Consider the following 144,179-nt stretch of genomic DNA (forward strand, 5'->3'; position numbering starts at 1 on the left):
ATGGAAAGAGGAAGAGAGGCCAGTCTGGCCTGGCGTGCCCTGACAACCTGGCACAGGACAGTGGAACAAGAACTAAAAAATAGCCATTACAACTGGGGCACGATAGACCTTCTGGCCCATGACAGATAAAATTGGAGAGACTTCGTTGCTGCCCTATGCACCTTAGGCATTACGGGCAGCAAGTAAGTTATCTTAAAGGTGCCATAGAATGCATTGATACAATATTTTAAATTGTTCTCTGATATCTACATAGAAGGTACGTGGCTTAGATAAGGGCAAAAAAATCTCCAGAAACGGTTTAACATGTCCATTTTTACATGTCCATTTACATGTTTCTTCACAATACCTGCGGAACTTCTGATAATTTGGCTGTGCAGGTTCGGCTGGTGGCTGCAGAACATGGGTGGGTATGTGCAAATGTTGGGGGCGTAACTATTAGTGATCCCGACTGTAACGTCACAGTCAGTGTTATGTTCCGATTCACCTATTTTTCAGTGGTCTTTTGCATTCACAAGATTTACATAAGAAGGAGGAAACAATGGTGTTTGAGGCTGACGGTATGTCATTTCCATGTGCATAACTGTTATTATTCAACTATGCCAAGGTAAATACAGTTTTCCATTTCTTTAAACACATTTCTAGACAAATACAAATGACTTTAGACAAAAAAACAACAACATCTACTGACATTTTTTGACCGATTGCCCAGAGACATTTTCACCTTCCATTCTTCTCAACAGCTGGAGTGAACCAGTGTTAATTTTGGCAGGCATTTTTGATTTAGTCTTAGGGTGAATCCCATTTCTCTGTCTTACCCCTTCCCCTACGTCTTACCCCTAGCCCTTGTCCCTCGAAACCGAGTGGTAAGCGCTAGGGGTGAAAACATACCCCTATGAAATGAGACACCACTTGGTTACGGTTACGTCATCATACACCGTCGCTAGCTGGCTGCTACGTCACCAGAGCCGACAACTGTCGATCACGAACTTTGGATCGTTTTACAAACTTGTTAAAACTGTAGAAATGCGTGGAGTCCATTCAAGGCTAGTCTGCGGGACTGTTGTGCAAATCAGCAATGTAACGTTAGCGTCGCAAACTAGCGATTTTTTTAAAACGTTTCAATTAAGAACATGGTTGCAAATATATATGTACAGGACTGTCTAGAGCACAAATCAAGACTGTCGTAATTTTTAAATAAATTATTTAAGCCGAAAATACTTGATTGTTGCCGGTTGCGCAGTGTGTTCTGGGTACCCCTCGGTTTCAAGTAAGCTCGTGAAAATGCTTGGTTTTAAGGGGTATCTACCCCTTCCCCTTAGCCCTACCCCTCGATCAAAACGAGAATTGGGACAGCCCTTACTCTCACGTGAACGCGCAAAACTAAGGGGAAGGGGAAGGGGTAAGACAGAGAAATGGGATTCACCCTTAGTCTTAGTCTTGAGACGAAAATGCTTAATAGTCTTAGTCACATTTTAGTCATTTGAGTATTTCATAGTTTTAGTCTAGTTTTAGTCGACGAAAAGTCATTGTATTTTTGTCAACTTTTAGTCTTTACTTTTAGTCAAAGTGCCGTTAACAACATTTATTTTGGTAGCTATTTTATATGTAGTATTCAAACAAAAATAGGCATCAATTCTTCTCTCTTCAGACCAAATGAATTAAGCTTGTGAGAAATTTGAATCAAGGATTGAATTTGGAAAAACTGGAATACATTTTCATTTTTTGGTAGAGATACAAATTAAACTCATTTTTCAGATACAGTAGCTTTACTTAAGTATACATTTATTTAACATCTTTTGTTGGTTAACATTTATGACACGGATAATTAGGAATGCTGTCCCTTTAAGACGGAAGGCATGCATGTAATACTGACACACATTCAGTTTTCACCCACCTGTAAACGCTCACTTAAGCCATAACTGACTGTATTTATGTGAGATACTCTGACTCTACACGATAGACACAGGACTGCTGTGTGTGTATTTGAGCGCTGAGTACTGAGAGCTGATCGCTCCCTGTACTGAAGAAGTGGAGCGTGCGCGCGAGAGAGAGCGCTTCTATCAGCGCGACTCCGCCTATCCCGCCGTCACTAACTTTAAATTAATCGACAACGAATTGTGAAAAACGGGACGTCTGGTCACCCTATCCCTAACCCTTCGGGTGCTGAGGCTATTGTTTCAGATCGTTAGTTTGCGTTTTGATAGCCTATCCGTCCACTGCGGCTGCCATACTGAGACTACGCCCCTCATCTGATTAATCCAATGACAGAGACACACATTTTGGATTTAGGATGTATTTTGAATGTCTGGTAGACCTCAAATAACATTTTAGTCCCGTCTCGTCTTGTTAATGAAGACGCGGCATTAATTTCGTCATAGTTTTTATCATCAGAAATTTTAGCTGGTCAAGGTCTGGTCTTAGTCACAGAAAAAAGGTTCGTTGACGAATATTTTTCGTCTTCGTCTTCATCGACGAAATTAACACTGGAGTGAACTGAGAAGATGGCTGGCTGACTTCACACATTATACACCCTTCTTGCCTGTAGGTGTCTCCCCTTTTTCCAAGATACATTATACAAATTAGCAATGAACATAAGATTAATTTTAATTAGAACAAATATTTTATGACCAAAACAAGCATTTTGACTTCACATTTAGTTTATGTTTGTCTTTTTCTTTTTTACCCTGTTGTATACACACATCATTGCCACAGAAACCAATGCAGATATTGAGTGAAACAAAAGAGCCCTATGGGACACACTAGGGGTGTCGCGATATACCGGTGACGATAAACGTGATATTCAAACCAACAATTATCGATATAGTGTTCATTTAGTGTATGACAATATACCTGTATTGGCGATAACCGCAATATTTTAAATGAACAGGACTGATAACACCACATGTAAATACTCCAGCACCAGTACATGGTTGACCTTCAGGTGGCAGTATTGCGCCTTAACCCTGACATCTGTCAAACAAGAAGAAGACGCAGCTCACGCAGCTACTCGGAGAAGAGCCGTGATCATCAGAGTAAGTTGCCATTATTTTACTAGTCATTAGAATGGGAAATGTTACATTAACCAGTTAACAGAGGTTTTCTATATTCATATATTTAAGTAAAGGGTGATTGTTTTAATAAGTACGTGTTTTCTTTACTTGTCTTATTTTTGTATTTGCAATCAATATGGCCTGTGCATAGTAACACTTCATTTCTTTGTTCAAATCTGTTAACAGTTACACGATTAAAACTGATCTTGAAAAACTGAGCGACCACATTGCTATATTAAACTCTGTAAAATGTTCAGCTGGTCGCAGTGCCATCCCAGCTAACAAAAATACGTAACTGTTATGTAACCGCAACGTAATCTGGTGACCAAAGTTACGTCGTGGCGACCAGAAAAGTGAAAGGTGCGTATACGTCGCCACAACTTAACTTTGTGACGTTGCCAGTTCGTAACTGCGACGTCGTGGCAACGTCGAAGATCAATAGTTGTGTGCTGGTAATCAGCTGGTAATTTGTTTATAATTATTTATTTTCTATGGGCGGACATGCAGTAGTTTAACCTAATTTATGTCCTCATATGCCCAAACTAATGTAAAGGCTTTTTCAACAGCTGTGAATGATGAATACAGACTCAAAATGAATTCAGTTCATTTATTTTGAAAAACCCACAAATATGAACAGTAAAATACACCCAAATTATTAATAAAAACATAGGATATACAGTGAAATATGAATGAAAGCATTCATTTACATTTTACATTTAGTCATTTTGCAGACGCTTTTATCCAAAGCGACTTACAATTGGGGAATACATAAAGCGATTCATCTTGAAGAGGCAATCAGACAGACGAAGTGCTTGCAACACCAAGTCTCAGGCATTGTTTAAATAAATACAAACTACCAAAGGAAGGAATAAGTAAAGAGAATTTTTTTTTTTTTTTTTAAGTTTAGGATGAAGTCAAGTGCTGTCGAAAGAGATGAGTTTTCAGTTGTTGCTTGAAGATTGACAGGGATCCAGCATTCCGGATAGGGGTGGGAAGATCATTCCACCAGCCAGGAATGGTGAACGAGAATGTTCTGGAGAGTGATTTTGAGCCTCTCTGTGATGGTACCACGAGGCGTCGCTCACTAGCAGATCTCAGATTTCTGGAGGGGATGTAGTTTGTTCCATGCTCAGCATCATTATAAACAGATATGCTAGCATAATATTTGCTAGCAGACATTTCAGATAATTAAGGAAAGATACCATAATCACAGAGGTGTTGATATTAACAAAAGGGTAACACTTTACAACAAAGTTCATTAGTTAACATTAGTTAACAACATTAGTACACATGAACTAAAAATGAACATTACTTCTACAGCATTTATTAATGTTAATTTCAGCATTTACTAATGCATTATTAAAATCACAAGTTGTGTTTGTTAACATTAATGCACTGTGAACTAACATGAATAAACAATGAACAACTGTATTTTCATTAACTAACATTAACAAATATTAATAAATAGTGCAATAAATGCATTGTTCATTGTTTGTTCATGATAGTTCACACATTAACTAATGTTAACAAATGACACCTTATTGTAAAGTGTTACCAACAAAAGTACTTAAAGTAGACTGTATAAACATCATTTTTCAAAACAATGAACCTTTAAAATATTGAAAATGTTTCTAAAACCAGAACAATGACCAATTATAACCACATTAGAACATATTTCACCCAAAAATGTAAATTATGTCATTAATTCCTTACCCTCATGTCGCTCCAAACCCATAAGACCCTTTTGTGCAGAACACAAATGAAGATATTTTTAACAGATGCCTTGTGTACGCAAAAAAAAACAGCAATAACAAAAACAGTGTCTTTATTCACAAATTATGTATCTCCAAAGCATTTTCACAAAAGCACCATGAGATGGCCAGCTCTCACGCCAAGGCAACACTGATGCATGATGGTGCTCTCGTGAACATGTTATTTTGTAAATAAAAATGCAATGTTTTTTGTGCACACAAAACATTCACATCACTTCATAAATTGAGGTTAAACAACTGGAGTCACATGGGTTTACTTTAATGTATTTATTACCTTTCACTCAGGTACCGAACGACATGAAGGCGAGTGATGAGAATTTTTGGTTTAACTAAGACATTAGGTAAATCTGTTCCCTCAGGCGCACCAGTAGATCTCTGCCTGATCTCTGATCTTCTGCTCCTTCCACCATCCCAATCCTGGATTACTGAGCCACAACAGAAGTTTCCACTTTGAATGCTTTAGCCTGGCGGTTTTTTCACCAGCATCTAAAGTGAGAAAGAAAACAATAACCAAAATGTAAATGTAAAAATAATAATAATAAATAAAACAATGGTTGCCCAAAATGTAAAAGTGCACACTTGAGTTTTCCCTACTGTTTCGGCATTTCCACCTCAGGGCACAAAAGAGTGGGGACTCACAGGATAAGAACAATTTTCTAGAATTTTCAACACAGTTTTTGGTCACTTCCTATACAGGGCTCCAGACTGCAACCAAATTTTTCTGCCGGTGTGACTAAATTTTGTGAGCAATCACACTAGCACGACCACTACGTTGCCCCACCTCATAAGCGCTGCTATTTCTGTTGCATATGAGAAACATCAAACAGCAAGCGAAACAAAAGCTAGTGAAACCGCGCTACTCGTTTGAGCTGCGCAGCGCGGACCATTTATCAGCTCGGATCAGCGCTGAGCGAACAAACTTCTCCGAGCTCAGAACAGGTTTACTCAGGAAGCAGTGTTGATTTCGCGACACTGTTACTGCACAGTGCTGCGAGATCCAGTGAGAAGCATTCAAATTATGCACAGAAATCTGTTATAAACAGGTCAAACAGCACTGACATATAACCAGAAGTAGTAACGCTAACTATAACCATGGTGTTGTGGCAGAAATAGTTGAATTTCATTACATTATGCATTTCAGGTTTGTACAACCTTTTAAGAGAGAAATTCAAGCACATTTAAGTATTACACAAAAATTTACAGCACTTTAAAACTTTAAAAAACATACAATTAAAATGTTATTTTTAAAGGGATGACCAAAATATACTTTGTGGTAAACACACTTTTGTAAAAAAAAAAAAAAAAAAAAGGGGGCATCAAATTACCAATATAACCAGTAGATGGTGGCAGAGGAACACTTATAGGCTTATTAGTTATTCATTTCTACTTTTTACTTTATATTTTGAAATTATAAAATCACTATTATAAAATTTTAAATCATCAAGAAATCAAATTGTCAAATTGTTGCTCTTTTTTGTGTATGAAGTAAGAAAAGTCACAAAGTGCACTGAAAAACAAACTTATCTGACTGAATCACACACAAAGCAAGAGAGCTCCTTTTATAATCACTGAAGTTGTTGGTCAGTACCATATAATACTACAAAAAAAAATAATGGTACATTTAATAAGAGTAGAATATGTTAATTTTCTATATAAAACTTACATTTTGCACGTTACTGTTGTTAATAAAAGTAAATTTTGTGCTTCCCAATTCAAGCTCAGTGCTTTACTGTCAAATGTGCATTACCAAGAATTAAATATGTAATATTACTAGTAAGTACACTTATTAATGCAAAACTATAATAATTTTATGATTTAATTATCTTTATTTTTAATCCCCCCACACACCACCCCCAGCGCTACCAAATCTGCTTCTGGCGCTGGTGCCACTGCTCTCAAAAGTTAGTCTGGAGCCCTGCTATATACAGGTACATCTCAATAAATTAGAATGTCGTGGAAAAGTTCATTTATTTCAGTAATTCAACTCAAATTGTGAAACTCGTGTATTAAATAAATTCAATGCACACAGACTGAAGTAGTTTAAGTCTTTGGTTCTTTTAATTGTGATGATTTTGCCTCACATTTAACAAAAACCCACTAATTCACTATCTCAACTAATTAGAATATGGTGACATGCCAATCAGCTAATCAACTCAAAACACCTGCAAAGGTTTCCTGAGCCTTCAAAATGGTCTCTTCAGTTTGGTTCACTAGGCTACACAATCATGGGGAAGACTGCTGATCTGACAGTTGTCCAGAAGACAATCATTGACACACCCTTCACAAGGAGGGTAAGCCACAAACATTCATTGCCAAAGAAGCTGGCTGTTCACAGAGTGCTGTATCCAAGCATGTTAACAGAAAGTTGAGTGGAAGGAAAAAGTGTGGAAGAAAAAGATGCAATTTGGGTGAACTTCACAAGGAATGGACTGAGGCTGGGGTCAAGGCATCAAGAGCCACCACACACAGACGTGTCGAGGAATTTGGCTACAGTTGTCGTATTCCTCTTGTTAAGCCACTCCTGAACTACAGACAACGTCAGAGGTGTCTTACCTGGGTTAAGGAGAAGAAGAACTGGACTGTTGCCCAGTGGTCCAAAGTCCTCTTTTCAGATGAGAGCAAGTTTTGTATTTCATTTGGAAACCAAGGTCCTAGATTCTGGAGGAAGAGTGGAGAAGCTCATAGCCCAAGTTGCTTGACGTCCAGTGTTAAGTTTCCACAGTTTGTGATGATTTGGGGTGCAATGTCATCTGCTGGTGTTGGTCCATTGTGTTTTTTGAAAACCAAACTCACTGCACCCGCTTACCAAGAAATTTTGGAGCACTTCATGCTTCCTTCTGCTGACCAGCTTTTTAAAGATGCTGATTTCATTTTCCAGCAGGATTTGGCACCTGCCCACACTGCAAAAAGCACCAAAAGTTGGTTAAATGACCATGGTGTTGGTGTGCTTGACTGGCCAGCAAACTCACCAGACCTATTTTTGTCGAGTTGATATAACTCCAGACAAAGCTCTGATTTCTGAGAGATGCGCATAGACCCCAACGCGGCTAGATTTGCGCTCATTTCATTCATATAGGCTATAGTTTACACTCATTCACTTTACACATCCAGGCCCATTACCAGCTATGAGGTCCAGACCTCGTAAAAGCTTCCCAGCTAACAAAAATACGTAACTGTTACGTAACCGCAACGTAATCTGGTGACCCTCACATGTATAGACATGTCCGCAGCCATCGTTTCTTTTAATTTAGTTTAATGATTCTGCTCGAGATGCGATTATTTCTTCTTTATGGATATGGATATCACTGTTTTGTTTTCCATGATACTATGGTGACGTGATATTGATTATTTTGAGCTGTTTATACCAAATTAGCCAATTTCTCTGTCAGCAGCTCCCTTCAGAAATGTTGAAATCAGGAACTTCTCCTGTGTCATAGAGGGTTTTTTTCTGACGCTTCTGAAATCACAGAACAAGTGGTATCAATATGTGTTTATCATGAAAGATCAAAACCTGTTTTCAGTTTCAGCACATTTTCACGCTCCATGTAAGTGATGTATCCGATTAACTGTACAGCGCATACTTTTAGGTTAAATTAATTAGCTAACTTCCATTCATCCATTGACAAATTGCCAGAAAAACCTTTATACCAAAAACGCTCATCTACACATAAGATTACATTAAAAGCCCAAACTTTCATAAACAAGAGCTCAAGTCTATAGTTACCTCTTATAGTTAGCTTACGGTTGAGATGCTAACGGACTTTTTCTGAAGACACTAAACCATTTCTGTAAAGTAAATATTCAACGGAAGCGTATCATTTACGTGAAAGAAAGTGTCAGGAACGCTTGTATGTACTATTTGTGTATTTTAGAGACTAAACTTACCTGAAATTAGTAAAAACAACAGTGAAAGACGAAGTTGCTGCTTGACAGTTGAGCTGCCGCCCCGTTTCCATGGTGACTTCCTCAGCTCCAGCTCAGCACGCGCTCGCCCATTAAAGCATGTAGAAGTCACGCAGAATTTTACGTAAATAATATAATATAATATAATAGCTTTAGAAATGGTAAACGTGGTGTAGAAACAACATTGAAAAAACATTCATTAAAAACTAAGGCATAGGAATATATTTTTTCGTACACATATTTACACATGTATCATGAGGAACAATTGTTTAACTTTGTTTTATGTATTTTTAAAATATATTTTCAAAATATATTTCAACATATTTAACAGTGCTGTATGGGGTGTAATTTATGTGAATTTATTAATAGGGCTATACAAAGGCATATTAAAAGCAATTGTCCATATTCTGACTTGGTGAAAAGAAACACATTTTATCTTCAAGGAACGTTCAATCTTGTGTCTGTTTAATTACACTTTTTAAATAGCATTATGGTAATCAGAGAGCATAAAGAACGTACAAAAATTATGGTAATGAAATTACGTCCATGCGACGTTGCAGTTACGTTGCCAGTAAGTCATGAAGTTACCAATATATTACGATTAGAGTACCTATCTGGGACGTTCTTGGTTATCCTGTTACGTTAGGAGGACGTACTGCCGACGTTGTGAGTTGGTGATGGGATGGTAATGAAATTACGTGCATACGACGTCGTGGTTACGTTGCCTATTGGTAAGTCATGAAATTACCAATAGGTTACGTAACAGTTACGTCGTGTGTTAGCTGGGATGCACTTAATGCCTCATCTGCAGTCGTTCTAGATGCACGTTAAAACTGAATTAGCAGCGCTCTTACTGCATGACTTCAGTGGCGCCGGAGCATCTATAAGTTAAAGAGCTTAAAATACGGGTATACAAGTTAACAGGTGAAAGTATCAATTTAGATGTTAATATGGCAACACTTTACAATAAAATTCATTAGTTAATTACATTAGTTAACATGAAATGAGAATGAACAATACTTCCACAGCATTTATTAATCTTAGTTAATGTTAATTTCAGCATTTACTAATGCATTATTAAAATCACAAGTTGTGTTTGTAAACTTTAAAGTACTGTGAACTAACATGAACAATGAACGACTATTTTTATTAACATTAACAAAGAATAAATTGTGTAATAAATATATTGTTAGTTAATACATTAATGTTATCAAATGACATCTTATTGTAATGTTACCATTAATATTTATTCATTATACTGTTGAAATTGACAGTATTTTTTCTCTTGTTATTTCATAGGAGCTCCAAAGAAGACAGAGAAAGCCAGAGTTTGTGCCCTGCGTTTATCAGTATCCTTATGTTCGTTGGGTGAAAAAGAAAAGCTCATTAAACAAAGTAAAAAGAAATTTGACTGATTTGACTGATACCCCCCCCCCCCAAGGTGACCCAAGATATCGCGATATATCGACATCATGATTTCTTATGGCCACAATAACTGTGATATGAAAAATCTAATATCGTGACAGCCCTAGGACACACAATTTGGAATTGAACAGTGATACACAGTGTGGTCAATCATTTATATTGGATTCCATTCGGATATGAAAAAGTCAGATTTGGACTGACAGTCTGAACAAGGTGAAAGAGCGGTCATTTGGGGGCATACAGTTTTCCTCAGTTGAAAGATCAGAATCTATGAGTTGGGACTCCTCAGTGGCCATACTGGAGGTGTTTCCAGCTGGAGTTGCGAGAGCGAATTGGAGAAACACTGCCCTCATCGTGAAGCAATGTATGTGAAAGAAAGATGAGAGAGGTATTCATTGTAAGTGTCTTGCAACAGCAACACACCTTAGGAGTAGGACATGGTTCGTGAAGGGCACAAAGCCCTTGCGTATAATGTTTATGACTCTGGATGGATGGTTCAGAGGGTAAAAGGATGGTTCATATGTTGTTCTTGAGCTAGTACTGAAATGGTCTCATGTTCATTAGACCCATTATAATAGCATTTGCTGCTGCTGCCATGAGACCTAAATGTCTCTGAATTTGGAAGAGTGATAAGCCTATTCTGATACCACTTGTGGCAGTAAAAATCAAATCCACACATGCAGGTGACAATTGTGCCCGCATTTTGGTTAAGTCCTATACCACCACTAGAAAGGAGGTTCTCAGATTGGGTGATAGCATACTCTTCTTAAGAATTAACCTTCCCACACACTTCATGAAAAGAAGCCAGTATGCTTCGTCCCCAAAAGCAAACCTATAGGAACTTTCTAATGAGTGGGTCAATTTGTTCAGTGCCCTGAAACAGCTTGCTTGCAGGGAACAACTGAACACATTTGACTGGGGACTCATTGAGAGGGGGATGCCTATGTCTAGAGGGGCCTGCTGCCCTATCAACCTTACGTGTCTTGATATCTTCTCAATAGGGAAGCAGGTTGTTGCTGCCCAAAACACAAACAAGGTGGGTTAGCGAAACAGCCCCTTTCTGTTATTGTTTTTCTTCATTAACCCCATCAAACTTTAACCACGTACAACTCCATATTATCAGCTTATTGGACAGACAGTAGTTGGAAGCCATCTGCTTGGTGGCACATAAGGCCAGAGTTGTGGCCCAAAACATGGATACAAATTCCAGTCACTCTGTATACAGAAAGCTTAGTCGTTATTTTAGGTAATAATTTTTTTATTTTCTTTTTTCCATTAAAACTCTTTCCATATTCATAAAGTAGTTGTATGTGTCAGACTTTGTCTCTGTGTCTTGTGTTTCCCCTCCTCTCGTGCCCTTATTTGGTGTCATCATTAGTTTATTAGTCCCAAGCTTTGTGTCATTAATTATCTAGTTTCACCCAGTGTTTATAAGCCCTGTGTTTCCCTGCCTCAGTGTCCGGTCTGATCATTTTATGGTCTTTGTTCTGTGTCTCCAGCGATCCCTGAGTTTGTCTAAATAAAGTTAATGATTGAAGAAGTTCCTTGCCTCCTCGTTTCCCTGGCTCCAGAACGTTTGTGACAGTATGTTGCATTTTACATATAGCATACTTTATACATCATTGAAGTAAACAATGTATAATCCATACTTAGGATAGATATAGATGATTTTTTTCATCTATCAGTGTTATAACGACCTCCATTAATTGTTATAGTGTCATAATACTCATTAATTGTAATTATATGAGAAAACTGATCATTTTTGCACAGTTTTCATTAAAATTCATATCTGTGAAAGCCACAGGATGTGACATTTGGAATTATTACAGGGTTACAACAGACACAAGGCAGGAATAACACAAGTACCACATGCAGCGGTATAGGCCAATAAGATTGGATGGTATTAGCAGCTGAAATGTAATTGGCTGTTAGCAGCCATGCTTTTTGGTTTGTATTTTGTTTTTTGTTTGTTTGTGCTGCTGCTTCTTTCTTGCAAGATTTTTATTTGCATTGCCCATTCACAAAACCCCAATACATGCTGTGGTGATGTGTTCTGTTAGATTATTGTCATTTGGGCTTGTATTTCATATTATACACATTATTTAGTCTTATATTTGTTAATGTGGTTGTGTTTGAAAATGTAAAATCAGCTATTTGTAACTTTTACATTTGTTCAGTTAAGTACAATGTATTACAATGATTTTTTTTTTTTAAATCAATCAATCCATCAATCAATCAATTCACCAACCCTGATGGAAAAGAAGCCCAAATTAATGAAATGCTAATGTAAAACAGCTTTATTCTGACAGAACTCATAGGTGCTGCCACCAAGTGTTAGTTTGTGAACAGTAACTTCATAGATTCTGTGTCTTAAGTTTAAAGGGTTCATTGGATATGACATGCACTTTTGCAAGCTATTTTAACTGAAATGTGTGTTGGCAGTGTGTGTACTCAACCACGCTATAATGATAAAGATCTACCCAGTGTTTTTTTGTTTTGTTTTGTTTTTTTAATCTCGTTAAATCATTACCCCTTTCTCAGTTCGAGCCGATCTCAGATGCCTGTTTGTATGACGTCACACAGACCCAGGCCCTCCCATGATTGTTTGATTGACACTAACGTTTCAGCACAGACTGGACTGGAGTCTTACCTTAGACCCGCCCTGAGTGAGCTGTCATCAGTCCGCCACTGTTTCGACGCCGGAGCAGATGTATACAAGAATTTATCCTAAGTGATTGAGGTTTTTTTGTTGTTGGATGTAATAATGAACATAACAGTCGTCATTTACTCCCGACATCTGAAGACGCTGTGGATTACATTAGTTTCTGAAGGGAATGCAACCCCCAATCTACCTAAATGTGTCAATCTTCATTCATGATCCAGCTTCACCTCCAGAAGAAGTGGGTGTAAGGTTTTTGTTTTTTTTAATTAATGAATCTTTGCAAATCACCTTTCCTAACAATGAGAGACAATGTATCTCTCTGAGAGCGGCTCGGAAGAGAGGGGCGGGGTGAGCAGAGCTCATTTGCATTTAAAGCGCCATGCAATGCACTTTTCAGAGCACGAAAACAGCTTGCTCTGAAAAGAGCTGTTTTGCAGGGTAAAAACGGTGTCGTTTTACACTGCCATTGATAAATTTTAACCAAACTATTCTACAGACTTTTCATTGAGACCCTAAAGAATCATATCAACTTGTGGAAAATGGGCATCCGATGACTCCTTTAATAAATAATTAACCCATAGATCTTACTGATCTACTGAAATTTTCATAATTGCTAAACAGATCTTTAGATCCTAGACTTGGCATTTAATGTCTATAAAACAACCACAAGAAAATAGTTAAACATCATTCACAATCATCATATATCATTGAAAGTCATACATAAAGAAACACATAATTTTTGCTGCCACAGCCTAAAGATGATCTAAGTCAAATTTGGTAAAGGAGTTTATATGACTTAACTGGAATCGCTGTTCTCAGCATGACCCAAGGAATCTTTCAAGAAAAGTTTCTTAAAAAGGCAAAGGCAAAATTAATCAAAATCTATTAGCATTTTCTTTCTTTTTTTGATAATTTATGACCACAAGAGGGCAAAAACAATTGAATACATTCAGGGTATTCCGACACATACCAACTTTTGGCCGTAGAAAAGGAAGATATCAGTTGACTTTCATCTTCCTGTTTGCCATCTGTTGCCATGGTTTTTCATTATGTTCTTATTAGTGCACCTGTTTGTCATTATGTTCATCACATGTACTATAAACCATTGCAAACATAGAGCTTCCATCCATTCCAGTATGCTCTTCAAATATTTCTGTGTTGAAAAATTATGTCATTTGGTGCAAAGTACTGTGTTTCTTGTTTATTTATTGTCTTTTTATACATATGCAAATGTGAGTGAAACTGTACACACTGTTTTAGATAAATCATTAATATAAACATAAATGTAAATTAAAATATCTGAACATGACAGATGTGTGAGTGTGCTGAATTCACTCTCATGGAGGGAAGTGCCGCCAGCTCAAGCTGTCATACAGATGTAATAACACCCACACACACACACACTACTGTGGTGTGACATTTTCTTCCTTTGCTGTTTGTGAGACATGTTGATGGTTGAAGAGAAAAAAAAATAAAAATAGGAAGGGGAAGTGAAGACAAAACGCTCCGGTTACTGACGTAATCTCGGTTCTCTGAGATAAGGGAATGAGCGTTGCGTATGGGGACAACTCCTGTTTACACTATTACTGAAGCCTGATTTGTTAACATTTGTGTGGCTGCACAAACCAATGGTGCTTTAGCCCACCAGAATGGGTGGAGCCAACCTCTATAAAAGTCGGCTCGGAGCACCATTTCATCAGAATTACTCAACTGAAGTGACAGGCATCGATTCGCATGCAGCTTATAGCATGGCAAGTGACTCAACGCTCGTACCCTTATCTCAAGGAACCGAGGTTACATCAGTAACCGGAGGGTTCCCTTTCAAACATTCACTTAACGTTGCGTATGGGGAACGGTATCCAATCACGCTGTGCTATGAGCAGATAGAGAACAACCTGCTTCCCAAGCCCAGTCTTGGGGTACTTAAAGGGTTACTCCAAAAAAATTAAAATGACAGCGTACAGAACAGCGTACACAGTTTGCGTCCAGTGTATATTCTCCAAAATGGCGCTACACTGACGCGGAGGAGATGAATTGTTGAATAAAGTCGCTATTTTTGTTTTCTTTGGGTACAAAAAGTATTCTCATAGCTTCATAACGTTACGGTTGAACCACTGATGGCAGATGGACTATTTTGACGATGTCTTTCACACTTTTCTAGGGCTTGACAGTGTTATTTACTTGGCAGTCAATGGGACAGTCACAAGCCTCCCAGTTTTCATCCAAAATATCTGAAATTGTGTTCCGAAGACGAACGAAGCTTTTGGAACGACATGGGGGTAAGTGATTAATGACAAAATATTCACTTTGGGGTGGAGTAACCCTTTAACATAAGGGAGAAACCAGCAGTTTCAAATGATAAAATCTGGCAAATGTGAACAGCAACACACCGGCAGCCGCTCAAATCTTTCCAATATAAATCCCACTGGACCACTCCCAGGAAGAGGCCATTACTCTGGTGGAATGGGCCTCACACCTATAGGGCATTGTGAGTCAGCCAAGGCTATGCCATCTACTATCCAGCGAGATAGCCTTTGCTTTGTAACCAGAAGCCTTTTAGAGTGGCCTCCAAAACACACAAAGAGCTGCTCTGATTGTCTGAACAACCCAGAGCACTCAACATACACTCCGAGTGTCCGAACAGGACACCGCAATTTGGCAGGCCAGCTATTTGGAGTGGCTCAAAGGGAGGGCCCTTGAAGGCCCTCAGGACTATAGACAAGTCCCATGTCGGCACAGATTTAGGGCAGGGTGGGTTTAGTCTCCGAGCTCCCCTTAGAAACTCAACGACCAGATCATTTCTGACACTTGAGGGGCCAGCCACAAGAGAATGATTTGCTGTGATGGCGGCCACATAAACCTTGAGTGTGGAAGAGGTACAGCCCTTGTCCAACAACTCTTGAAAGAAGGTTAGCACGAGGGAAACGTCACAAGAATATGGATCCAAGCTTAGTGCTGAACACCAGTCACAGAAGACTGACCATTTAAAGGTGTAAAGATGTCTTGTTGACAGAGCTCTAGCCTCTAGAATGGCATTAGTGACTTTCTCAGGGAGTTGGCTAGAATCCTGTCGAGGGTCCAAACATGAAGGCTCCATAGCTGTGGAGGAGGAGGCCGACATGAGGCCAAACAACCTCTGAAACACCCTGAGGGGACGTGCAGTCCCCGACTTGAACAATGCCACCTCTCGCTGAATTTTAAAATTCAAGATGGTTGAGCAACAATGTGAGTGTTAATTCCTGTTCTGATTCGGCTAGTAGCAGCCTGTCATCGAGGTAGTTCAAGATGTGGATTCCCATTTGTCTCACTTCGTAAAAATGCACGAACCTCAAGAACAGTCTGTGACGGGGGCTATTTGGATGTGAAGCATGTGTCTTCCGTCTTCAGATCCACAGACAGAAACCAGTCCCTGGGGTATATTTGCGCAAGGATCTGTTTCAAAATTAACATTCTTAATGGCCGTCGTATGAGAGCACGACTCAGATGTCTGGATCGATAATTAGTCTGAGCCTCTCATTTTTCTTGGGAATGAGGAAGTAGCGGCACCACCTTCATTGAAGAAGGCGAAGGCAGAGTGAGACGCACTCTGTGAGAGCGGTGTCTGTGAGTGCAGCCTCAGCGTGGCCCAGGCGAGCGGTGGACTCAAATCTGAAGTTGTCCGCGATATGAAATTATTGGTGACAGTCTTATACTCTGATCCGCCTAGAAGGATTGAGACACTCGATGTAAGCAAGGGGTGCTGATTCTCACATGTAAAACACACTGGCAGATCAAAGTTCTGCGGTGAGAGTAAAGCACGCCGGATGTGTGCCGTCATAAAATCACTCATGCCTGATCCCTCAACTCGTTAGTTTCGACGTTACTTCCTCCGAGGCAGCTGGGAGGGAAGAAACGTGAGAGAGGGAGGGGCGGGGCGGGTCGTCTTCATTGAAGAAGGTGATTCGAGAGTGAAGCAGGGACAGACTCATGCTTTTGCTGTGAGGCGATGAACTCGCTGCCCTTTTGCATCGTGCAGAGGTTCCCCGCACAAGCCACACTTGTGATGCGACATTTGTAACAATGTCGCAGAGAAATTGCTCAGGAATTGCACTTACCAGCCAGACAGCAATAGGGGAAGGCGATCCGCTTCTTCTGCTGCTAGTGGCTCCTTCTATGGTGGCGAGCTGCAGGCTGAGCTTGTTCCTTCTTCGGCTTTTTGATCGCAGAGTCAGTGAAGAGATGGTCTCGTCGCTGAAGGAGAAGATTCTGATGAAATGGCGCTCTGAGCCAACTTATATAGAAGTCGGCTCCACCCATTCTGGCGGGCTAAAGCGTCATTGGTTTGTGCAGCTACACAAACGTGAACAAATCAGGCTTCAGTAACAGTGTAAACAGGAGTTGTCCCCACAGCAATGTGAAGTGAACGTTCAAAAGGGAATTTACAATAGCCCTAAGAAATTAAATCACTATTTGCAAAATTAGGGCAAAAGAGACCATTTTAATGATAAAGTATTAGATACAATATATACATGTCACTTTAACACCTTTACATGTTTTGACTGTCAGCAAATATTTCAATACATTTAACAAACCAGGATATATAACAGAACTACTATATAACCAACATGCATCATAAATGTTATCACATTTACTTTTTATCCATCTGTTCAGAAACCTTTCCAGTATTCTCCTTTAAGCAGTAATCAGTCTTCAAACAAGACATGTCCCACCACTTTGGCATTTGCTATTAATAAACCCAGATGTACAAATAATTCCAGTCATCCAATACACAGCAAACATGAGAGTTCACATGGGCCATAGCTGTGTCTGTTCAACTTGAGCCTGCGGCAAACAAACCTCTTCAGAGGAATAGACACTAGACTTTCTTGGCTTTTTTGAAGTTCATATATTACTCCACCCATAAATTACTATAGATACAACATAAAACGTATAAAAGAGTATACACATATTAAAGGAAAGGATTTAGTTATTTTACTAATTTCTTGCAAATCCCATATGACTGACCTTCTTGTGTAAAAAAAAAAAAAAAAAAGTTGCTCTTTTAAATTCAAAGGATTGTAACCTCACAGCAGGTTAAGCAACTTTGCCATTGCCATGCTTGGATGTACTTTGTTTTTTTGTTTTGATAAAATCTTAACTGCAATTGGATCCTCGCCTCATCTTCAACCGCACATTTAAAATCATGTGCATAATTTTCTCAAAACACTGTGCACAAAACACTCAAATGTTTTCATAATAGTTAATACAACCAACCAATACTTTAAAATATTTTAAAAAGCAAGTGTAGCTTATTTTATTGGTTTTCACAAATCACAAATATCTATGTTTTCCTAATAATTTACACATTTATCCCAATTGTTTTACAGTAATAATAAAAGGGAAAGTATACAAAGTGCAAGAACGAATATGCAAAGTAATAATAATAATAATAAAAAAATAAAATAAAAACGGGGGGGGGGGGGGATCTATAAGGTGGTGGAGTGGGTAGAGAAAGGGGTGTAATGACAGAGAAGATGAAAAGTGTAACAGGTCGAAAGAGATGAGTAGATGAGAATGTGAGAAAAGAGGAGAGAAGAGGAATCATGAAACACGGGATGTGATGGTAAACTGTTCATTGTGCCAGTAAGTGGTATGCACATGAGGTTTGCCTTGATGTTGAGAGTGGCGTGTGAGCTGTATCTCAGATGTGGGAAAGCTGTAAATTTCGGGACACATCATCAGTAGTGTACCTTTGAATCAGGGGGTGTTTCAGCCTTTCAACACTAGACACCCTCATCAAAGGTGGCCACCCAAAGGGTGATCAAACCTGAGCTTGTGTCCCATGCCCAATCATGAGAATTGCCTGGTTGTTTAACCCTCTGGTTGTGTTCGGATCAAATTGACACAGAGAAGATTTTCTTTTTCCCGAAAATACTAGTTAACATTATCGCATTGGACTCAAACTCACACAGGGTATTAGTAGTTCTCAGAATTCTTTTTTTTTTAAATTTTCGTAATTTTTTGTGGGTTTTATTTAGGGGTGTCACCGTTAACACATGCGATTAATCAAAAAAAATTAACGCGTTAATATTTTTTAACGCAAATTAATTGTTTGATAAGGTTTGACCCCAACTTCTTCCCGTCATCACAGCGAAGGTTATCTATCATTGTGTGATGAGGGTACAGCACCAGTGTTGCCAGGGTAAGGTTAGTGGCGCAAGTGGGCTATTTTGAAAATACAGTCGCGGGACTTTTACAACCCCGGTTTTTTGGGTTACTTTTATAATGTACCGTGGCCGCCCAAAGTGTATATAGACAAATAAAAATTAAAATAGATCCTTTTACTAATGTGTATCATACTTGGAATGTATCCCTGGCAACTTAAGAACGGAGAGGCGGTTGTAACATCACAAACAACGTGAGTTTCAGCAGAGCATACATGTTAAGGCTTTTACACAGCAGAAATAAACATGACAACAGCCACTATAGATTATATAAGATAATAAACACACGATTACGATAGATATGGTCTGTATGTGATTTTCTTGAGAATGTGTACATCTGAAATGCTAATTTGTGCAGCGATATAGAAGGCTATAAATAGCATATTTTAACAACAGTAAACGACCAAATTCCACATGTGATCGTAAAAGGAATTTATTACAAACACTCGATGGTGGTTTGAAGTGAGTTCTAAGTAAAAGTGTACTATTAATCTCATAAATTGTCTTATGAAGCATGATGCTAATATTAGCTCTAATGCACCTGCAGAACAGGTCCAATTCTTCTTCATAATGCATTTTGTCATAATATGTAACGTAAGGTTGAAAGAAATGTTTTGTTGTATTTATTTAGAAATACTTTTGATAATAGTTGGAAAAATGTTTAATGGGATTGAAGCGATGTGGCTTGGTAAAAGTTTTATTGCCAGTATAAAGGCATTACTAACGGCGTTATTTTTTTCAGTAACGAGTAATCAAACAAATTACTGTTTCCCCCATTACAATGCCATTACTGTTACTGACAATAAAATGTGGCGTTACTATATTATATTAGAATAATTTTTCAGTTCATCTGAATGGATGCGCAGTGTAGCTGTATTTGACGTACCATAAACTCTAGTGTGAAGGCGCATGACTCGCCATCGTTTTCTCTCACATACACGCACACATAGAAAGATACAGAGCAAGAGAGTCTTTCATAACATGCAGAATTGACGCGCTACATGTAAACGATATTCTTTGTTGTATTTTCCTGTCAAAATAACGGAGTTCCTTTGGAATTCTTCAGCTTTTCTCTGGTAGTAGGCAGAGCTAATGCACAAATGACAATCTCATTGGCTGGCGCTCACCCATTATCATCCCTGTTTTGATTTCAGCAAATCAATTCGAGCGAACGCAGACAACGTGATTAATATTCATGAACCCAGCAGCTCATTAATCCTTAGTGCGTTTTATATTGATGACAAATATGCATTCATACTTGGTTATTCTAATTACTAAAGTTCTATCATCATATAATATTAAATTATCATAATATTATATTATAATGCTTGACTGACTGATACTAAGTGTCAGTAGATAAATAGTGTAGATTAATGTACAATGTTTTATAATAATAATTTATTCTTTTTAGTGTCCATTTTATTAATTTAACATATTTAATATTGGGGGCATCCAAAGTTATTTGACATTTGAACATTTTTTAAAAAGTAACGCAATAGTTACTTTCCCTGGTAATTAGTTACTTTTATAATGATGTAACTCAGTTACTAACTCAGTTACTATTTGTGAGACGTAACTAGTAACTATAACTAATTACTTTTTTAAAGTAACGTGCCCAACACTGTTTGTTATGCATTTCTTTTTCAACACATTTACAGGTAAATCCTTGTATTTTAAATTTGCGATTAATCATGATTAATCGCAGTCCATGACTGTGATTAACGTGATTAAATTTTTTAATCGATTGACAGCACTAGTTTTATTTCACCTAGTCACACTTGTGGTGTTCCCGGTTAAAAATGACCGGACTCCAAACAATTGCTTATAAATCTCTCATTATGCTATATTATCACCAAATATTGGATTCATTCTTTTTGTCAACTTGTTTTCTTTCATTTAGGACTGGTTTTGTGTTTCTATTTGTATCTGATTAATCGTAGGCCTCATTTATCTGAAAGTAGGCACCTCATTTTTTGAGTGAAAAAAACATTTTTTATGCATAATTTTCACAATATGAGATAAAACAAAATTATGAAAATTTGCACTATTTATCACACTAGTGTGCTTGAATGTTTAATCAGGAAGTTTGCTTTTAAATGCTTTTATTTTGTACAAAATTGCAAAAAGTCACACTTGTGGTGTTCCCAGTCAAAAATGACCGGACTCCAAACAATTGCTTATAAATCTCTCATTATGCTATATTATCCCCAAATATTGGATTCATTCTTTTTGTCAACTTGTTTTCTTTTATTTAGGGCTAGTTTTGTGTTTCTATTTGCATCTGATTAATCGTAGGCCTCATTTATCTGAAAGTAGGCACCTCATTTTTGAGTGAAAAAAAAAATACATTTTATGCATAATTTTCACAATATGAGATAAAAAATTATGAAAATTTGCACTGTTTATCACACTAGTGTGCTTTAATGTTTAATCAGGAAGTTTGCTTTTAAATGCTTTTATTTTGTACAAAATTGCAAGAAGTCACACTTGTGGTGTTCCCGGTCAAAAATGACCGGACTCCAAACAATTGCTTATAAATCTCAAATATTTCTTGTGAAAAATATTGTGAAAATTATTCATAAAAAAAAGCTTTTTTCACTCAAAAAATTAGGTGCCTACTTTCAGATAAATGAGGCCTACGATTAATCAGATGCAAATAGAAACACAAAACCAGTCCTAAATGAAAGAAAACAAGTTGACAAAAAGATTGAATCCAATATTTGGTGATAATATAGCATAATGAGAGATTTATAAACAATTGTTTGGAGTCCGGTCATTTTTGACCGGGAACACCACAAGTGTGACTTTTTGCAATTTTGTATAAAGTAAACGCATTTAAAAGCAAACTTCCTGATTAAACATTAAAGCACACTAGTGTGATAAGCAGTGCAAATTTGTATAGTAAGCGGGTCATATTGATGCTCTTTGAGCCCAGCAAGGGTCCTTCCGCTTAATCCATATCCACTGGCTGCTTCTTTCGGCTGCTTCAGAGACTGATCTAATTGTCTGTCGCAGAGCCTGTCCATGGATGCCAAGGTCTTTCAGCAGTCTGATGGTGGAAGAAGCCACAAAACCTCTGCATCCCACTTCAACCGGATAGACATTAGCTTTCCATCCTCGTTGTTGAGCGTCTGCTGCCAGTTCTATGTAGCGCAGTTTCTTGCGCTCATAGGCCTCTTCTGTTGAATTCTCTCATGGGACTGTGAGCTCTGTGATGTAAACAGACTTCAATGAAGGGGACCAAAGTACCAAGTCTGGCCTAAGGGTGGTGGCTGCAATCTCAGGTGGAAAGATTAATTGCTGGCCAATATCGACAAGCATCTTCCAGTCCCGGGCCATGGCTAGTTGTCCAGTTTCTGGTTTGGTAGGGGGATGGTTGGGCTTTTTCTGTCCCTCTCGGATGAAGGTTGGGGCCGTGATGGAATTGGTTGCTCTCAGGGGCAAGGAGTTGGTGCTATTCCTCTCGCTCTCAAGAGCTGCTGCCAGACTCTTGAGGACTTGGTTGTACCTCCAGGTGTAACGGCCTTGTGTGAGGCTGGTCTTACAACCGGTCAAGATGTGTTTGAGAGTCGCTGGAGTTGGGCAGAGGGCATAGGTTGGGCTTTTTCTGTCCCTCTCGGATGAAGGTTGGGGCCGTGATGGAATTGGTTGCTCTCAGGGGCAAGGAGTTGGTACTATTCCTCTTGCTCTCAAGAGCTGCTGCCAGACTCTTGAGGACTTGGTTGTGCCTCCAGGTGTAACGGCCTTGCGTGAGGCTGGTCTTACAACCGGTCAAGATGTGTTTGAGAGTAGCTGGAGTTGGACAGAGGGCACAGGTTGGGTCCTCGCCATACCACTGGTAGAGGTTTTTTGGAGATGAGAGCACATCATAGGTGGCTCTGATGATGAAGCTGATGTTGCTTGCCTCCATTTCCCAGAGCTCCCTCCAGCTGAGCTTTATCCTATCCAGGCCTTCCCACCTCATCCATTGTCCCTGTTTGGCAAGAGAGACAGCCTTTGCGCTTCTTTCCGCCTCCTCCTGACGGCGTACCTCCTCGACCACCATTTTCCTCCTCTCTGATGTTGAGGCCTTACGCCAATTTGGCTTACTTGCTGTAAGGCCAAAGCCTCCTCTTCCCAACTGGACGTGCCCTACAATGTCACTGTGCCTCAGGACCAGCATTGCTGATTGTCTGGTCTCTGGAGTCTTTCAAAGTCATCTGGAGTCTTATTTTAGAGAACTTGTACTCTTCGGTGAGGCTCGTGATAGGCAGTTCAAGGACCCCTTTGCCGTAGAGGCTGATGTTAGTCAGACAGCGTGGGATGTCGAGCCATTTCTTCATGCATGAAGTCATGGTTCGCTCCAGCTTCTCCACAGTTGTTATTGGGAGTTTGTAGATAGTGAGTGGCCACATTACCCGAGGGAGAAGTCCAAATTGCAGGCGCCAGAGCTTCCCTGGCAGTAGGGTCCTGTTGATGTTTTCCAGACTGTTGGTGATGTCCTGCCTTACTTGCTGCACTTGATCTTTGTCCCTGAGGCTTGCGTTGTACCATCTGCCCAGGCTTTTGACAGGTTGCTCAGACACTGTTGGTATTGGGTCATCACCAATGCAGAACTTCACGTTTTTTAGCTGTCCCTTGACTATTGAGATGCTTCGTAACTTGTTCGGTTTGATTTTCATCCGGGCCCACTTCGTGTTTTCCTGCAGTTTTCCAAGTAGCCGCCTGGTACATGCTGCAGTAGTAGTCAGAGTGGTCATGCCATCCATGTATGCTCGGATAGGTGGAAGGCGGATCCCGTTCTTAGTTCTTAAAATTAAATTTGAATTAAAATAACAGATATTTTGTGAATAATAGTTTTATTTTATATATAAATTTTATATTATATATGATTTTATATATAATTTGTCTGATATTTACACCCATGGTAAATATGAGCAAAGGCGGCTGTGAAAATAAATCTGCATCATTGATCTGTTTGTTCTTTCATTCCAAAAATTCACAGAAATTCTAACCTCTCATTGAAGTAAAACAACTGAAAGTGGGGAGAAAATCTCATGATGAAAATAAATGTTTTATTTATTTATTTTTTTGTTTGTTTGTTTTTTTTTTTTCCAATGCATGTTGGCCACAATTATTGGCACCCCTAGAAAATTCTTATGAGTAAAATATCTCTGAAGTATATTCCCATTCATATTTACATTTTTTTAGCACACCAACTTTGCTCATATTTACCAAGGGTGCCAATATTAGTGGAGGGCACTGTAAGGTCAAAGAGATTTCTTTTAAGCTTATTCATCAGTACTATCCTCTTAAAACCTTTATTGTGCCAAAATTCAAATTATATGAATTTATGATAGATGTGAACTGTACTTTCTGTGACTCACAACCAGAAACTGTCTTACATCTTTTTTTAACATGCTAATGAAATGCTAATAACATGCTAATCATACTAGCAACATGGTAATCATGGTAGAAAAATGCTAGCCACATGCTAGTAACGTGCTAATCATGCTATAAACATGCTAGTCACTTGCTATTCATGCTAGTAACATGCTAATGACATGTTAGTCACTTGTTAATCATGCTAGTAACATGTTAGTCACTTGCTAATCATGCTAGTAAGATGTTAGTCACTTGCTAACCATGCTAGCAACATGCTAGTAAGATGCTAATCATGCTAGAAACATACTAGTGACATTTCCATGTTTATTGGTAAGGCCAAGTTGTTACTGTTCTTTTCCAAAATGTAGATATTTTCACACAGTTCCTCTTTATGAGACGACAGCAGCAGAAGGTCATCTGTGTACAGGAGGCATTTGATTTCTCTGCCCTCTAGGGTCAGACAAGGACACTGTCTCTTACACACACACACACACACACACACACACACAAAGAGTAAAAAGATTGAATGCACTTTGAGTTTTTTCCAGACAAGCCATTTGCACACCAATAGTTTTGTTTTGTTTTGTTTTCTGTGAAGGCAGAGAGACAGAAGGAGTCTGCTTCATTCCCCTTCTACTTTTTTTCTCTCTCTCACCCTTTCTTCGGATCGCTTCTTTACTCCTCCCACTCAAAAGCATGTGAATAGGCAGTTGGAATGAATTAAAGAGTAAATGGATGTGAGAATCACACATTTATATGCAGTGTTGGGAAGGTTACTTTGGAAATGTAATAGGTTACAGATTACAAGTTACCCTACTTAAAATGTAATAAGTAGTGTAACTTTTCAATTACTTTATTAAATTAATGTAACTGATTACATTTTATTACTTTTTGATTACTTTTCTAAATTTCTAATGTTTTCAACTGTTAATCATTTTCAAATATATTAACCAGGCAGGGTTAACCTTACAGTAGTACTCAACACTGATTACTGTCAGACTTTCGAAATATTTCATCACTTGAATTAAGATTATAATATTTTAATTTTAAAGGAGACATTGGATGAAAAATATCTTCATTTGCATATAAATGTGTCTTAGTAGTTTGTGGACACAACCACCCTACAATGATAGAAATTCACTCATTTTTTTAATCCCCCAAAAACCTAAACAGTCTCAATTATCAAGCCAATTTGATTGTGGAGTAAATAACCAGCGCTCTCTTCCACCTTCCACGACTGAGGTGAAACCCTTGAGCAAGGCACCAAAGCCCCAACTGCTCCCCGGGCGCCGCAACAATATGGCTGCCCACTGCTCCGGGTGTGTGTTCACGGTGTGTGTGTGTGTGTGTGTGTGTGTGTGTGTGTGTGTGTGTGTGTGTGTGTATTCACTACTGTGTGTGTGCACTTGGATCGGTTAAATGCAGAGCACAAATTCCGAGTATGGGTTACCATACTTGGCCACATGTCACTTCACTTCACTTTCACTAAATTCGTTTATGTCTGGCTGCGCAAATCATTTTACTCCAGACTGTTTTCTGAATGAGGGACAATTCAAGGCAGGTTTTGTTAAAAATGTAAAGGATGGATCACTTCCACAGAAGAGAGGGGCGGGGTGAGCAGTGCTCATTAGCATGTAAAGAGTTATACACCGAAACGAGTCACCGTGAACAGAGCTGTTTTTGACATGGTAAAAAGGGTGTTGTTTTACATGACCACTGAGAGTTAATCTTAAAAAAAATAAAGCATGTACATAAACCCATATAGGAAATATAATAGTTATCGAATAAGCATGTTTTTTCTCAGTTACTGTAACTGATTACAATTACTTTTATTTTGTAATTAAATTACATAATTCCATTACATGTAACTAGTTACTCCCCAACACTGTTTATATGCACACAGCTTAGAAATGTAAGCAAAAATAAATAAATATTAATAGATAGATAGATAGCCACAATCTTTATTTAAGGGTTATTGAACTTAAGTATATAATTAGGCAACATCACAAATTTGCAGTACATTGTAACACATTAATGAAAAGTAAACATATATAATACTTAAGTTTAAAACTTTGTTCTAATACCTAATAGTGATCCCGCCTTTACAAGCAGCAAAAATAAATAAATAATAATAACAATAACAATAATAATAATAACAATAAAATGGGGCCAACATTTTTATTGGTCCCATTGTAATCGCCTAGGTATCCTCTGTAATAAAATTAGGCATTCTTCTACAATTTCCAAGTCCCAAAATTATCGGACAACAGTAAAGGTAAAATGGAAAAGAAAAAAGAAAAAAAATGTGGGGTGCTGGCCAAAGCAAACGATTGTGCTATTTTGGGATGCAGAAGGTTGACAAAACCCTGGCTAAACTACCTTTCCGATTAGTCTCCTTTCCCTCCTTAGGAGAAGAGCCTATAGAAACCAGCCAGTGGCAGAAAAGATGTGGTGGGTTTTTTTTATTTTTATTTTTATTTTTTATAGGGAATAAATATTGATAGATCTCTTTACAGGAAGTGGAGAGGGAAATTTACCCACCAGTCATTATGTATCACTCCAGTTCTTTAAGAAGTTTTAAAAAAGGCAGTACAATAGAGTTGTGAATGTCTCAGAATGCTACAAGAGACCTCCTTGTCTTCCTTTGAGTTCCATTGGTACCATGTATACCATGGTCAGCTCCAGCTCAACTGGTACTTCATCTTTGGAAAAATCCACCGCCAGTTCTGCCCTCCCATGACTCCTTGTTCAACCACACTCCTGATTCAGTCAATAGTAGGCAAACAACTTGGGTAGGGCATCATGACTCCACGGAATGCCTTGCATTCAAAGAAAGAGGAATTCAACAACAGAACACACACAACACACAATGTCAACTTAGTGGCCAGACATGATAAATCATTGCCAGAGTAGTTGATGTGAAACAGTTTGTAAGCCCTAATGAGGCTCTTCCAATGGCCAGCTTGCTGTCATTCACTAATTAGGTTTGTTTATGCATTTGTGTTTAAGTGGGACTCAGAGATGGATGGAGGGAAGGGGGAGTGAGGGAGTTGCTTGTCTTCTTTAGCAGCAGCAGCAGCAGCAGCCTGTGATGTTGTGACTGTGCAGTGACATGCCATCCAGGAGTGAGAGAAATAGGAATAGGAGATAGAGAGAAAAACAATATTTCCGCAAAAGTATAAGCCACGAGAAGCATGGGGAACATGCACGGGTAAAACTGTGTTCATGTAGATTTTTTTCTCTTTCTCTCTCTTTCAATCTCAAAGTCAGAAGTATCAGAGAAAGAGAAAAAAAAGCAGTCTAGAAAGAGAAAGGATGGAAAAAAAAGAGAAAAAGAAAATAAACAGGTGTGTTTCGGTGAGCTGAGAGTATAAATTACATTGATATTTAGTTTTTTTAGTTTTTTCTTTTTTATACTTGCTGGGACACACTTCTCAATAGGTCACTTTTTCAAAAATGTTCACTCATTCCTCTCAATTTTCAGCTCGGCACAGCAGTAAATGTACTAAAATGTACTAAAACTACTAAAACACTTAATGCACATTTCAAATGGAGCCATTCTTCCATAACACTAAGGTATCACCCAACAAATAAACTTACTCATAAAACAATGACCTAAAAACTCTAACAAGTAGCATTATACAGTATTTTCTTTTCTTTACAAAAGAGTGACAGCTTTCTACTGTTTAGAATTCACTTCAGTATGTCACATGATCCATGTCTACAATACAGTACAAAAGTAAGTTGTCCCATTTTGTATAGATGATAACGGAACTGAAAGACCCATAGGTGTTCAGCTACATCTAATCGTTTCATTAGTATTTCATTTTTTGGAGTGTTGACAGTGGTTGTGTCTGAGTGAGAAACGAGTTTCATGTGATTTGAAATATGTAGTCATTTAATGCACTTTATGCCAAAGGAATGGAAAATTATCAGCGGTTTAGCCCACATAAACTGCTGTTGTGCTCAGTATGTGAGGAAATTTTGAAAATGTGACCTAAGCATTGAGAAATGGACCCTGTAAAATCTTATAATAGATTTGTAAATTGTTTCAGGTACTTTGTAGTTTTGCTTTTTATTCTAAATCCTTATTTATTTATGTATGTATGTATGCATGTATTTATTTATTTATTTATTTATTTAAAGCAGTCACACTTGCATTTACTGACCTAATAAACTCTTTTGGAGTCAAGCAAAACGTCACCGGCCCCACTCATCGTTTTAATCATACACTAGATTTAATTATATCGCATGGAATTGATCTTACTGATATAGATGTCGTACCTCAAAGTGATGATGTTACTGATCATTTCCTTGTATCGTGCATGCTGCGTATTACCGATATTAACTATATGGCTATCGTCTGGGCAGAACTATTGTTCCAGCCACCAAAGACAGATTCACAAATAACCTGCCTGATTTATCTCAACTGCTCTGTGTACCCATAAATACACATGAACTAGACGAAATGACTAGCGACATGGGCACTATCTTCTCTAATATATTAGAAACTGTTGCCCCCCTCAATTTGAAAAAGGTTAGAGACAAACATACTGCGCCATGGTACAACAGTTATACCCATTCTCTCAAGAAAGAAACTCGTAATCTTGAGTGCAAATGGAGAAAAACTAACTTGGAAGTTTTTAGAATTGCGTGGAAAAACAGTATGTCCAGCCATAGACAGGCTGTAAAAGCTGCCAGGGCAGAGCATATCCACAAACTCATAGATAATCACCAAAACAATCCAAGGTTTTTATTTAGCACAGTGGCTAGATTAACAAATAAACAGACGCCACCCAATCTAAATATTCCCTCACAGTTTAATAGTAATGACTTTATGAATTTATTCACTGATAAAATAGATAACATTAGAAATACAATAACAAATGTAGGTTCTACACCGTCTAGTACTTCAGTTTCATTCACCACTCCCAAAGAAAAACTGCAGTGCTTTACAACTATAGGACAGGAAGAACTAAATAAACTTATCACTGCATCAAAACCAACAACATGTTTATTAGATCCTGTACCCACTAAACTACTGAAAGAGTTGTTACCTGTAGCAGAAGAACCGCTTCTCAATATTATTAACTCATCATTATCTTTAGGTCACGTCCCAAAACCATTCAAGCTGGCGGTTATTAAGCCTTTTATTAAGAAACCACAACTAGATCCTAGTGAACTAGCAAATTACAGACCCATTTCAAATCTGCCGTTTATGTCTAAAATTTTAGAAAAAGTTGTGTCTGCTCAATTGTGATCCTTCTTGCAAAAAAAATGATCTCTGTGAAGAATTTCAAGTTTTACTTGATCTTAGTGCTGCGTTCGACACTATAGACCATGACATACTCATAAATAGATTACAAAACTATACGGGTATTCAAGGGCAGGCTTTAAGATGGTTTAGATCCTACCTATCTGATCGTTACCACTGTTTTTTTAAACGGGGAGTCATCTCAATTATCACCAGTAAAGTATGGAGTACCACAAGGATCTGTCCTAGGTACTCTGCTCTTTTCAATATACATGTTGCCCCTTGGTGATATTATTAGAAAATACGGGATTAGTTTTGATTGTTATGCTGATGATACTCAACTATATATCTCAACAAGACCAGATGAAACTTCTAAGCTAATAGATTGTGTTAAAAATGTAAAAGATTTGATGACCAATAATTTCCTCCTATTAAATTCGGATAAGACAGAGATACAGGTGCATCTCAATAAATTAGAATGTCGTGGAAAAGTTCATTTATTTCAGTAATTCAACTCAAATTGTGAAACTCGTGTATTAAATAAATTCAGTGCACACCGACTGAAGTAGTTTAAGTCTTTGGTTCTTTTAATGGTGATGATTTTGGCTCACATTTAACAAAAACCCACCAATTCACTATTTCAACAAATTAGAATACTTCATAAGACCAATAAAAAAAAAACATTTTTAGTGAATTGTTGGCCTTCTGGAAAGTACGTTCATTTACTGTATATGTACTCAATACTTGGTAGGGGCTCCTTTTGCTTTAATTACTGCCTCAATTCGGCGTGGCATGGAGGTGATCAGTTTGTGGCACTGCTGAGGTGGTATGGAAGCCCAGGTTTCTTTGACAGTGGCCTTCAGCTCATCTGCATTTTTTGGTCTCTTGTTTCTCATTTTCCTCTTGACAATACCCCATAGATTCTCTGTGGGGTTCAGGTCTGGTGAGTTTGCTGGCCAGTCAAGCACACCAACACCATGGTCATTTAACCAACTTTTGGTGCTTTTGGCAGTGTGGGCAGGTGCCAAATCCTGCTGGAAAATGAAATCAGCATCTTCAAAAAGCTGGTCAGAAGGAAGCATGAAGTGCTCCAAAATTTCTTGGTAAACGGGTGCAGTGACTTTGGTTTTCAAAAAACACAATGAACCAACACCAGTAGATGACATTGCACCCCAAATCATCACAGACTGTGGAAATTTAACACTGGACTTCAAGAAACTTGGGCTATGAGCTTCTCCACCCTTCCTCCAGACTCTAGGACCTTGGTTTCATCTGAAAAGAGGACTTTGGACCACTGGGCAACAGTCCAGTTCTTCTCCTTAGCCCAGGTAAGACGCCTCTGACGTTGTCTGTGGTTCAGGAGTGGCTTAACAAGAGGAATACGACAACTGTAGCCAAATTCCTTGACACATCTGTGTGTGGTGGCTCTTGATGCCTTGACCCCAGCCTCCGTCCATTCCTTGTGAAGTTCACCCAAATTCTTGAATCGATTTTGCTTGACAATCCTCATAAGGCTGCGGTTCTCTCGGTTGGTTGTGCATCTTTTTCTTCCACACTTTTTCCTTCCACTCAACTTTCTGTTAACATGCTTGGATACAGCACTCTGTGAACAGCCAGCTTCTTTGGCAATGAATGTTTGTGGCTTACCCTCCTTGTGAAGGGTGTCAATGATTGTCTTCTGGACAACTGTCAGATCAGCAGTCTTCCCCATGATTGTGTAGCCTAGTGAACCAAACTGAGAGACCATTTTGAAGGCTCAGGAAACCTTTGCAGGTGTTTTGAGTTGATTCGCATGTCACCATATTCTAATTTGTTGAGATAGTGAATTGGTGGGTTTTTGTTAAATGTGAGCCAAAATCATCACAATTAAAAGAACCAAAGACTTAAACTACTTCAGTCTGTGTTCATTGAATTTATTTAATACACGAGTTTCACAATTTGAGTTGAACTTTTCCACGACATTCTAATTTATTGAGATGCACCTGTATTACTTATTGGACCAAAAAACAGTACTCAGAATGTCTTGGATTACAATTTGCAACTAGACGGATGTACTGTTACGTCATCTAAAGTCAAAAATCTGGGTGTTATATTAGACAGCAACTTGTCCTTTGAAAATCATATTTCCCATGTTACAAAAACAGCATTCTTCCATCTTAGAAACATTGCCAAGCTTCGAAACATGCTACTTGTTTCAGATGCAGAAAAGCTAGTTCATGCATTCATGACCTCTAAACTGGACTATTGTAATGCACTGTTAGGTGGTTGTCCTGCATCTTCAATAAACAAGCTACAGATAGTCCAAAATTCAGCGGCTAGAGTCCTTACCAGGTCAAGAAAATATGATCATATTACCCCAATTCTACAGTCTCTGCACTGGCTACCCATTAAGTTCCGGATCAGTTACAAAATAGTATTACTTGCCTATAAGGCCCTAAATGGTTTATCTCCTGCGTATCTAACTAGTCTTCTACCGCGCTACAATCCAACCCGCTCCCTAAGGTCGCAAAACTCTGGACTTTTGGTAATACCTAGGATAGCAAAGTCCACTAAAGGAGGTAGAGCTTTTTCACATTAGGCACCCAAACTCTGAAATAGCCTTCCTGATAACGTTCGGGGTTCAGACACAGTCTCTCTGTTTAAATCTAGATTAAAGACACATCTCTTTAGCCAAGCATTCACATAATGCATCTTATAATCTTGTACTGCATTTATATCTGATCAAATGTACATTATAATTCTTTAGCTTGGGTTGAACAAATCATTTTTGCTTGAATAGAACAGCAGCTACGCTAATTATGTCTCTATTTGTTTCTCTGATTCTGTAACTAGGAATTATTGAAGTGTCAGTCTGGATCCAACCCTTAAAAAGATCTGAGATGACCAAACACCTGAGAAGAGATGATGGCAACCCCTCAGAGGACCACGGAGGATGCCAACCCTCAGACAACATACAGAATTACCAAGTTAAGTTTGTCATAATTTAAATATATTGGGTTTCTGCTGTATGTATGTGTATATATATGTATATATATATATATATGTGTGTGTATGTGTGCGTATGTGTATATGTATATATATATATATATATATATGGTAGAAACGTAATTTCCTGTAAATCTGCTTTGCAACGATTGTATCGTAAAAAGTGCTATACAAATAAACTTGAATTGAATTGAATTGAATTGAATTTAGATGATGACATGATTCCAACATGATATTGGAAATGTGTTCCCAATCAAAAGCTACTCTCGATGCTGCGTTTCAATAATGCTGATGAGAACATTCTTTGTCCGACCGGTTGTGAAGCACGTGTGTCAAACACGCCAAGAATTGGCTTAAATAACCTCGGTGGGTGACGTCTTTGATTACGTGCACCTGCAGGTTATAAATAGACGTGAGACATAGACATCGTCAGGTTTTTTTGTCTTCAGAGACTGCATTGTGTGCGTGTCATGCTGAAAGCAGTATCATTGTAAAGTGAAAGTTAAAAACTTGTCCAATTAATCCGCAAGAGATGCGTGCCTCCTTGTTTACTGCTCATCTCTGAAGATGAGTCGCATGAGTTTTGTTTTGAGTGTTTGGGGTAAAAACATGCTGCTCTTGTGTTCGAGGGCGGCGACTGTGAGCACTGCGATTCACTTCCTATCCACATGCTTCACGTTCGGCTCGCTTTCTTTTACAAAGAACGAGCCGTTGTGCCATCGTTAAGATCGCACTTTGATCTGGCTGAGGTTCGAGAGGCAAGTCCTCCCCTTTCTCTCGTGCTCTCGCCAGATCGGGGTGTTTTCGCGCCCCGGCAAAAAAGCGTGTCTCGGCATTGCTTCGGATCGGGTAGCGAACGCTGCCTGCCTCCCGAGTGCTCCTCCCACGATTGTAAAACGAATGAGGAGTTACTCAAGGTGATGACTCGTGCAGTGTGATCAGATTAGCTGGAAGTTGGCCACAAGAGTAGTGGATCCCAAGACGCTCCAAACTAGATGACAGCTTCCTACATCGCAAGATGCTAACGACAGACGTTTCCGTCACGGGCTGAGGTGCGGTCTTGGATGACCGTTCAGCCCAAGGGATCTGGAGAGGTCATCTTCTCGATTGGCACATCAATTGCCTCGGAATGATGGCTGTATTTTGGGCCCTGAAATACATCCTCCAGCAGGGGCTACCATGTCCTAGTGCGGGGGACAAGACTGTGGGAGTCACTTACATAGGTCGCCTGGGCAGACTGCATCCGTGCCACCGGAACAGGCTAGCACAGCAGTTTCTGCTTTGTATGTGGGACAAGTTCTACTTCATCAAGGTGATTTACATTCTGGGGCATATGAATGTGGGAGCAGATTCGCTATCCGAATTTTGGAGCATGCTGTTGCTGCCCTCTAGAACGCTAAGTGCAAGCACAGTAATCACTTTGATCTGAGTGCTCCGCTCGAGGTTCGCTTTCTTTCAGGAAGGGGCAAGCCTCTGCGTCCTCGTTGCAATTGTGGGGCTCGCGTGTCGAACTGGCTGAGAGGCGAAGGGCGCGCGAACCACCCCTCTCTCTCTCATTCTTCCCGATCGCTCTGCTCCCATGAGTCCTGGCCAAGGTATGTCAACGAGGGTCTCACCTCTTACTGAAAGCGCCCCGTTGAACGACCAGAGTGTGGCTCTCAGATCTAATATCCCTCCTTGACGGCTCGCTGTGGGTGATTCCGGTCAGGAGAGTTCTTCTATCTCAGGCACATGGGACAGTATTTCATCCCCGGCCTGAGTTCTGGAACCTTCATCTCTGGCCCCTGAGGGGGGCCACAAGAGATGCTGGGTTTCCAGCAGATGTACTACAGACTATTCTGATTGTTAGGACTCCTTCCACTAGAAGAAGTTATGCCCTCAGATGGTGTTTTTTCGAAAGTTGGTGTATGACACACCATGCAGACCCAGTTCACTGCCAGGTTGTTTCAGTGCTGAGTTCTACTTCATTTTGCATCCTCACCCTATTATTTTCTGGTCATTCTTGAAGCCTTCAGACCTCCGCCGTTCATGACAACGGAGCAAAAAGGACTTAATTTACTGTGTCCAGTACATGCTCTTCAGATTTACATCCACCGCATTAGCCAGTGGCTTAAATCAAAGAAGATTTTCATATGCTATGGCTGCCACTAGACAAACAATGTCTCATCGGGTGAGGGATGCTATTGCCCTAGCCTACGAGGCGCGTGGTCAAGCTTCACCTCTAGGAGTTAGGGCCCATCCAACCAGGTGGGTTGCATCCTATGCTAAGGCTCTGGCAAGAGGTGTCCCTTTGCATCAAGTGTGTGGTGCGGCAGGCTGGTCCTCTCCACACACATTTGTCAGACTCAATAGTTTGGATGTCCATGATACTCCGGGCTAGCATGTCCTTTAGTCAACATCCCAGAATCATGTCTGAGACCTCTTCAATGTTTGTGCGCACACACTATACAACCAGGGTCCAGACACTTCCAGTGCGGTGGCGTTGGTATTCTCGTTCCCATCAGCATAACTGAAACGCAGCATCGAGAGTAGCTTTTGATAGGGAACATCATGTAACCCTGTTCCCTGAAAAAAGCGGGAACGAGATGCTGCGCCTCAATGCAGGCGTGCCTGGATGTTTCTTCAGACAAAGGTTTAACCTGAAGATGTGTACGTCTCACGTCTATTTATAACCTGCAGGTGCACGTAATCAATGACGTCCCCCACCGAGGTTATTTAAGCCAATTCTTGGTGTGTTTGACACACGTGCTTCACAACCGGTTGAACAAAGAATGTTCTCATCAGCATTATTGAAACGCAGCATCTCGTTCCCGCTTTTTCAGGGAACAGGGTTACAGTCAAGTAACCCGACACATTCTTTTGGTTACACTTTATTAAGTAACTTTGCATCTTCATGTCAGCTAACTCTCATTAGAGTATTAGTAGACTATTATCATTATTATTATTGGAATCCATGAAACTAGTAATTGTAAATGTGGTTTATTACTTAAACCTACACTAAATAATACCTTAAAGCAATTCAGAGCTTACAATGTACTTAAAATGAAGTCCAATCAAAAGGATTGCTTTATATCAGTGTGCCACTGCATGACATACAGAAAATGTCAGACATACAGAAAACAATTGGATGATTGTTTTATTTTATAGCTGTATATACTTGGCAAAGCATAAAACCTTTGTCTTGGTGAACTGGTTATGTGTTCTGTGAGTAGGTGGTCTTTCATTGTTGTCTGGGGGCACATCAGGATGCATTAGTGTTTACGCTACAAATGAAATGTTGCCATACGTGTCCCTGAGCAGCTTCAAAGCTGGACATCTGATTGGATCACAAATGCATTCGAGTACACTTTTGGACCCTTTTTATACCTGTATTTGGCACTGTCAACTTGTGATTGAATCACCCAAAATGAATTGTGATACCAGTTGTTAGAATGTCTGGAAAATCAGCTTTTTTCCTTGGGTGTTAAAGTGTTGTATAAGATATAGTTCAGATCCAAAAGGTCTTCAAAAGACAGGGGAATAAGGAGAAGGGGGTTAAACAGCCTCTGATATGGACACCTCTTGATCACTGCAGTAAGCACACTCAACAGTTAACTGATCCTAAGTCATCTATAGCAGATTGGGTTGCTGATTATTTTTCTAAAAACAAAGGTTCATCTTCTTTTATTTATTTATTTAATATTCTACCTGAATTAAAAAGGATATTTGTCTTGGTTTTTTTTTTTTTTTTGGCTAATGCAGAAACCATTAACTTTGTTATTGTTTTGAACTGAATAACTTACCCTAGTGTGTGCAAACCGGTTCCAGCACATAGATGTCACCTGTAGGGTCCTGCTTAAAGGGATGTAGTAGCTAGGATGGAATGCCTGTCTGTGAAAACAAACAGTTTTCAACCTCATGGTAGTTTATTGGTAATTTATTGTCCTTTTTTGCCAATTATGTTGAATTCATTTTGAGTGGTGGAACATACTTTGGTCAAAGCAATTATACTTCTCTTGGATGAAAATTAAAGGAATATATTTATCAGGAGGTGTGTTAATTGTTTACTAGCTGGTACAGATGGTGAACAATGAATTAAAATGGTTCAGAAGGCTTCACAAAAATCCTCCTCAAACATCCCAGACAAATACACACAGACACCCAGGGGGCGGGCAGTCATCTTTGCTCAGTCAGATGGGGATGGCAACATGCCATGGGGTAGAAAGAGCACAAACCACCCCCACAACCCACCCTGTGCTCTGTCTTACAACCTGGGGCTCCTTCCTGAATTAGCCCCCCACAGGGTAGAAAGATTTAGACAAGAGGACTAGGACAGCTACACACATACAAGATCACAACCACACACGATCACACTGACCTGTGTCGTATTACACAAGTTGGCTCACATCAGCACATTGCAGTATATTCAGTATATACAGTCTATAAATTTGGTGTATGACAAGCTTTGCTCAAATCTTTGCCACTAGATATGATTACATTACAAAGAAAAGAAAAGAAAGAAATAAAATAAAAAGAAGAAAATAAAAGAAGAAGAAGAAGAAGAATTTCATGTTGTGAGGACAAATGCTTTTGGACAGCACAAAATACTACATTGAATAAAAAACCCTACCACACTGCTCTGCATGCTATGTATGGTGAATTTCATATGTACATTTTTCTGTTTTTATTAGAATCAGTTATAGGGACTATATTTAGCCAAGTATGTAAGCTTTTGAAGAGTTTTAACAGTTTTCTAAGCAGTGTGTTATTTTGGAAGATGTGATCATTTAATGCATTGTGTGAAAGCAATAAAAATATTTCACCGTTTGGTCCACATAGACTTCTGTTTTGCTCACTGTGTTGAAGAGTTTTGACAATGCATGTTAGCAAGAAATAAAATAAAATAAATCTAAGACTCACCACTAAAAGTTCAAGAGCCTGACCTCAACTGCAAAACACATATATTCCCTGTGGTTAAATGCTGGTTAAAAACCTCAAGCCAGCAGAAGAGGAAAAACGTTATAAAAAAATGGCTGTGTATAGGAGTTAAATGGCTTAGCGGCTTTAATTCCGTGTAATGTTCACGGACTTAATTAACCCCGAATCTGTGGTGGCATTACGGAATCGCCGAAAATTCCGTGATGGGCTCACAGAAGGCATCAGCCGTGGTCCATGCACGGATTCACTGGTTCAACACCAGCGCTGCATCGGACCACATAAAAAGAGTGACTCCGATGCAGTTATACTTTCACTGGAGTACCTGACCCCACCCCTACCCTAAACCTACCCAGTTCTGAACAATAATGATGACGATAAATTTCCCAGTATCGCGTCGGCATGCTAAGGGTTTCCTATTTAAAGTGTTGAACCAGTGGATCCGTGCGTGGAGCACGGCTGATGCCTGTCATTAACTTATATTGGTATCACTTCTGAGCCCATCACGGAATTTTTTCTGTGAGCCCATCACGGAATTTTCGGCGATTCCGTGATGCCACCACAGATTCGGAGGTTAATTAAGTCCGTGAACATTACACTGAATTCTGTGAGATCATGTTGCTTTTTTAGACCCACTTCCCATGTGTGTAGATAAGTGATTATGAGGGAATGTGTGCATGTTTGTGTGAACACAGGATTTGAAGGAGCAATAAGTGTGGAAGTCTGGAGAATTGTCTCAGACACATTGTAACATTTAGGATTATCACTTAAATCACAATCTTTAAAACTATAGTATATTTAGAAGTACAGTTTGAGTGGAAACAGTATACATAAACAAAATACATTAAACAGACATTCTGTGAGACGTGAAAAGGCTTTAGGGGTGTATTTGACACACGTTTAAAAAAAATGGGTAAAAGAATGCTCTGGAGCAGAGGTGAGAGCTTGTGAAGGAATGTGTGTATGTGGATGTGTGTCTTTTGGGAAAGAATGAATGGAGGACTTCTGTGCTGTTGGCAGTACATTTTCCACTTTCTCACTTACACACCAGCTATAGATCATTAGCAGTACTCAATAACCTTTAATCTATTTTCCAATATGATTACAACAGGTAGATCTGGATTTGATTTATTGCAAAGACTAGGTGTCTGGATAAAGAAAAGGAGAAAGAAATGCTAGAACAGTGGCCAAACAGAGGGGAAAAGTTCTGCAGTATATTCAGACTCATCTGTACTAAACACTACATTACAAAATGACAGCACACATCAGACCAAATGCAAGCATTTAATAAGACACATAGTTTACCTCAAGACAGAGTGTCCTTTCTTGTTTTAGTACTTAAAGTACACATATATACTTGTCCTATAAAAACATCATCCATACATTATGAACAAATTGGTAAAAATGTAAGGTGCCATTTAAATGTTGGAGCTCTTCTATCATTGGCTGTAATGGGTTTTAATCATAAATTAGCTTGCAAATCTTCCTAGAGGAAAGAAAAAAAAACTCGCTAAAAGGTTGCGATTCCATAGATATTTATATTTTTAGGTAGTTTGACAGTAATTTCATTTTCATTTGCATTTGACATTAATTTCATTTTCTTTAATTTTATTCAATCAAAATGGTAGAAAAAGTTAAATGAACTGCAATGAAATGTAACACTGATTTTATTTAAAACTTTAAGGCAGCAATTTTCAGTTTTAGGGGGTTGAATTTATTACATGATTAACTGCACACTTTGTGATGCAGTGTCTTTTCTCATTATATATATATGTATATATGTATACATACTGTATATATATATGTGTGTGTGTGTGATTATTTATATATATATATATATATATATATATACATACAGTGGTGTGAAAAAGTGTTCCTGATTTTTAAATTTTTTGCATATTTGTCAAACTTAAAAGATTCAGATCATCAAACACATTTTAATATTACACAAAGATAATGCAAGTAAATAGAAAATGCAGTTTTTAAATGATGATTTCATTTATTAAGGGAAAAAAGCTGTCCAAACCTACCTGGCCCTACATGAAAAATTAATTGCCCCCTCCTATTAAATCATGAAAGAACTGTGATTAACCACATTATTTTAGAAAGCTGAGTTAAATTTCACTAGCCAAACTGATTGCTGCCAGGCCTGTTGAATCAAGAAATCACTTAAATAGAACCTGTCTGACAAAGTGAAGCATGTTTAAAGAGCAACACATCATTCCACGATCTTAAGAAATTCATAAACTGATGAGAAACAAAATAGTTTACATGTATCAGTCTGGAAAGGGATATAAAGCCATTTCTAAGGCTTTGGGACTCCAGCAAACCATGGTCAGAGCCATTGTCCACAAATGGAGAAAACTTGGAACAGTGGTGAACCTTCCCAAAAGTGGCCGGCCTACCGAAATTACTCCAAGAGCACAAAGACGACTCATCCAGGATGTCATAAAAGAACCCAGAACAACATCTAAAGAACTGCAGGCCTCACTTGCCTCAATTAAGGTCAGTGTTCATGATTCAACAATAAGAAAGAGACTGGGCAAAAACAGCATCCATTGGAGAGTTCCAAGGCAAAAGCCATTGTTGACCAAAAAGAACACAAAGGCTCGTCTCACATTTGCAAAAAAATATCTTGATTATCCCCAAGACTTTTGGGCAAATATTCTGTGGACTAATGCGACAAAAGTTGAACTTTTTGGAAGGTGTGTGTCCTGTTACATCTGGCGTAAAACCAACACAGTATTTCATAAAAAGAACACCATACCAACAGTCAAACATGGTGGTGGTAGTGTGATGGTCTGCGGCTGCTTTGCATCTTCAGAACCTGGATGACTTGCCATAATTGATGGAACCATGAATTCTGCACTCTATCAGAAAATCCAGAAGGAGAATGTCCGGCCATCAGTTTGTGAACTCAAGCTCAAGTGCACTTGAGTTATGCAGCAGGACAATGATTCCAAACACAGCAGCAAGTCCATCTCTGAATGTCTCAAGAAAAACAAAATTAAGGTTTTGGAGTGGCCAAATCAAAGTCTGGACTTAAATCCAATTGAAATGCTGTGGCATGACCTTAAACAGTCCATTCATGCTTGAAAACCCTCCAATGTGGCTGAATTAAAACAATTCTGCAAAGAACAGTGGGCCAAAATTCCTCCACAGCGATGTGAAAGACTCATTGCCAGTTATCGCAAACGCTTGATTGCAGTTGTTGCTGCAAAGGGTGGCACAACCAGTTATTAAATTTAGGGGGCAAGCACGTTTTCACACAGGGCCATGTGGGTTTGGATTTTGTTTTCCCTCCATAATAAAAAACTTAATTTAAAAACTGCATGTTGTGTTTACTTGTGTTATCTTTGATTAATATTTAAATTTGTTTGATGATCTGAAACATTAAAGTGTGACAAACATGCAAAAAAATTAAAAAATCAGGAAGGGGGCCAACACTTTTTCACACCACTGTATATATATATGTATATGACAGTAAAATCAATTTGAGTTGAATTACTGAAATAAATGAACTTTTCCACGACATTCTAATTTATTGAGATGCAGGTGCATCTCAATAAATTAGAATGTCGTGGAAAAGTTCATTTATTTCAGTAATTCAACTCAAATTGTGAAACTCGTGTATTAAATAAATTCAGTGCACACAGACTGAAGTAGTTTAAGTCTTTGGTTCTTTTAATTGTGATGATTGTGGCTCGCATTTAACAAAAACCCACCAATTCACCGCTCTCCACATGGACTCTCACATTACACAGACTGTTACACTATACCCTGGACTACATTTCCCATCATCCATAATATAATTTGTTTTAGGTAAATCTAACAGGCAGTCTGTGGTCTCATTTATCTTTTATTTGTTCCAGAGCAAATAGTTTTGGCAAAATCTCATCATGTTTATGTAACTTCTATGTTGTATATCAGAGCGCTGCCTTTGTTCTTTTGACTGAACTGCCTAGCAACTCTTTTTTTTTACCCAGGTGCTGGGTAGCTTTTTTTCTGCAGCTAAGTTGCTGGATCACATGATGGAAACACATTTCGCCTTGCATAACATAAATGGATTTTATTTGTTATAATACTGAGTTTAATTTAATTTGATGTTAAAATATTCTCTCTAATCTCAGTACTGTTTGTTTATGGGCAGGTTATGGAGTCAGTCATGGCATCTTTCTGCTATGAGTGAAATGCGAGGGCGTGGTCTGATATGCGCAGTTCCCCTGGTGAACAGCAGCCCATCACTGGATCAGATTTCGGCGACACACAAGAATTAGAATTAATTCTTACAGAGAATGGTTGAATACACTTAAATTAAAATGCTACTTTTAAATGTTACACGTTTTATGTCTAAAATGCTTGTTAAACGAGTTTAAATGTAATATTGTAAACCATGTTGTCATGTTGTCAGTCCTCTGTTGTGTGTCTTGTGTTTCCCGCTCTCATGTTTCTATATTTGGTCATGTTCCTGTCCTTGTTCAGTGTGATTATTAGTTTATTCAGTTCAGGTGTGTGTGTGTGTAATTATCTTGTGTATTTAGTTCCTGCCTGTTCAGTTCCTTTTCGTCTGATCTACTCGTTACTGCCGGTGTTCCTGTGTGTCTGCCCTGCCCTGTCTTGTCCTGTCCTGCCTTGTTTGAATTAAAGATTGTATTTTGAGTTCATCCTCGTCTCCTCGTTCCTCCCTGCTGTGTGCACCGTGACAGAAGACCAAACATACAAAGTAAGCGGCGCCCATTCACCTCGTTTTGTTTTGTTAGTGTACGCTCGCCATCCCGCTCTAGCCCGCGAATGATGCATGGGAGTTCAGCGGGATCTCCGCGAGCGCCGCGAGTCCGCCTGCCGCGCATCTGTCAAGTTCGCCGGCTGTGGCCATCCCAAACCCGCCAGCAGTTCGTCAGTCAAGTTCACGGGTTGCCGCTCGCTCAAGCAAGGAGTGCCGTGCCATGTCCCCAGAGTCATGGATTTTAAGTCTTGTTGTGCCCACACAAACAGTTTTAATCCGTCTTGTCTTGTCGTGTCCACGGAGACTCGTCTGGGGCAGGTGGTTCCTCCGATTATGGCCACGGAGGCCATTCCCAGCCCTGTCGTTGAAGTGGAAGCGGTTGCTGAGGGACCCTGTGAGGGCCCCTGACTCCTCGTCATGCCCAGAGGAAGCCTCAGCTTCCAAGCTTAGCCCGAGGAGGGCTTCCTGTTCCTGTCCGCTGTCCTGTTTCTGTTTTAGCCCAGAGGACTCCTGAAACCCCGTAACAGCCCCATGGCCCCTTTTTTTGGGGGGGGGTTGGGGGGAGTTGGGGGGAGCTAGTAGGGTTCCGGCTGGAGGGGCCGGGCCGAGGGGACCGAGGCCCTGAAGATGACCCGCCATGGCCTCTGGAGTAGAGGTCTGCAAGCCCGTCGGGTCCATTCGGGCCGGGCTCGGGCCATTTTTTTTTTTTTACAGATCGGGCTCGGGTCGGGCTCGGGCTCATTTAGCTTCTCTCCTTTTATTGTGCCCATATACGCGCAGAGCACACATGGCTAATTAAATACTGATTATTTTATAAATATTATACATCGCCTAAGCAATATGCAACGCATACGCACACATTAGCATACAAGTGACAATGCAGAACATCAGGAAGAAGTTGGAGCGTGGAATTACAAAAAGTTCCCAATGCTTCGGGAAAAGCTGCATTTTTGATCAGCCATGCATTTGATGATGATCCACGCCATCTCCTCACTGGATGCGCCTTTAGAGAGAAATGCAGCTTTAGGGATTTTATAATGAAAGAGTTTTTGTTTTCGATTCGAATTATTTCGTTTTAAAGTAGTAATTCAAAGCTTTCTATAGATACTATATTTGTCAAGTCAGTGAGGCAAGTAGGCTATATGCTGTTTCGGTTTTTCAGAAACGCTCCGCTTGCTCAAAACCGAAACTTTTTTGTTTTTTTATTTTTATGAAAGCACGTTTTGTTGATATTGTGAGTGCACGCAAATAAAAGTAGACCCTTTACGGTTCCGAACAACGTAGCCTTTTACTCTTACCTTTATGAGCAAAAATGACAGCGTATTTTGAAATGTTTCCAATGCAAGTGATCATTCTTGCGCGTCCTCTAAAGCGCGCTTCAGCTTCCACTCTCCGCACAAACTACTGGATATGCATCAGTGCACATTTATCTAGCTCAAGCGTTTAAACTAACATTGTGGAGCTGTTTTATAATTATAGATTTAATTTTAGAGAAGTCGTGATGATTTGAGAAAGCTAAATTTATCAAACGTAGGCAATGATCAACTCGCTGTCTGCCACTGGCCGCTTGATTGTAACTTTAAAAAACAAAAACTTACATTTAACGAATAAAAAAAAAAATGCTCCAAACGTTTTTCTAAATTAACTTAATAAAATAACTAAACGAATTACAATCACTTTGCCATTTCATACAAAACTGAACTATTTTAATAGCTGAAACGGTAGTAGATAAGCTGTTTTGGGAGAAGGGGGAAAAAAGACGGGCTCGGGTCGGACTCAGGCCGAGAATTCTGATAAGCTGTCGGGCACGGGCCGGGCTAGGGCCTGAGCGTCTCGGGCCAGGGCCGGGCTAGGGCCTAAATTTTAGGCCCGTGCAGGGCTCTACTCTGGAGCTCTCTGCACTGCCATGGCCACCAGAGCTCCCAGCTCCGCCATGCCTCCGATCTGTTTGTTCCGCTCTTGAGGTCCCCGTCCTGTATTCCTGTCCATGTCTGTCCTGAAGGGCCTCCAGAGCGCCCAGGTGGTACTCTTATGGCACGGGATGCGTATTTAGTTCCTGCCTGTTCAGTTCCTTTTTGTCTGGTCTACTCGTTACTCCCGGTGTTCCTGTGTGTGTGTGTGTGTGTGTGTGTGTCTGCCCTGCCTTGTCTTGCCCTGTTGGTTTGAATTAAAGACTGTATTTTGAGTTCATCCTTGTTCCTCCCTGCTGTGTGCACCGTGACACATGTGTTCTTGCTTTAATAATAAATGTTCATCTTTAGATTATTGCTGTTGCCTATAGTAATTCTGTGTGGGTTTTTTTTATTAATTAATTAATTTATTTATTTTTATTTCAAGTCCATTTTAAGCCAGCAATATAATATATATATATATATATATATATATATATATATATTTTTTTTTAAACCATAGTAGACTTAAATAAAAAAAAAAAACAGCATGTTGGGTAAAAACATTTAACCCAACCAGCTAGGTCAAAATAACCCAGCATGTGTTCTGTCCAATATATACCCAGCGCTTGGTTGCCAAATAATCGAAATTGGGTTGTTTTTAACCCAGCATTTTTTAGAGTGAGGGTGCACATTAATGAGACCGCAGATGACATACACAAAATATGCTATTCAAAACACTTCTAAAAATAAGCAATGCTTTATAACATTATTGGCACGCAATTCTGAAGGAATTATTTGTTTATTATTTTGGAAACAAAATATTGCATCTTAATGGTATTTACTGTTTTAGTATGGCATGAGAATGAGTAAATTATAATATTTTTATTTTGGGGTCAACTATTCATTTAATTCTTTATCTTCATGTAATACTTGATAAGTTCAGCTTTGCTGAGTACAGCTTTCTCTGAATTAATCCAATGTATTCACCCCCACTACTAGAATGCTTAATAACTAGCTATGACCTGCTGAAAATCAAGAAATGTCATGTCACAATTTTTTATTTATTTATTTATTTTTTTGGCTCAGTGTCTCAAGGCTTCGATAAGGCCCTTTATACTTATTCTTCAGTTTCTCATGAAGTGGGTGAATATAATAACCATTTTATTCAGGGTTGAAGTATACGGGAATACTCTGTGATTGCCATTATTTTAAAAGTGATAAAAAGCCCCCCCCCCTAACTCTGACACTTCTTCTTGGTTTGCTCTCTTTCTCCTGCCCTTCCATTTTAAATGTAATATTGAGTAAAACCATGCCCTGTAAGTGTGACAAAGCAAATTCAGCACCTACGTTATTGACGCAAATGCAGCACTCTTGCACATTCTCTTTTTCTCTCCTCTCTGAGACATTCACCTCTGGGTCTTTGTAAACGGTGGGTGGAGGGGTGTGCTCACAAGGAGGGTGGTTTTAGAGGGGGAGGAAGCAAACTTAGGTCAACATTGTGGTATTTTCCCAAAGATGCATATCTGCCCTGAACAAACATGCTGTGTATTTATAGGAATTAAGCATCCAGCTCAAACAGCATGGGGCTAGCTGGATTTTTCTACAGCATTTGCTGTGCTGCAAAGCTCCGTGGGGACTTTTAATTGAATGGTTTACACTTAGTTAGACTTAATAGGAGATGTGCCTGCTGATAAAAAACAACAACAACAGCTTACAGCTAAACATAAGGGAAACACTTTTTAATAACTATATTAATGGGAAATTAACAGATTAGTAGTTTACACATCTGTAGTTAATTTTCTGATATGAGTAGGCTATATCTAAAAAGTTCCATGATATTCATACTTATTAGAATTACATTTTAATCAATGTTTAATAATGTTTGTTAATATTATTAATTAATGTTATTATAAAATGTTCATAAAATATGTTTCTGTTCGGGGACAAAGGATAAAAGCATATAAACTGGTGTTAAATAAGTCAAATCAAATCAAAATTTATGGTTGTTGTACATTTATACAGATAAATTGAAATTGAAAATTGTAATATGATCACATGGATATCACTTTTACTTTTATGCAAATTTTTACCAAGGGCTTAAGAACAATTTTTGTCATTTCTTGTAAATGCCAATGAAATTCAAATTCGACAAAATCCAGCATCATGTAAGGCAGTGGTTTTCAAACTTTTTTCAGAGCGACCCTATTTTTTTCTATATATATAGAAAGAAAAAAAGAAGGAAGGAAGGAAGGACAACTGCACTACAGACCAGTCTCGAGTCCCACCGTAGAGCTCCAGGATGCTCTGTTCCAAAATCAAATCACTGTCGGTGCTTCTGAAATTATTGAGGGTGCTTGCCTTCATGCACATCTATTCTGACATATCATATTTTGTCCAGTCCATAGTTATGATTATCACAATGTCATTAAATTTCGAGAGAATATGCGGATGTCACTTCCGAACGTTTGTTGCAAGTACGACACATTGGTCCTCTTAGCAGCATGGAAAACGAAACTTTTATTCAAATTCTGAATGGAGCTAGAATAGGCTATATACAGAAAAGAAAGCGCTCAAAGTGCATTCAGTTTATCACGATCTCTAATTCCGCTATAATCAATCTGTCAACACAGCACAATTAATCTCTTATTTACATCACCTACACTTTGTTCATTATAATCAGAGGATTCGCGTCGCGAGCTTCCAGAACTCTGGACTGAACAAGAACACTTGCGTTCCGAGTGGTGAGTGGATTCTGACTCACTAAAGCTCCTCTGATTGGCCATTGCATTATAGAAATTAACAGTTATGTCTCTGATTTGCTACAATGTACAACGCTGCAAAAACAGAGCACAAATACAAATACACATTTGATTCTGACCTGAGGGGGCTGCCGGTTACTTTCGTTTTGTTGTTTATGTTATTTAGTTGCTTCTTTCCTGGGTCTTGAACTTGGTTACATACGTTTTCCTTAAATCATCCTGGCGACCCATTTTTTAAGTCTCGCGACCCACGGTTTGAAAAATGTAAGGTCTTCTTTTGAGAATTACTAATTGACACGTAAATATTATAAATATCTGATGTGTACAAATATTTTACCCACAGCAAAAATAGTATAGCGAACATACAAAAAAAGGCAAAAGCTATCACCATTAACATCATATTTATTGTAATTTTACTCAATAAAACATATACATATATATATATGTATACATATACAATATGCAGAAAAACAGACAACTGCACTTTACATATTACTTTAAAAAAAAATGAAAAGAAACAAGGATCTTCACATTGCCATTAAGACCTTCCATCTAACCTTTTTCAGGTTTTTTAGGTCAACTGAAGCATTTTTTTTTTTTTTTTTCTAAAGATTGCCTAAAAAATTACATGTGCAATACCAATATTCTGGTTTCTATTTGTAATCCACTTAACATCAAAATCTTTCCTCTTAGCTCTGCAGCATACCAGTGTTGAAGCATCCTGGGTATTTAAGAAACAATCTGATGGGCTTATGGGAATTCTGTTTTAAAATGAAGTATGGAAAATATTGTAAACCTAATATTCAAGTAATGAGGAAATCCAACAGATCAGAGTAACCAAAGACAGTGTAGAAAGGCTGGAGGAGGGCCAGTGATCAGCTTGAAAAGACATGGCACATCGTTGAATTTCTATGAAACACGTTCTAAAAGGACTCACCTTTTACTTGATTCCAACAAGCCAGCAGGCAGCATGCTCACAAGGACCAAATTTCAAAGTATGCTTGTGTCCCTTGATGACAGTAGAATTACCTGCCCTGAGGGCGGGGAGGTTACTATGTGGGCTTAGGGTCAGGAAGAGACCCTAGATCTTATACAGAATAATGGCATTTAATAAGAAGGAACAATAATTACTTCAAAGATGAAAAAAAAAATGAGACCCCCAGAGAGGGCAAAAAAGAGGGTATGAGAGAAGCATAGAATACGTAAAAATGGATGAGCAGAATAGTCATCAGAATGCATAGACATAAAAAGGAATATTGAGGTCTGGATTTGAAAACAGCATCAGTACTGGTACACCATATATCTTCCACCCTTTATATACCATCCTGCAGTAAGTTCAGTGTGACGATCCTCATGTTTTTTGTTTTCTACAAAAAAGGGCATACATTGTCCTGACAAAGAAACATTGATTTATCCGGCTTAAACAGGAAATCTTGTTTCCTTATTCTCATCCACTAGTTGAAAGGTCTTTTTTTCTTCTGCTCTGTTCTCTTCAAGTCAACGCAGCTACGAAGGTTCCAAAACGGTTTGAGATGTCCGAGTGAAGAGAACGCCAGGAAGGAACAGGTCCCCCATGTCCCTTTGACTCCCCAAGTTCATCTGTACAGTGGACTGACAGACACTGGAGATGAGAACCCATACCTCCAGTAGTCCCCGAGGAACCCGATCCTCCTGTGGTCTTACTTTGAGAGAGGTCTACTTCTGAAAAAAAGGAGGAAAATTCAATATATTGAATAACCATTACACTTTTCATTGCTGTCTATGTATTAATGATATCATACAGCACTTGATTAATTGGTCTGTTATAACACGAGACATCAAGTGTTTTTTGGCCACCACAAAATGTTAAATTGTTCTTTCAAGCATTCACATTGGCCAGTTGACCAATATTGGCAGAGTACTGCCCCATATTTTGAAGATTATATGGTAGTGTATTAATTTCAAAATCAGTAAAATGACTTCTCAACATATAAGAAATATGTTTTATGTATGTCTTTGGGAAGGTTGCATATGCAACCATATCAGTGTTGGGAGTAACTAGTTACATGTAACGGTATTACATAATTTAATTACAAAATAGATGTAATTGTAATTAAATTACAGTTACTTTTGAAAATTGTAATGATTACAAAGGGGGTTACATCTGAATATTTTCACACCCCATACAGACTGAAATGACTTCTTTCATAAATTGCATTGACTGCTCTAAAATGAGACACCAATGTTTCAGGAACTTAGGACAGAATAGGACACATGCTTATTCGATAACAGTTTTATTTCCTATTTGGGTTTAAGCATATGCTTTGTTTTTTAAGATTAATTGTTTTTTCCAAGGCATTGTTTGATGCCAGTGTTTCTTGTCATAACTATGCAAACATTTGATTTCAAAACCAGTATCACAGCTATTAAACAATTTCTTATGATTTTAAATCTGTATTTTACCTCAGAATGATCTCAAAGTAAATAAGAGGTGTTAAATCTGATTTTGTGGTGGCTGTGCTTTAGATTAAATTATTACACGGCTCTGTGGAATGCTTGATTCTGATTGGTCAGTCGTGACATTCCAAGGATAATTCCCTGATAACAACTGGTAAAAGCTAATAACACAGACTCATCCAGGTAACTTAAGTCGGTGCTATACGCTTGCTAGGAACTGTTCTTTTTTCTTTTTTTTGGTGGAAGTTTTGCATTTGGTTAGCTAATAAAATATTAAAACTCAATTCAATATTATGTGTGCAATTTCTTAATTCTGTCATCCTGGTATCGTGGACTCGCTCTCTCTTTTCATACAAACACAGCTGTTGCCATTTTGTTTCGTACACTGTAATGGATTATAAGATAACTAACAAACTAGTACTGTAAGTACTAGTACTTAATTATTTATGTGGTGAAATGTTGTGTAATAAAAATAGTATGACTGCACCGTATCCCTTAAATGTCCGTCTAGTTTGAACTTGCCGCTTGCTCGCAACCGCTTTCTTCATGGAAGCTTTGCGTTCAAATATTTCAACTCAGGTCAGTGTTTTGTGTCTAATTATTTACTTTTGTGGCAAGCAGCCATGTAATAAGTGGGATAATGTACATCAAGCCAGTTGTTATCGCAAAATAAAGATGTACATTATCCCTTACTTAATTGAATGAAATCTTAATTCAAGTGATGAAGGATTTTGACAGTAATCAGTGTTGAGCACTACTGTAATGTTAACCCTGCCTGCTTTAAATGTTTCAGAATGATTAATAGTTGAAAATGTTAGAAATTTAGAAAAGTAATCAAATGTAATAAGTTACAATACTTCAATAAAGTAATTGAAAAGTCACAATACTTATTACATTTTAAACAGGGTAACTTGTAATCTGTAACCTATTACATTTCCAAAGTAACCTTCCCAACACTGAACCTTATACACACACACACATTTTTATAACTGACTGGCCGACCTCTGGTGTCAGTGTAGGGATGCCCTTGTCTTCTCCTGGCAGTTGGGTGAATTTTTTGAAAGCGTGTATTTGAGAAATGTGATCTTAAAATCCATCAAGCCACATGCATTAGCATTTGCTTTTAGACCTATTCAACCATGCAAAACCAGAGTGACCTTTCCGTCAAGAGTCACAATGCTCTGGGAAAACTGACCTTTGACACCGCTTGACCTAATTTACCTGCATCATGACCCTACCAAAGCATTGACCCACACGCCATCCCCCTGCCTTTATTTGCTGCACAAAACAAAATCCATACCCAGGTTTATAAGGGGTTGTATTCAAAATGTCAATATGAGAAAAGGAGTGATTGCTAGACAGAGAAATACAAATAAATAAATAAATAAATGCCAGTTTCAGAATACTACAGATATATCAATGTTGTACCCAATTCATATTTTTGTTCAGATTTAAGTAAAAATGGATATAAAAAAATAAAATAAAATAAAATAAAATAAGCAAAAACATATTTACAAATATATGTTTTTTGGGGCTGTAATTTTATTTACAACAATCAAACATTTTAATTTTGCAAACAATATAACTCTATTTCATTTAATGTAAAAATTATCACATACTTCCTTTTCTCTGCAGACTAAATGTTTGAAATGATTAATGGTATCTAAACCATTTTTGCCATAAATTTAATCATGCCAAACATGCCAGAGGTTAGTGGTAAAATTTCAAATCTTTAGGCTAAACATTTTCTCAATAAATCCAAAAACCAAAACGTGTTACAATTATCCCCGCTCTCCCCTAAGGAAAAACACCTTTATACACACAGACGCTAACACTAATACACACAGCCATTTTGAGAGACGGACGCCTGGTCTCGCCCTCGAGCCTGTCTGGACCAGTACTGCAGAAAAAAAATGGTAAGGTGTAGGGAAAGGTCAATAACCCAACACCATCCCCCAAACCCTAAGGATAGAGGAAGAAAAATAAAGGGAAAAGGAATCCAGAGAGGAGGGAAAGACATTAGCGGTAAAAAGAAAAGAAAAATGGGAGTGCATATATCATTTGAACTGGGACGTTCTTAAATGTGTGGTAAATAATGACTACTACTGAATAATAATGAAAAAAATTTTTTTTTTTTTGTATATGGTGTCTTAAACTATTATATGCTAAGAAATATAGCTATAAGTTCATATATACACAGAGCCCCCCTCCTCATCTTTACACGCCTGAGGCAATAACAGACACACACGCACAGACACACACACAGGCATGCACACAGTCCTTTTCTCTTGTCTTATGTCCTGCAGAGTCTGCCAATAGTCCGTGGTAGCTGGGCACAGCATGCTGCACTACGGCCTGGATAAGCAACCAAGCATTCCTGACACACACACACACACACACACACACATACACACAAACATACAAACTGCTCAGCAGCCATCAAGTTGCCTGCTGCTACCCCCAATGCACACACACACACACACACACACACATATATAGAGTGAGTGACAACTGTGCAAACCCAAAACATACACACACACACACACACAAATGTATGCATTTAAGAGACCCAGTCTCTATCCCAAAACACAGCAGCCTAGTGTGCACACATAACAAACACAGTATGTTCTATGTTAAATCCACACACAACATAATACTATACCGAGAAGAAAAAAATAAATGGTGTAGGATTTACTTTGAAACAATTTTCACAAATTATAAAGAAACTATAGTTATGAAGATATGACGAGTAACACATTGAATTAAGCATTACATTTTGAAGTAGAAAGGCTGAAACAAGATTTTCTTTTAAAACATACATCAATACAAAATCCAGATTTTTTTTTTTTTTTTACAAACTGGTTTCTCCTTCACGAAATGCAAATCTGGTTAATGTTCTTTCTGTTGAAATTGATCTAAAATATAATCTTAAAGATACATTTTAAATTTTAAATCTTTCAACTTAAAAGACAATGGAAGAATAGTCAGAAACGGTCAACAAACACATTTTAAGTGCATCTAAATGTTTCTACATCTTTTTTTGTTTAGAATTACTCCATAATGAATGAATTAATTAATGAATGACACATTTTATATAAGGTATATAATGTGAGTATACTATTCTACCCCACCCCCCACGTTCCCATTCATTTCTGATCAGGAAACAGATCTTCTTTTAACAGTTTAATGCACTGATCCAAGGACCTTAGGATTCCACAGAAAAGATTTTGATCTGCATCCTGGTCCTTAATTGCTATCCACAAGAGAATTTGCAAAATACTTATTTGAAGGTTTAAAAGCTTAAATTCCCCTTCCTGCAGGAGTCCGGTGGGAGGTTTGAGTTCAGGCAGGCACAGTCTCTGATTTTCCTCTACTCTCTCTCTTTCTCTCGCCCTCCCCCTCCTCGAGAACACATACTTGGGAAACTAATACACAATATGGCAAGTGATTTACTGCTGCAAGACATAAATATTCAGTCCAGCTTCTATTTGACTTCTAAGTGGAGGAAATGGCATAACTGTCTGATCTTGTATTTTGTAATAATAATACACTGAAAAATATTAAAATAACACTAAATACAATTGTCAACAACAAAAAAACTATTATTACAATTGTCAATTACAATTACATTACAGTATTACTACAATATTAAATTAACTCTTTTTTTCATTTACATTTATTTTACAATTTTTAAAGCAATAATCTATATATTTATTGATTTATACTTTCTTAACAATTACTCAAGTATGCAAATTGATCAGATATTTTTGTTTCCTTCCATTAACAGCACAACAACTGTCAACAGACTCTAAGCAGAATAGAGCATTGCAATTTTTTCATTGCAACGGTATTTTAATTAAAATATGAACTGATCTGAATACCATTTCCTTTTCTGTCTCTATTTTTCTCTCTCCTGAAATTTAGCAGCTCTAAGGTAACAACCCATTTTTGTTATTTTTCTCCAAAATGAATTATGACTGCTAGACAACAACCTGCATTCAAAATGCCACAACTCCACCTAGCTGCCTGGTATCATTTTTCACACACACACACACACACACACACACACACACACACAGACAGTAAGAGAGCTGATGTTACAGTACCAACACAAGTATTTGGAGAACACAGTTCAGAGGAAGAAGAAGAAGATGACAAATGTAAGCATGCACATTGAAGAAGCTTCTAGAACCAAACAGAAGCATATACTGTAAGTCTATAGCATGCACTTAAAGGCAGACAGTCTACAACTCTCACGTGTAAAGTCAATATGCACTCAGAGCTGTAGATATGCATATATTTGGCAGAAATATCAGAAAAAAGCACAGTTTTTTTGTTTTGTTTTTTTTAACTCCTTTCCCATCCTACAGTTTTTTCAACTGCTTACACACAAAATCTTTACTTGTCACACAATTTCTGATTCACAATTTCCTGACACTCAAATACCAGAACCACACACCAAATCTGCAAAACCATACGCTAATTATTCTTTGACTCAGTTTTCAATTTCATAAAACACTTTTTGCAAAACACAACACACAATTATCTATGTAACACAAAAATCTAACAGGAATTAATATTGTGTCAAAGGTGTTGCAAATGTTTGCTTTTGAGATGTGTTTGTGATATTTTGAATGCTGTGCTTCATTTTGAAAGAGATGCGAGGCATTTTGCATTTTGTGTGTGCAATTCTTGGATCTGTGTGTAAAGTCTTAAAAAAAAAAAGAGGCAAAGTTTTGAAAATGTGTGTAAGCAGTTATAAAAAACTGAAATACACAGAGACAATGAGTCATTTGAAGATTAATTCCACAGAAAGGCATAAACACTATAGTGCTATTAACTGTTTGGTGTACTGGTCACACAGCTAGGGCAAAAATCACACACTTCACCTTTAAAATCTTCCTGGGTTTAATATAAATATTCAATTGTTAATAATTTCATATCTTATATTTTCTTATATATGTAATATTAGTGCAAATACATTTCCTGTTTGCAACCACTGATAAAGTGATTGGTGAATCGGTGAATAAATACGTTGCAAAAGAAGTCAATAAGAAGCAAACTAGTGACAGAATGAGAGCATGGGTTGCCCTGAGCTGTTTTTCCATTTTACACCAAATGTGGATCACAGCTTTGTTTTGGGTGTTAGAAACTGAATGAAATAAACAAAAAAGCAAGTAGGGAAAGTAATTAAAATGATTCATTTTTGCAACTTGTCACAAATGAAATCAATAAAGTGTGATGCCTACACTCTGTCATAAGCCAGAACTGAACAATTCACATTTTATAGAAATAAGGATACTTTAGGTGTTTAGTGACCTGTCAGTGCACGCCACTAATATATAAAGTCATATCTTACTAAAGCTCTTGAGCACATAAGGGGCACAAACACAGCTGACATTTCTTTGGATTGATTTGCTCTATCATTTATCATGTCCACAAAGAGACTAGTGGGGGCTATTAGTACCATTTGCAGTACACACTTCAGGGGCTCAAAGGGAAATCCTCACCAGTGCATTACTACAGTAATGACTGATCACTACCAAAAGCTCAAAACACTAAATACAATATATTCACACTCGCTGCACAAGACATTAGAAAGCCTCTCTCTATGTCTCTCTATTGCTTTATAAAAATAAATAAATAAATAATATTTTTGCAAGCATAATAGCGATTAAGTTGAAATGTGGAAAACATTTTGTGATCAGATTCAACACTACTAAAGCTTTGGCAGTACAAATATGAGAACAACGAACAAATATAAATATCCTGCAACTCAGTCAAAGATGTCTAATTAAGATCAAATTCACAGATCCAATCTTTGTTTGATGAATTTAAGGACTGCGGCTATAAGAAAGATACAAGGATATTTTGTAATATAAAACAATATTACATAAAAATATTAAATAAATTTAAATAAAATAAATATTTGAAGTTAAAAATAACATTTCGCATTATACAAATATGAATTCATATACTATGTCACTCAAACTGTACTTAAAAACTTATTTGTAAAATGTGTAAATACACTGATGCACAATAAATATTAGTTTTGTTTCGTTTAGTTTAGATTAGGCATTGCCACATTGTGCTGCTAGAACTGACAGCTGAATCATGTTTAGTCCTTGTATAAGATGATCTGTTTTATATATATATTAGGGGTGTCAACGCTAACGCGTTAATGCATGCGATTAATCAAAAATTTTTAACACGTTAATATTTTTTTAACGCAAATTAATCGTTTGATAAGGTTTGACCCCAACTTCTTGCCGTCATCGCAGCGCGGAAGGTTATCTATCATTGATGAGGGAACAGTGAACCAGTGTTGCCAGGGTAGCGGCACAAGTGGGCTATTTTGAAAATACAGTTGCGGGAAATTACAAATTACAGAGCCGTGGGTTGCGGTTTTTTTGGGCTACTTTTATAATGTACCGCGGCCGCCCAAGGTGTATATAGACAAATAAAAATGAAAATAGATCCTTTTACTAATGTGTATTATACTTGGAATGTACTCCTGGCAACTTAAGAACGGAGAGGCGGTTGTAACATCACAAACAACGTGAGTTTCAGCCAGAGCACATGTTAAGGCTTTTAACAGCACAAATAAACTTGACAACAGCCACTATAGATTATATAAAATAATAAAAACACGATTACGATAGGATATTTGTATGTGATTTTCTTGAGTGGAATGTGTACATCTGAAATGCTAATTTAAGCAGCGAGATAAAAGGCTATAAATAGCATATTTTAACAACAGTAAACAACCAAATTCCATATGTGATCGCAAAAGGAAGTTATTACAAACACTCGATGGTGGTTTGAAGTGAGTTCTGAGTAAAAGTGTATTATTAATCTCATTAATTGTCTTATGTAGCATGCTAATATTAGCTAAAAAGGAAGCTGCAGAACAGGTCCAATTCTTCTTCATAATGCATTTTGTCATAATACTTCACATAAGGTCGCAAGAAATGTTTTGTTGTATTTATTTAGAAATACTTTTGATAATAGTTGGGTAAATGTATAATGGGATTGAAGCGATGTGGCTTGGTAAAGTTTTATTGCCAGTAAAAGGCTGATAATGGCTGAATAAAAACAAAAGAATAATGATAAAAGAATAATAAGGATTATGTCTCATACCTGGCGGAAGTGTGAAAGGTTCTCTTTCCTTAAACTAGTTTCATGCATTTCTTTATTTCAACACATTTACAGGTAAATCCTAGTATTTTAAACTTGTGATTAATCGTGATTAATCACAGTCCATGACTGTGATTAACGCGATTAATTTTTATCAATTGACAGCACTAATATATATATATATATATATATATATATATATATATATATATATATATATATATATATATATATATATATATATGAAGAGTTCAGATGCAAAAGCCTCTAAGTGCCGTCTAAAATTTTCATCTAAAATGAGCATTTTATCAGGCTCCTTTGTTTAGGTTCAGTCATTTTAATATAATGGCAATGTATAGGTCCTTTTCTATGCAATTAAAGTTAAATAACTAAACACAAATATAGGAGCCTGATAAAATGCTCATTTTAGAAGAAAATTTCAGACGACACTTCTGCATCTGAACTCTTCATATATATATATATATATATATATATATATATATATATATGCACTCTTACATACATGAAAAACTGTTAAACTTGGTAGCCTTGTTCTTCAAGTACTTCATGGCTTAACCTTGAAATAATCTGGTTTTATTATGTCAAAAACATTATGACTGAATATACCTTGCTACATTAGGTTACACCAAGCAAAAAAATAAATTCTTGGCCATACCTGCTAGAAATAGCTCCTTTAGTTCACAACTACACATTTTCACTTTATATAGCACAGTGCAATTAATTTTAAGACACCTTAAAATGATTTTGAGACTCATAAAATGAATTACTGCATCCTATAAATCCATATTAAGAATGTCCTATAAGCACCTCAGTCACCTAATTAAAATTAGAAGCATTCCTATACTTTGAAAGTTAAGTGTTATAAAGGCCTGTAAAATATTATGGTGTGAATGAAGCTCATAGAATTTAACAGTCCCCTTGTGTGCTGGCGTGCAATGCATCCGATGCAATTTCACAACCGCAAACACTTTGTAACCCTTCTCTCATCTCTGCTGTCTATGCCACTCAAATGAAAATCTGTCAAGGCTGGTGATTTGTGCTAACTAGCTATCGATCGCACCAGCACAATGTGCGTTTACAGCTCCGGGGCTTGAATGTGAGGAGGAGAGAAAAAAAAAGGGAGACAAGGAGACTGCAAAATAAAGAGAGCAATGCACAGTTGGTGGGGGAAAAGAAAGGAGGGAAATACTGAGAGAAAAATACAATGTTTTGCATTTGGTTTACGTTGAGAGCATAGACAGATGCGAGACAAATCAATTTGGCTGTGTGGTGGATGGTGGATGTATTTGCTAGTCTATAACAGAAAATAAGCGCACAGAGATGGGAATGGTGAACTTGACAACACTGAATGTTAAACAATGGACCTTGACTTAAGGTTGCCTGCTCTGAAAGCAGCCCCTTGCACCCTCCCACCTGCTGTTATCCCAAACAAAGGGGCACATAATGCACACCGGGGGCAAACTATTAACAGGTGTGAAAGCGCACTCCGGCTGTGGCAATTCAATTATGCGTGTCCATCCTGCTGCCTTTTCAGTGAAGACAATTACCGTTTCATATACTGATTAAACTAAAGGACAAGTGCCAAATGAAGGACACACATATTAAATATATGAGCTCATGGTTTACATATTTATGCTGCTTAATGTAAATTATTAAGAAATTATTATTAGAGAGTGGCATAACAGATTTTTTAAAAAGAGTTTTACAAGAAAACAGAATGCATTAGAGAATGACTTATTAAATGATTGCCATTAATAATAATAATAATGATAATAATAATAACTATTATTGCACAGTTACAGCCTGCAATGATTGTTCCTGTCTTTAGGTTTTACACACAGAACTTGTATACACAAATATACATTAAATGTGTAATGGGATTTTCCAATGGGAATCTTATTTTTTTAAAGCAAACACAATCCCTGATCCCTGATTTTAACTATCACAGGGTGTGTCAAAATGGTGATCTAAAAAAGTCATACAAGGAACTTCATACAAAGAAGTAAAAATTATAAGGCCAGTTTCATTTAATTAATTGAATAATGATAATAATATTACCACCACCACCACTATTACTACTACTACTACTACTACTACTACTAATAATAATAAATGGAAACAAAGTGGCTTAAATGGGTTAAGATGTATTTTTGTGAGTGATGAGAGTTGATATGAGTGAAGATCAGGACAAGGATCCACAGGAAATATGTTTTTTTGAGCCTGTGTCTGTTATTTAATGTATACAAATACAAATGGAAAAATCCCTAAATATATGTTTTACAAATGCTTAGAAAGCCTACAAGTACTCTAAGTGTATTTAATAAATAAAAAATAATGACCATTTTTGTCTTATTTTTATTTTTTTATATTTTTTAACAGCATTTAAAATTTATTAAAATTTGTAAAAATGTAAAAAAAAATTCAGAACCCTTACTATCCTAATTGTGAACTTAAATCATATCCAAACATTTTTATTTTATTATTCTCATTTATTTATTTTTTTTAATAAACCATTAAATACATTTCAAATACCTCTATGTCATTTTTCCCTTTATAATGCGTATATGTCACACAGAGAAAACCTCAAGTTGGAGTGATATCATTGTTCTTGCTTGAAAATGCTATAATGTAAAGGACAGCATTCTTAGCATATATGCCTACATGAGTGTATCTGTGTCTGTGTGTGTGTGTGTGTGTGCGGCGTGCGCGCAGGGGTGTAGCCATCATTTCAGAAGTGAGGGGGACAGAAATGTTATATATATATATATATATATATATATATAACATTACAATATAACATTTCTGTAACATAACCTACCAGTCAAAAGTTTTTGAACAGTAAGATTTTTTAATGTTTCTTAAATAAGTCTCTTCTGTTCACCAAGCCTGCATTTATTTGATCCAAAATACAGCGAAAGCAGTAATGTTGTGAAATATTTTTACTATGTAAAAAAACTGCTTTCTATTTGAATATATTTTAAAATGTAACTGATTGCTGTGATCAAAGCAAAATTTTCAGAATCATTACTCCAGTCTTCAGTGTCACGTGATTCTTTGATGAATAGAAGGATCCAAGGATCAGCATTTTGAAATAAAAAGCTTTTGTAACATTACACACTATATCATTCAAAAGCTTAGAGTCAGTATAATTATTATTATTTTATTTTCTTTTATTTTTTTGGAAAATAAATTATATAAAGATATCCTTTTATTTAGCAAGGATGCTTTAAATTGATAAAAAGTGACGATAAAGACATTTATAATGTTACAAAAGATTTATATTTCAGATAAAGGCTGTTCTTCTGAATTTTCTATTCAACATAATAATAATAAATGTTTTTTTGAGCAGCAAATCATAATATTAGAATGATTTCTGAAGGATCGTCTGACTGGAGTATTGATGCTAAAAATTTAGCTTTGAAATCACAATAAATTACATTTTGAAATATATTCAAATAGAAAACAGTTATTTTAAATAGTAAAAATATTTCAAAATGTTACTGTTTTGTTGTACTTTGGATCAAATAAATGCAGGCTTGCTAAACAGAAGAGGCTTCTTCTTATCAAAACAGCAATCTTACCATTCAAAAACTTTTGACTGGTAGTGTATAAGCAACTTTAATTTTTATCTTATTTCTAGCTTTTAATTGGCTTAGAAATCAGATACACTGCTGGGCAATAAGCAAAAATAATGATTTGTTTATATACTACAAACACTTTTTTATCACATAATAAGGCATAATACTTTCCATACTGTAATAAATGCTGTCAATTAGCACTGCATAGTTCATATACTTTATTTATTACCTGTAGATGACTTGAAAAACATAAATAAACCATATATTTTCACAATCGTATGTTTAATGTCTTCATTTTTCCAAACGTTTCTGTTTTCATACAGGGTTCAAGTATGAATGAAACATACACAGCATTGAGTGTTTAGCGCTCCGTGATGTTCATCTCATCTTATTCCGGGTCCAAATAAAACATCAGGTCACGCACAGACTATCCTGTCTATTTGAATTTAAATCTATATTAATTGACACCGGCTCTTGAAAACCTCTATGCGAACACACTTGCCCAAAATAGTGCGGGGGATGAATTTACGTGATATTAAAAGTGGGGCGGGACACATCTCCCGTGTGATCTATGCCCATGTATGTGTGTGTGTGTGTGTGTGCGTGTGCTCACGCAAGACAGAGATTGAGAAAGTGAAAATACATTTTAAGAGGCTATGAACTTAAAAATGAAAATTAATTAATTAATTAACAAAAACAAACAAACAAACTATTGCCACCTCACACAATTTATGCAGAGTTTTTACTTGCATAAGTAAAAAAAAAAAAACAATTGTGCACTACAGTACAATTGTAAATATTTACCTTCTTTGATGGTTCCCTGGACTTTATTTTTTTCCCACACAGACTTCTCCTCCTCTGAATCCTCAAGCAGAGACTTATCACTGGGCACATACCAGGTGGCATGCTGCTCAGCCATGAGTGTGTCCAGATCAATAGTGCCCACAGAGCCCTTCCCGGCATCCGGGCTACAGCTAGCAAGCTCTCCATCTCCATCCTGACCACTGCAGTCACTACTTTTTTTGTTATTCTTTACAGCTAAAGGCTGTTCTTCTGAAATGCTGAACTGCTGCCGTTGAAGCTGTATCTGAGCCTGCAATATTTCTAATGGGTGAATTTCATCATGGGCCGAGGTGCTAGAGGGTGTACGAACTTGCTCCATGCCCGGTGTACCCAGATGGCCCACTCCACCAAAGCCTTCCGATGGTGAGGTAGTGTGGTTGGAGAGGCCCATGCCTTGCCCTTTCTGCCCACCTATTAGTCCACTGTCTCTCTGCAACTTGGGTGAACCTAACAAAGGGCTGCGGCCAGCCTTCACAGAGGATGGAGCATCTGAGCTTGATGAAACCTCATCCTCATTGCTATAATGTGTGCACACGTCATCTGTAAAATCCATCTGAGATGAACAGACTTCAGATTTTGTTTCGCTCTGGATGCCACTATCAAGAGATGACATAAGGTTAGCCTGATCTCCCAGCAGCAGTTCACCCCCTTTTCCCCATGAGGGAGAGGTGTGGGGCTTCTCTTGAGGTGTGCCTGTACTTCTCTCCCCCACACTAGTTGCTGAGGTCACCTGCTGGCCAGGACTTACAACAGGGTTACTGTTGTCGGAGGGGAAAAATATCCCAGGGCTCACATGGCCACTGTCTCTTTTTCTCCTCCCTCTCCCTCTCCCACTCCCTGTTGCTACCTTCCCCTCACTGCAAGGGGTAGTTTCCATATTGTAATTTGGGGAGAGGGTGCTGGCTTCCCCCTGCACCGTCTGATTTTGACCTGGTGGCTTAGTGTTGCTATTTCCAGCGGGAGGCATTTGCCCACTTTGGGGGGCAGTAATGCTTGAGAAATATTCAGTCCCAGCATTCCCAGTGCCATTAACCACACTGTTATTCATGTCCTGTTCTGTCTGACTCAGCTTTCGTTTCCCCTCTCCCTGAGTTTTTTTGTTGAATGTCACATTGAGGTTAGGGGCCGCCAGGCTGGCAATCATGTTCTGACAGGCAGTAGAGAGGGCTGCCAGGCAGCTCTGTCCAAAAACATTGTCCTTGCCACTCGTTTTGCTAAAATTCCCTAAGGAGAGTCCCCCAAGTTTGCTGACAGAGGAACGCTGGTTAGGGGGAAAGTCTGATTGGGATGTTAAACTCCCTGGTGAGGTGCTCACCCCTTGCGAGTTACTGAGAGAGGCTCCCTGTCGATTACAGCCTCCATAGGGAAAAGAGGATGGACCACCCATGGATGGTCCCGAAAAGTCATTAGGGCGCCTTTCTGATGGTGTGTTTGGCAGTCCAACACCCATACTGGGAGACTGCATCTGTGAAAGGTTCCCCATGCCACTGTTGAATTGTGAGTGGATGCTGGGTGAAAGTAAGGGCTGCACGTGGCCCTCCCCTGGTATCCTCATAGGCTCCTGCATGCCCATTCCATTCACACCAGCTCTGAACATCATGTCAGGGCCATTTTGCTGCATTTCATGAGCCCCCACTTCTCTACCTGCCCCTATGCGATGGCCCAGCACTTCCCCAGGTGGATGTGTCCCAGGAAACCACCCACTCTCCAAAGTCATATGTGCATTCCGTCCATCAAAGTTCACCATCCTCCTACCATTTTCCCTCTCGATATTTGACTGAGACATGCCTCCCACTGGGCCCCCATGCCCCAGGGGCCCTTGAGAAACATCACTGTGATGACCCAGCTGCTGCAGATTGGGTTGTGTCATCCTCTGCTGCTGACTTCGAGAGGCCATTTGCTTGATCATCATTGCTGCATTTTGTTGCTGCTGCATTGACTGCTGCTCAGGCCCTGTAAGTTGCATTGATGGGCCTGATGAAAAGCCATCCGTCACAGGGGGGGTGAACTCTCCAGACAGGCCAGGATAGGCTGCTGGAGAGAGATGATTCTCCATACCAGGCGGGTTATGCATACCACTGTTCCAACTGCTGCAACTCTCCCCGCCATGAGTAGCATTGGGGAAATCAAACCTGGGCCTCTTAGCCATATTTAAATAAGGAGAATCAAAGTGTTGCAGCCTCTGATTGGAAGGCTGCTGAGGAGGGGGTGGCTTCTGCTGCATATTGAACACGTGGTCGCCATAACTATGCATCCGTCTGTTCTCTGGTCTGTGAATAGGGTATTCAAACTGATTATGCTGGCCAGGCACCATGACGCCACCCTCCTGCATACTGGCATTAGCAGAACCCGTCTCTGATTGTGGGGGCTGTTGGAGAGATGGTGGGCAAGTGTTCTGTCGGCCAATCAAGCCTGGCTGCTGCTGCATGAGAGGATGCCTGGCACCAGGCTCTATCCCCACTGGTATTTTGCACCCACCCCCAAAACGTTCAAAGAACACACTGTGCTGGGCTGAGGGCTGCTGCTGTTGAGGGGGGGTATGGGGGTGTTCTTTAGAGATGCCCTGCATTCCAGGAGCTCGCGACAACCCTGTGTTTCCAGGAAAACTGGGCCCTGGCACCTGACGGACATGCCCAAATTGAGAAAGCTGAGAATCAGATTCAGAGGGGGAGTACACAGACACTTCAAAATGTTCAGATGAGGGCTCATTAGAATAGTTGTAGTCCAGTCCATCAACACCACCTGATGGGGGCATTCGTCTGGACTCCAGTTTGTGACTTTCTGATGAAGAGGATGAAGAAGACAGGCCATGGAATGAGGCAGCACGATTAGGTGACTGGTCCAAAGGGAGACATGGGGCAGGGACCGGGTGATTTCCACTGGGGGGTCTGTGGTGCTGAAAATCAGGGATGGAGTCTGTCCTTTGCTGCTGCTGCTGGGACTGCTGCTGAGAGAAGCCTTCTGCTGACTGCCCCTCAGAGAGTGGGTCAAAACCCTCTGGGAATCCTTGCTGGAGTCCCATACTGCTGTTATAACCCATCATTCTTCCGCTGTGCAAACAGGAGGAGCCAGGTTCAGGTCCAAAGTTTCCCCCAAAGTGTTGATGGTGTTGGTGTGAATGTGTTTGGTGGCTGTGAGATTGATTGTGAGGTTGATGAGGATTAAAAAATCCATGCATTGAGGCCTGTTGTTGTTGGAGATTCCCTGCATGTAATTCAGAATTTCCTTGCTGAAATCCACCATACTGTTCCCCTCCATTCATATTAATGTTCATCTCAACCACAGGAGGCTTGCTAAGTGGGTCCATACCACTCTCAACAGTCCCTTGTGGGCCTCCAGAATGAAAACCTGGGCTCTTGTAATGGGAGTTCATGCTCACTTTTGGCTGGTTAAAGTTTTTTTCAGTGTGACCAAAATTTCTGTTAGTAATCTGTGGACCAAACTGTTCCAGCCCAAACATACTTCCCACAATCAATCCTGCATGACAGCCAGTTCGCCTGACTCCACTGCAGTGTCTAAAGTCTTCTTCTTTTTTTTTCCTTTGGCTAACTCAATTGATATCAACAAAGATATTGAAATACTGCAATAAAAATTTAATTTTATATTGCCATCAATAAAAAAGCTTGTAGTTGAAAACTACAGTTGTAAATAATTAATTACAGAGAAAGTAGTATTGTAGTATTGATATTGTAAATTAATGTGAAAGACTAAATGCTCTATACAAATGATAAATGTTATGGTCTAGTCCATAATCGATTCCATATTATTTTATTCACTGCTTTTAAAAGTATTACAAAAATGTAATACATTATTATTATTATTACATTTTATTAGTAGTAGTAGTAGTAGTAGTAGTAAAATTGCTGTACAGCACAGCAAAACACAACTGTTATAAAACAACTATCTTACCACAAAATTACCCTCACCTTGTGGTCAGACAACAGCTACAACACATATAGAAAAAAAGAACATATATAAAACATGTTCAGTCACATCATTCTCCACAGACTGTAATTCCAATGTGCTGTCAAATGTCCAGAGTGAGGTAAACATTTGTTTCTGTTTAAAAATCCCTTTTGAGCGCACATCATTACACTATCCAGTGTACCGTAAAAATAATATCCACATCCATATGAATCCAGAACAGCGTATTATTTGGTATCCACTTTCTTGTATAAATGGGTAAGATTTTTCAAACTGCACACGTTGAAAAGAAATAGTTCCCTTGGGCTGAGCTTAAGTGATCACGCCGACCAGAAGAAAGTCCTGTGTGTGAGGGGGCAAACCCGAATGCCCGTCTTTGTAAGCCAGTCTTTTGGAGTTCCAAGCGATAGGCAGCACATGCGTTATCCAAAGCCCGCCACCACCGAGCTGCTGGATAACACAGTCCCATCGGTCCTGTTCATTTTCCGTGAAATCGAACAGTTTGATTGCGATTTCAATTAGAGGCAACACTTACACATTCAGGGAGTCCTCTTCTAATAGCACCAGTTTTTAGATTTACTCCAGCAGGAAACAATTCAGCGACAGATCATTGTGATACTGAAAATAATGAGAAGCTCAGCACAGCGCGCATCGACCGCAAGGACCAGCAACAAGTTTTGCATTTCAGCAAGGTCTTCCACTGCAAACATCAACCAATGGCATACGTGCCGAGGGAGGGACGATCTCTTAAGGTAGTCCAGCATTTGTCTGTTTGCGCTCAGAGAAAGGGTTCTAGCGTGCTTAACAGAGAGAGAGAAAAAATGAATACGCTATTCGTATTTATTTATTTTTTTTGGACCTATAAATCCATTCACTGCAAAAACCCACTGTAAAAAGTGCCACAATGCAATTGATTTCACTGTATGTATTTAGAAGTAAAAAGTAAGATTGTGCATGTATGAGTGCAAGCATAATGTGTATGATTATGATTTGCGGAGAAAATGTAGGCTCATATTTAACAAGACAATACATGTTTATGTCAAAATGCTTGAAATAATGTAAATAATAATACATTATATATATAGATTGCCTCCGTTGGTTTTTGTTGTTGTTGTTTGAGAAAGGAGCATCCCATAATACCCCCTGAGAACAGTTTGTATTTAAACAATTAGGCCCTACTATTCATTATTATTATTTTATATTTATTTTATTTTATTTTTTAGTTAATACAGGCTAAATAATATTATTTTAGTGTCACGAGTCTTGCTCACTTTAGTTTTGTTTAGTCTTTTAGCACATTTTACACAGGTTTTAAGCTCAAATATGTTGGCGCTGTTCATATATTAGCCTATTCAATCATAGCCTAGGCTCTATGATACAGTTAGGAACTAAAACATAGAGTCTCCAAAATGTAGGCTAATAAATGTAGCATCCTCAATCACGGCTTTTGTGCGTTTAATATCCTGATTTACGGCTGCTGTTAACTGAACAGCTCTATGAGTGTTTTGCGATGCTTTGGCACTTATTGTGGACTTTTCGATCATATCAAGGTGAAAACAGAACGTCCTGCATGAAAAAAAAAAAAAGTTCATTTGTAGTCACGGAGCCGCAGTCCCCAAGCAAATGTTTAACAAAAGGGCAAATGCGAAGCATAATTACCACCCGGAGTTTGCATTGTTAGTGCACTTCAAACAGCGAATTAACATTTCCATTCAGATTAATTGATCAATTATCATAATTTTGTTTGCATTCTAAATTAATCCGATTTAGTTCACTGGCAGCAATTCTGCGTAGCTATAGGCTTTGTATGAAACTGTATCAAACCTCTTATACCAACATGTATATGAGCAAAGTTTAACCCTGTCCAAAACATCAATACCCACAGTAATAATGAAGTGTGATAATTATTCCCTTTGTGACGCCTGTACATAAAATTGCTTAACCAAAAGTAGGCTACTTAAGAATCGCATTCAACCAAATAATTTAATTAAGGAAGAGAAGAGGAAAATGAGAGAAATAACCCGTTCGTGGGTGCATTTAAGAGTTACATCAAGTTCGCATTTAACTTAACGATTATCCTACCGTGCCCGACTCTTAGAATCAGATTGTCTATTTAGAATAGCCTATATTAAGCTACACTGTCTGTGTCTCTCGTTTAAATTACGAAATACTCCAACAAATCAATCGGAGATCGTGATTTAAAAAAAATAAAAAAAATAACCGTAGACTACAAACTTATTCTTTTTTTCCCTTTATTCATGTCCCTAGACGTGAATTAAAACACAGCTGCTTTATATAGCCTACTAATAATAATTACTTAAGGAAAAAAATTGTCGAGATGAGTAGACAATCATACCCATGTTATGTACCATAAGCATTTGTTAACTGGACCTGTGTGTTTAACTCTAAATTAATCTTGCAAGAAAAACTTACACAATGTAGCCTAAATAAATGAGGGTTAAATCACAATAGTAACGACTGAAAACATCTTCTTACCTTCTATAACAACAACAACAAAAATAGTAATAATAATAATAATAACTATGATGATGATGATGATGATGACGACGGTAAACACATTTTCAGAGCACCTTACATATTACTACAGCCATTAGTTTTTTTTTTTTTTTTTTTTTTCTCCAAATCACCTGTAAATGTAACCCCTACATTAATATTGCATTAGAAATACACACACAAATAAATGAGGGCTAAATGACAATAGTTACAATTTAAAGCATTCTATCCCTTCTAAAATAGGCTAACACAAACATGAAATATCTGTGTGATACTTGGATACTTGGGTTGAACAGACTGACTTATATATAGTAAAAATAAAATAAAAATTAAAAAAAACAAGATGCGGAAAGCCATTTCCCTGTAAAGGACTTTCGCTGTGGAAATTCGGTGAAAAAGACACAGTGCCATCTAGCGATTAATAAACAACCTGCAAGTATGCAAAACAGTACAAGTATATGAAATAATTGAAATATAATATAATAATAATAATAATATATATATATATATATATATATATATATATATATATATATATATATGAACTCTACTTTGTAAACCAGCATGCATGATCCTTCCAACCTCCAAATGCACCATTATTCTGGAGAGCTTGGCATCTCTGAATACTAGAGGTTAATCCTTCCATCCATCCATTCATCCTTTCTCCAAACCGCTTATCTTCTATAGGAGCATGGTGGTTAGGGCAATGATGATGAAATAAAACACCCCGGAACTACTAAAATACTGTTACTGATTAATGTAATGGATTGTTTATATTTTTACAAAAACAGATAGCTGAAACATTTAATATAGGTCTGTGCATTGAGCATTATTACCTCTCGGAAACATTGAGTAAAATTGCACTTTGGGTTGTTATCAGTAATCATAATTTATTCTTGCAACCTTCTGTTGTTAAATCTGGTGTTTTAATGCACTCTGTGAATAGAGTGCATTGATGATGAAACAAAAAGATTCAAAGGAAAAATACTGTTTATGTAATATTTAAGCTTGGTCAATACAGTGAGAATGTCAGCAAATGAATCATAAATAGTTCATTGATATTTGGGTGATTAGAAACACAGAGCAGGTTATGTACCAGAAAGAGATAAGAAAAAAAAAAAAAAATCATGGTAAACATTAAATAATCACCCTAAGTCTGCACACAGTGTCTGGAAGGGTACTTGGAATTGAGATTATTGTTTTGACCAAAAATTTAATCAGTGGAAAATGACAAGGCAGTCAAAGACAATGTTACAAGCTGTTGACAGAATTAAAAATTTAAAAAAATTAAATTAAATACATAAATAAATAAAAGAAGAAGAAGAAGGCAGCAGTGGTGGGCAGGAGGGGGAGGGGTGTGGAAAAAGACTTGAAGAGAACATGATGAAGTCAGAAAAACTGGAACAACAGAAATACAATTTTTCCTTCACAGTTAACTGCAAGGAATGTGGCAAAACATGGGAAGCACTCAAGAGTATAACAATAGAGTCAAAAAGAAATTGAGTGTATAAAAATGAACATTAAATACTAACTAAATCCCATAAAATTAGGAAGAATAGAATAGAATAGAATAGAATAGAATAGAATAGAATAGAATAGAATAGGACATTTCCTAACTATTTAATATCAAATAGTTTTTAAAGTACAATAAAAGGTGAAAAGATTTATTAGGAACAGATTTTAGATGAACATGAACAATAATGGTGAAGGCAATCATTTCTGTCTATTGAGATATTTTCAGTGCTTAGATATGGAGTGAAACCTTTTAACAGTTTATCACATTTATTTCTTTTATAATTCTTCAGTAAAACTTGATAATGGATCTTAGGTTAAAAGCCTCTATGTTTCTTTAAATTAACAATTAAATATTGTGATTTGGTGTGCTGATTTCTTATTGATTTTGATCCATGATTATTATTATTATTATTATTATTATCAATATTATTATTGTTGTTGTTGTTGTTGTATTTATTGATTTATTTATTCATTCACTCATTCATTTATTGGATCGCAAACATACATATCAATGAAACATACATTGTATATTGTATAAAACTGATTTTAAAAAAAAATGAAGCAGAGTACAGTGGAATATGCCATGCTTAATAATTTAACAGATAATAAAACTGATGAAAAATATGAGGCCCACAACACTGCAGGTCATTAGTCTATTAACCCCCTCCCTCCTTCTTAAAACAACAGGAAGAAAATATTAGCTGATGAAAGAAGAAAGATCTCTCTCTGGCAGCTTATAAATCGGAGCAATAACAATACATAATGCAAAAACAATGCACTGACTCTGTACAGAGAAGTTGGCAGTGGTATAAGCCAAAGCTCAAAACATTGTTTGAAACTGCCTGTTTTTAAAACTGATGACATCTAAAGATCATTTCAGGGGAAGGGGAAGTGGGACAATGCAACCCTTTCTTTCTCTGAAGAATATTCAGTCATGTCAGTCAGCAGTGGTCAGTTTAGAGCTGTAGGTCAAGGGTTTAAGTATCATCTGTCATCCAAAAGAAAGCAATAGTTCAAAGAGAGAAAAAAATGGACATAGAGCAAGTGTGTGTGAAAAATAACCATATGAATGTAGTTATTTACACTTGCACAGAGTCAGAGATTTCTTATAGCCTATTATATGATTAAACAATTACAACATGAGCTAAAGATCAACAAATTATATGTAGATTGAAAAAATAAAAAAATCATTACCTAAAACAGAAACAGCTGCATATGAGGGACCAGCTATACTCTACTTCATGGAAGACTTTGGCAAAAAAAAAAAACATACCTCTGTTTAGCTGTTACAAGGCTAAGCAACTAAACCATGCACAAAAGTATAAGGTCTGGGATGCAGATCTATGGCAGCAGATCTATGGCAGATTCTGAATGATTAATCAGAATTTGAAAGATCTGGCTCTAACAAAAGGCAGTTTGCTCACCAAAGTTGATTACAATAATGGATTTCTGCTGTTTACACAGTTTATATATTGTTCATTAAAAAATAAATAAATACATACATTTTTGAAAGCTTCCTTTACAGCATATTTTTTTCACAATCTTTTGCACAGTAGAATGATTATAAACTTCTATGGCAAAATAATGATATACTGATGGGCATTTCCCCATCTCAGGTCATGCAGACTTTTTCTATGTACACAAAAAGCCTATTTCTCTCAAATATTGTTCACAAATCTGTCTAAATTTGTGTTAGTGAGCACTTATCCTTTGCCGAGATACTCCATCCACCTCACAGGTGTGGCATATCAAGATGCTGATTAGACAGCATGATTATCGCACAGGTGTGCCTTAGGCTGGCCACAATAAAAGGCCACTCTAAAATGTGCAGTTTTACTGTATTGGGGGGGTCCGGGGGGATCCGAAAACCAGTCAGTATCTGGTGTGACCACCATTTGCCTCATGCAGTGCAACACATCTCCTTCGCATAGAGTTGATCAGGTTGTTGATTGTGGCCAGTGAAATGTTGGTCCACTCCTCTTCAATGGCTGTGCGAAGTTGCTGGATATTGGCAGGAACTGGAACACGCTGTCGTATACGCCGATCCAGAGCATCCCAAACATGCTCAATGGGTGACATGTCCGATGAGTATGCTGGCCATGCAAGAACTGGGATGTTTTCAGCTTCTAGGAATTGTGTACAGATCCTTGCAACATGGGGCCGTGCATTATCATGCTGCAACATGAGGTGATGGTCGTGGATGAATGGCACAACAATGGGCCTCAGGATCTCGTCACGGTATCTCTGTGCATTCAAAATGCACCTGTGTTCGTTGTCCATAACATACGTCTGCCCATACCATAACCCCACCGCCACCATGGGCCACTCGATCCACAACGTTGACATCAGCAAAGCGCTCACCCACACGACACCATACACGCTGTCTGCCATCTGCCCTATACAGTGAAAACCGGGATTCATCCGTGAAGAGAACACCTCTCCAAAGTGCCAGATGCCATCGAATGTGAGCATTTGCCCACTCAAGCCGGATACGACGACGAACTACAGTCAGGTCGAGACCCCGATGAGGACGACGAGCATGCAGATGAGCTTCCCTGAGACGGTTTCTGACAGTTTGTGCAGAAATTATTTGGTTATGCAAACCGATTGTTGCAGCAGCTGTCCGAGTGGCTGGTCTCAGACGATCTTGGATGTGAAGATGCTGGATGTGGAGGTCCAGGGCTGGTGTGGTTACACTTGGTCTGCGGTTGTGAGGCCAGTTGGATATACTGCCAAATTCTCTGAAACGCCTTTGGAGACGGCTTATGGTAGAGAAATGAACATTCAATTCACGGGCAACAGCTCTGGTGGACATTCCTGCAGTCAGCATGCCACTTGCACGCTCCCTCAAAACTTGTGACATCTGTAGCATTGTGCTGTGTGATAAAACTGCACATTTTAGAGTGGCCTTTTATTGTGGCCAACCTAAAGCACACCTGTGCAATAATCATGCTGTCTAATCAGCATCTTGATATGCCACACCTGTGAGGTGGATGGAGTATCTCGGCAAAGGAGAAGTGCTCACTAACACAGATTTAGACAGATTTGTGAACAATATTTGAGAGAAATAGGCCTTTTGTGTACATAGAAAAAGTCTTAGATCTTTTATAAAAAACAAAAGTGTTGCGTTTTTTTTTTGTTTTTTTTTACTTTAGTAAATATGTCATAAATGGGATAAAGTGTAGTCATTTAGGGAAAAAGAGAAGGTTAGCTAGTATTTTATGACATTTAAAAATGGTACAAAATGCTATGATGTGCCATGAGAGTAGTGTAATACTGAGTGTTTATTTATATAGCACATTTAAAAATAACAGACGTTGACCAAAGTGCTGCACGGAGTATGCAAAATAAAAGAGCTCAATTATAAACAATAAAACAAACTATAAAATACACACTGTAAAATGGATGAGGTTCACCAAAACAGAGAATCGTTGCACAGCAAGTCAAGGAATATTGAATGCCTTGGAAAAGACTTTATATACAGTATCTCAAAGAAGTGAGTACACCCCTCACATTTTTGTAAATATTTTATTATATCTTTTCATGTGACAACACTGAAGAAATGACACTACAATGTAAAATAGTGAGTATTTGCTGTCCCCTCAAAATAACTCAACACACAGCCATTAATGTCTAAACCGCTGGCCACAAAAGTGAGTACACCCCTAAGTGAAAATGTCCAAATTGGGCCCAATTAGCCATTTTCAATCTCCGGTGTCATGTGACTCGTTAGTGTTACAAGGTCTCAGGTGTGAATGGGGAGCAGGTGTGTTAAATTTGGTGTTATCTGTACACTCACTACTTTACATTGTAGCAAAGTGTCATTTCTTCAGAATTGTCACATGAAAAGATATAATAAAATATTTACAAAAATGTGAGGGATGTACTCACTTCTGTGAGATACTGTAGATAAATTTGAGGCAGATCTGATATGAACCGGTAGATTCCACATTAGGGCCAACAACAGAAAGAGCACGATCACCACTGTTTTTGAGTCTTACCCTGCGAACTTACAGTAAACCAGCATCTGCAGATCTGAGTGATCTTGACTGAATGTATGGATGTAACAAATCAGATAGGTACTGTGGAGACTGATTATGGAGAGATTTATAGACGAACAGTAAAATTTTAAAATCGATTCAATATTTGACTGGCAGCCAGTGCAATGAGATCAAAACTGGTGTGATAGACTCATGTTTACGCTTCCCACAAAGGAGTCGAGCCGATGCATTCTGAAACAACTGCAGATGTGAAACACATGACTGAGGAACACCGATATACAAAGAGTTTCAGTAATCCGATTGAGAAGTTACAAAAGCATGAATAACAATTTCAAACTTCTTTAGAGACAGAAATGTCTTCACCTTCGTCAGGAGATTGTCAATGCTTGTTTAGGGACTGTATGCAAAGATTCCGTGAGGGGTAAGAGGGATATCCAAATTCTGTCACCAACCAGTCCTAAATATTCTATTATGCACAGTATACATGGCAGGTGCTTTTTGTCATTGTTCCTCTACTGTCAAACATACTTCCGAAACATTGTTAAACAATCTGAGAGCCTCTTCTACAGCTCAGTCTGTTTTTCCTGCTCAGCCAGCAAAGGGAAGGCCAGCAAAAAGGAAGGTAGGGATACAAGCCAAGAGATCTGTGGCCAGACTGGACATTCTTCCTGTTTACTTTATGCCAATTCTGCTGCTCTTTCCACTCTCTGGACTGCTAAGATATGGGTCCTAAATTCTGACTTGATGTGATTATCAAAATAATAGTAACATTAAATGGTCAAACATCTTTCAGGAATACACCATTTAAACTAGTTCTTTAAAAAAGATTGAAATTCAATATCTATATAAATTAAATTCAGTATAACTAAACAAATATAGGAGTGTCAAGCCTTCACTTCCCTACAATAGCCAACTATACAATGAAATATGTGAATTTATTTGTACAAATTTGTTTTTAAGACATGTTTCTTAATAAATAAATAATGTGATGCTAAAGTATAATCAGATTTATGAAAAGATTCTTAAAATCTTAAAATAGTTGAATTTAACATTGGTCTGAAATAATAATAATAAAAACATATATTATTAATAGTGCTAGAGACAAATAATAAATAAGAGATTTATAACTTTTCTGGATATTAAGCTTGTGTATATTTTGAATATTTATCCTGTATCAAATAACTTAATTTCATATATAATACATATGCATGAGTAGCCTTTAATATTCTGAACTAGGAGGAAGGGGTTGGTACTTGACAATCTTTTGACCACCAAAATCATTGAAATCATATTTAATTTAAAGCTCGATCAAACGTAAATAGTCCTGAAGACTGATTTTTGTTTTTGTAACATGACAAGTAAACCATTACACTGTAAGTTTGTTTTTTTTACGTGTTAGATCCTTTGTGGATGACGTGTGTGGAAATGATGAATGGAAAATGGCATAGACAGCCATTATGAATAGAAAGCTTCAATAATTCAAAATTTGTTCTACTAATTTGCAATGTGCAACCGTCTGTCTAGATTGCAAAGAGACCCAAGCCAATGATCCACAAACCTTCCAAATTATACAGCTGTGGTTCTTTGGTTTCTTGAAGTCCGTGTGTGAACAACAATAACGATGCTTGCCTTTGCAAGAACAAATACTGAGACGAAATTTAATCAAACAACTATATTTGTGTACCTTTAAACACCCAAAAGAACAACATTCACACTATTTTGAATTTCAGATCCATTTAAAGTAAATGCATTTAAAAATCACACTTTTAATCTTGTAGATATTTAACCTACCTGGTCTCATGGCATAAACGTACCTGGGTGCACTTTTTAGCGAGATGCGAAATACGTACCAATAAGTACATATCACTGCAGTTTCCAAAAGAAACGAACACTAGAGGCAGTAAAACGCCTTTTATTCCTTTTCACACAAATGTACAGAGTTTTGATTAATAAAGCATAATTTTCGCACAATTACTTGAAGAATACCATGTTATGACTTCAAAACAATATTAATATGTTGGGAGGTTTGAAAACTGATGCTTTTGAACGTTAGCATCACACATATCCAGCTTCATATCTATGGGTTTTCATGGATGGAGTACTTGAGAGCTGAGGAGCTCCGGTTCGAATGCCGTGTAATTATGGTTACAAATCTGCATATAATGAAGTTCAAATAGCATGGTTGCATCAACAAGTGCGTTTTTATATCAGTTTTGCATTTGTCAACACTATCGGGTAGGATTAGGGTTGGGTTTGGTGTAGGGCATATTTCCAACACGATAGAGCATTAATTTTTAGCGACAGTCCCCGGATATTTGAATTCTGAACAGCCGCAATACGTACCTGAAGCAACGTAATAAAAACACAGCAATACATACCTATATCAACATAATAAAAACATGCCAGGGTTTACGTATTGAACCTGTGAACCTCTATGAAACTGTGGCGAAACGTGCAGTAAGGTATGTAAAAACGGTCTTGCTAAAAAGTGCACCCAGGTACGTTTATGCCATGAGACCAGATTGCATTTAACAGTAGATTTTTGAAATTCCAATTAAACACTTGATTTTATACTGTCTATAATCGGTCCCAGTACAAAGATTTTTACTCTGAAAACACATTTGTCTGGAGTCAGGAAATACAGTAATCCTAATAATAAAAGTTACTGTTCATTCTCTCACCAGCAGGAATATAAAACATCAACAAGCAGAAAATTGATTATCCAAGCAAGTGTATTTGACAGCAAATTTGAGTAACAGAAGCTGAGTATTGAAGGGGCACCTTTTATAATCTTACTATGTAGGTGATGGTGAAATATCACATTATAAAAGTTGCCCTTTCAATACTCAGCTTCTTCTATGTGGAATAAATCTTCATATGCATAATATGCAACTATATTTCAACTGCATTTTGTAAAAACAAAAACAAAAAAAAACATTGATTTTGTATTCTACAACTTCACATTTATCAAAACACCCATTTTGGAAAATGATATAAAATACAACCAATCTTACTAGTTTAAGGCAACAGTTTTCAGTGAGGTGAATGGTACGAAGTGACACATTAGAGCACAGAAAAAATAAATAAATAAAGCAGAACAAGTCAGTACAGGTTTGTAGGAACATAAAAAAGTGTAATATCCTGAAAGCAGTATAAATTTGTGTTATGGTATCTTGATATTGTACTGTAACACTGGGTCTTTGATCATTTTCATGCAATACAGGCTCCTGAAAATAAATAAATAAATAAATTATAATATAAAATATATAATAAAAATAATATATTTTGATTCAACTGAATCAACAAACGAAACCAAACTTTTCAATGACTACTTTGATAATCTAGATATCCCTTCTATTAATGAAAATGATAAGAAGTTATTAGAGGAAACTGTAACTCTGGAAGAGGTTAATTTTGCAATATGTAGTCTACAATCTTCAAAGGCACCTGGTCCAGATGGGTATACACCAGAATTTTACAAGATGTTCCTTGCAGATGTTGCCCCTCTTCTCCTAGATGTTTTTAATGAATCATTAGAGAGAGGTCTTCTTCCAACCACATTTTACCAAGCATCAATTTCTTTATTACACAAAAAAGGAAAGGACTCACTTGATCCAGCATCATATAGGCCAGTGAGTCTACTAAACGTAGACAACAAAATATTAGCTAAAATAATGGCCATTAGGTTAGAAAATGTGCTCCCAACAATAATTCATGAGGATCAGACCGGTTTCATTAAAAACAGACAAATGGCTCACAACATTCGCAGATTATTTGATATAATGTACTCTTCTCATTCAATATCTCATTCTGAAATACTTATTTCATTAGATGCTGAGAAGGCCTTCGACAGGGTCGAGTGGGATTATCTCTTCTCAGCCCTGTCAAGGTTTGGGTTTGGTACTATATTTATTTCATGGATAAAGCTACTTTATGCATTCCCAATGTCATTAGTACAGACAAATAAGTTAAGGTCTGATTACTTTAGGTTAACACGCTCTACTAGACAGGGTTGCCCATTATCTCTGGTGCTTTTTGCATTAGCAATTGTACCTCTGGCAATCTCTCTATGAACTTTAACTGGCTATAGTGTGATCACTCGAGGTGGAGGAGAACATAAAGTATCATTATATGCGGATGACTTATTATTATACATTTCCAACCCATCTAAATATATTCCTGTGATAGTTTCTGCTTTAAAGAAATTTGGAAAAATTTCAGTGTATAAACTTAATATGGGGAAAAGTATACTATTTCTAATGAATAATATAGCGAAAATTAATATGGGGAAAAGTATACTATTTCTAATGAATAATATAGCCGATCAGCAATCTTTTGACACCCTGCCCTTCAAAACGTCAACCCAGTTTAAATACTTAGGGATAAATGTCACAAAGACATTTATAGATTTATATAAAGAGAATTTTTCTAAATTACTGGATCAAATAACGCAGGATTTACAGCGATGGGAAAAATTTATATAATAAAAATGGCCATCCTTCCAAAATTTTTATTTTTATTTCAGTGTATCAGTACAATCCAGTAGTTTTACATACACTCAAGATTTGGTCCCAGGTCCGAAAATGTTTTGATTGGCAAGCTGGTTCTCTCATTTGCTCCCTCATTTAAAAATACAATATTTGATGACTGGGTTGGAAAAGGAATTCATAATTTTATAGATACATTTATTGATAAAGTATTGCCATCATTTAAGCAGCTACAAAATGGTCTGTCTGAATACTCGATTCTGATTGGCTGGAAGGTGTTGATTAAATTCGTTGAACTGCACAGGTAGTCCCAGGTCAGTTTAAGCACGTTCTATATTAATGCGTTTCCTATAAACATTGGTAACCATAGTAACATACAGTTACAGTTGAATAGTAATGCAGACGAAAACAACCGTCATTTTTATCGTTCCGGTCAAATATTGCAGCGCAAATATTATTAACATCTTTAATATGTGAATGCTGGAAATTACCATGGCATAAACGTTACATAATATACCTCGGTCACATTTTTTTTAAATATTTGCAGGTACGAAACTTTGTTAAACAAAATAACCCATTATATCCCAACTCTCCAAATCAATCAGTAATGGAAATGATAATTTTGCATGACCCTAATGAGAAAGGAGGTATTTCATATATATACTAAATGCTCTTCCAGTTGACAAATACATCAACTCTAGAACACTTAAAGTCTTCCTTGCAGGAAGATTTGGGTGTTGAAATTACAGACGAACTATGGGAGATAGCCCTTAAACAGATTCATAGATCATCGATACGTGCAAGGCACGGCCTCATACAATTTAAAGTATTTCACCGTTTACACTGCTCTAAGCAAAAACTTAGTAAGATATTTCCAGATGTAGACCCTTCATGTGATCGTTGTGGGCAGCAGTGTTGGGCTAGTTACTCAACGAATGTAATATATTACTCATTACTAGTTACTCCTTTCAAAAGTAATATTGATTTTTTTTTATTGTTTTTTTTTATTTATTTATTTATTTAACCAGGAAAGTCCCATTGAGATACAATATCTCTTCTACCAGGGAGTCCTGGTCAAGATAGGCAGCAAAGGATAAATTTACAAAGAGATAGACATCACCACACAATGAACAAACATAAAACACAATTTTCTAAAGAATAATGCAAATCCTGGGCAGTTATTAAAACATGTACACTGTTCTATATAAACAGACTTTAAAATATTTTTAAATGTAGCAATAGATGGTACAGATTCCATATGTAATTTACCTTGAAGCTCATTCCACACACACGGAGCATAATTAGAAAAAGCAGAACGACCCATCTCTGTATGAAAAATCGGCATCTTAAGTAAAAGTTTATCTGTTGATCTGGTATTATAAATATTTGTGCAGTATGTCAACAAACTAGATATATACTGTGGTAATTTACCCATTAAAGCTTTAAAAATAAAGATCAACATATGTTTTTTCTCCTTAAGCACAAGGAAGTCCAATTTGTCATTTCATATAAATTACAGTGATGTGTACGGACACTTGTACCAGTGACAAATTGTAAAGCAGCATGATAAACTACATCCAATTTCTTCAAAACATTCAGAGATGCATGCATATAAATTATATCACCATAGTCCAATACTGATAAAAGAGTACTTTCTACTAAACGTTTTCGAGCAACAAAGGAGAAACATTTTTTTAAACGAAAATAAAAACCTAACGTTGGTCTCAATTTCTTTAAAAGACTATCGATATGAGAACTGAAAGTCAGCTTATCATCGAGTCAGATACCAAGATATTTGTAGGATACAACCCTTTCAATCTGTGTACCATTTAAAGTTTGAATCATAAAATCATTTAATGGTAATCTGGACCGTGTAAAAATCATGTATTTAGTTTTTTTTGCATTTAACACTAATTTTGTTACTTTACTTATTACTTTCTGGCAACAGTAATTAGTTACACTACTAGTTACATTACTTTTTCTTCACACCCCACAGAAGTTGTAACTGTGTATTTTCCAGATAAAATTATTCTAGAATGTTATTAGTAACATATTTCTGCCTCATCATTTGATCAAAATCCACATTGGATCGCAGTCAGAAGTTATTATAAACACTCAATAGTGACTGATGGCATTCAAGTAGAAGTGTTGTATTCATCTCATTAATTGTCATATGTAGCTTGAAACTAATTGGAATTTCTCCATTACCCATATATGATTATATTTCATTATGTATTTTATCAAATCACATAAGTTTGTAAGAAACTTTTCCAAAAATATTTTTTATTATAGTAATATAATGTACCACATGTTGATCAGAAGGATGTGGGTGGGATGCCACAGTGTTCAGATCATATTTTCTCTTGACAAAATCAATATAATGCAATATTTCTATCAGGGCCGTAGCTAGTGGGGTGAAAGGTGGTGACAATTCATTTCTCACAAAATCCAGGAATTATACTATATAGGCCCATGTTCTGTGAATAATTCTAATATTTTGTATTAGAATATATACTGAGATATTATGAAAACCACAAAAAAGCATGCAATTGGGTTAAATAAATTTTCTAATATCTGCTCCTCTACCTAGGCCTGTCACGATAACAACTTTTTGTTGTGCGATATATTGCCCCAGAAATAATTGCGATAAGCGATATTATTGTCATTTTAAAGACCATTTTATGTCACTGAATATATAATCATAATGTAACAGCATAATAATGCAAGAAGGCCTACACACTTACAAATGCCAACAAACGTTTAATTCTAAAGAATATTTAGATCATGGAAATTAAGTATCAAAATATTACATACCTTTAAAATCTTGAATAAATAGTAAATAATCATTTAACAATAAGTGCAAAGTAGCAAGTAGAAAAAAAGAAAAATGCACAAAGAACTTGTATGGAGATTTTTCCATCTACAGACTTCTATACACAATCACTACTTAGCTGTCAGATATCTGTATGCACAAAGGCACAGATTCCTAAACAAGACCATATCTGCAGATGAAACTTTTTTTGTAGAAGCAGTTTTTAAATTTGAACTAGCAACTTGACTACACCACGTTATGTACGAGAAGCTGCAAAAGACACAGGCGCAAGTGGAATGTACAAAACATGGTGACATTAATTTTTAAGTAAATATAATGGGCGATATATTGCGTCACCAAAAATTATTGAGGTTATGTACATATACTGCGCGATGAGTCGATATATTGATTATTGCGACAGGCCTACCTCTACCCTCCCGAAAAATGGTTTAGTCTGATACGAAGTATCCTCAGAAGTCCCACCCCAGATTGTGAACAAGACAACCAATCAGAGTTGAGACGTCAGATGAAGTTAGCGATGTACATTAGTGATGGGAAGTTCGGATCATTTTACTGACTTGGACCTTTGAGTCTCGTTCAGCAAAATGAACGAATCTTTTTTCGAGTCATTTCAATCATTTTAGCAAAATATAATTAAAATGTTACGTGCTACTTCCCTAACACATCTACTACTTATGCAAATGTTGATCACACTACAAACAGTACAAAACTAATGCTATAAGAAACAGAAAAGATTAATTCATTGTTTACCTGGGTCTTCTATTATTAGCTCACCTCACCTCTTATCTGACAAGTCTTCGGGTTTGAGTCGTTCGTTCATCACGTGACAGCCTCATAAGCTAAACCTATGCAGTCAGAATAAAACTGACCGTGCAGCCCAAATCGTAAGAGTTAGAGAGCTGAAACTTGGTCAGATGGTAGTAGTCTGGCTCACTACTCAGGCGCAAAGGCTTTAGGCATTAGGTTTAGTAAAAAACCTTTATATGCATTTATTTGTTAACTGTTTTGTTATTTTGTAAGAAACACCTATTAGGATATATGTGGGCCACCCATGCTTGTATATTGTACAGTATATGATATGTCTGTGTGTGGGGGGGGGGCACATCAATATTTTTTCAGGGGGCCCCCAATCCTCTAGCTACGGCCCTGATTTCTATCTGCCAAATGTAAGGTTTTCCATATTCCAAGCTTGCCTGCTGCACTGGGGACATCACATGCATGTTCGAGTCGTGAAAATTATGAAAATGAATCTAGGAATTATCTGATTGTTAGATTTTAAATCAGCGGGGTTGAGGCATCAAAAGTAACTAAGTAACTAAGCTGTTTTATGGATAGTAACTGTAATATTATTACTTAAATCTTATTAGTAATTAGTTACACTACTAGTTACTGCAAAAAGTAATATTATTACAGTATCTAAATTACTAGTGACTAGTTACTGCCTAACACTGGTGGGCAGGTACCGGCATCATTGGCTCATATGTTTTGGAGCTGCCCAAAATTATCATCCTGACATTTTCAAGAATATTGCAAAGGCCTATAGATCTAGATCCCCTGATGGCAGTTCTAGGTATTGCCAATTTTGAGATAGTTAGAAGCAGTTCGGAACAAAACATAGTTTCATTTGTCAGTCTACTAGCACGAAGATTAATATTACTAAACTGTAAACAGAAAGCTTCTCCTACATATATAAATCTAATGAGGGTTGTAATGAAGCATTTGGAGCTAGACAAAATCAGATTCTCTTTAAAAAAGAAAGAAGAAAAATTCTATAAAATTTAGCAACCTTTCATGGATTATTTTAAGGAGATAAATTATACTGGAAATAGTTAAATTGAAGAGGATTAGACTAATACTTGAGGTATTTATTAGTCTTTTGGTTGAACTATTTCTTTAACATTAAACAGTCTTTGAAGACTTGGTAAATATCTGCAGTATCTCAAAAGGCCATTGTTACAGAAGATATTTGAGAAGAAGAATGTGATTAAATGCAATGAAAGCAACCCAAAAAAGGTCTTATGGGAAATCACCGTGAAGGAATTCACACCTGGCAGTGTTTGAGTATCCATGTGCTTATATGTGCATGCAGAACTGTGTTCTTTGGAGCGAAGAGTGCTTGTAAATGGTATGTTCCCAAAGTAAGGCAGCAGGACAAGACAAGAGTGAAGGAAGTTAACATAAGGATTAGTCCTGCCCTAAGGGAAACATCTGGAAAATTGCTTTAAAAACAAGAACAAAAAAAATAAAAATTTTGTGCTTCAGCATTTGTCAGCATACAGTCAGTGTGGGGAATAGAAGTCTTGCTCGATTGTCTCACCCTTGATCTGGAACAGGTCACTGTGGTCTCTCTTGTTGTGGACAGGTTTGCTATCCTTAGCCTTTGTAGTCGTGGTTGGTCTCACTCATCAGCAGCAGTGGTTCCTTGCACCTGACCTTGTTTGCGAAGCTAAAAAAAAAAAAGAATTTTATTTTTTAAAAAGAAACATGGTTCTGTATGGGCAGAGTAATGAAATATGGCATTCTGTATTGTATGTAGACACCACAAAACTTATTTGCCATGTAAAAAGTATGCAAAGCAACATTTTTTCTGTGGAGATTCAAAAAGTCTTTCCGTGTAAATGACATGTAGCAAGAATAGACCTGAGTTCAGGACCTTGAGCTCAAGTCTTGACAAAGCCAATTAGTGGCTGAAATTGGTGAAGCTTGGTAAGAATTCCTAAACAGACAAATTTCAATATCACCTGAGCAGCGAGTAGTGGGAACAAACCCATCCATTCCTCATTTAGAATCATGGCACAGGTGCTTTTCAAGCACAGAAATCCATTTGTATGTTAATAAGCCCTCAAGGAAGTTGAAGCATGCCACAAATAGACAACCACACATCAAGAGCCCAGCACACAGACTGTTAAGAGCCCCAGAAAACCGTAGACAGATTCTTTTAGCCTGCCACCGAGTCAGAGATTGGACAGAGTCGCTGTTAGTCAATAACAGACATTTATTTCCCAGGTAATGGACCAGATCTTCTACCTTTTATCCATTCATCCTCTCCAGACAACAGAAATTGCTGTCTGATTCCATTACTTGGCAATGGGCAAATTTTTTTTTTTTTTTTTTAAATATATATTATATAATAAGTATTATATACAAATGTTATTTATGATTAAAGCTTTGTCACATGCCAGTGCTGAGTGAATTGGGGAAAAATGTACTGGTATAAATATTTCTTGCTAGCCTTTTTAATTAAAAATATATATATTTGTTCTTAGGTCAGTTGCATCATTTAGTTGTTTCCTTTTCCTTGCATATTAGTGAGAAAGATGAGCCATTGTGATTTTGTCTTGTCATTTATTTGTTTCATTTCAAATGAGAATGTGACATTTTGAAATGTCAAATGAGGTTTAAATCAAGATATGTTTCACAGAATATTTAAGGGCACATTAGGGCATGTATTTACACAGGAATTACAAGATTAATGTTTTGTTGCAAATTACATTCCCCCCCTCCCTCACATTTGGCACTTGATCACTAATTTTACACTGCAAAAAATGCTTTTCTTACTTAGATTTTTTATCTTGTTTCCAGCTAAAATATAGAAAAATTGTTAAATCAAGAACTAATTATTATTTAGTAACAAGTTCCACAGAAATTTTACGTTCAGTCAATTTCTGACTTCAAAGTGTTATCTGAATTGTTATTTTTTAGTTGGCTCAACCTTTAGTGAACTAGTTTTATATGTTACCTCAACTAAGATTTATTATTTGGGCATCATAAGAACTACATAAACATATATTTTTATAGTTTTAAAAAAATATTAAAAAAGATTAACTGGTGTTTATCAATTACTAAAAACACACACTTTACAACACATAATAGCCTTTAATGAATAACAATCTTCATTTATAACATTTTTCATACAGACTAAACATACAGGAATGAAGAAAAAAAAGTCACCTACATCTTGTATGGTCAGTAAATTAACAGCAAATTTTCATTTTTGGGTGCACTATCCCTTTAAAGCTCCAGTTGACAAACATTACATCTGTAATACAACTGCAAAATTCAGTTTAAACTTTGTTTAATGAACTAAACTAAACAAGCTAAACAAAATGTTAGCAAACAAACATTTCCAAATATTATTACTGTTCACAATTATATCTTTAAAATGAGGTAGAAGTAAAAAAATTAAAAAATACATAATAAAATGAACCAGGTGTTACAGTATATAAAATCAAATCAAGTTACCTTTATTTACATAGCGCTTTATACAATACTGATTTGTGTCAAAGCAGCTTTACAGAGTCAAACAGGAAAATAGTTTGTCAATAATGCAAGAGGACATTAACAAGTCATTTTTCCAGTTAAAGTCTGTTCATTGGTGATTCAGTATTGATATCATCCAGTTTAGTTCTCTTCCAATAATGTCTGTGCAATCAGCCAAGCGCCCCTAAATAAGCAAGCCAAAGACGACAGCGGCAAGGACCCAAAACTCGATCGGTGACAAAGATTGAGTAGAAAACCTTGGGAGAAACCAGGCACAGTTGGGGGGCAGTTCTCCTCTGGCCAGACGAAACCAGCATGGCGTGGTTTAATTTTAGACTGCAACACAGGTCAGATTGAGCAGAGGACTTGTCTGGTTCTCGTGGTCTTGTCCCGATGGCCAACAAGACTGGAGGGGATCTGTCTCTAGGGCTCATCTAGCTGACATGGGGCTGTCGAGGTCATCTCTAGGTGCTGATCCACCATCTGATCTGGATACGGACTGGATCTGGGTGGCTACATTCACCTCGGAATAAGTATGAAACAGACTAATATTAGTGTAGATGCCACTGAGAACAGTAAAGCACATTATAATTGTAGTAAAAACTCTAAACATTTACACATATTACCTGGAATGAAAACAGTAAACTCCTAGTCTTGAAGGTACACACAGTATGTAGTTGCAGTGGAGCAGTCTGGTCACGAGCCAGTGTTTGGTGCCTTGGAAGAACTGACTGGGTTGCATGTGAAATCCTGCAACGATGACAAAGCACCAATGAAACCTTTGGCCACACCCTGATGGAGAAAGAAAAGTACATTTTAAGTTAAAAACAAATGAAATGATGCCTTTTAAATAATTTACAATGTATCAATATCAGTTGATTAAAATTTTGATGAAACAATTGCAATTTTTTTTTTTTTGGCGCAAATTCATTCCACAATCCATTGCAAAACAGGGAGCATTGATGTTTGACTGGATTTGTAATAGAATATGTACATTTCATATAATAGGGCTAAGTTACCTCAAATGGTATAAAAATAATATGAAAATATTACCGGGGTTCAAGCATTTTAAGGCCTTTAAGGTGGTATGCTTTTAGGGTCTAGGCCAACCTTGGATGTATAGCTGACAGTGAAACACATGGAAAATGGACAATAGGCTCACAGACACACACACACACACACACACAAATAGAAATGAAATGGTTAAACTATCATATTAATAATCATTAAGACACACACAGACACACTCATGCATGCATGCACACACATTTTGTTGCAGATATAGATATTTGAAATAAATGATAGGTGACAATACTTTTTGCAAGTCTTCTCTTTTTAAGAGTTTATATGTCATTTTCAGATTTCTCTGCGATCATAATATTGCAAAATTGTAAAAACTGACATATCTGTATGAACAAAATGGTAAACCTGAATTAAATAACATTTTAAATGTTATAAGTGATTTTATAATATCTCCATAAGAAAACCTTTGAACAGTACTGTTTTAGAGTTTAGTAAGCCCATTAGTGATCTTCCACTGTCATCTAGTGGTTATAAATAGCAATTTCTCATACAATGTGTTTTTAACCTTTATAACTATTATAGTGTTATTTTTGCCCAATCTCTCTTAAATTTTGCATGCTTGTTTAGAATGAAATTATACATCATTTTACGCAGTTTTAAGAATTTGTGGGCTTTCTTTTAGCCTTTGGGTACACTATGTAAAGAACATATCATAAAATGTTATATGGTTTATAGTTGTCCAAATGCAAATGTTCAACTTTTATTTTTTAATTTTTTTAATAATTATTGACCTAGAGAGTCTAGAGAATAGTACTGCACTGATTTTATTGATTTTAAGTTAAAAACTGAGGGTTAGTTCACAAAAGTAGGTTTTTTAAATAATCTCAAATACTTAAAAGAACAGTTTGATTGACAGCAGTGATCCTAGAGGCAAAGTTGTTCAGAATGAGAAGACATATTGTATGATATGAAGATATAGTGTATAAGTGAATATTATGAACATTTTATTGCAATTTGATGTCATTTACTATAGAAATTCTGTGTTTTTGAGGCCTTTTTAAATGTTATAGCGCCACCTATAGTCCAATCTCCATGAATCTCTGCATGCTTGTTAAGAGTCATCAGTCACATGTTTTCACCAATTTTTGTAAATGTTTTGAGTTTTTGTTTAGGTTTTATAGGTTTTTGGGTATATGTAGCCACACCCTTTTGTTAATGACCCCGTTATAGATAACCAAAGGACAAAAGTCAAAATTTTTGATAATTATTGATCTAGACAGTCCAGAGAATATTACTTAAGTGGTTTGATTGAGATTGAGCAAAAACCTAGGACTAGTTCGCAAAAGTAGGTTTTTAACATATGTGTGAATATTTCATGAACGATTTGATGCACAGCATTACTCCCAGAGGCAAAGTTGCTTAGAATGAGAAGATCTATCATATGATATGAATATCATGTGTATGTGTGAATATATGAACATGTTCTACAATTTGAGGTCATTTTATACAGAAATACTGTGTTTTTGAGGCCTTTTTAACTGTTATAGAGCCACCTATGGTCAGATCTCCATGAAACTGTGTATGCTTGTTAAGAGTCATCTGACACATGTTTTCACCAAGTTTTGTAAAAGTTTTGAGTTTTCGTTTAGGTTTTATAGTTTTTTTATATGTGGCCACGCCCCCTTTTTTAAATGAGCCAATTATAGCTAACCAAAGGACAAAATTCAACATTTTTTGATAGTTATTGATCTAGAGAGTCCAGAGATTATTACGGCAGTGGTTTGATCGAGATTGAGCGAAAAACCAGAGACTAGTTTGCAAAAGTAGGTTTGTAACATATTTGTGAATAATTAATGAACGATTTAATTGACAGCAATGGTTCTTAAGGCAAATGTTGTTCAACATGAGGAGATCTATCAAATGATATGCATATTGTGTGGATATGTAAAACACCACGTGATTACAGAGCCATAAAACTTGTTATTGCCAACTAGTGGTCGATTTCTTTCAAAATTCTTACAGACCTTTAGGGCCATGAGTCGAACATGCTCAGCGAGTTTTGTTTTGATCGACCTCCGTTAACCTTGTCTAATAGGTGCTCAAACTTCATTGGCCGATGATGGCCATGTTTTTTGAGATATGCCAATGTCATCATAGATACTTATATATTGGATAAAGACCCTGCATACCAAATTTCAAGTCGATCGGGTCGCATAGTTATAGCTGTTTTTATGTTTTTTCCATCTTACAGCACCACCAAGTGGCAGAGCTGCTCAATTTTTTTATTTAACCAAAGATTGAGCTCATACACATTTGTACCGAGTTTGTTGAAGATATCTCATTCCATTCCAGAGTTATGCTTCAAATAACATTTGGCTAATGGGTACCATAGACTACCATAGTACTAATTGACATACTGTGTTGCGCAAAAATCAAAATTTCAATATTTTTGCAGTGGTTGGTTCTGATCAGGTGAAAAACCTAGGACTAGTTTGCAAAAGTAGGTCTCAGATATAACTCAATTTTGTGAAAAATCTGAATTTTTGTTCGGCTGACCCAAGGATTGCAACGATGTTAAAAAAAGTTTTGCACTGTAGCGCCACCATTAGGCCGATTGGGGCGAGGCTTTGTATCTGAGTAGCGAGCAATACTACTACGATCTGACCAAGTTTCAGCTCTCTAAGCCTTACGGTTTGGGCTACACGATCAGTTTTACCGGAGAAAAATAATAATTTAAAAATCCTTACAATTACAATACAATTAAAATATAACGGTCCTGCCTGTTGTTGATAAATGGTGACGTTTTACAAATTGATTGATCAGTTGTCCCAGTGTTTACTGATCACGGTCTTTCCCTATGCGGGGACTCGTGTGCACTATCTACTGATTCACTAATGTTACAGGGAACTGACTGAGACGCTTTGAACGGCCTTGTGAAACGATTCAGTTGTTCATTTTCGTTTGGAACGACGAACTTCTCTTCCAAAGCACCTTCAGGAGACTAGAAACGGCATGTAACGTTCATCCGCCCCGTTTGAAAAGAGCGACATTTCACCGTGGCTTGTTGTTAGTCATGTTTAATGTCATCTTTTTACTTCACGGGACAATTGCAAAAGTTTACACACGCAAAAACCCATTCAACAAACCCATGTTAACTTCAAATGAGCGCAATACTGTGGTTTACATTAAGTTACACGTTTCATAGATTTCAGTTAAACATAATGGCTTAAAAAAAAAGAGAAAGACCGTGCAATCTCTTCATATCTTTTCACGTCACGGAAACACAAAAAATATCATACAACACGCCAAAATTAGCTAAAATTCATTGCAGTAACACAGCTTTTGACATGAAGTGTTTGATGGATTAAACAAGGTGAAAGACCGCATTCCCTTACCTTAAATTTCCCTCAGACATATCATACAATGCTTATACGATGTTTTTATATATGTTGTACATTTGTGTACAAATATATACGTTTTAAATAAAACATTTACACCTTTTTAATAAATTCAGTCTAAGGTTAATTACAAATATTTATTCAGCGCCACTTGACTTAACTTACCTGACGCCCCAAACTTGACATACACTGTCTTTTTTTTGACAGAACTTCAGGAAATCATGTGCTGGTGGTGCTGTTTGAGACATAGCTGCTCATTCAGTGTTTTGTAGAGGGGAAAAAGACAATAAGGTCAGAGATTAACAACACACTAAAAGTACTTTAACTATTTAACAACATGAACTTTGAATAATAAAATTTACTTATTTTTTGTTCACATCTTCCCTCAGGTAGACTGCATATTATCAGCAGATTAGTATCCTTCACGTTAATGTGTGCATTGCACAGCAGGATGTTGAGCTCATGAATAATAAACTTGCGCTTTCACACAAGTGATTTGTTGAAATTAAAATTCCGAAGGATAAAAGTGAGCACTAACCAACTGGATTACAGCTTGCACGCCTGCTGTGAAGTGAGAGTGACCAGCGAGCAAAGGCTGTTTCCAATTCTCACCATTTCCTATGTAGAATTACAGGTTGATGTGTTACATATGGTCTCTCATTATTAAATGGGCATACACTAAATTCCTGTGTATTCCCTAGAATCTATAGGATTTAGGGCAGGGAACTGGGATGGCCATGGCAGAAGCTTGGTTTTGTAACCAGTGACCCATTTTTGTTGTGATTTTGATATTTGTTTTTGGATCATTGTTCTGTTGGAAGATCCAACCTTGGCCCATTGTAAGATTTCTAGCAGGGACTGTCAGGTTTTTATTTATTTATTTATTTAAACAAGATGTCTAGGATCTCCGGTGGAAAAATAGGCCTAAAACATAAAGATACAGCAGTATATTTATTTTTACACTGTAATTTTTATCCCTGTGTGCACCTTGTGTATTTAATGCTAAACAGCTTATTTTTTAGTTCCATCTGACCATAGAACCCAGTCTTGTTTGAAGTTCCAGTAGTGTCTGGCAAATGAATACGCTGGAGTTTGTTTTTGGATGAGAGCATTTTATTTTCTTGATTTTTTCCCCCTTGAAACCCACCCAAACCACATGTGGTGATGTAGGTGCAGTTTTTGAAGAGCCTTCCATTTTCACATTCAAACTTTTCCAATTTTGCACACACCAGCTACTAGTCAGATCACAGTAAACTCTGATGTTTGTCAATGGTCACATAATATGCAGGTAAGAAAAAAGTGTATGTGTATATATATATATATATATATATATATATATATATATATATATATATATATATTACTACCTCAAGGCTCAGTATTAGGGCCGTTACTTTTCACGCTTTACATGTTATCCTTGGGAGATATTATCAGGAGACATGGTGTTAGCTTTCACTGTTATGCTGATGATACTCAGCTCTATATTTCTTCACGGCCCGGTGAAACACACCAAATTGAGAAACTAACGGAAAGCATAGTTGATATAAAAAACTGGATGACGAGTAATTTTTTTACTGCTAAATTCTGAATAAACAGAGGTGTTAATTATCGGACCTAAAAACCCCACATGTAATAACCTAGAACATTATCTAACACTTGATGGCTGCTCTGTCAATTCTTCTTCATCAGTCAGGAACCTAGGTGTGCTGTTTGATTGCAATCTTTCATTTGAAAGCCATGTTTCTAGCATCTGTAAAACTGCGTTTTTTCATCTCAAAAACATATCTAAATTGCGACCTATGCTCTCATCGTCAAATGCAGAAATGTTAATTCATGCATTTATGACCTCAAGGTTAGACTATTGTAATGCTTTATTGGGTGGTTGTTGTGCACGCTTGATCAACAAACTACAGATGGTCCAAAATGCAGCAGCTAGAGTCCTTACTAGAACCAGGAAATATGACCATATTAGCCTGGTTCTGTCAACACTGCACTGGCTCCCTATCAAACATTGGATAGATTTTATAATCTTGTTAATTACTTATAAAGCCCTGAATGGCTTCGCTCCTCAGTACTTGAGCGAGCTCTTATCACACTATAGTCCTCCACGTCCACTGCGTTCTCAAAACTCTGGCCATTTGATAATACCTAGAGTATCAAAATCGACTGCGGGCGGCAGATCCTTTTCCTATTTAGCACCCAAACTCTGGAACAATCTACCTAACACTGTTTGGGAGGCAGACACACTCTGTCAGTTTAAATCTAGATTAAAGACCCATCTCTTTAGCCTGGTTTACACATAACACACTAATACGCTTCTATTATTCAAATCCGTTAAAGGATTGTTAGGCTGCATTAATTAGATCAACCGGAACCGGGAACACTCCCCATAACACACAATGTACTCGTTACATCGTAAGTAGAATGGCATCTAAGCTAATATTTGTCTGTTTTTTTCCTATTCTGTTTCTCAGTCCATATCCGATCAGATGGTGGATCAGCACCAAGAGATGATGTCTACAGCCCTGATCGTTAGCAGAGACCAGGACACCCAGATGAGCCCCAGAGACATATCCCCAGCAAAGACCTCGATTACAATACAATAAAACAAAAAATATAACAAAATAACTAAAAATATAATAAAATACCTAACTACCTAAATACCTATTATTGTTAGAAATTGCAACAAAATAAAAAATAGAAATATAAACTTTTGAACTGCGGGTTTCGTCTGGCCAGAGGAGAACTGGCCCCCCGACTGAGCCTGGTTTGTCCGAAGGTTTTTTTTCTCCATTCTGTCACAGAGGGAGTTTTGGTTCCTTGCCGCTGTCGCTTCTGGCTTGCTCAGTTGGGGACACTTAATTTTCTAGCGATTATCGCCGATTTGATTGCACAGATACTATTTAAACTAAACTGAGCTAGACAATGACATCTCTGAATTCAATAATGGAATGCCTTTAACTTAAAATTGAGTGTTTAATCTTATCATTATACATTACTGACACTCTATCCTCCAATTTGATACTGTTAAGTGCTTTGACACAATCTGTATTGTTAAAAGCGCTATATAAATAAAGGTGACTTGACTTGATTATTTTTATATTAAAACGAGTTAATTAGTTAAAAATTATGTTTTATTAGTAATAATTAATAATAATTTGGCATTTTTAATGATTTAATTAATTATTTGCTTTTCATCAACTCACAAATTCCCTGCAGTTCATTCATAAACATCAGTAAAGAAAACATGTTATAACCCTGATAGCACACGTACATCTCGGAGACGTCTATTTGACGTCCGCATTTACATCTGCAAGACATATTTTTTAGGGTGTTTGCTCATCTGCAATACGTCTATAGGACGTTTCCTTTTAGATGTCAAATAGACGTCTATTAGATGTCTTTAAGATGTTTATGATTTAGAATGTATATCTGAAAGACGTCTGTCAGACGTCTGTAGACAGCAGATGCTTTCCAGATCAAGAGATCTTTAACAGACGTCTTGCATAATTAACATAATTCAGTTATGGACAGTGTTGGGTAAGTTACTCAAAAAAAAAGTAATCCACTACAAATTACTAATTACTTCTTTACAATTTTAATTTCATTACATTACTGATTACTGCATTAAAATCAGATTACTAATCAGATTACTAATTACTTTCAAGTTACTTAAGTTTAATTTACTTTTCAAGTTATCAAAACTAAAAAAGACACTACAAAGTGAAACTCATAAAATACTTGACACACATACGAAAAATATATCTAAAGAAAACTTTAAGTGTCTATTTTTAAATGAAGTTATTTTGAAAACAAATATTCTCTGATAAAATAATCTGTATGAAACCAACACAAGGCACAGTCTTGAGCTCACCTATAATGTGATCACGCCCACGCACATCGCACGCTATAAGATCATCCACGTGAAATCAGGCTTGAGACGCGCGAATATGTGAACATCGCCTCCATAAACAAAGAAAGATTCATCAAGTTCATTTCAGCTACTTTTAGTTTTTGGAAGAAGACGCGCTTTGAGGAATAAGCCTTGAATTTACCTTAGAAGAAGAATGCGATGCCAACAAGGCATAATGCGAAAAATCTCATTCTGATGAATCATTTATTTTTACTTTAAAATTTTAATTTTAAATAAATTTTACATTAGTGTTACTGTGACATAAACTTGTACACATTCACTTGCTGAACGTTTCCAAAACTATAATGCCAGACTAAAATATGTGAAATCGAGTGCAACATTTTGAAATATGATAGGCAACCTTTAATTGCATCTGAATGTTGTAGGACTCGTCTGCATTTTAGCTCGCATTCTCCGGCGATTTAAGCTATTAAAGGGCATACTGACGCGCAAGATGAATTTTACTTCATATTTTTGAACATTGCAGTCTGCATTTGTAACTTAAGTAATGTAATTTTATTGACAATAGTAACTATAATCAAATTACATAAATTAAAAATGTAACGCATTACATTACTGTTACCAGGAAAAGTAATTAGAATACAGTAACTCTGTAACGCGTTATACCCAACTCTGGTTATGGAATATACTTTCTTATGAGTTAGCTAAAAAGTAATCTAAACAAGCAGTCAGAATACATTACCTCGGTGGTTTTCAACCTGTGGATCGTGGCCCCCCCAGTGGCCCCCGATTGTTATTCATAAATATAATCACTTTGTTAATGAATGGGAAAAAATCAAGCCAGTAACTGTACTAGGCTTGAACCAGTGGCGCACCGGATGGGTTATCGATTTATTTTATTATTATTACTTTTATTATTATTAATAATAAATTACTTTTATTATTAAATTACAATTCATTTGCCCTGCAATAATTTCATAGTGCATCACTGCAACACAGGACAAATACAGACATTTCATTTAAAAGTAAGGATAAATATTCTGCAATTCCTTCCTAAAAAAATAAAGGTAAGCAAAGACGTATAGTGACTACCTACCACTTTGTGTTGTTTAAATGAAACTTTGCATTATTCAGCTTATTTTCACTTTACTTTAGCTTAACACATCATTTTACTGCAGTAAGCTTTATGTTGAGCCTAATATACATTTGCAATTTTCTTCTCTTCAGCTGACATACAGTACTCAGTAAAAGCTTAACAGCACCAACATTTAGTGCATTAGTGTAAAGAGCTTCACTGATTTTAATGGAACTTTGTGAGTTTGTGATGAACTGCACATTCTAGGCAACATGTAAGCTGTCTGTGGAAATCTAGGCAACATGTCCGTGGAAATGTAAGCTATGTGTTTGGTTGTGTGGGCCTTGAGTTGAAAAAGGTTTGCAACCACTCTATTACCTAAACTATATTAAGACCTTCTGTATTGCCCGGATCTAATATAATGTTACAGATCCGATGTTTTTCCCCAACAGTCACCCAAATGTTCACTTAAGACATAAATGATTAAGTATGCGTGAATACGTAAATACTGTAATTCTGTGTATATTTATCGGGATCGAGCGGATGTGGGAAGCGTCTTTATGCACCCACTTCGGATGAGAGTCACCTAAGTGAGCGGAGAAAATGTACTCCCCTCAGAAAATGTACAAATAAAGATAATTTTAGATTTTTAATTACTATTTGGAGCATTGGGATCGCTAAATGAGGGTTTAAAACTCAAATTTGACCAAAATCAACATTTTTCACTTTTTTGTTTTTGCCTGTAGCTCAAAATTAGCCTGTGCGCATTCCGACTCATTTTGCCAGCACGGGTCACATATTATTTTTTATACAATGAAATTATTATATTTTATAACATTAAATAGCTAATTTTGGCAGATGTATTGTAGAACCCTATAGAAATTATAAACCTTGAAATAAAAATCTCTTGAAAGAAAAATCTCTTTTAAAATAGCATTCCCTATCTGGCTAAAACACAAATCATACTAACCTGAGCTTTTCTCCCTGAGTTGGGTATGACTACTGATTCAACACGATGTGTATTGTGTAAATGTGTGAGAGTGCAGACATACGTACCTCCTCCAGCTCTTTTTGTGTCTCCTCTTCCATCCTTCTGATATCCTCCATGTTGAGTTCCACCCACTTATCAATCCAGCAGAACAGCTGCCGGTGAAAGTTGGTGAAGATTCTCTTCTCTTGCTGAGTAAATAACCACATCACAAAATACATGAATCCCAACAATTCCATTGAATTATAAGCCAATGCAGACACATTTACATAATGACATTTCATTTACTGTAATTGCATAGAATACAATATTTTGAGTAGGTATGTCAAGGCTAAAATTGTATTTATTTATTTACTTATTTACTTACTTAATCAAAAATCTCAAAAAAATAGAATTTGGGACAGTTTTATTCCTAATATACAATAATAATGCACATAAGCTGAGTGTTACATTAAAACCACTTCTAATATATGATGAATTTATGGAGCTATTACCTTGTGAATTTGTGGCCAAATTTTTCTGAATGGTTTCATGCATATAGTCGTGTTAATAGTGTCCTATGTGAACATGTTCTGCATTTATTTTCCCCAGGTTTTAGTTTTTTTTCTTGAAAATCGTATTTGAATGTGCGGCAACTATAGATGCCGGTGGGCAAATATGTTGTATGCACCCCTTCAATGACAAATTTGAATAGGAGGAAAACATTTGGCATCTAACTCAAAATAACTGCTTTCAACAGATCAATTTTTATTCATGAACAAATGTATTATGTATAAAAGTCGAAGAACATGTCTAGCTTATAATCTGTTGAATATGAAGCACTCTGAAGCATATCTGAAGCACTCGTATAGTTTGTATTTTGTATTTTTTGGTATTTTTTAGTTTATGTATAGGTAAAAGATTTTTTATATATATTTATAGTCAAAATTTATCAGTAGGATAGTTGTGTATAGGTTTATATTGTTTTACTTCATTGCTGTATGCCTGTATTTATGTAGCACCATGGTCCTGTGAGGCACGACATTTCGTTCCACTGTATGCCCCCGCATGTAGCGGAATGACAATAAAGCTGAACTTGACTTGAATATACAACAAACAACAAATCCATGTGTCTTAAAGTGGTGGAACATAGTGCAGAACAAAGTGCAGCCATTAAGTTTCTCCAACAGGGCATTTTGTATAAAAAAGTTAAATGAAAATAAGTAAATAAAAATAAATAGATATGTACAGTGCCCTCCAATAATATTGGCACCCTTGGTAAATATAAGCAAAGGCAGCTGTGAAAATAAATCTGCATTGCAACTTGTAATTTTAACTGAACAGAGGAGTCACGGCACATACAGGTGCATCTCAATTAGAATGTCGTGGAAAAGTTCATTTATTTCAGTAATTCAACTCAAATTGTGAAACTCATGTATTAAAATTCAGTGCACACAGACTGAAGTAATTCTTTGGTTCTTTTAATTGTGATAATTTTGGCTCACATTTAACAAAAACCCACCAATTCACAACAAATTAGAATACTTCATAAGACCAATAAAGAAAAAAAAAAAAAACATTTTTAGTGAATTGTTGGCCTTCTGGAAAGTATGTTAATTTACTGTATATGTACTCAATACTTGGTAGGGGCTCCTTTTGCTTTAATTACTGCCTCAATTCAGCGTGGCATGGAGGTGATCAGTTTGTGGCACTGCTGAGGTGGTATGGAAGCCCAGGTTTATTTGACAGTGGCCTTCAGCTCATCTGCATTTTTTGGTCTCTTGTTTCTCATTTTCCTCTTGACAATATCCCGTAGATTCTCTGTGGGGTTCAGGTCTGGTGAGTTTGCTGGCCAGTCAAGCACACAAACACCATGGTCATTTAACCAACTTTTGGTGCTTTTGGCAGTGTGGGCAGGTGCCAAATCCTGCTGGAAAATGGAATCAGCATCTTTAAAAAGCTGGTCAGCAGAAGGAAGCATGAAGTGCTCCAAAATTTCTTGGTAAACGGGTGCAGTGACTTTGGTTTTGGACCAACACCGGCAGATGACATTGCACCCCAAATCATCACAGACTGTGGAAACTTAACACTGGACTTCAAACAACTTGGACTATGAGCTTCTCCACCCTTCCTCCAGACTCTAGGACCTTGGTTTCCAAATGAAATACAAAACATGCTCTCATCTGAAAAGAGGACTTTGGACCACTGGGCGACAGTCCAGTTCTTCTTCTCCTTAGTCCAGGTAAGACGCCTCTGACATTGTCTGTGGTTCAGGAGTGGCTTAACAAGAGGAATGCGACAACTGTAGCCACTATGTGTGGTGGCTCTTGATGCCTTGACCCCAGCCTCAGTCCATTTTGCTTGACAATCATCATAAGGCTGTGGTTCTCTCGGTTGGTTGTGCATCTTTTTGTTCCACACTTTTTCCTTCCACTCAACTTTCTGTTAACATGCTTAGATACAGCACTCTGTGAACAGCCAGCTTCTTTGGCAATGAATGTTTGTGGCTTACCCTCCTTGTGAAGGGTGTCAATGATTGTCTTCTGGACAACTGTCAGATCAGCAGTCTTCCCCATGATTGTGTAGCCTAGTGAACCAAACTGAGAGACCATTTTGAAGGCTCAGGAAACCTTTGCAGGTGTTTTGAGTTGATTAGCTGATTGGCATGTCACCATATTCTAATTTGTTGAGATAGTGAATTGGTGGGTTTTTGTTAAATGTGAGCCAAAATCATCACAATTAAAAGAACCAAAGACTTAAACTACTTCAGTCTGTGTGCATTGAATTTATTTAATACACGAGTTTGACAATTTGAGTTGAATTACTGAAATAAATTTATTGAGATGCACCTGTATTGTTATATTAATGAAAGACCTTTTGATCTTTTGTGTGTGTGGTGTGGGGGGGGGTCTCATTGTTTCTCTAGTTCATGTTGGCCACAATTATTGGCACCCAATTATTGCAACGTCCTTTTTTTTAGCAGCTCTGTGTTTTCTCCTATAATGCCTGAAGAGTTTGGAGAACACCTGATAAGACATCAGAGACCATTCAATCATACAGAAACTCTCCAGATTCTTCAGATTCACAGCTCCATGTTGGTGCTTCTTCTCTTCAGTTCACCCCACTCATTTTCTATAGGGTTCAGGTCAGGGAACTGAGACAGCTATGAAAGAAGCTTAATTTTGTGCTCGGTGACACATTTTTGTGTTGATTTTGGATTATTGTCCTGATGGAAGATCCAACCACAGCTCATTATAAGATTTCTAACAGAGGCAGTTAGGTTTAGATTTTATTATCATTTGGCATTTATAATCATGTGGAACAGGAAGTCATGGCTGGACAATTGCATGCTCATAGTCACCCTGGTGTGATAAAAAATGTAAATATGAATGGGAATACTTCAGAGATATTTTACTCATAAGAATTTCGGCCAACATGCATTGGAGAAAAAAACATTTATTTCGTCATGAGATTTTCTCCCCACTTTCAATTGCTTTACTTCAATTGTTTTTGTGAATTTTTTTAATGAAAGATCAAAAGCATAAACAATGCAGATTTATTTTCACAGCCGCTTTTGCTCATATTTACCAAGGGTGCCAATATTAGTGGAGGGCGCTGTACATGGGAAACTCATGTGCACTCAGGATAGCTCATGCACACTGGCTGATCTAGCCTGAAAAATAAGCTTTTTATAATGCTATTTGAGCAAAAGAAACAACATTTATGATACAGTTGTTGACAGATTTCTTTGGTGATTTCAAATATGAAATTTAATCGTAAGCTTAGTGAACAGTTTTGGAGAATTTGATGTTTCCCCATTCAGAGAGATAGGAGCTGCACTTGCATGCCCGAGAGGCGTTTCAAAGATGGCTGCCGAGTGACATGACATTTCTTAAAGAGACTTTGGCATAACTTACCATCAGACTCTCCATCACTCATGGCATTTTAGTTATTCTAATACCGACCTTCCATAAATCGCCTTCATTTAGTCATTTTGACTTTATTTATGAAACGGATAACCGCTAAATCAGTGAGTGAAAGGCGTTGCCTAGAAATGTACAATGTTAAAAAATAAGCGGCAAGAAAATGACAGCGTGAAAATACATGCATTATATAGGCCTAGCGGGTAAATTTGATTTATAGGTATAAATGCTCCGTTTTTTGATCTGGTTTTATCTAAATAATTTTTAACATTGGATTGTAAATTACATAATTTTAGTAAAAGTCAATGACTGGGAGACTTGAATGTTTTGTTGAAAATCTGTTATGTACATTTGAAAAACAGCCACGGGTAAAATTAACCCCGTGGCGGTTCAAGTGTTAAATTCACAGGGCCAGGAAGAAAAACACACAAATTAAAAAAAAGAGTTCAACTAAAAAAAGGAAAATGATGTCACATGCAACCTGCATGGACATCTAGCCCATATATATAAACTGATATATTCAATGAATCAATTGATCCAGTTCACAAAATTGATCTTGAATGATTCATTTACAGACTGATCTGGTTCTTGAGTTCAACTCAATAAATCCATCCAGTTACAGTGGTAAACAGCCCACAAGAAGGGAATATTATCATTGAATAACATAAATTTCAATACAGAGTATAATCAAATGGAGCAAACTGATTTCTATGATGCTTTTGCCTCTTTTTTTAACCTTTAAAAACTCTGGTCTCTATTCATTGTTAGTGCATGGGGGAAAATCCTCTAATTTTTTCATTTTGTGTTCTGTGGAAGAAAAAAGTCATATGGGTTTGGACGGTGAGAAAAGGGGTCCCTTCCTTCCAACTTGAGCCCAGCAGTCCTTGGCCAGTCTTGACTGAATTACAAATAGCTGGATCCTCATCTGCCTTGTAGTCCTGCATATTAAAAATGAAAATCAACCTAGGCTTAGTTTGAAATCTATATACTAAACTTCAGTGAATGATATTGGATTATCAACCTCAGTGAATTAAATATCAAGCTTCATTTTGTATATAATCCATTCTTAACCACCAACACTGTAAGGATAGAATTTGGAAAGCTGCTTCACTAAAGTTTATTTCCTCTTCAAAACTGCAAATTTTAATCCCTTAGTAAGCAGATTCATTAGGGAATGTGTCAAAACTTGCATCAAGTACGCCCATATAGACTTACGTTATGCATAATAGAGCACTAGTCATTAAAAATTATTCAAGGACAGTGAGGTAAGGAGAGGTTAAGAAAAGACAAGGACCAAAAAAAAAAAAAAGATAGACTTAATAAACCTGAGAGAGTAGAAACCAGGAGAGCTAGTGAGAAAAACAGCTGCTGGTAAAATAAATGGACGAAAAGCATTTAATTTTAACTGGACCTCCAGGGCCTCGCAATTGTAAATAAATCATGATGCGCCTCCGGCAAAATAACAACTTCTCAGTTTCTGTACAGTTAGTGAGGCAAACAAGCATTGAGGGCTTGTGCGCGCGCACACACACTGTTACACTGAGAACAAACCGACCTGTTTAATACCAAGTGTGCTGTCTGGAGGCCAAAGCGTGATGATACGGTAACAATGCATGGTGTGAATTCATGTAAAACAGAGGTTTGTTTGTGTGGCAGGCTATATAAGCCCTTAATTACTCGAACTCAACTCACGGTTCTCAGCACAATGCCTGCAGCCATGCCTGAGGCCAGAGCCTGATAGGGCCCAAAGAAACGGACAGCCATACACCAGAGAAAACTGCTTCATTAGACCATAATCCCTCTTTCCCCTCACACAAACACTCCTAACTAGCTAATCAATGGTGGAGAGGAGCATTACATTACTAAAGTCATTTTTTCACCCTCTCACATGTCCTCAGATTCTTGAAACCGAAGACCTTGTTAAATTGGTCTTGCTTTCTCTTATACATCATTAACTAAAATAATTTGTTAGAAGCCAAACCTAAAGAAACATTTTTAATTATAAAATACACACACACACATACATACACATATACAGGTGCATCTCAATAAATTAGAATGTCTTGGAAAAGTTCATTTATTTCAGTAATTCAACTCAAATTGTGAAACTCATGTATTAAATAAATTTAGTGCACACAGACTGAAGTAGTTTAAGTCTTTGGTTCTTTTAATTGTGATGATTTTGGCTCACATTTAACAAAAACCCACCAATTCACTATCTCAACAAATTAGAATATGACATGCCAATCAGCTAATCAACTCAAAACACCTGCAAAGGTTTCCTGAGCCTTCAAAATGGTCTCTCAGTTTGGTTCACTAGGCTACACAATCATGGGGAAGACTGCTGATCTGACAGTTGTCCAGAAGACAATCATTGACACCCTTCACAAGGAGGGTAAGCCACAAAAATTCATTGCCAAAGAAGCTGGCTGTTCACAGAGTGCTGTATCCAAACATGTTAACAGAAAGTTGAGTGGAAGGAAAAAGTGTGGGAAAAAAAAGATGCACACCCAACCGAGAGAACTGCAGCCTTATGAGGATTGTCAAGCAAAATCGATTCAAGAATTTGGGTGAACTTCACAAGGAATGGACTGAGGCTGGGGTCAAGGCATCAAGAGCCACCACACACAGATGTGTCAAGGAATTTGGCTACAGTTGTCGTATTCCTCTTGTTAAGCCACTCCTGAACCACAGACAACGTCAGAGGCGTCTTACCTGGGCTAAGCAGAAGAAGAATTGGACTGTTGCCCAGTGGTCCAAAGTCCTCTTTTCAGATGAGAGCAAGTTTTGTATTTCATTTGGAAACCAAGGTTCTAGAGTCTGGAGGAAGGGTGGAGAAGCTCAAAGCCCAAGTTGCTTGAAGTCCAGTGTTAAGTTTCCACAGTCTGTGATGATTTGGGGTGCAATGTCATCTGCTGGTGTTGGTCCATTGTGTTTTTTAAAAACCGAAGTCACTGCACCCGTTTACCAAGAAATTTTGGAGCACTTCATGCTTCCTTCTGCTGACCAGCTTTTTAAAGATGCTGATTTCATTTTCCAGCAGGATTTGGCACCTGCCCACACTGCCAAAAGCACCAAAAGTTGGTTAAATGACCATGGTGTTTGTGTGCTTGACTGGCCAGCAAACTCACCAGACCTGAACCCCATAGAGAATCTATGGGGTATTGTCAAGAGGAAAATGAAAAACAAGAGACTAAAAATGCAGATGAGCTGAAGGCCACTGTCAAATAAACCTGGGCTTCCACCTCAGCAGTGCCACAAACTGATCACCTCCATGCCACGCCGAATTGAGGCAATAATTAAAGCAAAAGGAGCCCCTACCAAGTATTGAGTACATATACAGTAAATTAACATACTTTCCAGAAGGCCAATTCACTAAAAATGTTTTTTTTATTGGTCTTATTTAGTATTCTAATTTGTTGTGAATTGGTGGGTTTTTGTTAAACGTGAGCCAAAATCATCACAATTAAAAGAACCAAAGACTTAAACTACTTCAGTCTGTGTGCATTAATTGAATTTATTTAATACACGAGTTTCACAATTTGAGTTGAATTACTGAAATAAATGAACTTTTCCACGACATTCTAATTTATTGAGATGCACCTGTATATTTGTCATCAAATTAAGGATAAAACAAAAATCAAATAGTTTGCTTTGCAAATGGTGATCATTGTTAATGACATGTTTGTGAATGACTGAGAATGAGGTTAATTGAAAGAGGGCACGGGACAAATTAACATTTAAACCAGCAGTGGCATCACTGTCTGAGTACTGAGCGAGTGCGCGTGCCCGTCATTTGTTCTGTAATGGTCAACTTCCAGCAGACGGACACGGAGGAAAAGGTAAGCGCTATAAATCTACTTGTATTCATCGTTTTTACTGATATATAACGTTAGATGTCACCAAAGATTAGTAGTGTTTTGTATTTTTGTTGGTTTTCCAATTTAATTGAATAAATAAATGCTCTGTTCGGTTAGCTCACGAGCAGTCTCATGAGGCTGTCTGAGGTAACGTTAACTGTTAAAACCTTAAGATAAAATGTTATACCTTTCTTTTAGTTATTTGAAATTAAACACGATAAACTATACAGTATTCGCTTTCAAATTATTTAAACTTTAACCGTAGTAAAGTTAATTAGTTTGTTTGACTGCCTGCCATTTGCCGCTAGTCGATGATGCTCATGCTAGCCATACTGTAAACTTGAATATAAACCGCTGTATAAAGTTTAATTAGACCGAGGCTGCCGTTCATGTTCAGTTAATAATTTCCGCCTTTCCCCCTCAAGTGACAGGCCTGTGAATTGTGTCCTCTACTCGTTAATGGTGTTTTTCACATGCATGCTTTTTATGCTAGTTTCATTCTCAAATAGATCTGATACCTTAGTTTCAACAAATCTTTAATAAACAAATGGTTCACTGAGTCAATGATTCAGTGAGTTTCTTATAAGAAAAGATACTCCGTTGTTACCACCTAGTATCATAAATGTCTTATTCATTAAGGCTAGGTTTTTTTTTTGTTTTTATTTTTGTCATCAGGCGGAGAGACAGTCTGGGCAGCAGCAACAGTAGAGTTGGGTTTCAAGAACTGGTACTACTTTGGTTCCTGACTTGTTCAGTACTGAAAAATGGATATAAACTACAGGATCAATAGTGCTGCTATCAGTATTTTAGTAATGTTGATTCATTACCCCTTAGACACAACCACATATCATCCAAACCATCTCCAAGTGGATGGCAGCAAGGATCCAGGATCAAGAGATCATTCATCATGAAGACTGGTCCATAGGAAGCAGCGAATCCTGGGTGAAAAACTAAACCTGGTTGTTTCAGCATCACTCAGGTAAGACAAAATACATTTAAATTGATTTCAGTTGGTTATATGTTTCAGATCATCCTGACCATTCTGTTGTCCTGAATTTGAAGACATGCTGGAACTGCATTTTTCATGGTTGAAAGATTTGTGCAGCGGTATCCAGACATATAAGCACCCTTCCTGGACCCACACGACTAAAGGCTCAGGAGAAGAGACAGGATTGGATTTAGGGATGCAACGATAACCCCAAACAAATGGATATGTAATTATTGTACTAGCTATGACAGGCAGCAGATAATATCACTCCAGTATGCTTAATGATCCAGTAAAAGTTATTACTGTCAGATGTAGCATTTTCAGAGTTTCTTTCAAAAAGTAAATTACCTGAAAGAGACTGAAATGTTAAGTAAATGTAGGAAGAGCTCAATAATAACGTGCTAAAGTCTGTAAATGAATTTGAACATGGATGTGTTCAGTAACTGCTTTAAAAATATTTTGTAATTTTAGATTTGGAATAAGGTCTGATTGTTGCAGGGTTTGATAGTGCAAGTGTAACAACAATATTAAAGTCATTTATATATTTTGAGATATGAATTTCAAAATTAATATAAATTGTTTTGTATTTTTTCCACAGGTGATAACAGGCTTCATGACAGTGAACATCGGTCGGTATCAAGGTGGTGTGATTGATCAGTCTAGAGTTGGTGGATCTTCTCTCAGAGACTGTGTGAACAAAGTCATGCACAGGTATGTATTTACCTTGCATTGTTTGTGTGTATTGCTGCATAATATTTCAGTACATTTTATATATATGATTGCCATAATAATAAACCCAGCCTTTGATATTACTTGAATTCAGGTTTTAACCTGTCACACACCATTATATCTCCTTATATACATGCCTGTTTTCTTGCTTTTATGATGTCCATACTAACTAGGACAGTCAGCCAGACTTGAAAAGAAGCCATTCAAAGCTACACCTTTATACTATGTAATTAAAGGTAATTTTGGCCTTGTAACATTAAAAAAATCTCTTGTTCCTTGTCTTATGTAATTTTTATTGGTACCCTTTATCTATTCAGGGGACATTCTCTAAAAGACTACCTGTCTTTATCAGAAATGTCCTGTTCACTTTCACAAAGTTACACACCTAGCTAAGGGTCTTTCTCAAGGGCACCACCGTGGTATTGAAGAGGGAGCGGAGAAATGCTGTTTTTCACAGCTAAAAAAACACCTAAAATCGAACACGCATTTAATGCAGAAAACCTTTTACTGACATAAGATTATTGTAGAGTAAAATATCATATAATGTTGATTACTTTTTTCTAATGCTTCGTTCATAAAATGGATGCAAAATCTTGTTCCATTGTATTTTAAATTTGGTTGTAGGACCATAAAAACATTTTCAAAATTAGTAAGTGTCATTTACCTCAAACCTTGCCTTTTGATTTTTTTGATTTTTATATTCATATTCTCTTCCCTCAGATGCTTTGAAGAGGTGGAGCCCCAATACTACAAACTCAGACATTGATGCAGCAATGGGGGAACACCTGAAGCATGCTCTAGGAAGAGCTGGGGGTGGTGGATATAAAAATTGAGCCATAAATAACTTTCACAGACTCTAAAAACATGTACATATGTGTTAACCATATTCCAGTATTTTTGTTGTTTACTTGTTTGATTTATGGCTGTTTAACAGTAATGCAAGACTGTTAGGGAAAAAAATTGTACTTACACAGCTTTGACTTCAATGCATCAATGGTGGAACACATGAATCACACTCCTGGAAGAGCTGGTGGTTTGTGGACCAAGAAAATGAGAGAAAACATTTAATAAAATTTTTTTTGAAAGACTCTAAAAATAGTTATTAACTTAATGTGTTAACTATGACCCTGTACTTTTATTTTCTTGTGTAAATAATGGCTGCTTAACATTAATGTAAAACTGTTAAAGAAAATGCCATTGCCACAAATTTAGAATTAACCACATTCTACTATTTTTATTTTCTTGTTAGATAGTAGCTGTTTAACAAATGGAAGACATTTTTCAAAAATGTAATATTCACAATAACATATGTTGTGCTAAATTACAACACTATTCTTCTTGCTTAAGTCCACGAATAATGTGTTATTGTTTGTGATGTACACGTGATTAAAACGTTTTATAGACTGTGATGGGAGGAGTCAACGACAGACACAGTGGGTGTGGCATCAGGGGGCAACCGACTCGTCACAAAAATCAATAAAATAAAGTGTCCAGGGGAAAGAAGTGTCCAAACGAAACAGGGGGATCTGGTGTCCTCGTTGTGCTACGGGGCTTGTGAAGGAGGGCAGTGTTCCAGGAGGAAGGGTCCAGGGAAGGGGCGGAGTCCGGTTGCCGCACGCGCTCCCGCTCTAGTCCGGTTACGAGGGGCGGCGGCTTCTTTTGAGCGGAGGCTCTTCCTCGGCCTTTGGCGGGACTTGAACGGCCCGGCATCCTGGCCCGTCGGCCGTAATACGGGTGCGGCTTTTATCCTGACTCTGGATCCTGCGGCTCACATCTCTGGTGGCGTGACGTCCCTCAACGCACCCTTCCTGGACCCACGAGGACACCAGCGTGCATGCACGGGGGGAAGAGACCGGTCTCTCGAGGAGAGGCGCGCTTGGCATTTAACAGCGGCGGTGATGAGGCTTCATTCAGTCCAGCTGTGCCTCATCACACGCCGCCAGCCCTCGTTGATTCTACGCCCCTCCTCTCTTACACACCCACTCCCGTCGGGAGCCTGGTGAAGGGCGGCGAATAAGGGACGGGGTGGTGATGAAGAAAAGGGGGAGGGCAACCGACTCGTCACAAGACGTTCAGGTCGGACTGGACGGATTTTGGACCTTTTTACAACCTTTGTCAAGTTCAGATGTGTAAACCTTAAGACATAATGTACTGCCTTTCACGATGTTACACAATGGGTGTGTGATTATTTTATATGCAGGCTTATATACTTAAATTAATACATTAAATTGACACAAAATAGACATCCAGAAGATGACACATTTAGACTTCCAGGGACGTGCAGAAAAGACGTGTAATTCACGGCCATAAGACATCAAAGACGTCGGTTCAATTTTCATTTTGGATATATTTTTCAACCATGAAGGGAGGTGTCGGAGGGACGTCTTTTCAACGGTCGTTAAAGGTCCAAATATTTGTTGGGTATCTACAAACATAATCCATGCCATCTTTTAAAATGCTTGATGAATTCAGTATATTTCCCAAAATATAGGCTATCCAAATGGTATCTTACATGATAATACATGTAGTGCAATAATATGAAAAGTTATCATGAGACCAGCTGATCACGTCTACAACGTTCTTCATGGGACTAACAAGCGACGTCTTTTGAGGACGTGCCCACGACGTTTATGGGACGTTAGCCAAGATTCTAAAAAATGGAACTTTACCAAGACATCCTCACAAGGTCGCCATAAAGTAATGTCGCGCTGACCAAAGGACGACGAACTGGCGACGTTGTCACAATGTTCTGTGTTTGCTGGGTAGTAATGTTGTCTCTGTTATTCTGGTCTGTGAGCTTATATGCGTGCAGGGTGCGTGGCTTTAGATGCAATTGCAGGGAGGGTGGATCGTTCGCTTTCAGTGCTATCAGGCTAAAGTTAGCATTTTCCAAGATCTCCTACTGCACCTTTAAGCTTGATAAGTTTTTTTTTTTCTAAATGCACATTGCACAGATATTGATGTTTCAGAATGTTTTGCACTGTTCTACTTGATTATACACTAAACTATTTGAATCGGATAAGCTTTTTTTTATACTATTTGAACATGTTATGATAGTGGTGGGCATGGGGAATATTGATGTTTCTATTCAGACTGTTATTTTAAAGTGTCCCTATTATGCCATTTTTAAGGTTGCTAATATTGTTTTATCTCCTAAAACAGGTTTACATGCATCCAAGGTCAAAAAACATTTTAGTTCTCTCAAAAAATCAATTTAATTTTACCTCATTTCTAAATGATTCGTAAACGACTCGTGCGAAGCAGTTCAAAGAATCGGTCTCCTTAAACCCCTCCTTTCTGTGAGCCCTCACTGCTGTGATTGGTCAGATGGCGCTGTCCTTTGTGATTGGTCTACCGCATATGGAAACAAACGAGTGTAGGAAACGAAACGCCCATTGCCATGAAGGAATGACAGCTTTGGAGACTTGTCAATACATAGAAAAGATGGTATTGTAATTTACCAATTCAAGCCGGATTCTGATGATTGATGATTGAAGTGGCTGATCGACAAGAGCAGGACGTTTCTCAGTGGTGAGTGTCAAGTTTGTGGTATTATAAGATGAGATAAAACAAATTTACTCTCAAAGCTAGGGTACAGCGTCTTCTCGACATGATGTTAACCACACGTAAATTTTACTGTGTTTGTGAACGGGCAAGTTGTTCGCAAGAACGTGGGCGGACATTATGCAAATGGACATTATGCATTTTGTGACCGTAACAGAATAAGATTCGAACTCCTGATGACTCTAGTCGATTGTGAGCCTACTGTTTTTTTGTTTTTTTTTGATAGACAATAACTTTATTTATCGTCAGTACCGTTTCTAGGCATAGGCAAGCTAGGTGGTCGCCTAGAGCGCCACCAGCTGGAGGGGGTTGCCAATGAGCGTACATATACGGCCGCTACATTTTAACAGGGATCAAGAGTGGCATGGACATCCTGAAATATGATTGCCACCCCCACAGGTTCCCCCAACATCATTGGTCTAGAGCAGGGGTTCTCAACCTTTTGCAAGCTGGGCCCCCCCAAAGCTGGTTCATTGCAGTTGGGGCCCAAGTGCATTCATTACTAGGCTATTGCTATAATTGGGAATTGGCACCAGACCTCTGATATTAATTTATGCTTTATTATTGTTATTATTACTAGGCCTAATAGTAGGCATCATCTGCATTTTTTACAGAAGCTTGCAGGTAGGTGATGTTAATGTGAGACCTGAGCCTGCTTTGCCTTGCAACGATCCTCAATTCTTGGCTCAATGTTTGATAAACATAGCCTCAAATCATCCTCGATTTGTGCACGATTGCGGTATTTAGTTTTGAGTGCAGTCATTTTTGAGAATCCTGCCTCACACAAATATGTCGACACGAAAGGAAGGAGAATCTTCAAGGCGACGTCACAGAGTTCAGGATATTCTTGCATCAATGCTGCCCAGAATGACGAAAGAGGGCAGGAGCTAAAGAGTTCCTTCAGTCTACTGTCACTCTTCAGCTCAATAAGCTGTTCCTGCATATCAATTGATAGCTCGTTTGCTGTGCACACAATCGGATCTCGAACCCACGCAAAAGAACGATAATTATAGGGGGATAATCCTCTTTAAAGTACGTCGCAAATTGTTTTCTCATTGCTGACAGGTGCTCAGACGCTGATTGAAATAGGGAGGAGAAATCGTGTGATGTGCCTGCATCAGTGATAAAGTCTGCAAGGCTGGGGAACATGTCGCAGTTCCCTCGACTGATGCGGCCATGCCAGAGGTCTAGTTTTTGTGTGAAGGCGTGCACTTTGTCAAGCAAAATATGAGTTTCGCGGCCTTGCAAAGACAGGTTGAGGCCGTTCAAGCGGTCAAATATATCGACCAAATAGGACAGAGACACAAGCCACATAGTGTCATCCAGATGCTTCGCCAGATCTGATTTGATTTCTGTCAAAAACCACTTCACCTCCTCTCGCAGCTCATACAACCGCTGTAACACCCGCCCCCTGGAGAGCCAGCGAACTTCAGTGTGCAGAAGCGCCAAACCTGATATTGCCAAGTGCAACGTGTTCCTGGGTCAACATCTTTGTTGACCCTGGAACAACATTGTGATTAACCAATCAGATTTCAAGAACCAGTTTATAATTTTTGTGAAGTTTAGGATTATAATCAGTGTTTGGTGCTTGTACATCAGTGTAATTCATCTATCAGTTCCTCAGATTTTAGGGATTACTCATGGGTAAGGTTAGGTTTAGGTGTAGGAATATGGTTAAGATTATATTTTTGGATTAAAATGTTGTTCCAGGGTCAACAAAATATGTTGACCCAGGAACACGTTGCACTTGGCAATATCAGGTTGTGCGTGCAGAAGCAGCTGTTCGCGCCCTGACCCCATCTCATGGCAGAGGACCCCAAACAAGCGAGAGTTTAGCGGCCGTGATTTGATGAGATTTATCATTTTCACGGATTGGTTCAGCACGGAGTCAAAAAGAACCGGCATTTTTTAGCAGCTAGTGCTTCGCGATGGACCATGCAATGTGTCCATTTCACAAGTGGAGCTACTTGCTGAACGCGAGCAGCTAGGCCACGCTCACGCCCCGTCATTGCCTGCGCACCATCCGTGCATAGGCCAACGCATCGGTCCCAAGCCAAACCATTTTGAGAAATCAAACAAATGAGCGCCTTTTTCTAAAGTCTATGAGCGCAGCACACACAAATAAACTAAATTGACACACTGCAGTTAAATTTCAAAATGTGGTGTTTTTATATTTATAACATTTGAATACAGTTCAGCAACATACATCACACGACCTGCGACCAAGAGAGCTGACAATTGATCATCCCTTAATTTACCATCACCTCACGATTGAAAATGTGACACTGATTTCATATGACAGTTCAACAAGTTAATAATATTAAGTCACTTACATTTTAGACGAAATAATGACTGTTTTGGTCTATTTTAGCAGCGAAAATAGATCCGATGAATCCAAACAAAGATCATAGCATATATCGCTTCTCACAGCAACACTCAATCGTGTTCTGAATGATTCAGTGTTTTGAACGAATCGGTTGAGTCAAAGATTCAATGACCCATGCACAAACATCTGTCTCATTCTTGATGAATCGGCCGTTTGAACGAGTCGTTTGAATGAACGACTCAATGACTCGCTTAATAAAACCGCTTATCACCTGCATTTGCGCTCACTATCGACAAACCAATCAAATTTGTTCAAAAATCTTTTTTTTTAAATCAGTCCAAACACATTTTAATTTTTATTCAGGAGTTATGTATATACAAAACTATAACTTTTTATGACAGTAATTTAGTAATAAAAAATTTGCTAAATTTTTTTTTTTCAGGTTTTTTTTCCTCCCATTCTGTAGCCTTCTCTGTTTAAACATGTGGTGTGTGTTTTGCGCCAATGCAGTTAAAGGTTCAGTAGGCTATGTTGTGTAACTTTCCCATATAAAATTTTTACAGCCAATTAAGATCAATACATACTTAAACCGCTTTTTCAAATTTAATGCATCCTTACGGAAGTGTCGAAATGCTGAATCAATTAATTCGCTTCCAAAAAAAAATAAATAATAATAATTAATTCGGGAGTAGCAGTGGGCAGAGTGTCACGTTATTTAAAGGGGAAGTTCACGCGGCAATGAGTAATAAAAGAAAAAGTAGCTGCATTCTGATTACTTTTATGTCACTGATCAGGCTTTTATTAGGCCTATGTAGTTTGGGCTAACAAAGGGTTTTATAGGTTTAACTGAAATAATATTGCAATAACTGACATAACAACAACAACAAAACAATTGAACAAAAAAAAAAAAAAAAAAACAGATAAAATCAAAAAGTAGCCATTGATCATATCTAAACATGTATCCAAATCCAAATGTAATAAAATTAATTTATGTGTGATGACAATTTCTTAGCAACTAGGGATTGTTACATAGAGCTATATACAGGCATCCATTAGCTATAAAGGTATCACAGATAATAAATTGTGCAAAATGTTTTATCTTAACAGTCAATTTACAAATAGGCCTAATGCGTTCAGATTTGTGGAACTCACAATATGCTGAATTTCCAAAAATTAGTGTCGTTACTATGACAACCAATTTAAATGTGACAAGAAACCTATGTCTGAAAAATAAATTATATATATCTACAGGGGCGTAGCCATCATTTCAGAAGTGAGGGGGACAGAAATGTTATATACAGTGGGTACGGAAAGTATTCAGACCCCCTTAAATTTTTCACTCTTTGTTATATTGCAGCCATTTGCTAAAATCATTTGTTCATTTTTTTTCCTCATTAATGTACACACAGCACCCCATATTGACAGAAAAACACAGAATTGTTGACATTTTTGCAGATTTATTAAAAAAGAAAAACTGAAATATCACATGGTCCTAAGTATTCAGACCCTTTGCTGTGACACTCATATATTTAACTCAGGTGCTGTCCATTTCTTCTGATCATCCTTGAGATGGTTCTACACCTTCATTTGAGTCCAGCTGTGTTTGATTATACTGACTGGACTTGATTAGGAAAGCCACACACTTGTCTATATAAGACCTTACAGCTCACAGTGCATGTCAGAGCAAATAAGAATCATGAGGTCAAAGGAACTGCCTGAAGAGCTCAGAAACAGAATTGTGGCAAGGCACAGATCTGGCCAAGGTTACAAAAAAAATTCTGCTGCACTTAAGGTTCCTAAGAGCACAGTGGCCTCCATAATCCTTAAATGGAAGACATTTGGGACGACCAGAACCCTTCCTAGAGCTGGCCGTCAGGCCAAACTGAGCTATCAGGGGAGAAGAGCCTTGGTCAGAGAGGTAAAGAAGAACCCAAAGATAATTTGGGGCTTTATGGCAGAGTGGCCCGACGGAAGCCTCTCCTCAGTGCAAGACACATGAAAGCCCGCATGGAGGACTCCAAGATGGTGAGAAATAAGATTCTCTGGTCTGATGAGACCAAGATAGAACTTTTTGGCCTTAATTCTAAGCGGTATGTGTGGAGAAAACCAGGCACTGCTCATCACCTGTCCAATACAGTCCCAACAGTGAAGCATGGTGGTGGCAGCATCATGCTGTGGGGGTGTTTTTCAGCTGCAGGGACAGGACGACTGGTTGCAATCGAGGGAAAGTTGAATGCGGCCAAGTACAGGGATATCCTGGACGAAAACCTTCTCCAGAGTGCTCAGGACCTCAGACTGGGCAGAAGGTTTAGGTTGGAAGGTAATATTCAAAAAGGCATAATAGGGGCACTTTAATGTTTACACACTGAGTATTTATCAGAATGTTTTGCACTGTTCTCACATACATACTTGATTATACACTACACTATTTAAATCTAATAAGCTTTGTTTACAAACAATGTTTGCAATGTTTACTTTGTTCTACTTGAATCTAAATCCCAAATATCAGAAATGACACTAGATTTTTAAGATTTTATTCATGTCAATTTAATGTTATTGACTTAATGCTCTTGACAGATGTGTGTATTTTTAATGCATTTTTAATGTTGGGTTTGTGTAACATCTGTTTTTTGTTGTTAAAGTAAATATGCTGTCATTTTGTGCCATTGTGGTTATACTGTGTGAATCTTTTCTTTTTGTTTTTTATGTATTTTTTGGGGATTTTTGCAGAAGGGTGACTGCAGAGAAATGGGGTGGGATTGGCAAATAATTGCAGATCTCATTTAGCCCCCGTGTAAAGAGGTTTGTCTACTGTTTAGTTTTGAAATTATTGTGCTCTCATCTTTTTCAGGGTTTCTAGTTGCATCTGTAGTGATTTTTCAACTATTTACTGTCTTGTCCCAAAGAGGTGGATTTAGAGGTTTTTGTAATAAAAAAAAAATAAAATAAAAATACCACAAGTGGATTTAGCTGGTTTTGACGCAAAAGAAAATCTAACTTGTTAAAAACCAATGAATTGTCCAAAGTGACATTTAAAAAAAAAAAAAAGTTATTTTATTCACTAACTAATAACCTCATCATTACCTTTAAAATGAAACTACTGAACCTGATCATAAGAGCCTGATAAAAAAAAATGCTAATTTAACCGAAAAGAAGTCTGATGGATTTAGAGGGTTTTGCATCTGAACTCTTCATATTTGCTTGTCATGGAGTTCCAGACACACTGGTTACTGACAATGGGACGCAATTCTCTGGGCACTCATTTGCATCCTTTGCAGCTTCATATGGATTTGTTCATGTAACTAGTAGCCCAAGATTTCCCCAAAGCAACGGTGAGGCCGTATGGGCAGTCAGGACGGTGAAGGCTCTTCTCAAGAAAGCCAATTACCAAGTACCTTGCTCTTTTAGCTTATAGAGCTGGGGTCTTCAACCTTATTTCATTCGGGAGCTACTTTTTAAAAATGAAAGCGGCTGAGAGCTAACCATATTATACAGTACTTTAAATATCTTAAATAATGTATCAATCCAAACTGTTAACAATACATGGCATTGTTAAAATGTGCTGGAAATATAAAAAAAAAAGTACTGATACACACACTGAAATAATTTTACCAAGTTTTATGACAAAAGCCAACAAATAAAATTAGCAGCCCTATGCACTTTTTGTTTACATAAACAGTGAAATAAAAAAATGATGGCCAGATTTTAAACTAACAAAAAATATTCATAACATTATCTACTGACATGTACTGTGTCACGAATCTGGTTCGTGGCCTTCCGTCCGACTGCCACAAGAGGTCGCCTCTCCATCATATTGACTCTCACACCACACTTCACACTGGACTGTGAAGGAATGGATTGCATATCTACAATGGCCCTCATAATAATGTTAATTATAATATTTCTTGAATAATAATTTATCAAAGTTACATTTATGCATGTTAGAAAATAAGTTGAATATGGCTTTAGTCTGCCTTTTTACTCTCTAAGAAGCCGATCTCATTGTGTGTGTGTAGTTAACCATATTTGATAATATTCAGGGCTTGATAATGAACTCTAATTGAATATTCAATAATATTCATATATTGCCCGGCAATAAGTGTTCCCTGTGTATGTGTGTGAATGTCTATCTTTGCAGCTAGGAGGAAATCGTCATTTGCCGTCACCCTGATGTCCGGGGTAACAGAATGATATATGTCTGTGGAGAGACCTATTGCATCTGACCCCTGATCAATTGTCACCAAATATAATCACTAGAAGATATGCTTTGAGTTTTACGTCCATGTGTGGAGATTTTCTAAGTTTATCTACCAACCAGAATCTTTCTTACCTATGTACTGATGTAATTAGTGACCTCTGTAAGAGTATAACTGTTGGTGTGTAGAACATGTATGCAGAGCGGCCTACAAACTCGATTGTGAGTCTTGAAGCTGACTTCTGCTGATGAAACTGTAAACTATCTTCAGTAAATTTTCTTCATTTTTGATCGAATCTCTTGACTTCTGGTCTTCATTCAACACACCTGGTCCGAGGGTCTTTACTGTACATTCCCCTACAGTTATGGTGGAGGATGCGTGGGCAATCGTTCTTAGGTGACATCCCTGATCAAGTCAAGTCACCTTTATTTATATAGCGCTTTTACAATACAGATTGTGTCAAAGCACTTAACAGTATCAAATTGGAGGATAGAGTGTCAGTAATGTATAATGATAAGATTAAACACTCAATTTTCAATTTTCAGTTAAAGGCATTTCATTATTGAATTCAGAGATGTCATTGTCTAGCTCAGTTTAGTTTAAATAGTATCTGTGCAATCAAATCGGCGATAATCGCTAGAAATTAAGTGTCCCCAACTGAGCAAGCCAGAGGTGACAGCGGCAAGGAACCAAAACTCCCTCTGAGACAGAATGGAGAAAAAAAAACCTTGGGAGAAACCAGGCTCAGTCGGGGGGCCAGTTCTCCTCTGACCAGACGAAACCCGCAGTTCAAAAGTTTATATTTCTATTTTAATTTTGTTGCAATTTCTAACAATAGTAGTATTATGTAGTTAGGTATTTTATTATATTTTAGTTATTTAGTTATTTTTGGTTGATATATCTGGGGATATATCTCTGGGGGTCATCTGGGTGTCCTGGTCTCCGCTGACGATCAGGGCTGTAGACATCATCTCTTGGTGCTGATCCACCATCTGATCGGATACGGACTGAGAAACAGACTAGGAAAGAAACAGACAAATATTAGCGTAGATGCCATTCAACTGACGATGTAACGAGTACATCGTGTGTTATGGGGGAGTGTTCCCGGTACCGGTTGATCTAATTAATGCAGCCTAACAATCCTTTAACGGATTTGAATAATAGAAGCGTATTAATGTGTTATGTGTAAGCCAGGCTAAAGAGATGGGTCTTTAATCTAGATTTAAACTGACAGAGTGTGTCTGCCTCCCGAACAGTGTTAGGTAGATTGTTCCAGAGTTTGGGTGCTAAATAGGAATAGGAGGTCATAAACGCATGAATTAACATTTCTGCATTTGACTTTGAGCGCATTAGTCGCAATTTAGATATGCTTTTGAGATGAAAAAATGCAGTTTTACAGATGCTAGAAACATGGCTTTCAAATGACAGATTGCTATCAAACAGCACACCTAGGTTCCTGACTGATGAAGAAGAATTGACAGAGCAGCCGTCAAGTGTTAGATAATGTTCTAGGTTATTACAAGTGGGGTTTTTAGGTCCGATAATTAACACCTCTGTTTTTTCAGAATTTAGCAGTAAAAAATTACTCGTCATCCAGTTTTTTATATCGACTATGCATTCCGTTAGTTTCTCAATTTGGTGTGTTTCACCGGGCCGCGAAGAAATATAGAGCTGAGTATCATCAGCATAACAGTGAAAGCTAACACCATGTCTCCTGATAATATCTCCCAAGGGTAACATATAGAGCGTGAAAAGTAACGGCCCTAGTACTGAGCCTTGAGGTACTCCATACTGCACTTGTGATCGATATGATACCTCTTCATTCACTGCTACGAACTGATGGCGGTCAGATAAGTACGATTTGAACCATGCTAAGGCACTTCCACTAATCCCAACAAAGTTTTGTAGTCTATTCAAAAGAATGTTGTGGTCGATAGTGTCGAGCAGCGCTAAGATCCAGTAGAACTAATAAAGAGATACAACCACGATCAGATGATAGAAGCAGGTCATTTGTAACTCTAATGAGAGCAGTCTCAGTACTATGATACGATCTAAATCCTGACTGGAATTCCTCACAGATATAATTTTTCTCTAGGAAGGAATATAATTGTGAGGATACTACCTTTTCTAGTATCTTTGACAGAAAAGGGAGATTTGAGATCGGTCTGTAATTAACTAGATCTTTGGGGTCAAGTTGTGGTTTTTTAATGAGAGGCTTAATAACAGCCAATTTGAAGGTTTTGGGGACATATCCTAATGACAATGATGAATTAATAATAGCCAAAAGAGGATCTATGACTTCTGGAAGCAGCTCTTTTAGTAGTTTAGATGGAATCGGGTCTAACATACATGTTGTTGGTTTATCTCTGATAGTATCGATCTTGGAAGTGAAGTAGTTCATAAAGTCATTACTGCTATGCTCTTGGGAAATGCCAACACCTGTTGATGCTTGATTTTTCGTTAATTTAGTTACTGTATTGAATAAATACCAGGGCTTATGTTTGTTTTCTTCTAGAAGAGATGAAAAGTAATCAGATCTAGCAGTTTTTAATGCTTTTCTGTAGGATAGGGTACTTTCCCGCCAAGCTAAACGAAATACCTCTAATTTAGTTTTCCTCCAGCTGCGCTCCATTTTCCGGGCTGCTCTCTTTAGGGCGCAAGTGTGCTCATTATACCACGGTGTTGGACTCTTATCCTTAATCTTCCTTAAGCGTAAAGGAGCAACCGCATCTAAAGTGCTAGAAAAGAGAGAGTCCATAGTTCCTGTTACATCATCAAGTTGTTCTGAGCTATTGGATATGCTGAGGAACTGAGATAAGTCAGGAAGATTATTTATAAAGCAGTCTTTTGTGGTAGAGGTAATGGTTCTACCATATTTGTAACAAGAAGTTGGCTTTACAGCTTTAGCTATATGGAATATACAGGAGACTAGATAATAATCTGAGATATCATCACTCTGCTGCAAAATTTCAACACCACTGACATCAATTCCATGCGACAGTATTAAATCTAGAGTATGATTTCGACAATGAGTAGGTCCTGACACGTGTTGTTTAACACCAATTGAGTTTAGAATGTCTATAAATGCTGATCCCAACGAATCTCTGTCATTATCAACATGGATATTAAAATCACTAACGATTAGGACTTTATCTGCAGTCAGCACTAACTCCGATAGAAGATCAGAAAATTCTTTAATAAAGTCTGTATGGTGCCCTGGTGGCCTGTATACAGTAGCCAGTACAAACATCACAGGGGATTTATCATTAACACTTGTTTCTTTGGATAACGTTATATGAAGCACCATTACTTCGAACGAATTATACTTGAAACCCAACCTCTGAGAGATACTGAAAATATTGCTATAAATTGTAGCAACAGTTCCCCTTTACCTTTTGGACGCGGTTCATGTTTGTAACAGTAATCTTGGGGTGTAGACTCGTTTATCACCTGTGTCCTGTCTAAATGACTACCGTCCCATAGCACTGACTCCAATCATAATGAAGTGCTTTGAGAGGTTAGTCATGCACAACATCAAAACCAGCCTCCCCAACACACTCGATCCGCTCCAGTTTGCATACCGTCCGAACCGCTCTACGGACGATGCAATTTCCTCCACTCTCCACCTGGCTCTTACCCACCTAGAAAATAAAGACTCCTACGTTAGAATGCTATTCAATGACTTCAGCTCAGCATTCAACACAATAATCCCACAACAGCTCATAAATAAACTCAACCTGCTGGGCCTTAACAATTCCCTCTGCAATTGGATCCTGGACTTTCTAACCGGAAGACCTCAGTCAGTCCGTGTCGGCCACAACACCTCGAGCACTACCACACTGAACACAGGTGCCCCACAAGGCTGTGTGCTCAGCCCGCTGCTCTTCACGCTGCTGACCCACGACTGCACTGCCAAGTCCAGCTCCAACCACATCATCAAGTTCGCTGATGACACAACAGTGGTAGGCCTCATCAGCAACAACGATGAAACGCACTACAGAGAGGAAGTGGCACAGCTGGCTGAATGGTGTGGCACTAACAACCTGTCCCTCAATGTGAGTAAGACAAAGGAGGTTGTGATGGACTTCAGGAGAAACTCCGGTGATCACCCCCAACAGACCATCGACAGCTCGACTGTGGAGAGAGTCAGCAGCACTAAATTCCTGGGGGTGCACATCACAGAGGATCTCACCTGGTCCACCAACACCATGTCATTCTCCAAGAAGGCACAACAGCGCCTACACTTCCTCCGCCGGCTGAAAAGAGCAAGTCTCCCTCCACCCATCCTCACCACTTTCTACAGGGGCACCATTGAGAGTGTGCTGACCAGCTGCATCACTGTCTGGTATGGGAACTGTACTGCAGCAGACCGCAAGACCCTCCAGCGGACAGTGAACACCGCTGCAAGGATCATCGGTGCCCCTCTCCCCTTCATCCTGGATATTTTCCTCACACGATGCTCCAGCAAAGCCAATAGTATCGTGAAGGACTCCACACACCCCTCCCACAGTCTCTTCCAGCTCCTACCATCAGGAAGACGGTACCGGAGCATCAGAGCCCGCTCTGCCAGACTGCTCAACAGCTTTTTCCCCCAGGCTGTGAGAGCCCTGAACTCAAATCACCCCGCCCCTCTCTGAACCCCCATACAAACCCCTACCTCCTGTAACATGTAACGTGCAATTGAAGTATGCTACACACAGGTGAGTGGGCCTGTACAAACCACCTGTAGTAACACACTCTCCTCCTCTATGCGCACTAGTCACTTTTCACACACACTGCTGTGTGTACACAAATCCCACAAAAAGAACTCAGTAATATATGTATGTTTACATGCTCATGCACTACAAATCATCCTGCACTGTTCCCCAGCCAGCTGCTTGAACTCAATGTTTCTCCTTGCACATGTACAGTATTTATCTGAAGCATTCGTATAGTTTGTATAGTTTGTATTTTTTAGTTTGTATAGGTACTTTTTTATAGATAGTATATTTATATTTATAGTCAAAATCTATCAGTAGGATAGTTGTGTATAGGTTTATATTGTCTTACTCCATTGTTGTATGCCTGTATTTATGTAGCACCGTGGTCCTGTGAGGCACGACATTTCGTTCCACTGTATGCCCCGCATGTAGCGGAATGACAATAAAGCTCAACTTGACTTGACTTGACTTGACTTTAAAGTAATGTAATCATCTTGTTTTAGCCAGGTTTCTGTCAGACAAAGCACATCTAGTTTATGGTCAGTGAACATATCATTTACAAAAAGTGCTTTTGAAGAAAGGGATCTAATATTTAATAAGCCAAGCTTTATCATGTGTTTATCTGTATTATATTGTTTTTTTATTTGTTGAACATCAATTAAATTGTTACTATTACTTTGGTTTGGATGTTTTCTGTATTTTCTAGTTCGGGGAACAGACACAGTCTCTATAGAGTGATATCTAGGTGAAAGAGTTTCTATGTGCTGAGAATTAAGTGACTTTGGTGACGTGAGGCGGCTAGCAGACGATCGGTTTAGCCAATCAATCAACAAAAGAAAGGTAGGAAAGAAAGATCTTTAAAAATTATTCTTGGTTAGGGACTGTCTGTGGCGGAGGGAGTGTGGGAGAAGGGAGAGCGATACTCACTCAGACGTGAGTGAGGGACACCAGACTTTTGTATGAATTTGTTTTGGGTAAACTGGGGTCATAGAGTGAGGTACACCTGTAACGTTAAGTTACCTTGTGTATGTAGAAAAGGTGTACGGGTGCACACTTATAGGTCTTAGAAGTAGACTTGGAGTTGAGAGGTGTGCACCACAATTTGAAGTACTTTCCGTGAGGGGAAAAGGTACAGTCCGGGGTGGTACAAAATGCATTCTCTATTTGTGTGGCTCTGAGAGCCGTAAAGATAAATAGTGCATTTGTGGCATTGAGAGCCGTAAAAGCCATAGGGAATGTGTGAAGGTATATGAAATACAGAGAGAATGTAAGACGCTAGAAGGGGGGTTCTAGTCGTAAATCACTCAACCAACTCTCTATTCCTTCCGTCTCAGACAGGGGCGCCCTGAGGTTAGCGATCAGGTCAGCTCAGTTGGTTAGGGTTAAAAATAAAAATAGTTGAAAAATAAATACTCATACCCATATATGTTGCGGCAAGGATTGATTGATCTGGGATGCATCAGGAACAACACCGAAAGAGCTAAAATTTTGTTTTCATGACCCTAATTGGATTGGACCGGTATATGGAAATTCTAGAATATTCTTTGCAGTTTCATCACGCAGAAGTCAAGTGCTGTTGGTAAGATCGCCGCCTCAATCTCTTGTTGATATAATCTGTTTTGGTTTTCAACTGTGCTAGAATTATGGCTGAAAAATTAGGTAACTTGCTCAGCCCTGATATAAATAATGATACGGAAGAGAGCATGCTGTAAACAGCTCGGCTCTGAAGCTCTGACCTTAAATATATTCTCTGAATTCATTAAAAGAATGATGAGTCTGGGCTTTGATTCTGATTGGAAAGTTAAAACAAAAACTTGATTGGCTTTAAACAAAGAAAAAAACAGAAAGATACAAATTTCTAAATGCATGTGCCTATCTTCAGATGTGTAAAATGGCTATTTGTTAAAAATAATCCCAGAAGTAACCGATTGATAATTTAATCTTATTCTTTGTGCATAGAAGGTTTAAATGACAAAGAATTATTTCATAAATCTGTTCCAGTCGCTGTTGCAAGCTCTAATAATATACTGAACAGAATTCTTGGTTGATTAATAGACTGTGTAGGCACAAAAATTGGCAGTAGCATTTAGGAAAAGCTTAGAAGCTTATGTTATGCTTTAGAAGATAAGATTGCGTATAACTGCAATGAAACAGTTGTTTTTATCTCATGCTGGCCCCCACCATGACTCTGGTTTAAGCTGTACAAGTAACAGGGACATGTTCTGAGTGGAAAATTTGTAATTTCTATATTTACTGATGTTTGGGCAAAAGAGTAATTTTACTGTCGGATTGTAAAAATTTAGCCACTCAGCATCATAGCCAAATGCCCATTTCCAGTGAAAAATGATTGTTTATATATGAGCTGATAATGTTGTAAACAAGTAACATGAACGTGGGTTTCAAAGTTAACTTTGAAGAAAGCATGCTAGCATGACCCAAAGTAACACATCTGGGTCAGATAACCCCTGATAGATTTAAAACCATTGTTGAAATTCCAAAGCCATGGTCAGAATTACGTAAATGAATAAATACATGTTGATGTACAATGTACTGACAAGGACTGCAAAAGAACTAACTTTGAAGAAACCTTTGAGTTGCAAAAATAAAGTAAAAAGAAAGATGTTTATTTGAAAATGCGTGTAATTTCTGACAAGTTTTAAGCTGGGCTAGAGTAAAATGATAGTACAAAGAAATTATGTTAAAAGTTAATGAAAATGCATTTCTACCAGTCCTGAATCCCTCAGAGTTCTCACTCTCATTCAAAGTCAGCTAAATGCTGCTATCTGAGCCTGTGTCATAAGTGATAACAAGCTATTTATAGTAAAGCACAGTGTTTCAGTTGAAAATCATAGACCCTGAGATGTTAAAGGACATGTTACAAGAAATTCAGATTTTATGCATTAAGAGGGCAATTGGTAGTTAATTGGCAATTAAATGTTTCAACTGCCCAATGCATTTAAGAAATAAAAGATTGTAAAAAGACTTAATAACAATCTAGGGGCAATTGTTGAAGAGACATGAAGCCTCTAAAATCATATTAGACCCTGAGCTATAGAAGTAATGATTTTGAATAATTAAACAGTTGTATTGCTGCTTGTTCTATGACCAGTAACTTATCTGTCTTATTTTTAGCCTCCACCATCATACAGGGCCCGATGGCTGCAGCTATAGAAGTAACAGAAAATTACAATGAATGGACAGGTGTGAAAAATAAATTCACTGAGTAATCTCAGCATGATGGCTTGAAGATATCCAATTGATTTTAGTGATTAAATATTAGTATGATTAACCTGTCTCAATGTTTTAATACTAGTAGGTGCTGTCAATGGCTCTCATGGTTCTTGAGTGCACCTTTCCTAAGCTGCATAAATTCTGCTACCGGATTCTGGTAGAAAACTGTCGAGGATGTTGCAACGGGAAAGAGCAGTTACCAGTAACTCAATGACGGGTAAGATCCTCTTCTGGCCAATAGGGGACAACCTAAGGCAGGGGTTCACCGCCACTGGGCACCTGCCCAGAAGGGAGGTGTTATATGTGAGATGGTAGTGGAGTTGAGCAGATGCTTGTTAGGCCTAGAGCATTGTTAAGAGGGGAACTGTAAGAAGTTACAGCAATCTGCCTCAAAAATGTGAGCTCCTCCAGAACTGATCACCAACAACCGCATTTCTTCATGGCTTGTTTTTCATTGTGACAAGCGTCCACAACTTGGTGCAACTATGCCAGGGGATCACACCCTGAGGAAAAGGAGTTTATTTATAAAGAGCTAATGGCAATGGGCTTTCAAGAACCATCTGCGACCACGTGATGACAGCCATTATTTTAAGACAAAATTTCTTATGAGGCTGAGATGATATTGAACTAATATGTCTATATCATAGTTTTTACTCATGCAGGTCATTGGGCATGGCATAAGATGATTACAAGACATGGTGGTGGCTACACTGTAACCGATTTTTGTAATTTGAACAGTATTTTACTGTGTTATGTACAGTAAGATACTGTAAAATGTATATACAGTATTTTACTGTAAACTGCAAAGGATTATGGGAAAATATATGGTCACTACAGTAAACTACTGTAAATTTACAGTAGTGAACTTGCCCGCGAAAAACTGACCAATGGCAAGGGAGATTTATTTTGTTTGCTGTTTGGTGGAAGCAGTGGTAAGGACAAAAGAGACTGTTAACTGGACAAAAAGGTTAGTATGTTATTTCTGTTTTATGCAAAACTGAGATATTTTAAGATGTTTTAACTTGTTAACAGCAAACTAACATTATTCATCAATGTCGTTTTTCATGTCAGGAGTTGGGGCCGGATTAATGCCGCCATAACGGTGATAACATCGACTGGTGAGCAGTGATGGGAATAACGGCGTTATTTTTTTCAGTAACGAGTAATCAAACGAATTACTGTTTCCCCCGTTACAACGCCGTTACCGTTACTGACAATAAAATGTGGCGCTACTATATTATATTATTAGAATTTAATTTTTAAGTTCATCTGAATGGATGCGCAGTGTAGCTATATTTGAAGTACCATAAACTCTAGCGTGAAGGCGCACGCCTCGCCGTCACTTTCTCTCACATACACGCACGCAAAGAAAGAGACAGAGCAAGAGAGTCTTTCATAACATGCAGAATTGACGCGCTACATGTAAACGATATTCTTTGTTGTATTTTCCTGTCAAAATAACGGAGTTCCTTTGGAATTCTTCAGCTTTTAAGAACTGCCGGTTTCTCTGGTAGTGGGCGGAACTAATGCGCAAACGACAATCTCATTGGCTGGCACTCACCTATTATCGTCCCTGTTTTGATATCAGCAAATCAATTCGAGCGAATGCAGACAACGTGATTAATATTCATGAACCCAGCAGCTCATTAATCCTTAGTGCGTTTTATATTGATGGCAAATATGCATTCATACTTGGTTATTCTAATTACTAAAGTTCTATCATCATATAATATTAAATTATCATAATATTATATTATAATGCCTGACTGACTGATACTAAGTGTCAGTAGATACATAGTGTAGATTAATGTACAATGTTTTATAATAATAATTTATTCTTTTTAGTGTCCATTTCATTAATTTAACATATTTAATATTGGGGGCATCCAAAGTTATTTGACATTTGAAAAAATTTTTAAAAGTAAGGCAATAGTTACTTTCCCTGGTAATTAGTTACTTTTATAATGATGTAACTCAGTTACTAACTCAGTTACTATTTGTGAGAAGTAACTAGTAACTATAACTAATTACTTTTTTAAAGTAACGTGCCCAACACTGCTGGTGAGTAAATTAAGGTCACCTATATTAGTCAAAACAAACCTTAGTTAAACCGAGAAACACGTTTGTAGGTTCTGCTGCCCTTAATGCAAATTAGTTAATCTGGCCAGTCGTTATACTTACTTAACCTTAACAATGAACTAAGGTGAAATAGTGTTACTGAGGTAAAGTGCGTAGGCAACACCACTGTTTCAATTCAGTGGAGATTTTAAACAGTATTTTCAAGTACTTCGTTCTTTTCAAATTTGTAGTCTAGATTTCGTCGACAATGTTGGAGGTGTATTTTGGAGCCTCTTCTTGTGAATGCCATAGTGTCGATGATAACATCAACTGGTAAGTTAATAATGTCAGTTAGCCGAAGTTAACGAACACAGAGAAGCATAATATCTTTTGTACACTGCCTCTTTATCGCAAATGTAATTCTCTTCAAATGCTATTTAAGTTAGAAACGTGTGTACCAATGAGATGTGTATGTGACTTCTATGTGTGTGTGTATGTGAGAGTCTATTTCAGACCCTATTCAGTGAGAGACGTAAAATAAAACTGCGAGCTAACATGAAATACTGAGGAAAACTGAGTTAAGAAATACCACTGTAAAGTACATGTCTTGTATTTTATTTTCAAGTTTGTGGTCTTGTTGTCATGTCGTCTGCATCGCAGAAGTATTGGAGTCTTTTCCTGTGATTGCCGTTGTAACAACAGGTGAGCTTTCATCTAATGTTACTAAAGTAGCCAAATTAGCCACAGGCTGCTGTTCTCCACTAACTTACTTTTTAAAGAGAGGAACGGGCTAGCAATATATTAATATAGTAAGTTTTGCTTATAAATATAAAAAATGTGGTAACACTTTACAATAAGGTTCATTAGTTAACATTAACGTTAGTTAAAAACATTAATGAACAATGCTTCTACAGCATTTATTAAGCTTAGTTAATGTTAATTTCAGCATTTACCAATGCATTATTAAAATCACAAGTTGTGTTTGTTAACATTAGTGACATTGTGAACTAACATGGAATAAACAACAACTGTATTGTCATTAACTTTACATTAACAAAGATGAATAAATAGTGTAATAAATGTATTTTTCATTGTTTGTTCATGTTAGTTAATACATTAACCAATGTTAACAAATAACACCTTATTGTAAAGTGTTACCAAAAATGTTTATTTTATTCAAAATGTTTGTATTACTGTACAGTAGTTTTTTTTCTGATCATAAACTATAGTAACACTAAAAGTGTGTTGTGACTCTATCTGTTACAGGAGATTTCTCCAAGCGAAAACAGGATCCGGATAGAGAGCAGGCGCAAATCCTGGCAGCGGCAGGTCGCAGCGCCACTTCCGGTGGCATCCCCAGATGCCACGGCAGCTGCCAGATTTCTCGTGGCAGCTGCCACGGTTTTTCTCGCTGTTTTTGCTGTTTGCTCGGTAAAAACTACACTGTTCTCAGTGGCGTGCGGTGGTGTTTTTTTTTTTTTAAATGATGCAAAGTTCCTACAATTGTATTACTATTATTATTATTATAGATTTTTATGTATCAGCTGTCAGAGTTTGTGCCAGGAGTCACGATCGTTTGTCGCCATTTCTGCTGTAAATTACAGTTTTATTTTTAACTAAAAGATTTGATGATGCATATTATATACCAGCAAGCAGATGCGATCAGAATATGAACCCAATAAGCTAAATTGCATAAGTATTTTCCCATAAAGAACATACACACAGATAAGGAGTGCCCAGCTGCCGCTAGCCAATACTGTATACACACACGCGCGGGCATATACAAACATATATATATTTTTTTTAATGTATTTAATGTAACGCTTTAGTTATTAACTAGTTGCTTGCATATTACTATATTAGCTGTTAGTACTCATAAAGCACATACTATGCCTTACTATGCGTGATTCTACCTGAACAGAGTTTATTGAGGCAAAAGTCAATAGTATGGTAACAGTGAGATTGGACCCAAAACTAGTGTATATATATGCGTGTGTATATATATATATATATATATATACACACGCATATATATACACTAGTTTTGGGTCCAATCTCACATATATATATATATATATATACACACACACACACACACATATATATATATATATATATATATATTAAAATAATCATGAGACCATTTTAATTCAGACACAAGTTTTTATTGATTTTTTATGTATTTTTATCATTAACTGATTTATTATTTATGATCCTGAAGGATCTTTATTCACGCTTTATTAATCCTTTCCTTTGAACTGTATACAGTGAACTGTTGGATCCTGAAGGATGAAAAATTCTTAATCAAATATGGCGACAGTAGCCCACTTGTTTATTTTTTTGTAGCTATTACAAAAATGCTATACTTAATTGAACTGCCCAATTTCCATTCATCACTTTATTAATTTGCATGCATATGAATGTAAAATAACCTGCCAAAATTTACATAACCTCAAAGCCGCAAGGATAAGATTACTGAATTTCTGATGTTTGTGTGTTGTACGGCTTTGCCTGGCATCAGTCAAGACAAGGTCTCCCTTTCACTCAGAGTCTCGTTAGAGGAAAAAAAACATGGATGCGAAAATTATCGATATTACAAAAATAAATCAACGCAAGTATTACAAAATGTAAGATTAAAAAGTGTAAAAGTTACTCGTTTTTATAATTACTCGTAGTAATTCTGTCCAACAGCGACACCTGCTGGTAAAGTTAAAAAGAACAGCTGAACATCAGTTGACAAATAAAATATGTTTGTATTGTTACTGCCTTCTGTTATTATTTTGGAATAAATGTAAAAATACGTAAAACTTGATGAGATTTATTGGTTTTGATGAACAGAATATTACAGTGTAAAAATACAAAATATAATTGTATTTGGCCTTTATAATGTAGTTAATTTAACCAGGGAAGGTAAGGTTATATATATATATATATATATATACAGTGAGGCAAAAAAGTATTTAGTCAGCCACCAATTGTGCAAGTTCTCCCACTTAAAAAGATGAGAGAGGCCTGTAATTTTCATCATAGGTATACCTCAACTATGAGAGACAAAATGAGAAGGAAAAAAAATCCAGAAAATCACATTGTAGGATTTTTAAAGAATTTATTTGCAAATTATGGTGGAAAATAAATATTTGGTCAATAACAAAATTTCATCTCAATACTTTGTTATATACCCTTTGTTGGCAATGACAGAGGTCAAACTTTTCTGTAAGTCTTCACAAGGTTTTCACACACTGTTGCTGGTATTTTGGCCCATTCCTCCATGCAGATCTCCTCTAGAGCAGTAATGTTTTGGGGCTGTCGCTGGGCAACACGGACTCCAAAGATTTTACGAAGCCACTCCTTCGTTGCCCGGGCGGTGTGTTTGGGATCATTGTCATGCTGAAAGACCCAGCCACATTTCAACTTCAATGCCCTTGCTGATGGAAGGAGGTTTTCACTCAAAATCTCACGATACATGGCCCCATTCATTTTTTCGTTTACACGGATCAGTCGTCCTGGTCCCTTTGCAGAAAAACAGCCCCAAAGCATGATGTTTCCACCCCCATGCTTCACAGTAGGTATGGTGTTCTTTGGATGCAACTCAGCATTCTTTCTCCTCCAAACACGACAAGTTGAGTTTTTACCAAAAAGTTCTATTTTGGTTTCATCTGACCATATGATCATTGAAATGCTCTCTAGCAAACTTCAGACGGGCCCGGACATGTACTGGGTTAAGCAGGGGGACACGTCTGGCACTGCAGGATTTGAGTCCCTGAAAAGTGCAAGACGGACTCGTATAGAAGTAATAACTTACAACTTACCAGGAAATCCCTAATATGGACAAAAGTGTCCAGCTATCACTGTGTTTTCTGAATAAAAGGCAGAAACCTTTGGAAACGTGAAGACATTAAACACACGATTGCCACAATATATGGTTTATTTGTGCTTTTTTCAGTCATCTCCAGGTAATAAATAAAGTATATGAGCAATTCAGTGCTACTTGACATAGCATTTATTACAGTACAGAAACTATTCTGCCTTAGATGTGATAAAAATGAAAAAAAAAAGTGTTTGTAGTACATTAACAAATCATTTATTGTCAAACAGTGTATCTGATTTCTAAGCCAATTAAAAGAAAGAAATAAGAGAAAAAAGTTTCCTATATTCCTATGTATATATATATATATATATATATACACACTGTATATATGAAGTGGTATGAATACTTTCAAGGCACTGTGTATGTGTGTGTATATATATATATATATATATACAGTATTGTTCAAAATAATAGCAGTACAATGTGACTAACCAGAATAATCAAGGTTTTAGTATATTTTTATTGCTACGTGGCAAACAAGTTACCAGTAGGTGCAGTAGATTCTCAGAAAACAAACAAGACCCAGCATTCATGATATGCACGCTCTTAAGGCTGTGCAATTGGACAATTAGTTGAAAGGGGTGTGTTCAAAAAAATAGCAGTGTCTGCCTTTGACTGTACAAACTCAAAACTATTTTGTACAAACGTTTTTGTTTCTAGGATTTAGCAATCCTGTGAATCACTAAACTAATATTTAGTTGTATGACCACAGTTTTTAAAACTGCTTCACATCTGTGTGGCATGGAGTCAACCAACTTGTGGCACCTCTCAGCTGTTATTCCACTCCATGATTCTTTAACAACATTCCACAATTCATTCACATTTCTTGGTTTTGCTTCAGAAACAGCATTTTGATATCACCCCACAAGTTCTCGATTGGATTAAGGTCCGGAGATTGGGCTGGCCACTCCATAACATTAATTTTGTTGGTTTGGAACCAAGACTTTGCTCGTTTACTAGTGTGTTTGGGGTCATTGTCTTGTTGAAACAACCATTTCAAGGGCATGTCCTCTTCAGCATAGGGCAACATGACCTCTTCAAGTATTTTAACATATGCAAACTGATCCATGATCCCTGGTATGCGATAAATAGGCCCAACACCATAGTAGGAGAAACATGCCCATATCATGATGCTTGCACCACCATGCTTCACTGTCTTCACTGTGTACTGTGGCTTGAATTCAGAGTTTGGGGGTCGTCTCACAAACTGCCTGTGGCCCTTGGACCTAAAAAGAACAATTTTACTCTCAACAGTCCACAAAATGTTCCTCCATTTCTCTTTAGGCCAGTTGATGTGTTCTTTGGCAAATTGTAACCTCTTCTGCACATGCCTTTTTAACAGAGGAACTTTATGGGGATTCTTGAAAATAGATTAGCTTCACACAGACGTCTTCTAACTGTCACAGTACTTACAGGTAACTCCAGACTGTCTTTGATCATCCTGGAGGTGATCATTGGCTGAGCCTTTGCCATTCTGGTTATTCTTCGATCCATTTTGATGGTTGTCTTCCATTTTCTTCCACGTTTCTCTGGTTTTGCTCTCCATTTTAAGGCATTGGAGATCATTTTAGCTGAACAGCCTATAAGTTTTTGCACCTCTTTATAGGTTTTCCCCTCTCCAATCAACTTTTTAATCAAAGTACGCTGTTCTTCTGAACAATGTCTTGAACGACCCATTTTCCTCAGGCTTTCAAATGCATGTTTAGCAAGTGCTGGCTTCATCCTTAAACAGGGGCCACCTGATTCACACCTGTTTCTTCACAAAATTGATGACCTCAGTGATTGAATGCCACACTGCTATTTTTTTGAACACACCCCTTTCAACTAATTCAACTAACTGCCCAATTGCACAGCCTTAAGAGGGTCCATATCATGAATGCTGGGTCTTGTTTGTTTTCTGAGAATCTACTGCACCTACTGGTAACTTGTTTGCCACGTAGCAATAAAAAATATACTAAAAACCTTGATTATTCTGGTTAGTCACATTGTACTGCTATTATTTTGAACAATACTGTATATATATATATATATAACATTTATGTCCCCCTCACTTCTGAAATGATGGGTATGCACCTGTATATAGTATACACGTGCTTATATACTGTCTATACAGCTAAGCACTCCTTATGTGTATGTTCTTTATGGGAAAATGCTTATGCAATTTAGCTTATTGGGTTCATATTCTGGTCGCAGGAGAAACGGCGACAAACGATCGTGACTCCTGGCACGAACTCTAGCAGCTGATACATAAAAATGTACAATAATAATAACAATAATAAATAACACACCTGTGGGAACTTTGCCATAATATTATAAAACACCATCACTCGCCACTGAGAACAGCGTAGTTTTTACAGAGCAAACAGCAGAAACGGCGAGAAAAACCGTGGTAGCTGCCACGAGAAATATGGCAGCTGCCACGAACTCTGGAAGCTGCCGTGGCACCTGGGGATGCCACCGGAAGTGGCACTGCGACCTGCCACTGTCAGGGAGAGCGCCAGCTCCTGCAGGGAATATGAGGGCAGAATCATCATACAGCCAGCTGTCCATTTTACAGAAATGCAGAATTAGGTAAACCAAAATACATTTTGTTTTACATTGTATTTACATTCATGCCTTTGCCAGATGCTTTTAGCCAAAGCAAGTTATATTGTATTTAATGTAGGGGAGCACGGGACACAACCTAACACTGACTTTCTTAGCATGTGTAAATCCACGTGGGGTTCAGAGTATAATTTTTTTATACACTTTAATTTCACACTTGTCTAGTACAAATATGTTGCGTTGTTTCATAATTACAAGTGTATATGTTTTTCGTTATTTATCTCAAAAGAATGGAAGTGACAACATGCCCCGTAGGTGGGGTACATTGTAACATGTGAGGGGCACGTTGTAACATAACCATATGACAGCTTAAAATATTATCGGATCTAATGAAAAAAATATACAAGACAAACTAAAATATTTTGTCAATAAAATAAAATCATTAACGTTTTCAAATAAAATAATGGCGTTTTTTAAGAATTAAAAATAATCTAATTTTGGAGTTTGACAATAAACACATTGCAACCATGCTTGGGATGGCCCTGATCGCAACACACAGCTACGTATACAGTGTAGTTCAAAACAGAGTGTGCAAATAAGAAACACATTCAGAAATTCAGAAATGATACACTCCGCTCCCTCCACACACAGCTGTCATAGGACACAGGACACGAGACATATAAACGAGCCAAAATGCTTTACATTTCTTGAAATAACAATTTCTGAACATTAAACATCGATTCTCAGTCTTTATTCACCTGCTTCTTGTGGCTTCTCATTGAAACTCATAAAAGTAAATGGTGTAAATTGCATTGCTAATGTCATAGAATAGCATAGTTTAATAATAGCGAGGCACATTGTAACAGTGTTACAACGTTCCCCATCTGTGCAACTGGAATTTAAAACTGGTTAGTGTCTTCTGCTAGTTAGAGTAGCATTACAAAACTATCTAAACTGATAAATAACAGATTGGAGATTAAAATAATAGGAGATTTGTCTAATTTTAAATGAATACTAAAAACTGAGATGACAAAATTTACTTCAGCCAGAAATGTACTTTAAAAATTCATAATACCGATATCCCATCTGACAAAATTAGATTACTGTTACTGTATAGCAACAAATATAGATTTTTAATCATGGTATAATAAACCCAGATTTCCTAGGACACACACACACACATTTAGAAATGACTAGATTATATGAACAGATTGGTTAGCATTTAGCATGGTCTGTGGCAGACTTTACTAAGTGTCAGGGCAACAAAATTCAATAAACGAAGTTAATATTAAGTGATTTAAATCGTGAAGAAAATATTGTCTTTTCACAAAAACGGTTCTAAACAAAGCCATGTTGTGCATCTCTGCACACAACAGTGTTTCATTACTGATAGAATGTACCTTTTTAGAATGTCTTGAATCAGTGACTCACTGATTTATTCATAAAAACAGTTTCTTCCTTTCTGAAAGAATCAGCAGTTTTTAATGAATAGATTGAATAAATAACTCAATGGCTGAGTCATTAAGACAGTGGCTTGCTGCCACCTACTGATAATTTGTCTCATTTTTAAAAGTATCATTCTATTTTTTTTCTATCATTACATATTTTTGTTTATATTTAAAACATTAATTTCATAATATTATTTATGCAATTTATAATTAATTACACTTGTCGCTAAAAAAAAAAAAAAAAAAAAAAAATTAAGCCATTTAGCCAATGTAACTTTTCAGCATAGCCTGTTTTATTTTACTTGTATCCCGTGTATTCTGATACATAAATTAATGTATAACATAAGCCCCGGATATCCACTCACCCTAGAACCGCCCCTGGCATCAAACCCATTAATTAATTCAGCATTCTTTGCTCTAATGATTGAGAATGCATTGTAAAAAATGGAGGTTTAATAATTTGAATGTGATGGATTATCAACTAATTATGTACCTTCCTTTGTAGGTGCGTTCAGATGTAGTATATAAGGTTTTATTAACATCAAAGTGCATACAGCACCGAGTTTGACAGTTGAGGCAAATTCTGTAAACAGTGCTTCGAAAAATAATGTTTTTTTTTTTTTTTTCTTGTGCTTGCAGGTTCATTCAGACAGTCAATCTTTGTGGCACCAAATGCATTGAAAGTCATAGGTCAGCTGGAATTCTGGAAAGAGGGTGCAAAGAAAAAGGATCTGCCTGAATCCTGTCCTGCTGTTTCTTATCGGAGAGCTTGTCAACTTTGTCAAAATTACTGAAATTTAACACAACAAACTCATTTTTACTGTATTATTTGATTTTATTAACACTACCAGTCAAATGTTTTTGAACAGTAAGATTTTTAATGTTTTTAAAGAAGCCTCTTCTGCTCACCAAGCCTGCATTTATTTGATGCAAAGTACAGAAAAAAACAGTACAGTTTTGAAATATTTTTACTATTTAAAATAAATGTTTTCTATTTGAATATATTTTAAAATATAATTTATTCCTGTCATCAAAGCTGAATTTTTAACATCATTACTCCAGTCTTCAATGTCACATGATCCTTCAGAAATTATTCTAATATTCTGATTTGCTGCTCAAAAAAACTATTATTATTATTATGTTGAAAACAGCTGAGTCTAATTTTTTCAGGTTTCCTTGATGAATAGAAAGTTAAGAAGAACAGAATTTATCTGAAATAGAAATATTTTGTAACATTATAAATGTCTTTATCTTCACTTTTGATCAATTTAAACCATCCAGCTGCCAGTAAGTTACTGTAAAATTTACAGCAATCTTTTTACAGTGTAATGACCAAGCGGCCAGCGGCATACAGTAAGCTGATCATAGTCTTTGATCAATTTAGCCTTCTCAAATCATCACGACTTGCCTAAAATAAAATCTATAGATATAAAATTGTTCAAGCATATAACAATGTTTAAACGTTAAACCTAGATAAATGTGCGTTGTATCCAATAGTTTGTGCGGAGAGTAGAAGCTAAAGCACGCTTTGCAAGACATGGAAGACACCAGCGCGAACACTTACGTACACTTAAAATATGTCATTTTTGCTCATAAAGGTAAGAGTAATACATCATTCGGAACTGTAAAGGGTCTAATTTTATTTGTGTGCACTGACAATATAAATAAAATGTTGTGCTTTTATAAAATAAAGAAAACAAACATGATGGGCTTTCTGCCGTCTCGTCTTGAACAGGAGCGCTTCACAAAAATGAACAAACTCAGCGAATACATGCCTTACAGACAAGATAAATACATCTATATAAAGCTATAAATGACTACTTAAAATAAAACAAATTGAAAAAATATATAATCATAATCCACAAAGATGCATTTCTCTCTAAAGGCGCGTCTAATGAGGAGACGGCGAGTCAGGATCGACAACTTCATCCTTGCGAAACGGACTCACTAGTTTATTAGTAAATAATTCAAATATCTCCTTACTATTTCCCCCTGACACATTCATGGTAATTACTTTTGCTGGGGCTTTGCAGCAAGCTTTATCCTATTGCGTGCATTTGAACGCAGAACTCTTCAGCTGCGCTGACGGCACGCATGCTGCTGCTGCTGGACACTAAACACCATCGAGTCGCTCTAGACAGTCACAGTGTCAGGAATCAGTCACCATCACAACAGTCACCACCCAGCACAATCACCCGATCACAGTCACCTGACTTCTAATTGCACGCACCTGCTGACACCAATCAACACCACTATATACACACACACTGCCATTCCCCACATTGTCCGGTCTACCGTTCACTAGATGGACAGCTCTGGACTCACTCTCCGATCACTACTTACCCCAATGCTTACCCGTTGGATCCCTCGCCGATTCTCCCTCGAAGCCTTTGATCCCCGATCCGAACCTGCAAACAAAGACACAACTTCAACTACAGCTAAGCAATCAGAACTTCACACTAACTTGCTCACTCACCTGCTTTTGATCACTACCGATCCCGAATCCCTTCAATAAACCTGTTTGTTCTTACTCACCAGTTGTGTGTACCGTGTTTTGTGACAGAAGACCGGAGCTTGACTGACAATCAGATGGATCCCCATCCATCCACACCAGCGGAGGTCCTGGAGGAACTTGTCACCACTCTCCGGGCATCCCTGGTACCCCTTACACCTCCGCGGTCTACCTCTGTCAGTCCCATGGCCGTGCCTGCTAACCTTCGCGGGTGACGCAGCTGACTGTGGCGGTTTCCTCCTCCAAGTGGCACTGTATATGGAGATGCAGCCCCAACAATTCTCCACCAAACTATCAAAGGTATCCTTCCTGATTTCTCTTCTCCGTGGCAAGGCGCTGTTATGGGCGAAAGCAATATGGGATGCAAATACTGCCATAACCAACTCATACACTGCGTTCACTAACCATTTTAAGGAGGTATTTAGCTATGCAACAGGAAAGCTCTCCGTAGCCGATCAGTTGCTGCGACTGCGTCAAGGCTCTGCTTCTACGAGTGACTACAAGTTGGAGTTTCGAACGCTAGCGGCCACTAGCGGGTGGAATGAAACCGCTCTGCTCAGTGTCTATCGACAGGGCCTGGACCCCCGCATTCAAGCACATATGGCCATCTTGTTGGTCTCAAAACTTTACGCAGAGAGCCACTCGTATTTCCCAACGCCTCACTGCCTCACATGCCAATGAAACCGCCCACCAGTCTGTCGCGCCCACCATGGGTTCCCCAGTACCAGAACCGATGCAAGGTGATAACACTCGACTCACCCCACCCCCTCAGAACGGGCTCGCTGCCTAGCGGCAGGATTGTGCCTCTACTGTGCTGATCCCGACCATCATATCAGGACCTGCCCTGTCCGACCACCACGCCCTGCGGTGAGTACGCTTGAATTGGATCCTGTTGTTTCAACCCTGTCCTTGCTCCCAGTTCAACTATTCACCGATAATAATTCTGTTGCAGTATCCGTCCTTGTCGACTCGGGCTCCTCAGGCAACTTCATTTCCCAAGACCTACTGAAATGCCTTCAGCTCCCCAAAAAGTGCCAGGCCTGGGAGTTCCGAGTCGAGACCATCCAGGGAAAGCCGTTAGGGCGTGGGTGGGTGAAATACCAAGCATCTACAATAAAGCTCAAGGTCGGACAACTGCATGAGGAAGAGATCACCTTTCTGGTACTGGAGGGACCCACGGTGGATATCATCCTGGGACGCCCCTGGCTCGTGCTCCATTCTCCAGAGATCAGATGGGACCTGTGTGAAGTTACTCGCTGGAGCGAATACTGTCATCAGCACTGTCTCTCGTCAGTACCCACTCCTTCCCAGAGTTCCTGCATCATTCACGCTGCCTCCACGCTCATCTAAAGTCGTGAACCTCAGGAAGATGTCAAGGTCCCATCTGATTATGTGGCGTTCCAGGATGTCTTTAGTAAGCAGGCAGCCACCAAATTACCACCACACCGGCCATGGGACTGTGCCATCGACTTGCTGCCTGGAACAAAACTCCCCAAGGGTAGAGTTTACCCTCTGTCCATCCCGGAGCGCAAGGCAATAGAGGACTACATCAAGGAGGCTCTCAACCAAGGTTTCATCAGACCCTCCACCTCTCCGGCGGCTTCCAGTTTCTTCTTCGTGGGTAAGAAGGACGGGGGCTTGCGGCCCTGTATTGATTACCGAGCTCTTAATTCCCAAACAGTGAAGCTGCCTTACCCTCTTCCCCTGGTCCCGGCCGCCCTCGAGGAACTCCGTGGGGCCCGCATCTTCTTCAAGCTGGACCTGCGAAGTGCGTACAACCTCGTTCGAATCCGGAAAGGGGACAAGTGGAAGACGGCATTCATCACTCCGTCGGGGCACTACGAATATCTTGTAATGCCGTATGGGCTGGCCAATGCCCCATCAGTCTTCCAGGTATTCATGAACGAGGTGTTCCGGGAGTTCCTCCATCGCTCCGTGATTGTGTACATTGACGACATACTAATCTACTCCCGGAACCAGGCCGAACATCGCCAACACGTCAAGCAGGTCCTCCAGAAGCTCCGAGAACACCATCTCTTCCTGAAGCTGGAGAAATGCGAATTCCATCACCCCACGGTACAATTCCTGGGATACATCGTAGGCCAAGAGAGGATTCAAATGGACCAGGGGAAGGTAGATGATGTGAGGAATTGGCCTCGTCCCCAGACCATTAAAGAGCTCCAACAGTTCCTGGGATTTGCCAACTTTTACCGTCGCTTTATCAAGAATTTCAGCACTCACACAGCCCCTTTAACATCCCTACTCCGAGGAAAACCCAAGTGCCTGTCCTGGAACTCCATCGCCCACGAAGCCTTCCAGAAACTGCAGACAGCCTTCAGCACGGCCCCCATCCTACACCATCCGGATCCTTCAGCTCCTTTTGTTGTGGAAGTCGACGCCTCCACCACCGGCGTCTGGGCCGTGCTGTCCCAATACCACGGTGAGCCTCCTAGCCTCCATCCTTGGGCATACTATTCAAAGAAACTGACCTCAGCGGAGCAGAACTATGACATCGGGAATCGGGAGTTATTGGCCATCAAACTTGCCCTGGAAGAGTGGCGGCACTGGCTGGAGGGCGCAAAACACCCATTCACAGTCATCACCGACCATAAAAACCTCCAATATCTTCGAGATGCAAAAAGACTTGACTCACGTCAAGCCCGCTGGGCTTTGTTCTTCACCAGGTTCCAGTTCACCATAACCTGTCGCCCCGGAAGTCGTAACAACAAGGCTGATGCACTCTCCAGAATACATTCTCCCGATACTCCCACAGATCCTTAACCCATTCTCCCTCCAGCCATGGTTGTAAGCCCCATTCAGTGGAACATCGACAAGGAAATCAGAGCCGCCACTCTCACCGAACCTGCTCCGCCTCCCAGCGGAAGGGAAGGGAACACTTGTGTGCTGGTGGCAGTCGATCGCTTTTCCAAAGCCTGCAAATTCATCCCCCTCAAAGGACTCCCTACTGCCATGGAAACAGCGGAACACTTATTCCAGCACGTGTTCCGACATAGTCTCGGACAGAGGTCCTCAGTTTATTTCCCACGTGTGGAAAGCCTTCTTCAGGTTGCTGGGCGTCACGGTCAGCTTGTCCTCAGGATACCACCCCCAGACGAATGGCCAGACTGAGCGCAAGATCCAGGAACTCGGACGTTACCTCCAGGCATACTGCTATGATGATCAGCACAGCTGGAGCCACTTCCTCCCATGGGCAACAAAACACCACTGGTCTTACACCATTTCAGTGCATACTCGGGTATCAACCACCACTCTTCCCGTGGACAGGAGAGCCGTCGGAGGTTCCAGCTGTAGACCACTGGTTCCGAGCGAGCGAGTTTGGGACTCAGCTCACGTCCACCTCCAACGTGAAGTGCGGAGGCATAAAGTCTTCGCAGATGCCCGGCGAACCACTACCCCCACCTACCATCCCGGAGACAAGATCTGGCTGTCCACCCGGGATCTGCGCCTCCGCCTGCCGTGCAAGAAGCTGAGTCCCTGCTACATTGGTCCCTTCCCGATACAGAGGCAGATCAACGAGGTCACCTATGAACTCCAACTCCCACCCAGGTACAGAATACATCCTTCATTCCACGTGTCACTCCTTAAACCCTGTTCTCCCTCTGCACCAGGATCCACAGAAGTGGATGAACCTCCTCCCCCAGAAATCCTCAAACAACCCTCCGTCTATCTGGTCAAGAAAATCCTGGACTCACGGCGATGGGGCGGAAGACTGGAATATCTGGTCGACTGGGATGGATACGGACCGGAGGAACGCTCCTGGGTGGCCAGGGATGACATCCTAGACCCAGTTGGGTGTACCGTGTTTTGTGACACACAGTAGCACGGTCTTGTGTTATTTCCACCTGCGCTGCATTTTTTTTTTTTCATCACTAACTGATGGATGTCTAAAATATGAAAATAAGGAGAAGCCTAAAACAGGCCAGAGGCCCGGCCCGTGTCTGAACTATGATGTTCAAATTGGCCCAAAGCCCGGTCCTAGGGGCGTAAAAAAGTCATGGCCCATCGGGCCCGGGCTGAAATGCAGGGCTCTATGACCATATATATATATATACAGTGAGGAAAATAAGTATTTGAACACCCTGCTATTTTGCAAGTTCTCCCACTTAGAAATCATGGAGGGGTCTGAAATTGTCATCGTAGGTGCTTGTCCACTGTGAGAGACATAATCTAAAAAAAAAAATCCAGAAATCACAATGTATGATTTTTTAACTATTTATTTGTATGATACAGCTGTAAATAAGTATTTGAACACCTGAGAAAATCAATGTTAATATTTGGTACAGTAGCCTTTGTTTGCAATTACAGAGGTCAAACGTTTCCTGTAGTTTTTCACCAGGTTTGCACACACTGCAGGAGCGATTTTGGCCCACTCCTCCACACAGATCTTCTCTAGATCAGTCAGGTTTCTGGCCTGTTGCTGAGAAACACGGAGTTTGAGCTCCCTCCAAAGATTCTCTATTGGGTTTAGGTCTGGAGACTGGCTAGGCCACGCCAGAACCTTGATATGCTTCTTACAGAGCCACTCCTTGGTTATCCTGGCTGTGTGCTTGGTCATTGTCATGTTGGAAGACCCAGCCTCGACCCATCTTCAATGCTCTAACTGAGGCAAGGAGGTTGTTCCCCAAAATCTCGCAATACATGGCCCCGGTCATCCTCTCCTTAATACAGTGCAGTCGCCCTGTCCCATGTGCAGAAAAACACCCCCAAAGCATGATGCTACCACCCCCATGCGTCACAGTAGGGATGGTGTTCTTGGGATGGTACTCATCATTCTTCTTCCTCCAAACACGTTTAGTGGAATTATGACCAAAAAGTTCTATTTTGGTCTCATCTGACCACATGACTTTCTCCCATGACTCCTCTGGATCATCCAAATGGTCATTGGCAAACTTAAGTCGGGCCTGGACATGTGCTGGTTTAAGCAGGGGAACCTTCCGTGCCATGCATGATTTCAAACCATGACGTCTTAGTGTATTACCAACAGTAACCTTGGAAACGGTGGTCCCAGCTCTTTTCAGGTCATTGACCAGCTCCTCCCGTGTAGTTCTGGGCTGATTTCTCACCTTTCTTAGGATCATTGAGACCCCACGAGGTGAGATCTTGCATGGAGCCCCAGTCCGAGGGAGATTGACAGTCATGTTTAGCTTCTTCCATTTTCTAATGATTGCTCCAACAGTGGACCTTTTTCACCAAGCTGCTTGGAAATTTCCCGTAGCCCTTTCCAGCCTTGTGGAGGTGTACAATTTTGTCTCTAGTGTCTTTGGACAGCTCTTTGGTCTTGGCCATGTTAGTAGTTGGATTCTTACTGATTGTATGGGGTGGACAGGTGTCTTTATGCAGCTAACGACCTCAAACAGGTGCATCTAATTTAGGATAATAAATGGAGTGGAGGTGGACATTTTAAAGGCAGACTAACAGGTCTTTGAGGGTCAGAATTCTAGCTGATAGACAGGTGTTCAAATACTTATTTGCAGCTGTATCATACAAATAAATAGTTAAAAAAATCATACATTGTGATTTCTGGATTTTTTTTTTTAGATTGTGTCTCTCACAGTGGACATGCACCTACGATGACAATTTCAGACCCCTCCATGATTTCTAAGTGGGAGAACTTGCAAAATAGCAGGGTGTTCAAATACTTATTTTCCTCACTGTATATATATATATATATATACACATACACTAAGGGTGTCAACGCTAACGCTTTAATGCATGCGATTAATAAAAAATTTTTAACGCGTTAATATTTTTTTTACGCAAATTAATCGCTTGATAAGGTTTGACCCCAACTTATTCCCGTCATCGCAGCGCAGAAGGTTATCTATCATTGTGTGATGAGGGCACAGCACCGGTGTTGCCAGGGCAGCGGCACAAGTGGGCGATTTTGAAAATACAGTCGCGGGAAAAATTACAGAGCCGTGGTTTGCGGTTTTTTGGGTTACTTTTATAATGTACCGCGACCGCTCAAAGTGTATATAGACAAATAAAAATTAAAATAGATCCTTTTACTAATGTGTATTATATTTGGAATGTGTCCCTGGTAACTTAAGAACGGAGAGGCAGTTGTAACATCACAAACAACGTGAGTTTCAGCCAGAGCACATGTTAAGGCTTTTACACAGCAGAAATAAATATAAGAAATTATATAAGATAATAAACACTCGATTTACGATAGGATATATTTGTATGTGATTTTTTTTTGAATGTGTACATCTGAAATGCTAATTTGTGCTGCGATATAAAAGGCTATAAATAGCATATTTTAACAACAGTAAATGACCAAATTCCACATGTGATCGCAAAAGGAAGTTATTACAAACACTCGATGGTGGTTTGAAGTGAGTTCTGAGTAAAAGTGTACTATTAATCTCATAAATTGTCTTATGAAGCACGATGCTAATATTAGCTCTAATGTAGCTGCAGAACAGGTCCAATTCTTCTTCATAATGCATTTTGTCATAATACTTCACGTAAGGTCTCAAGAAATGTTTTGTTGTATTTATTTAGAAATACTTTTGATAATAGTTGGGTAAATGTATACTGGGATTGAAGCGATGTGGCTTGGTAAACGTTTTATTGCCAGTATAAAGGCTGATAATGTCTGAATAAAAACAAAACAATAATAAGGATTATGTCTCATACCTGGCGGAAGTGTGAAAGGTTCGGTTTCCTTAAACTAGTTTGTCATGCATTTCTTTTTCAACATATTTACAGGTAAATCCTAGTATTTTAAATTTGTGATTAATCATGATTAATCACAGTCCACGACTGTGATTAACGCAATTAAATTTTTGAATCAATTGACAGCACTAATATATATATATATATATATATATATATATATATATATGCCAAAGTTTAGATATTTGTTTAGTTTATATGTTGATTTGAACTGTCAGTTTTTGTATTATTATTGCAGTGAAACCTGAACACCCATGCTTATCAACATTCTAATTCAAAAATCAAAATCCAAAATTTTTTTTACAAAATTTAACAGCAATGCCTGATCCATCCATCTCTGGCTCTGATCTGATCTCAGCCTTGAGTCTTTTGGCTTCAGCTAACCAGTAAAATGTCAGCTTTTGATTTGACTCTGGCAGTGGGTGTGTCTAAATTGCACTCCTTCTTTGTTGTTGAATGATTGATTTTATTTTCAACATTTTCTGTTAAACAGTTCATGTGTGTGTGGCCATTTTGCACAGTTGATATTTTAGAATAACACAATGTTTTTTGTTTGTTTGTTTATTCCTGCATTGTGATTGTGAAGGATTAATTTCCTATGGCACTCATTTGTTACCATGAACCATACAAGTGTGACCCTTTATAGGACCATTTTGCCTTTTTTAAATCATATCCAAAGTCGTGCTTAGATAGCAAGTTATACAAACATAATAAGGTTTTATACCACCCCAATTAAGTCAAAACAAACTTTTTCGGTCACTAATGACCAACCAATTGTTAAATAACAGGGTTAAACCAATTGTAAAATAACAGAAAATATATTCAGAGTATGTTATATTATAGAAAACTATATCTTTAAAGCTACAATTTAATTGTTAACAATACACAATATTTACAATTTATTTTTTATTTACCTAAAAGATGACCATTTTTTGCAGACAGTGTTTGCTGGTTAACATTCAGTTAAAAAAAAAAAGGAATAACTGTAGATGTATTCAAATATTTCCCTTTGGATTTGATCCTAGACCCATGCAATACCAGTGTAGAAAAGACATTTAAGTCTATATTATGTAAAACACAATGACATTGTAAGGACCCATTCAGCCCCGTTTACACCAGCAGCAACACACAGGGACAAGGTGTGACATGATAATTTTCACTGAAAAGCCGGCGACTTCCAGCAACACGAGCGGCAGTCACCATTGGTGACAGGATGTAGGCATATCCAGCTATGCAGCAGAGTCGAGAAAAGTTAAACTTAATGCAAACGAACAGCATCTTTCATGTGTCAGCAAGACAGAGAAGTTGATAGTCGGCATTATCCAGTTGTTAAAATTATATTTTTTTATATTAAATAAGGTTACTCGCCAAAACTAAACTGACAGTTATTAGTTTATAAAGGCTAAGTGCTTGTTTTGGTCACAAACTGCAATGGTAAAGGCCACAAATTGTTTCTTCTTTATATATTTTCTAATATTGCACAAAATAAATGTAAAACAAAGTGTACTCTTTGCTAATGTGCCGATCTGTATGTGGCCAAAAAGCAAGAGCTATTGGAAAAAAAATATGTAGCCTGTCACCAATGGTCTTCTTTTGCTTATATTGCCAGAGGTCACCAGCTCTGCACTGAAAATGAACAGGATCGTGTCACTTTACGGAGTGCTGATAATTGTGTGTAGAATACTGTTGTTTTTGGTCAAAGTAATAAAACATGGCACTGACCGAAAATATTCATATTTATGATGATCTATTCAAATGGTGGGAGAGAATTCCATTTAAAAAGACATTCCTCTGTTCTCACGTACAGACAAGTAACAGACTGACATGAATTTCACAGAATTTTGAAATTTGTAAGATTAAGTCGCATAACTTGCAGATGTGGACTGTGGAATCTTTAACAATATTAAACTGTCTCTGTCTTCTTTTACAGGCTCATTTTCAAGTCAAGTCTGTATATGGAACAGTTACAGGGTCTTGAACTGAATTCCTTTGTGAGCAGGGCATATGGTACATTAGCTGCGTGCCAGCAGTCCTCTTACAGTCTTCACCACTTGCCCCTCTTGCTCCAGTCTTTAGGAGTAAAATGCAAACATTTGGGGTCAATACGGAGGTGACGCTTCTGCATGGCCCGCTCATGACCTTCCACTATGTCCTCTGATAAGGTGAGGATATACTGACCCTGCAGGGAGATGAACAAACCCAACTCAATTTTTTTTAAGCACAAACACCAATGTAATGCTTTAATGAGTTAAAAAAAAAAAATCTAATTTAAGTCCAAATTTAAGATATTTTTAAAGTCCTGCACAAATAAAAGTAGTGCCATATGAGCGAGGACAAAAAACAAACAAACAAAATGTTTTATAAACATGTTAGCATTTAAACCATTATTTAAAATGATAATACATTTTTAGAATGCACATCAGCTTCTTGTCAATCCACCAGTTACAACATGTATGCTGTGTAAAAATATGGGTCAATTACTGGTTTGAACAAAAATAGCAGATGGGCTAAATGAAAATGAAAATTCATTCTCTGCCAGTAGGTGGCATTTATGAAGCAGCAGAAATATAGCATATATACTAGGGGTGGGCGATATGACCAAATTCATATATATCGATATGAGTAATTGGTTACACTTTATTTTAAGGTGTCCTTGTTACAGTGTAATTACACATTTAGGTACTGAGTAATATTAGTGAACAACATGTACTTACTATATGGTTAGGGTTAGGCTT

The 144,179-nt window shown here is 37.9% G+C and overlaps 3 protein-coding genes and 1 long non-coding RNA gene across 23 annotated transcripts in view; 1 reads left to right on the forward strand and 3 right to left on the reverse strand.

Annotated features, from left to right (window-relative positions):
* The first annotated feature begins 2,987 nt into the window (after positions 1 to 2,987).
* LOC131540127 (uncharacterized) lies at positions 2,988 to 12,846 on the forward strand. Its single transcript, XR_009271180.1, has 3 exons — positions 2,988 to 3,032; positions 10,025 to 10,074; positions 10,416 to 12,846. It is a non-coding gene; the product is annotated as an uncharacterized LOC131540127 (long non-coding RNA).
* A 34,447-nt stretch (positions 12,847 to 47,293) lies between these two features.
* On the reverse strand, positions 47,294 to 65,727 carry mn1b (meningioma 1b). Its single transcript, XM_058776470.1, has 2 exons — positions 60,886 to 65,727; positions 47,294 to 48,610 (listed from the first exon to the last, which is right to left on the reverse strand). The coding sequence occupies exons 1-2, from the start codon at positions 64,382 to 64,384 to the stop codon at positions 48,402 to 48,404; spliced, it is 3,708 nt and encodes a 1,235-aa protein (XP_058632453.1). The 5' UTR covers positions 64,385 to 65,727; the 3' UTR covers positions 47,294 to 48,401.
* Positions 65,728 to 82,515: 16,788 nt separating this feature from the next.
* On the reverse strand, positions 82,516 to 110,346 carry LOC131541009 (phosphatidylinositol transfer protein beta isoform-like). Of its 18 annotated transcripts, XR_009271376.1 has the most exons (7): positions 110,193 to 110,341; positions 105,266 to 105,322; positions 103,617 to 103,731; positions 103,406 to 103,516; positions 94,885 to 95,007; positions 89,045 to 89,129; positions 84,077 to 85,250 (listed from the first exon to the last, which is right to left on the reverse strand). XR_009271376.1 is itself a non-coding variant. In XM_058776472.1 (3 exons), exons 1-3 carry the CDS (start codon positions 105,131 to 105,133, stop codon positions 82,597 to 82,599), a joined length of 345 nt encoding a protein of 114 aa, XP_058632455.1. In that variant the 5' UTR covers positions 105,134 to 105,249; the 3' UTR covers positions 82,516 to 82,596. The 18 variants fall into 18 exon arrangements, 2 of the variants coding, with proteins under 2 accessions (XP_058632455.1, XP_058632454.1); XR_009271375.1 differs by having other exon boundaries at positions 103,406 to 103,724; positions 110,193 to 110,343; XR_009271373.1 differs by having other exon boundaries at positions 103,406 to 103,731; positions 110,193 to 110,343.
* A 31,989-nt stretch (positions 110,347 to 142,335) lies between these two features.
* Positions 142,336 to 144,179, reverse strand: part of kat5b (K(lysine) acetyltransferase 5b) — a 13,409-nt gene continuing 11,565 nt past the window's right edge. For all 3 annotated transcript variants that reach the window (XM_058776841.1, XM_058776840.1, XM_058776839.1), the window contains one exon: positions 142,336 to 143,623. In XM_058776841.1, the coding sequence (XP_058632824.1) occupies positions 143,489 to 143,623 (135 nt within the window). In that variant the 3' untranslated portion in view covers positions 142,336 to 143,488. The remainder of the gene's footprint in view (positions 143,624 to 144,179) is intronic.

The sequence above is a fragment of the Onychostoma macrolepis genome, chromosome 05, assembly GCF_012432095.1.
Source record: "Onychostoma macrolepis isolate SWU-2019 chromosome 05, ASM1243209v1, whole genome shotgun sequence".
In the NCBI taxonomy this organism is placed as follows: Eukaryota; Metazoa; Chordata; class Actinopteri; order Cypriniformes; family Cyprinidae; genus Onychostoma; species Onychostoma macrolepis.

Coding starts and splice junctions, on each gene's coding strand:
- mn1b (XM_058776470.1), bottom strand. CDS start 64,384: ATGTTTGGGCTGGAACAGTTTGGTCCACAGATTACTAACAGAAATTTT. Junction 48,611..60,885: donor CCAGGGAACCATCAAAGAAG/GTAAATATTTAC, acceptor CCTTTTTTTCAG/AAGTAGACCTCTCTCAAAGT.
- LOC131541009 (XM_058776471.1), bottom strand. CDS start 105,133: ATGGCTCAATTTTTATATCCACCACCCCCAGCTCTTCCTAGAGCATGC. Junction 95,008..104,959: donor ATCAAAAGGCAAGGTTTGAG/GTAAATGACACT, acceptor TTATTTACTCAG/CAAGAGAAGAGAATCTTCAC. Junction 85,251..94,884: donor CACAAAAAGAGCTGGAGGAG/GTACGTATGTCT, acceptor TTTCTCCATCAG/GGTGTGGCCAAAGGTTTCAT.